General features: G+C 38.6%; 1 protein-coding gene across 53 annotated transcripts; it reads left to right on the plus strand.

The window, feature by feature from the left end:
* The first annotated feature begins 10149 nt into the window (after nucleotides 1–10149).
* Nucleotides 10150–90367, plus strand: Pum2 (pumilio RNA-binding family member 2). Of its 53 annotated transcripts, none has more exons than XM_087552544.1 (23): nucleotides 10150–10406; nucleotides 32710–32778; nucleotides 33737–33861; nucleotides 34775–34848; nucleotides 40244–40352; nucleotides 43842–44029; nucleotides 44678–44844; nucleotides 47838–48108; nucleotides 48327–48420; nucleotides 55210–55335; nucleotides 57759–57901; nucleotides 60005–60143; nucleotides 65744–65887; nucleotides 65966–66256; nucleotides 70338–70574; nucleotides 81626–81893; nucleotides 82232–82361; nucleotides 82506–82640; nucleotides 85000–85137; nucleotides 85983–86108; nucleotides 86296–86417; nucleotides 86648–86840; nucleotides 87404–90367. In XM_087552544.1, the coding sequence occupies exons 6-23, from the start codon at nucleotides 43850–43852 to the stop codon at nucleotides 87533–87535; spliced, it is 3036 nt and encodes a 1011-aa protein (XP_087408670.1). In that variant the 5' UTR covers nucleotides 10150–10406; nucleotides 32710–32778; nucleotides 33737–33861; nucleotides 34775–34848; nucleotides 40244–40352; nucleotides 43842–43849; the 3' UTR covers nucleotides 87536–90367. The 53 variants fall into 53 exon arrangements, 50 of the variants coding, with proteins under 50 accessions (XP_087408670.1, XP_087408680.1, XP_087408684.1 ...); XM_087552554.1 differs by having other exon boundaries at nucleotides 82506–82634; XM_087552558.1 differs by having other exon boundaries at nucleotides 55225–55335; nucleotides 65969–66256; nucleotides 82506–82634.
* Nucleotides 90368–105305: the final 14938 nt, after the last annotated feature.

Consider the following 105305-nt stretch of genomic DNA (forward strand, 5'->3'; position numbering starts at 1 on the left):
GTAATGGGTACACATACTTATTTTTTATTGGATATTTTTTATTTACACTTCAAATGTTATTCCCTTTCCCGGTTTCCCAGACATAAACCCCCTATCCCATCCCCCACCCCTTCTTCTATAAGGGTGTTCCCCCTCCCCAACTATCACCCCTTCCCTCCCCCTCGACATTCCCCTGCACTGGGGGGTCCACCCTTGGCAGGACCAAGGGCTTCCCCTTCCATTGGTGCCCAACAAGGCCTTCTTCTGCTACATAGGCAGCTGGAGCCATGAGTCTGTCCATGTGTCTTTGGATAGTGGTTTAGTCCCTGGGAGCTCTCATTGGTTGGTATTGTTGTTCTTCTGGAGTTGCAAGCACCTTCAGCTCCTTCAATCCTTTCTCTAATTCCTCCAAGGGGGACCCTGTTCTCAGTTCAGTGGTTTGCTGCTAGCATTCACCTCTGTATTTGACATGGTCTGGCTGTGTCTCTCAGGAGAAAGCTATATCAGGTTCCTGGCAGCATGCACTACTTGACTTCATCAATATTATCTAGTTTTGGTGGTTGTATATATATGGGCTGTATACCCAGGTGGGGCAGTCTCTGAATGGCCATTCCTTCAGTCTCTGCTCCAAACTTTGTCTCCATATCCCCTCCTCTGAATATTTTTGTTCCCCCTTTTAAGAAGGACTGAAGAATCCACACTTGGTCTTTCTTCTTGAGCTTCATGTGGCCTGTGGATAGTATCTTGGGTAATTCAAGCTTTTGGGCTAATATCCACTTATCAATGAGTGCATACCATGTGTGTTTTTTTGTTATTGGGTTACCTCACTCAGGATGATATTTTCTAGTTTCATCCATCTGCCTATGAATTTCATGAAGTCATTGTTTTTTATAGTTGAGTAGTATCCACTGTGTAGATGTACCACATTTTCTGTATCCATTCCTCTGTTGAAGGGCATCTGGGTTCTTTCCAGCTTCTGGCTATTATAAATAAGGCTGCTATGAACATAGTGGAGCATGTGTCTTTGTTACATGTTAGAGCATCATTTGGGTATCTGCCCAGGAGAGGTAGAGGTGGGTCCCCAGGTAGTGTAATGTCCAATTTTCTGAGGAACCTCCAGACTGATTTCCAGAGTGGTTGTACCAGTCTGCAATCCCACCAACAATGGAGGAGTGTTCCTCTTTCTCCACATCCTCACCAGCATCTGTTATCACCTGAGTTTTTGACCTTAGCCATTCTGACTGGTGTGAGGTGGAATCTCAGGGTTGTTTTGATTTGCATTTCCCTGAAGACTAAGGATGTTGAACATTTCTTCAGGTATATCTCAGCCATTCGATATTCCTTAGCTGAGAATTCTTTGTTTAGCTCTGTATCTCATTTTTTTTTCTTTTTCTTTTTTTTTCGGAGCTGGGGACCGAACCCAGGGCCTTGCGTTTGCTAGGCAAGCGCTCTACCACTGAGCTAAATCCCCAACCCCTGTATCTCATTTTTTAATAGTGTTATTTGGCTCTCTGGAGTCTAACTTCTTAAGTTCTTTGTATATTTTGGATGAGATGTAGGATTGGTAAAGATCTTTTTCCAATCTGTTGGTTGCTGTTTTGTCCTAATGACAGTGTCCTTTGCCTTACAGAAGCTTTCCAGTTTTATGAGGTCCCAATTGTTGATTCTTGATCTTAGAGCATAAGCTCAGGAAAATTGTTCAGGAAAATTTTCCCAGTGCCTATGTGTTCAAGGCTCTTCCCCACTTTTTCTTCTATTAGTTTGAGTGTTTCTGGTTTTATGTGGAGGTCCTTGATCCACTTGGACTTAAGCTTGAGTACACCTACTTATGGACACAAACAGTGAGGGGCTGGAGAAAGGGCTCTTTGGCTAAGAGCACTGGCTGCTCTTCCAGAGGACCTGGGTTTGATTCCTAGGATCTACATGCTAGTTCACAATTGTCTGTAACTCCAGTCCCAGGAGATACAATCAGATGACTTCTGGCCTTTGTGGACACCACACACCTGCGGTGTGCAGATATGCCTGCAGGTTGACCCACATGCATAAATAACAACAATGTAAACCACGCTGAATAGTAAACATTAAACAGATTATACCTGCGTGGTAGTGGTACATGCCTTTAATTCCAGCACTTGGGAGGCAAAGGCAGGCAGATCTCTGAGTTTGAGACCAGTCTGATCTACAGAGTGAGTTCTAGGATAGCTGGGGCTATACAGATAAACCCTGCGCCAAAAAACAACCAACGAAGAAAAAGGGGAAAATTATGAAGTATATAAGCTGTATTTCCATAATTCTGCTTTAAATAAGAACTAAGAAGGTTGTCTACAAATTTAAATAACAGTATGCAGAAATCTCATTTTCTGGGGTTGGAAGAGATGGCTCAGCAGTTAAGAGTGTTTACTGCTTTTGCAGAGTACCCTGACTTGGTCCTCAGCACCAACATAGCCAGCTATAATTCTAGTTTCAGTGGATCTGACATCCTTTGGTTTCCATGCATTTTTGAATATACATAGTGCAGGCAAACACACGTACAACTAAATGAGTAGGTCTTTTAAAAAATTCACATTTTTCTACAGATCCTATACTAAGGAAGCATATAATACTATGATTTCAATATGCTAAGTTGCAAAAGATGATTCCTGAGTCAAGAAAGCAGAAGCTACATTGGTTATTTCTTTGTTGTGTTCAATGTGGTGCTGGGATGGGACCCAGCGCCTCACATGTGCTGGGTAAACACTCTGTCGTTGAGCTACATCTCTAGTCCTTTTAGGTTTTTGTTGTTTGTTTTTCTTTAAAATTATTTGAGACTAGGTCTTGTGACCTTCCTGTTTCAGTGTATCACAATGCTCAGCTACACACTAATTATCTTCCGACACATCAGAAGAGGGCATCAAATCTCATTACAGATGGTTGTGAGTCACCATGTAGCTGCTGGGATTTGAATTCAGGACCTCTGGAAGAGCAGTCAGTGCTCTTAACCGCTGAGCCATCTCTCCAGCCCCCAAGTTAATTATCTTAACAGAGAGACTTTCATGCAAGGAATAGTTACATAGGCATCCAAGAAATGACAAAACAGAATCGGCCGATGAAGTAATGCAGTTAATAAATGCAATAAATACATAAATCTCCTGGGGGAGCAAAGGAATAAAGGTGAAATAAAAGGAGATGGATATTATCTGAATTGAGAAACTAGGAGGACAAATCCCATGTAGTAGGCACATGGATTCCCAAGGAAGGGGTGGCCTGGATACTGCTATAGCACAGGAGTTCTCAGAAACAACCCTGGGTCTGAGGTACTGCCCAGCCTCTGCTTGAGACTAAGGAAGTACTGTGAGCTAACTCTAGGAGTGTGCAAAGAAGCTGAAAACAGGAAGCAACTGCTGCAGTTGGGTGGACAGAAGTTATATGAAAACGAGAAGCAGCAAGAGGCTTCCCTTTTCTCTGGCCTCCAGTGTCTCTTCAGCTATCTACTGTCCTCAGAGCCTAACAGGTAGCTAGGCAGTTCAATGGCAAAGCCTGTACAGCCATGGCTTTAATAGCATGAGCTTAGGACTAAAAGAGGAGGGACCAACCATCAGTAGAACTGACTTGATCGCTGCCTCAAAATGAGATGAGAAGATGGACCTGCAGGGCTAAGGCAGCCTGGAAACCAAAGCATCATAGTAGGGGCCGTTGTGCACCACTTCAAGGCTTGGCAATGAATATTTAGTAATTCACGAATTGAATGAGTGCTCTGGGGAAAAGCTTGATTTAACCAGGAAACTCAGAAGAATGAAACAGTTAGCAACAAAATGACCTATGCAGAGGATAAAGCCGTTTCCACCAACTAACTTCTGCCCTGGGTGATGGTGCTTATCTCTGACCCCAGAACTTCAAAGGTGCAGGGAGTCAGGAGGATAAGAAATTTAAGGCAAGGGGTTGGGGATTTAGCTCAGTGGTAGAGCGCTTGCTTAGCAAGCGCAGGGCCCTGGGTTCGGTCCCCAGCTCCGGGGGGGAAAAAAATAGAAAAAGAAAAAAAGAGAAGAAAAGAAATTTAAGGCAAGCCTCATCTACAATTTGAGTTTGAGGCCAGCCTTAGCTACAAGAAATCCTGCCCATAAACAAACAAACAAACAAACAAACAAACAAACAAACACTTTCGTGAAGATAAAACATGAACCATGAATGAAAGTACCATTTTTGAACTTCTGAACATCCTGTTGTTGTTGTTGTTGTTTTGTTGTTGTTGTTGTTGTTGTTGGGATGAGTGTCAAGGCAGGGTTTCTGGGCAGCTTCTGGAACTCACTCTGAAGATCAGGCTGGCCTCAAACTCATATATCTGCTTGCCTTTGCTTCCTGAGTGCTGGGACTAAAGGTGCGTGCCTTCAATGCCTGACTAATTTTTGGACATCTTCATAAAGGACTTGTAGTATTACTATTATTTTAAATTTTAATTTTATGTGATTGGGTGCCTTGACTGTATGTATGTCTGTGCACCATGTCTGGTATATGCCTTGCCTGCATGCCTGGTACTTGCAGAGAATCAAAGAGGGTATTGGATCCCCCTGGAACTGGAGTTACACTCATTCATTCATTCATTCATTCATTCATTCATTCATATTGTTTTGGGCTTTTTGTTTTGTTTTTATCTGTTTGTTTGTTTTGAGATAGAGTTTCTCTGTGTAGCCCTGGCTGTCTGGATCTCACTCTGTAGATTAGGCTGCCCTCAAATTCAGAGATCCACCTGCCTCTGACTCCCAAGTGCTGGGATTAAAGATGTGTGCCACCATTGCCCATCATGTGGAACCATCATGTGGGTGATGAGACTCAAACCGAGGTCCTCTGAAAAAGCAGCAAATGTCCTTAACTGCTGAGTCATTTCTCCATTCCTAGCTTGTATTATTTTTATAAAGATAACAAAGTTATAAAATGAATTTACAAGAATCTTCACAAACAGTCCCGGGGGAAAGGACCATTTGCATAGGGAATATTAGGATGAAATTATGCTCCAGGATGTGATCTGCCTAAATTACTGCTTCTCAATCATAACTGCACATTGTAACCACTGAGGAGCTTTTAAAACATACCGATGTCTAGGCTCCAGCCCAGACCCGTTAAGCTGCAATCTCAGAAGTGGGACTTGGGAAGTGATACATGCTAAACGCTCCCTGAGTGATTGTGATGTACAACTCTGGCCAAGAAGCATTTGAGTCAACAGATCACACAGATACTTCCCAAGATGAAAGGCATGTGGGTGCAAAGTCAGGACACTTCATTCTGTCCTGGCTACAAGAACGAGCGACAACCAGAGCTAGTTACTAGGAAAGAAGGAAGAACAACGTGAGATGGGCTACAGCAGCCTGACCCCAGCCTGGCTTCCCTTGTTGTCATATAGTGCCTGTCAGCAGGAGCCAAGAAGGTGACATATGTTCTTGTTTACAATGTGTGTGTGTGTGTGTGTGTGTGTGTGTGTGTGTGTGAGAGAGAGAGAGAGAGAGAGAGAGAGAGAGACAGAGACACACACAGAGAGAGAGAGAGACAGAGAGAGAGACAGAGAGAGAGAGAGAGACAGAGACACACACAGAGAGAGAGAGACAGAGAGAGAGACAGAGAGAGAGAGAGAGAGACAGAGAGAGAGACAGAGAGAGAGAGAGAGAGAGAGAGACAGAGACACACACAGAGAGAGAGAGACAGAGAGAGAGACAGAGAGAGAGAGAGAGAGACAGAGAGAGAGAGAGAGAGAGAGAGAGAGAGAGAGAGACTGTTGCTGATTCAAAATGGATAAGGCACACCCATTACAGGAGCAATGTCCAGTAAGCATGATGAACTATTGTGATTAGCTTACTAATGCTTCTCAAACATTACTTTGTATAGGCCATTGCTCGAGAATCTTTTTAAAATGCAGATCCTGATTCAGTAGGCCTGGCCACGGGCCCATTTTGGCATGTCTAACAAGCTCCCGGGTGATTAGAGTGGCTGGTTGAGGTGTCAATTACGATGTCCATCTTAACTGCCAAGCACACGAGATATTTATATTAGCTGAGGAATACATTCTTTCCTTGTAGGTAACTCTAAAGAGAAGCCAATTATAATCACGAGGGCTTAACGAGCATAGCAGATTGCGAAGCATATGTGAAGGCACAAAAGCAAGGAACTGCTCGCCATGCAGTGTGATGGGCTAAGGCAGAGTCAGATCACTAAAGGGTAGGCCTACTGTTCTTCAGGACACAAAACCATAAGGGATAATCTATGAAAACGAACTCTTCTGGGTCCAATTAGTGTGGGAAACATTGCATTCTGCATCTCTCACTTGGGTATTTACAATGGCTACTTTAATTTTCAAGATGCTGGGAAGGTTTCCTGCAATAAAGAAACCTTTCCTCAAATAGATAACAACTGAGAGGTCAGGCAGGGTAAATTGAAATGAAAAGGAGGGGTTCCTCTTCCAAACACCATTCAGACTTTCTAGATGGTGACAAGAACATTAAACCAACTGCAGAGCCCTTCTAAGTAAGGCCTTGCACAGAATGCCAGGCCTGCTCATGAGGAAGTTGAGAGGATTAAAGGCAGCAATGGATAAAAGGTGTTCACATATTATATGCACCATACAGTAACCATAGTACTCAGATGGGCTTTGGTTAAGGTTCTTGGTTGCAGTAGAAATTTGCTGGATCTAACTTCAGCAAGACAAAGAAGAAGGAGAAGTGGTGGTGGTGGTGGTGGTAATGCTGGTTGTGGTAGTAGTAGTAGTAGTAATTCATTATAAAGAGTTTTCAGGCAAGTTTCTCATACTCCCAAGTACTTAGGCAGTCAGCAGTCACCTAAGCAAGTGGAAGAGAAACTTCTACATGGAAGAGAAACAGTGTTACCAACTCTTTCACCTCTACTAAAGAGGTTCTCTGGAACCTGAGGTGAGGCCAGCTCATAGAGACTGTCTAGTGTGTGGGGCTGTGTCTCTTCATCCCAATTCCATTTTCTAAATAAGAGACTCTGATGGTTCCATCTATTTTTACCTAAACAAGCGTAATGACTTTGTTATAGGCCAAGTGGATTCAATAATCCAGCTCAGTGTCCTAATGTCCTCTACAGTTTGTAATTTGGAATGCACAGGATGTGTTTTCTATAGACAAGCAAAACATATATATTCCATAATCCCATAATTGTTTAATTTGGGGGACAATTTGGGGGGGGGTCAGGATATCATATTTTCTCAGTTAGGGTTTTACTGCTGTGAACAGTCACCATGACCAAGGCAACTCTTATAAGGACAACATTTAATTGGGGCTGGCTTACAGGTTCAGTTCATTATCATCAAGGCGGGAGCATAGCAGCATCCAGGCAGGCACGGTGCAGGAGGAGCTGAGAGTTCTACAGCTTTATTTGAAGGCTGCTAGCAGAATACTGACTTCCAGGCAACTAGGGTAAGGGTCTTAAAGCCCACACCCACAGTGTCACACCTACTTCAACAGGGCCACACCTTCTAATAGTGCCACTCCCTGGGCTGAGCATATACAAGTCATCACACATATATAGTCAAAGTTGAAGCAACGAGACTTTCCTGCCTCCGCTTCCTTAAATGCTGAGATTACAGATGTAGCCAACATGCATGGCCTGGGGACATTTTTTAATGGAACAACTCTCCTTCCAACAGAGAGGACAGGAGAGGGGAGGAGAGGAGAGAGCGAGCAAGCAAGAGTACTTGGGAAATGCTGCTGGAACACACAGTGAGCTGGGATGCTTGAAGGAGGGCTCTGAGTACCATGAGTTGAACTTGTATGATAGATGGTAGTGAGAAGAACTTACTGCATGCACTGAGACCAGTGATGGCAAGGCTGTTGACCCAGCTACCTATAAAGACGAGGTCTGTATTAGTGGGGGGACAGGGGAAGGAAATGTCTGCAGAAATATTTGGGAAGTTAAAAATCTGCAAGGCAAGGGGTTTGCAACCCCATAAGAAGAACTACAATATCAACCAACCAGACCTGCAGAGCTCCCAGGGACTAAACCACCATCCTCAGAGAACACAGGGATGGACCTATGGCTCCAGTTGCATATGAAGCAGAGGATGGCCTTGTCGGGCATCAATGGGAGGAGAGGCCCCAGTGTATGGGAATGTCAGGGTGGGTAGGTAGGAGGGTGTGGGTGGGTGGAGGAGCACCCTTATAGAAGCAGGGGGAGGGGAGATGGGATATCAGGTTTCTGGAGGGGAAACTGGGAAAGGGGATAATATTTGAAATGCAAATAAAAAAATCCAATAAAAGAAAAAAAATGGAGGGGTTGGGGATTTAGGCTCAGTGGTAGAGCACTTGCCTAGCAAGCGCAAGGCCCTGGGTTCGGTCTCCAGCTCTGAAAAAAAGAAAAAGAAAAAAAAATGGAAAAAATAATTTCAATTTTACAGAATCTACAAGGCCTGTCGATTTATCTATGTGGGGAGTGGGGGGAAAAGAGGAAAACAGTAAAAGTGGTTCAGAATAGTCTTTTGGGAATGACTTGGTGATGAAATTGCTAATTGTGGAGACAGAGTAAGGTTTGGGGATAGGGTATAGATTTGACTTCAATTCTTAGCATGTTTGGTGACAAGAATGATATTCAAGTGGAAGCCTGAAACTTGGGCAGGAGGTAGAAACTTGATATGCAGGGGAGGTGCAGATGCTTCTCTAAATGTTTATGGGTTGGAACTAAAAAATTCAGTGCAACAATGGTGGAATTTGGAGCCTAATAACAGATGGGATTAGGGGCCCAGGAGAGATGGCTCAGTTGGTGAAATGTTTGCTGAACAAGCATTGAGATGGTTTGGGTTCCAGAACCTGTTTAAAAAGCAGGGAATTGTACCTACACAGTGCTGGGCAGGCAGAGACAGAAGGATTCCTGTGACTTACTGGTCAGCCAGCCCAGTAAAATTAGTGAGCTCCAATATCAGTGTCAACCTCAGCCCTCCACATGCCATGCCCACACATGAAAAAAACATGCATATAGATATTTAAGAAGAGGTGGATTAAGTCAAAGGGCCCTCCTGCATGAATTAGTATCACTATCTAGGGAGGATATGTTATCTTGAGAGTGGGTAATATAAAAACAAGCTCAACCCCTCCTCTCTTGTTCTTTTGTCCTTTTGCTTTTCACCACGGGATTACACAGCACCAAGGATCTTTCTACACTGGCAACTTTCAGCATTGGACTTCCTGGTCTTCAGAAGCTTGAGAAGGAAATTTATTTTCATTATAAATGACCTGATTTAGTATTCTGTCAAAGCAACGCAAACGTCCGTTTTTGTAATGATGAAAATTCAAAGAGCTCCTGTGTCTAACAGGCACTAGGAGACATCGCACGAACAAAACACACAGTCCTTAGCTTGGTAGAGTTCACAGATGCCTAGGAAAGACATTAACACAGGGTAATTACAAGGCCCTGGATTGTCAAAACCAGGAGGTAAGCCATCAGGAAGTTGCCCCATGCGTGCCCAAGCTCGCTGTGATAGAAAGTGGTCCCAAAGACTGCAACCAAATTTTTGGAGTCATTGGTAATAAAACATTTAGTCTGACACATAGCACAAGTTAGTTTCTTTTGTGTTTACCCAGTACCCCTGTCTCATCAATTGCAGGGAGTTAGCAACACTTGCCTACGGAGAGTACTGGAACTAGATAGTAGACAAACATTTTACAGGGTGCGTTTTTCACCCTAAACCTCCAATATTTGGGGGGAAAAAGGGAGATAAGCGTTGAGTGGTAGGGGCCTGTATTAAGGTTTACAGCTCCTGTAGGTGCCAGCATCCCGGAAGTGAAACGGGAGACCCCAGTTTTGGGGGGCATGGGCAGCAGTGCTTACACACAGGCAGTTTAGGGAGAACAATGAGATATCCGAGAGGAAGCGGTGGGTGAATAAATTCAGCCTCATACAGAAAGTCGGAGGGTTGCAGCACCATACGGGGCGCATGAACAGCCCCGGAGGCAGAGCGATAGAGGTCGAGCGCGAAGCCCAGCCCTGAACCCAAAGGTAAAGGCCGGTACGTGCACGCTTGATGGCGGCCGCACCCGCGAGAAGAGAGCCGCGACAGTGCGCATGCGCAGAGCCCCGACCGGCCCCCTGCGCCCGCCGCGCGGGAGAAGCTACGCACATCACTGAGAGGCGTCGCGTCTGGGTGAGCGCTCCCCCCTTTCTCCCGAAGTGCCTTGCGCGCGGCCGGTGGGCGGGGGAGGGAGGGGAGGGGAGGCGGCGGTGGCAGCCATGTTGTTGTGAGTCTCTGTGCCTCACCCTCGGTACTTCGGTGGTTCGGAGGAGGAGGGGGAGGAGAAGAAGGAGGTGGGGTGGGGGGGAGGGAGGTAGGAGGAGGAGAAAGAAGACGTCGCCGCCACCGGAGGCGGAGGGGGAGGACGGACGGCCGAGAGCGTCGCCGCCGGTGCCCAACGGTCGGTGTCTCCCGGCTGAGGCAGCGCGGCCGCAGCAGCCCTGTAAGTCAGCCCGCGCTCGCTCCGTCTGGTTCGTGGGCGCCGCGGGGTACGGCTCCGGGCTTTGTGTGGCGGCCTCCACGGGAGCAGGCCTCGGGCGGGAACAGGTCGGGCCTGGGCGGGTATCGCGGCGGACTGCGGCCTGGGCCCCGCTCGCACAATGCCGGGGGAGGGGAGCCGGAAGGGGGTGTGCGCCGGCGGGGGAGGGGGCGCAGCTCGCGGCTTTCCCGCTTCCTTCCCGCGCCCTGCGCTTGGCCCCGCTTCGCCGGCCTTAGTGACCAAATCGTGTGCCAGCCGGCCCCCAGCCCTTGGGTTCCCGCAGTCTGGAAGAAGCTCGGTGGACCCAGAGAAACGTGCGAGTTGGAAGTGGGTGAAGCGGAAGGAGTGGTTTTATGAGAACGAGTATGGGTGGGTGGGTGTAGGGAGGTTTTGGGAGGGGGGGGGTCCTCGAGGCCTGCGAGTGTCCAGGAAAACTTGCCAAACGGATGTGGATGTGAAAGAAAACGGACTTGGGGTTCGACCTGTTCAGGTGCCCTAGTAAGGAACGTGGTGTTTTTGTTAGGGGAACATCTTTTCAGTACCCCCGAAGAATGTATAACTTTAAAGCCGAAGACCAAATCAACGACTTCAAATATTTGAACCATAGTTTTGTGTGTGAATACGGTCAGATTTGAGGGAAAATAAACTGTGTGGAGTTATACCCAAACACGTGTAAAGTTAGTGCTTCTTCCAAGATTACAGCTTTAGAAACCTTATTTTTTTTTTCCTAGTAGCCTTTTTTTCTGTAACATTTGGACTTTTGGGGAAGGGGATAGATTTCGGACGTTTTATGTGCAAGAAGACATGCTCTGACAGTTTTTTTTTTCAGATTTAAAGAAATCTGGAGGCAGTTTTTTTTGTTTGTTTTGTTTTTGGGTTTGGTTTTGTTTTTTTTGTTTTTTTTGTTTTTTTTTTTTTGATGAGGATTTCTGGAGAAATGTTTTTAAATGCTTAACAGGGTGCAATGCCTGGAAACGATACAGTGTGTCACGAAAGCAGTTTTAAGGAATTACCTTGGCGTGTTTAAAGCTTGTTCACTGCTTAGATTCGTGACTCTTCACCATGTGACCGGGTGAATGGAGGATGGTTTAGGGAATTCTGGCCAGGAATCCTGTTAAAAATACAAAGATGGATATTTTTAATTGGTTAATAATAAGCCTCTGTTGCTAGTCTAATATCCTGTTTATAAATGATTTACGTCAGGTGAACAGTCGTAAGTACTTGCATATTCTTTATCACAAGAGTGTCTTTAGAATAATTTTGGGAGAAACTAAGTTCTGTAGGGCTGTCTTTGGTGTTTTGGAGCACAACTCTTCCACACGAAAAAGTTACAATAACTTTTTTGTATTTCAGAAACTTGCTTCAATATTCGGGATTTTTCTTTTATTTTTCTAATTTTATCAGTCTGATTTACCTTAAGTGGATTTGCCAAGGACCACTTTTAAACCTTTTCAGGCAATCTAAGCTGTCTAGTGATTTAATAAAATTTTCTTTGTCTTGAGTCTAAAGTTCCTTTAGGTGGTTAGCATTTAGTAAGAGTTTAAAGTAACTTTTCTTTATATTTTTAGGTAACTTTTTGTCTCTGTGTTAGTGGCATGTGTATGGAGGTCAGAGGACAGATTGTGGGTGATTTCTCCCTCCCACCTTGTGGTTCCTGGGGATGGAACTTAGGTTGTCAGGCTGTAGGCAGGCCTCTATTTTGTTGACTGCACAAGATTTTAAAGTAATTTAGCACCTGTACAAAAACATTGATTTTTTTTTTTCTTACCTCATCTTTCTGGTGTTAAGAGATAGTTTTGTCTTTTAAATATGTATTTTTTGACATTATCAGAAGCACTAATCGATTTAGGCCAGGCATGACATCAGAGTTGATTTAGGCCAGGTGTGACATCCAGAACTGATCTTCTCACCAACCAAGACTGCCTGTGTGTATGTTGAGTGGGTGTGGGTGTTTGTGTTTGTATTTATCTGAAATACACTGTGTGAATACTCCTATCTCACCATGGCTTTGTATAACTTGCATTCATTCACAGCTTTAGGCCATTTTACTAATAGGTTAATAAACAGTGCACTTGTAGGTGGTTAATTGAAATTGTCTAATAATTAGATTTTTGTTTTGTTATGGAGACAGGGTTTCTCTGTGTAGCCTTGACTGTCCTGGAATTCATTCTGTAGATCATGCTGACCCTGAACTCAGAGATCCACCTGCCTCTGCTTCCCAAGTGGTGGGATTAAAAGTATACCCTGCTACCACCAAACTTTATAGATCATATTTTTAGAAAGCATCAAAACTATCTGGCTAGAGCTTACTTTCTTCTTTCCTTCTTTGTCTATTAGGCTTATTGTAAGGGAATTAGGTAGCATGCTGAACCCCTTCCTCCCTTTTCCTGGGAGTGTGTCCCCTGCAGAAAATGTGTCCTACCTCATGAGACCAACCAGGGTAGACATCTTCTTTCTACAGGAGAGAATGGTAGTGGCTTGTGCTACTAGTGATTGTGTTAAAGTCTAAAACTATTCCTCTGTAGCTTTACCAGCATTAAAAATTGTTGGTTCACCATCAGTCTAACTTGCCTCTTGGTTCATTAGGTTCTGAATTTTAGTGTAGAATGAAAATGTTGCTTCAAATGGAAATGTTTTGTTTTGACAGGGTTTCTGTGTAGTCCTCTGGAACTCTGTGTAGACTAGGCTGGCCTTCTGCTTCCCAAGTGCTGGGATCGAAGGGGAGTGCCACCACTGCCCGGTTGACAAGTCATTTTTTAAAAAATTTCTGCTTTTGTAGTTGAAAAGTGGACTTAGAAATATTTTCAAAGTTTTCTAGTTCATGAAACACTGTAGAATTATTATATGGGTAGATACACAATGCTTTTTCTTCCCATCATTCAAGAGATTGAACTTTAAATGAGAAATTAGGATTTGCCTGTTTATCAACCTTTACCTTAAAGAGTAACTTTAAATTTTCATTCACTTTTTTTCCCCCCCCTGGAGCTGGGGACCGAACCCAGGGCCTTGCACTTGCTAGGCAAGCACTCTACCACTGAGCTAAATCCCCAACCCCTTTCATTCACTTTTTAAATGAGTCTTTGATTCTTACCTTTTTTTAATCTAAAATGAAATGGTTTAAGAAGTTGAAAGTGATTGACTATTCAAGCATGTTGACAAAAGGATGGTTTCTTTACTCCATTCTGCAAGTTTGGCTGCTATAGTCTTAATCCATTATCATGCCACACGGCACTTATTTTCACTTTCTTCTTTTCTTTTGTGGAGAGATAAAAGACTTTAGAATACTGAGAAACATCCAGTGTGCCCACCTGATGCGCATGTCACACTAGCTGCCAACTACAGAGAATAATTTCAAGTGTGAAAAAGGTGTTTTAATTGACTGCAAGCAGGACAGGAAAAAACAAGATTATTATTACTTACTGGCAAAGTATGTGCTTGGGCTCTTCACTGATCCCCCAAATTTGTTTCCTGGAAAGGATTTAGTTTATTTGGCTATGCATTGACATACTACAAGGTTATCTATTCAGTACTGCCTATCAGGCATGTCCAACTCTTGGTCTATTGTATGTGATCAAGAAAAACTGGATGCAGCTCATCATAAAGCCCTAAACTCAACCAAAACATTGTGAAATACTTATAAAAATTTCATTCGTGTGGTTAAGTATGAACTTCACAGATGTCAATGTAGTGTAAATGTCAAAATTTGGATACCCCAGGAAGGAATAAAACCTGTAACTGCCAACAAATATATAATGTGGTGGAATTGGAAAGGTAGGAAAGTATTGTTTCTGTATAGTCCTCTTTTTTAAAAAAAAAGTTGGGCTGGAGAAATGGCGCAGAAGTTAAGAGCATTGGCTGCTCTTCTAAAGGTCCTGAGTTCAATTCTCAGCAACCACATGGTGGCTTACAACCATCTGTAATGGGATCTGATGCCCTCTTCTGGTGTGCAAGTGTACATCCATGCAGGCAGAACTGTCTGTATAAATAAATAAATAAATAAATAAATAAATAAATAAATAAATATATAAAATTTTTAAAAGAAGGTCAAATAGTGAATCTGGGACCTGGTTTGAAGGTTGATCTTTGTGGTGATTTCTGCTATAATTGACTTGCCACAAGTAGTAAGTTCTTTTCTTTGTGTTTGTGTTCGAATACTCGGACACAGGACTTGAATGTGCCAGAGTGTATGTGTGGAGATCAGAGGATAATATTGGGTGTGGGTCCTTACCTTCCACAGTGTTGGAAGTGGGGGTCTCATGTTTGCCATTGCAAACACCAGGCTCTTGGAGATTTAGGGGTTTTTCATGGTCAGCCTTTTATGTACCTTTAGGACCTGGGGATAGTGGGTGTATATGGGTTTTTGGGGATCTGAACCTAGGGTCTCACTCTTTAATCACTGACACATCACCTTATCCCTTTGGCACCATTTCCAGAAGACTTCTTAGGGATAAGTGCATCTTAACTAAGATGTAGTTGGTTTTATTCGGACAATATAGGTAAGTGAAATATAGAGGCAGGAGGAATCTATGGACAGCTATGTAATGGGGCTGTCAATGGGAAGAAACAAACTAAATGACATAGTTTGTTAGCTATCAAAAGATTAAATACTCCAGGTGCATGCCTTTAAGTCCCAGCACATAGGAAGGAGGTAGAGACAAGCAGATCTGGTCTGCGGAGTAAGTTCCAAGACACTCAGAGAAACCCTGTTTCTAAAAAAACAAAATTAAGCATAGGTAGGAACTATTTGAACTTCTCCAGACCATTTTATCTGTACTCTTGTGATTAAATGTCAGACATTTCTGTAGTAAAATCTAAATCTTTATTCCCAGTTTTGCATAAAGTTTTGAAGTTAGAAAGTGGGTCTAGGTATTTTTCTTTTCTTTTCTTTTTTATTTTTATTTTACGTATGTGAGTACGCTGTAGAGTGAGTACACTGTAGCTGTCTTCAGACACACCAGAAGAAGGTTTTGGATACCATTACAGATGGTTGTAAGCCACCATGTGGTTGTTGGGAATTGAACTCAGGACCTCTGGAAGAGCAGTTGGAGCTCTTAACCACTGAGCCATCTCTCCAGCCCTAGGTTTTTTTCTACAGCTTTTTTGTTTGTTTATTCAGTTTGGTTTGGTGTTTTGTTTTGTAATGGGGGTGGGGGATAAGGTTCTTACGTAATTTAGGTTGGTGTGGAAAACCCTAAGAGTATGACCTTGAATGAATTTAAAATCCTCCTGCCTCTAACAAGTTCTGGGATTACAGGTAAGCCACTATGTCTGACTTGAACAATTTGATTGAAGCATAATTATTATAATTGATTTTCGAAAAATGAAGAGACAGGGTGCTTTAATTTCTAGATTCTGTGGCTTCTACATCAGTAAAAGAGGAGAACTCTTAAGTGCTTGCTAAAAATAAATGCCCTTTTAAATCAAAATTCTTGTTGAAAGTATTCATGGAATGTTAAGGAATATAGTATATTTGTTTTTGAATGTCTTTTCATTAAGGTTATACTATCAAAAGCACACTTGTTTGAGGATTGTAGATTGGTCTTGAGCTACACTGTCTTTAGATGTCCTTAATCAGTAATTCTTGTTTTTAGGGAATTTATAGTGTAGAGGAGGAGTTAACTTGGCTGTCACAAAGGTGATATAAAGGTGACTGTGGACTTTGGGGTAGGAAATGCTTTGCATATGTATAACCATTATGGCTATTCCTGATCAACTTAACTATATCTGTACTAAACTACAATCCAGAATTGGAGGGCTAACCTGTTAGTGAAGTTAGAGAAGTTTGTGTTGGTGAGAAGACTCAGTGAGTTAATGATGTTTTCCATGCAAGCCTTAGTAACCTAAGTATATTCTACCCCAAACCTATGTAAAGGTGCGAGGAGAGAGCTGCCTCTGCCAAGTTGTTCTTTCATCTCACATGAGTGTTGTTCTGGCATCCTCACACACTCAATGTCATATCCACATATGTAATAATGACGATACAAATAAATTAGAGACATTAATGTCAAGAGATAGGTGAAATGTCATTCGGCCAGAGGGAATCACATAGTGACTGATAGGAGAGAAGTGACAAAATCTGAATGGAGCAACTGGAGGTCACCATAATGCAATCATTTGATTGGTAATTTTATACATTTAAATTTGAACAACCAGGATTATAGTTTAGGAAGATTTAAATTATCCTGAAACTATTATAAAGTTGTTATGGAATTGCTTTCCCTGTGTTGTATTTTGATTTAGGTATATAACCTGTCCTTGAGAGCCTGGGGAAAAATATTAACTGGAATTTCTGTTACAGCTCTATCCCTTCTCTAAGAAATATTCCTTTAAATAGTAATGCTAGGAAATAGATTACCTCCGTGGAATAGGTATAATTTCTTTTTTTACCCCTACAAAACTTTACTTTATGTCATTTTCCAAATGTTAGTTTCAAGAAGTCAGTAAACAAATTGTACTGGCTGGTTTTGTGTGTCAACTTGACACAAACTAGAGTCATCACAGAGAAAGGAGTCACTATTGAGGAAATGCATCCATGAAATCCAGCTGGTAATTGGGAAATGAGGGCATTTTCTTAATGGTTAATGGGGGACAGCCCAGCTTATTGTGGGTGATGAATCCCTGGACTGGTTGGTAGTCCTGGGTTCTCTTAAGAAGGCAGGCTGAGGAAGCCATGGGAAGCAAGCCAGTAAGCAGCATCCCTCCATGGTCTCTGCATTAGCTCCTGCCTTCATGTTTCTGCTCTGACTTCCTATGATGGACTGCGATCTGGAAGTGAACCCTTTCCTCTCCAACTTGCTTTTTGGTCATGGCGTTTCCTCACAACAATATAAACCCTAAGACACCAATCTAGTCTGAATATTATAGTCAAGTTAAAAACGACTGAACAAACCCATAGGAGTATATACATTAGAGTAAGAAATAAGTAACTCTTTGCTAAACAACAAATTTCGGACATAGTCGATTTTTATTCTATATGTGGGAATTATTTTTTATCCTTAGGGTTTGTGCCCGCGTATTTGAGCTCTCCCTCAAGAATGAAGATGGGGGAGGCAAATAAGAGAAATTCTTACTATGGGGCCAGTATAGCTTCATAGACAGAATGCATCAAAGCATAAAACAATATGTCAGATGATTATGTGATATTCTTTGGGCCAGGTGGAAAAGTGCTCACTGTTCAGTTCAAAGCTGGTGTCTACTAGTGAATACCTTCATATTCCAAATTTTACTGAGCATAGAGGTTCTTTTCTTACCCTAACTGGCATGTTCAAACTGCCACGTTTTAACCCATTCTGGCTATTTAGAAGGTAACTAAAGCCGATGTAGTGGGTGACGTTATTCTTTATAGAAGGTAGCTAAGATTGAAACTTTTCGTCCAGGGTCATGATTTGCCCATTCCTAAGAACCTTGAGGCATTTCAGATAGCAAGTAATGGAGCTCCTAACTACAGCCAGAGTTTGAGAGCATTGCTCCATTATCTTGCAAAAGGCATGGCTGCAGTATCAGGCAGCTGCTGTGTCACATTGCATCTGTGTTCAGGAAGCAGAGTTATATTTTGGATAATAAAAGATGTTCATATCTAAATGTTTTTAAATTTTTAAAATTTTATTTTGTGCTGTGTGTGTGTGTACAATTTTTTTTTTTGGTTCTTTTTTTCGGAGCTGGGGACCGAACCCAGGGCCTTGCGCTTCCTAGGTAAGCGCTCTACCACTGAGCTAAATCCCCAGCCCCTTGTGTGTACAATTTTGAGTGAGTTTTTCTCTTTCTATACTATGGGTCCTGGGTGTGGAATTCTGACAGGGGAATTTACAATAAAAGTAAACTTAGAATTTATTTACTAGTTTTATTATTACCAGCCTTACTATTCAATATCTGTTTTTGGTTTTTTTTTTGTTTTTTTTTTTTTTTTTTGGTTCTTTTTTTTTCGGAGCTGGGGACCGAACCCAGGGCCTTGTGCTTCCTAGGTAAGCGCTCTACCACTGAGCTAAATCCCCAGCCCCTGTTTTTGTTTTTTAAATTAAAAATTTTAATGTATTTTATATGCTAGTCCTAGAATTTTCAGTTTAAATAACACAGAATAAATTTTATTTAAGTTGTGCTGAAGAATCTTTTATCACAAACCCTCTTTTAAAAATGTTTTTATGAAAGTCTTTAAAAACTGCAATTTAAAAGTTAAGGTTTATTTATTTTTTTATGTGTGTGGGTGTTTTGCTTCAGTATATGTCTGTGTACCATGTGTGTGCCTGGTACGCAAAGAAACCAGAAGAAGGTGTTGGATCTTCTAGAACTAGAATTTGAGACAATTGTTAGCTGTGATATTAGTGCTGGGAATTGAATCCAGGTCCTTTGGAAAAGCAGACAGTTAGTGCTCTTAATAACTGAGCCATCTCTGCAGACCCAGTTTGTGTTATCTTTAGGATATTTTGATCATCTTACTTAAAGGTGGTGAAAAGAAAATGATCAAGAATTTATTGTTTGTTTGAATGTCAGAGAAAATTATTACAATTCATTATTATCTAAAAGACTCACTATTCAGAGATTTGTACAAACCATGTATTTCATACTATTTCATAGACTGCAATAAACATTTTAAAACTTTTAACTGTTAAAAGGTATTAACTGTCACAAACGTGTTATGTTAAAAGTCACAAACCATTATAAAGTTAAAATAATATTTTATATAGCCTATATGGAAAAGTACATATATTCATTTTTTTAAAGTTGTCTAGGAAATTACTTTTTTTTTTTTTTTTTGGTGTTTTTGTGTTAACATTTACTTAAAATGTTATGATAGGAGATGGAGAAATGTCTTAGTGGGTAAAGTACCTGGCACATAGGCATGAAGATCTTATTTTGGAGTCCCAGATGGAACCCACATAAAAAGCCTGGCAAAATAATGCATATCTATAACCCCAGTTCTCAGGGGGTGGGTGGGTGGTGGGTAGAAACAGGCTGATTGCTGAAATTCATTGTCTAAATGCCTTGGCAGAATTGATTAACTTCAAGTTCAGCTCTTGCCCTGTCTTAATAAAGTTGGAGCACAGATACCTAATATCTACCTCTTGCCTACACATGTACACATATGTATACTAACAAGTAGTCACAACCCACACGTAGACCAAAAAAAAAAAATCTGTCTTGATACTGGGGTAAAGTCTTTTGGACTTCTGAGCCTTTAATGGGTGAGCCACCGTGCCTGAAATTAAGCATGTGCTCAGAGCTTAAAAATAGCTACTGAGTGTTGGAGATTAATGTATCTTAAATGTATTGAAACAAGGATCTTATTTCATAAAGTAAATTTTATTTATTCAGTTTAGACCCTGATCAAAGCCTCCCTCCTCTCCTCTCGGTCCCACCCTTACAAGCCCCTCCCCCCACTATCCCATCCCCTTCTCAGAGGGTACCCTATGGGTACCAGTCCACTCTAGCACATCAAGTTACAGCAGGCCTTTCCCACTGAGGCCAGATATGGCAACTCAGCTAGGGGAGGGGATCCAAAGGCAGGCAGCAAAGTCAGAGACAGCCCCTGCTCCAGTTGTTAGAAGGCCCACATGAAGACCAAGCTGCACATCTGCTATAAATGTGTAGGGAGGGGCCTTAGGTCCTGTCTGGCCATGCTTTTGGAGTCTCTGAGCTCCCAAGGTTTCAGGTTAGTACACTCTGTAGATTGTCTTTTGGTGTCCTTGATCCCTCCAGTTCACTCAATTCTATCTCTGTGATAGCTTGCATATGCTTGGCCCAGGGAGTGGCACTATTAGGTGGTGTAGCCTTGTTGGAATAGGTGTGTCACTAGGCCTGGTCTAGGCCCTCATCCTAGCTGCCTGGAAGTGAGTCTCATAATACCCTTCAGATTAAAATGTAGAACTCTTAGCTCTGCCTGTTCTGCCTGCATCATGCCTGCCTGGATGCTGCTATGCTCCTGCTCCTGCCTTGATTATATAAATGTTCCTATAAGAGTTGCCTTGGTCATGGTATTTGTTCAAAGCAGTAAAAACGCTAAGACAATCTCTTACTCTTCCACATGACTCCCTGAGCTTCGCCTGAAGTTTGGCTGTTGGTCTCTGCGTCTCTTTCTCTCTGCTGCTGGATGAAGCCATTCAGAAGACAGTTACGCTAGGTCCTGTCTGCAAGCATAGAAGAGTATCATTAATGGTGTCGGGTTGGCTCTCTCCTCCATGATGGGTCTCAAGTTGGGCAGTCATTGGTTGATCATTCCTTCAATCTTTGCTCCATCTTTATCTCTGCACATCTTGAAGGCAGTATACATTTTGGGTCAAAGGTTTTGTGGATGGGTTGGTGTCCCCCTCCTTCCATTGGACGTCTCATCGGCGACAGCATGGCCACTTCAGTCTCCATATCCCCAGTTGCTTGGAGTCTCAACTTTGGTCACTCCCATAGACCCCAAGGAGCCTCCTTTCTCCCAGGTCTCCAGGTCACCCCAGAGACTTCCCCTAATGGTTTCTGTTCTAGCCCTATCCTGTCACCCCCAACACACACCTGATCTCCACCCTTCCCCTCCCCACCCCCTCTCCCATAAAGTTTTTTCTCCATCTACCTCCAGTGGTTTCTATTTTACTTCCCATTCTGAGATTCAAGTACCTTCTCTTGAGCCCTCCTTATTTAGCTTCTTTGGGTCTGTGGATTGAAGTATGGCTATCTTGTACTTTATGGTTAATTTCCCCTTCATAAATGAGTACATACCATGTCTTTCTGGGTCTGGGTTACCTCACTCAGGATATTTTCTAGTTTTGTCTATTTGCTTACAAATTGCATGATGTACAGCAGAATACTATTCCATCGGGTGGGTATATGTACCACATCTTCTTCATCCATTCTTTTTGGTTGAGAGATTCTTTGGATTGTTTGCAACTTCTGGCTATTACAAATAAAGCTACTATGAACATATGAGCACATGTCCTTGTAGTATAGTGGACCATCTTTTGGGTATATGTCCAGGAGTGGTATAGCTGAGGCTTGAGGTAGAACTATTTCCAAATTTCTGAGAAACTGCCAAATTGATTTCCAAAGTGGTTGTTCAAGTTTGCACTCCCACCAGCAATGGAGTATTCTCTATTGCTCCACACTTTGCCAGCATGTGCTGTCTTGTCACTTCACTTTGATCTTAGCTCTTCTGACAGGTGGAAGGTGGAAGGAGTACAGACGTTCTGATCAGCGTTTCTCTGGTGACTAAGATGTTGGATATTTAAGTGCTTCTCAGCCATTAGCCATTCCTCTCTTGAGAATTCTGTTTAGTTCTGTACCCCAGTTTTAATTGGATTATTTGGTTTGTTGGTGTCTAATTTCTTGAGGTCTTTAGCTATTTTGGATATTAGTCCTCTATTAGATGTAGGGTTAGTGAAGATTTTTTTCCTATTCTGTAGATTGCTGCTTTGTCCTATTGATAGTTGTCCTTTGTATCTGCTGGCCATCCTGTAGCCAGGTGAGACGTCCAGTGGAAGGAGGGGGACATCAACCCATCCACAAAACCTTTGACCCAAAATGTATACTGCCTTCCAGATGTGCAGAGATAAAGATGGAGCACAGATTGAAAGAGTGTTTCTTCACTAATTTCTTTCTCAGCTCATTTAACATTTGTATAAAGGAGGGTTACTGATTTTTTTTTTTAAAGTTAATTTTGTATCCATCCACTTTGCTGAAGGTGTTTATCAGCTGTACGAATTCTCTGTTGGAATTTTAGGGTCACTTGTGTATAGCTAGAACTTCAAGAACTCTTGAATAGATAGGGAGAGAGTGGCTTTAAGTTTCTCTCTATTTAATTTGATATTAGCTATTGGCTTGCTGTATATTGCTTTTATTATGTTTAGGTATGAATCTTAAATATCTGATCTTTCCAAGACTTTTACCTTAAAGGAATGTTGAATTTTGTCAAAGGCTTTTTTAAAAAAAGCGTCTAATGAGACAGTACAGTTCCTTTCTTTCACTTTGTTTATATGGTTGATTACCTTGATGGATTTTTTTTTTTTTTAAATTGAGTCCTCCCTGGATCCCTAGGTGAAGCCTACTTGATCGGGGTAGATGATGATTTCAATGTGTTTTGGATTTGGCTTGCGAGTACTTTGTTGAGTATTTCTGCATCACTGTTCTTACAGGAAATTGGTCTGAAATTCTTTGTTGAGTCTTTGTGTGGTTTAGGTATCAGGGTTACTATGGCTTCCTAGAATGAGTTTGGCAATGTCTTATTTTGTGGAATAGTTTGAGGAGTATTGGTATTAGCTCTTTTTTGAAAGTCTAGTAGAATTCTGTGCCAAAACCACCTGGCCCAGGGCTCTTTTTGGTTGGGAGACTTTTAATGATGGCTTTTATTTCCTTAGGGAAATACCATTAGGAAATACCAATTCCTATTTAAATTGTTTACCTGATCTTGATTTAACTTTAGTAAGAAAATCGTCCATTTCGTTTAGATTTTTCAATTTTGTAGAGTACAGGCTTTTGAAATAAGACCTAATGATTCTTTGGATTTCTTCAGTGTCTTTTATGTCTCTCTTTTCGTTTACAATTTTGTTAATTTGGATACTGTCTCTGTGCCTTCTAGTTAGTTTAGGGTTAGCTAAGGGTTTTGATTTTTCTCAAAGAACTAGCTCTTGGTTTTGTTGATTCTTTGCATTGTTCTGTTTCTAATTTATTGATTTCAGCCCTGAGGTTGATTATTTCCTGCTGTTTGCTTCTCTTTTTTTTTTTTTTTCCGGAGCTGGGGACCAAACCCAGGGCCTTGCGCCTGCTAGGCAAGCGCTCTACCACTGAGCTAAATCCCCAACCCCTTTGCTTCTCATAAGTAAATAATCTTATTGAGACTTGTGGGGGCCTGTATGTATACCTGTAAGTTTGGCACTTTGAAAAATGGAGGTAGGAAGATCAGGAGTTCATGATTATTCTTGCTTACATAGTTTGAAACCATCCTGGGTTTCATTAGGTCCCTCTTTCACAGTCTCCTGCCCCCAAGATGTTCATTGAAATTTTTGTAAGAAAAATCTTTTAAAACCACATTAAAGAACTCTTTGGTATTTTTCTTGATATAATGGGTTGTTTTATTAGTACATATTACTTTAATTTTATTAAAATTTTTAGTACATGGCCTTTTGTTACTATTAAACCATTTTTTCCTTTTGTTAAACTTGATTGTTCAGTTAAGCACTACTGGGTAAATCTTGTTAGTTCTGTTCTGCTAATGCTGCTGTTTGTATGAGGCAGATTCCCAGAAGAGAAACTTACATCTGAGGATTTGTATGTTGATGTTTTAAACAAACAAAATCACTCATTAAGATAGGCAGTTAATACTCTAGGAAGCACTTATGTTTTAATTTTGTATATTCATATATTCTAAGTCCTTTGATTTGGGTTTCTGTTATACTGTATTGATGATAAAAGAACTTCAGTTGAAAACGTAGGCTGTTTGATTTCATTTTGAAGGATTTGCACATATATAGAACTAGTAAGATGCTGTCCAGGTGATTTATATAGTGTAAACTAAAGAAAGAAAAGACAAAGATCTTTTTAAAATTAAGAGTTAGTTATCAACTTTGTTAGTGTTCCATAGCAGTGCCAAATAATTGGAACAGTTTAAAGGAGGAAGGATTTATTTAGCTTCAGAGGTTTTATTTCATGATGGATCGGTTTTATGTTGCTGGGCCTGTGGAGAGGCAGTAACTCATGGTATAGAAAAACCATTAGATTGGCAGCAAGGAAGCTGAGCAGAGTGAAGAGAGAATGGTTAGACAGGAAGTAAGTCTTTAAAAGGCACCCGTGAGTTATCTACTTCTCTAGTTAGGGTCCACACTATAAAATTCTGTTATCAGCTCCCAATAATTGGGTCACATGAATATCATCAGTGTACTAATCCACTCATGAAGTCAGGCTTCATAATCTACTCACTTTCTAGAAGATCCACTTCTGAACACTGCCCTGGGAACTGAACCAGCAATATGTGAGCCTTTTGAGGGTAAACTTGATATTAAAATGGTAATATTGCTTCATTGGTGGTTTGCTGTGTTATGGAAAGGTTATGAGGCTCTTGGGGTCTTGATTATATTGATTTCTCTGCCATTTGATTTGTCTATTAACATACTGTTGTTTAATTAGTATGTTAATATGCTGCAATTTCCTAATTTATAGGAATATTAATATCTACTTAGTTGGGTTGTAGAATGATCTCTAGCATAAGCTTGAGTGAGAGGTTCCATTGACTACTCTTTTGAGGGGATGCTGACTCATTAAAACTTAGGCCAAAGTAGATTGTACTCATTTGTGGGAAATTTTCCATATACTAGTCAAAACTGGTTGAGAAAAATATTAAGTGGACTTAACTTTGAGAAGAGTCATCTTTACAAGCTGCAGCTTAGAAGTATTATAAGCCCACTTTTTCTTAATTTTTTCCATGTTCTCTGGGTATGAGTACTGTGTATATGCATATGAGCTGTGGGGATGGATGTGCACTCACAGTGAATGAATGTGTGTAGGAGACAGAGGTCAGTGTTTTTTTCTTGCCCTCCTTATTTTTTTGAGACAAGTCCATCACTGAACGTGGAGCTGACTAATTTTGCAAGACTAGCTGTCTGGCAGGTGCCAGGAATCATCTTGGCTTTGCCTTCCCAGCACTTCGATTACAAGGATGCTGGGAATTTAAACTTATAATCCTCATACTTTACTAACTCAACCATCTCCCCAGCTCCCTTATGCTTCATATAGCTGGGGTGTTTTTGTTTTTGTTTTGGGTTTTTCGAGACAGGGTTTCTCTGTGTAACAGCCCTGGCTATCCTGGAACTTACTCTGTAGACCAGACTGGCCTCAAACTGAGATGATAGCCTTCCAAGGGTTTCCTTCGAGTGTTGGGATTAAAGGTGTGTGCTACCACTGCCCGTCCTCATAATTTCTAAAAATGTATACATGCTCTCTTCTGTATGTACACATGCGTGCCAGAAGGATGGCATCAGATCCCTTTTATAGATGGTTGTGAGCCACCTTGTTGCTAGGAATTGAACTCAGAGCCTCTGGATGAGCAGCCAGTACTGAGCACATCAACCTCTTCATATAGCTTTTGATTGTATGTATTTCATTAACCTTTATTATGGAAAATGTCAAACATAGTAAAGAAAATAGAGTAAATTTTTGGATTTCTATCTGTTGTATTTGCCATTGTATGAAATATCCATTTTACCTTTTAAAGGAGTGTATTGATAATAATGAGAATGTAGAAAGCTATTATCTTAAGTGTTGGGCCTAATTCTTTTTCACAAAGAAAGCATTTTGTATTTGGTGGTATCAAAATTCAAACACAGCTTACATAGTTTGTGGCATTTAAGTCATAGGTCTGTATTTCCCCTTACTTTAGAATTTTCACTTTGTAGATGTGTTAGTGAAATCAGTTGATTTCTACCTTACCTGGATATTCTAAATTTGTTAGTCAGTTTCTTAATGTATCTATTTTTTTATTCTCAAGTCCCTGCTAAAGTTTAGGTTTGAGCTTTTGTTTTTAGTCAGGATTCTTTATATTCTTAATGGGTAGCACTGTCTCATACTACATTAACTATACAATGAGACTTATGTCTTGTTCTGCTTTTTGGGGTGGTGAGATTTTTATTTATTTTTAAGCATTTGTTTTGATGTGGGTGTATACTTGCCATGAGAGCATGTGGAGGTTGGGGGCAATTTGTAGTGTTAGTGCCCTCTTTATCACGTGGGTCGTTGGGATTTTGAACTCAGGTCATCAGGCTTGGTAGTGGGTTCCTTTTGTGAGCCATTATGCCAGATTGATGATGAAGTTTTAAATTAGAAAATAACATCAGCTTAGAAATACTGCTATTTTGATGGAATAATACTTGTATCTGACAAGATTTCAACCACCTCTTTGGTATATCAGTAGTTGTCTAAAGCAGGCCATCCTCACTGCCATCTAAATGATCTGACTTCACAGGCTGTTGGCACATTGGTAGCTAGAATTAGTATTGATTGAAGTATGTTGATCTGTGAAGTACTTTTTTCCAAAATGAATGTTTCATGAGCAATTTTTTTCAAATAAAGCAATGCCTTGTAATATGAAAGACTTTGTAATGATAGTTTGCTTATTTTTTTTTCCCAAAGGGGGTTTAATGGAACACATATTCACATATGTGAAAGAATATCTTATTTTACCTCCTTGAGGGTTTGGCTCTGAGATTTAGTCTTCAAGGAGCTAAAACAATCTTACATAGAAACATTTGATAGGTTTTTAATTCAGTGACAGTGGTAGAACACTTCTTACGTTGCTGTGAAATATTTAGATGCACTAATACTTAAGCAGTGTTACACTTGTTTTCTGTGTTGAATCCTGTTGCACACTGCACAGGTTCAGATTTTGTAGTCTGGGAGTTGAGCCTGCCATTTAGACTAGGAAACTATCTGATGTTGGAAGCCAAATAGACCAGCACATGTTTCAGCAGGGTTGGTCTTGGTGAAAACTTTGTTACCAAGTGATTGAAGGTTATCACACTCTTCCTTTATTTTTTTTTTTTTTATGCTTTGCCTTTAAAGGAACCTAGAAAAAACATAGGTGTGTGAACATGTGTCACAGAACTGTGGAAGTCAGACATTTTGTGAGTCCTCTCTCCTCCTTACACTGTGTGGGTTCCAAGGATTGAACTCAGATTACCAGCCTTGGCAGCAAAGTGTTTTTACCCGCTGAGCCATTTTCCTGGCCCCTGGTTTTGGTGGTGAGTTAGGTCAAAGCATTAAGTGGTAACCTAGCCTGCCCTTGAACTAATAGTGTGGCCAAGGTTGAATTCCTGATACTTAGTGTTGGAATTGCAAGCGTTGACCATGTCTCATGACCTTTATTTTTCTTCCCACTTTCCCCTCTGTCCTTTAAATTAGAAGTCCTTTTATGTATTTTCAAATTTTACTGACCCTTTTATCATCTCTGCTAGTAATTGCATTTATTGACATTGAAAGGTATTTTTCCATTTTAGTAATTTCATTTGGTTATTTTTCTAGTTTCTCTGAATGGTTGAAATTTTGTACTTACTCTCTTTGCTTCTTTTTCTGTTGCTTTGATAAAACACTGTGACATAAGAAACTTAAGGGAGAAAAGATTTATATTTAACTCAGTGTAAAGCACAGTCCACCATGTTAAGACTTGACACATAGCATCAGCTTCACACAGCTACTTACATGGTACTTGCAGTCAGGAAACAGATGCTAGTGCTTAGCTCTTTTTCTCCGTTTTGTATAGTTGAGAATCAAAGCCAATTCCATTTCACTTAATGCAATCAATATAATCCCCCATAGGCATTCTCAGAGGTCCATTCTAGATTTGCATACTAGTAGCATGCTTTTCCTTGTCCAGTTGATAGCTACTTATATCCAGTTCCTCAGCCTGTGGGTCACAAAGGGTTGAGAGTTGCCTAAGACTATCCTGCATATCAGATGCTTACATTACAACTAAAAACAGTGCCAAAATTATAGTTACAAAGTGGCAATGAAAATAATTTTATGATTGGGGTAACCACAAGCTGAGGTACTTACTGTATTAAAGGTTTGCAGCATTAGGAAGGTTGAGAACCATTGCTTTTAAGTTCTTTATAGCCTGATTCTGTCATGCATTATCTTGATGTTGGTTGATTGTTATGAACATATTATGCATATGTGTACCTTTCTGCAGTGTCAGACATTATTTAACAGTAAATTCACAGAGAAGGCTTCTGTGGCTGAGTTTTCTAGATATTCCTGATTTCCTTGACAGCTCTGGCTAAGGAGAATACATTCTTACAGTCTTATTTGTTAGTATTAACTCTCAGATAACATAGTATATTTCTTTTTTTTTTTATAATGTATTTTTTTTTTATTAACTTGAGTATTTCTTATATACATTTCAAGTGTTATTCCCTTTCCCGGTTTCCGGGCAAACATCCCCCTCCCCCCTCCCCTTCCTTATGGGTGTTCCCCTCCCAACCCTCCCCCCATTGCCGCCCTCCCCCCATAGACTAGTTCACTGGGGGTTCAGTCTTATCAGGACCCAGGGCTTCCCCTTCCACTGGTGCTCTTACTAGGATATTCATTGCTACCTATGGGGTCAGAGTCCAGGGTCAGTCCATGTATAGTCTTTAGGTAGTGGCTTAGTCCCTGGAAGCTCTGGTTGCTTGGCATTGTTGTACTTTTGGGGTCTCGAGCCCCTTCAAGCTCTTCCAGTTCTTTCTCTGATTCCTTCAATAGGGGACCTATTCTCAGTTCAGTGGTTTGCTGCTGGCATTCGCCTCTGTATTTGCTGTATTCTGGCTGTGTCTCTCAGGAGAGATCTACATCCGGCTCCTGTCGGTCTGCACTTCTTTGCTTCATCCATCTTGTCTAATTGGGTGGCTGTATATGTATGGGCCACATGTGGGGCAGGCTCTGAATGGGTGTTCCTTCAGTCTCTGTTTTAATCTTTGCCTTTCCCTTCCCTGCCAAGGGTAAGTATATTTCTATGTATACATACATTGTGTGTGTGTGTGTGTGTGTGTGTGTGTGTGTATGTGTGTGTGTGTAAGTTACAGAATAGTTGCAAACATTAAAGAGGCAAAAATTTAAAAGGAAAGAAGCCTGAGATGGTAAAACTGGGGATGTCCCTGCATGATATGAATGCTAGTCTGTCGATAAGTTATATAACCTCAAGTTGGAGGAACTGCTGGCTCCTAGTTGCAGAGTGTGGATGCAAGATCAGAACTGAGCTGGAGGAGTAGGGTAAACAAAATAAAGCAAAAGGTAGGCTTGCATCTAGATAAATGGACAGGCAGATGTATGGCAGCTCCAGACTGCTGGATAGATAGGCCAAATCAAGCTGACAGTTCTCTATGTCATCGCAGTGCTAGGTTGGTCAGAGAGAGAGAGAGAGAGAGAGAGAGAGAGAGAGAGAGAGTGTGTGTGTGTGTGTGTGTGTGTGTGTGTGTGTGTGTGTGTGTGTACACTCAGATTTATTTACTTATTTTATGTCTATGAATACACTGTCACTCTCTTCAGACACACCAGAGCGGGTATCAGATCCCATTACAGATGGTTGTGAGCCACTATGTGGTTGCTGGAAATTGAACTCAGGGACTCTGGAAGAGCACTCAGTCAGTGCTTTTGACCACTGAGCCATCTCTCCAGCCCAGGTGTCTGTCTTCTTTATGGGGTCCACATGAGGCAATTATTTTCTTGCCTTGGTCTGTTGTGTCTGATAAAATCTTGGCTTTGTTTTTTCTGATGTGGTTTTAATAAGCCCTTGTGCTCTTATAGTTGGATTTACTCTGATAAATGTATAAAATGACACTCTTTTTACTCCCAGACTAAATCCATTTATTTATCTGCTGTGTGTGTGACGTAGGGCAGATAGTACCTTTCATGTGTCCACCTAAGCACATAGTGCTTCATGATAAGTCAAAATCTGCTTGTGGTGGCGCTAGGCATTGTGGCACAGCACTTGGGAGGCAGAGGCAGGCAGATTTCTGTGTTCCAGGACAGCCAGTCCTATCTAAAAAAACTGAAAGTTGCTGTGATAGAGTCTCTAAAGGCAAGGCACAATGTGAAAAATAAAAATGACTTTTTAAACAATATGGAGCAGCATAGGGTAGAGCACTGAGCCATCTTTCCAGCCCACTTAATTCTTATTAGATCCTTAATTGGGCTTGTAATTGATTCTAGACCTAGAGTTCCACAGTCATCTGAGTATGTATTTTAATTTAAATGCAGAGTTTATGTTCTTTCTAGGATTCCTCCCCTTGTACAGTAGCTTTGGTTGCTCCATTTGTGTGTGTGTGTGTGTGTGTGTGTGTGTGTGTGTGTGTGTGTGTGTGTGTGTTTCTAGTTCTTTAGGCCTTATATTTAGGCCTTATAGGAGTGGATTTGCTATAGGAGTTTCAGAGCCCATCTTGCCTGCCCTTGGACAAAACTAGCAAGTCTTGTTTGTCAGGAGGCAGGTGCTGGGCACTGTACTCTGGACCTCTAATTTGGCAGTTTTGAACTGCTGAGCTATTTCGTCAGCCTCTGAAAGTCTTCTACTAGCTGTCTTGAATGTTTACCTAGTAACCACTACTTTATTATTTTATCTGACTTAGTTTTCACATCCAGTCTGTGTGGTAGCTCTTCATATTAGAACATAGAGAAAAAAATCTTACTTTATTTGTCCAGAGATAAAGAAGTAGCAGATGTCTGAACTCTAATTTGTTTTATATATTTGCTTTGTCCTTGAAACCTGACTGGGGCAGTGTGGGAATAAAGAAACTACACAGAAAAGCTGGCATTGTGTAGACTGTGCTTACATGAGTTGTGTTCACTCTAATAGAGGATACCTACTAAAATCTCAAAATCTTAGCCTGTTTATTATGAATAGAGCTAGGAGGAGGGGCTAGCTAGTCTCATAGGAGGCCTTTGAATAGAAGCAGTCATCCAAGAGGAGGAAGCTGTGGCTAGTTTTTGTACACACTGTTTTGTAAACACTCAAACTTACACCAGAAAAGGCTTTGCCATTCTCATAGACCTGAGGAACTGAGGTCCTTGACATGACTGTGCCCACAGTGTACACTTACTGACACAGGACTTCATCAACTTCCTACAGCTATTTAGTGGAAATCAGGCAAGCTTAGGGAGTCCTTTCTTCCACCCTGTGGCCCTAGGACATTGAACTCAAAATTGTGTCCTTCCACCCTGTGGCTATAGGGCATTGAACTCAAAGTTGTTGAACCCTTGATGGCAGACATTTTCACCAGCTAAAATCCCTTTGTAAGCCATATAAAGGAGTTTGATCTTTCTCTTTAGGGATGAATTAAAATACAAGTCGCATGATCAGAGTAGTTTTAGAAAGATAACTACAACTTGGAGATTAGATTACAGAAAGGAAAGATGAAGTTTGCAGTGTTTCAGTTAAAAAGGTGTTGTTCTCAACTAGATATCTAGAAAACAGGGTAAGATTGGTTTAACAACTTGAAATGGATGATATGAAATAAAAATGTATGTATGTAAAAAAGGCAGTAGAGGAGAACAGAAAGGAAACTTTCTGTGGTGCATTCAGAGAAATAAAAGGAAGGAGATAACTAGAAGTGTTAGAAAATAGATTTCCTTTGTAAATACATATTTGGTGAGTTTGGTATCCAGCTCATCAAGACAGCTCTCAGAGCATTGAAAAAAGAGATTGTTCATATTACTGGATGGAGAAGGTACCTTCTACAGAACAGTGAGTAATACATTTATGGGACAAGATAAAAAAATAGGAATTTATGATGTAGCAACTAGAAACCTAGAAAAGCAAAAATAATTATCATAGGGACAGTAGATAGCACTTTCAGTTTGTCAAACCCAGAGAAAGAGAATGCAGTGGGTAGGGGTAGGGTTGGATTGGGAGAAGAATAATAGGATTTTTTTCCAGTTGAATTTCAAAGTTATAACTTGGGAAAGGGTTAAGCTTGCATGTTTTGTTTTGTTTTCTTTCTTTGGTTTCTTAATTGGAGGACAATAACAACACATTGTCACATAAGAGAGTGGTAGGGCTGGAGATGGCTCAGTGGTTAATGGCTCAGTGGTTAGGAGCACTCACTGCTCTTTGGAAGGTCCTGAGTTCGGTTCCCAGCACTCACATGGTGGTTCACAACTGTTTGTATTCTGGGGTATAGACATACATGCAGACAAAGCACCCATATACATAAATATAAAAGTAAATAAATAAAATGTACTTCAGTAGACAAGAGTATTTTTAAAAAGGTCAAGTGTTATGAATGGAAGGGTTGAGAAGTGCTTTCTTGAAGAAACTACAACAAACATGGTAGTTAATTCATTGTAGAAAGTTTATCACCATTTAATTATCTTGCTAATTTTTTACATTGAGGGTTTGTAAATAAGTGGTGAGAATTTTTCAAAAATCCTAACAACCCTTAAGTAATATAAAACAATATTATAGAACTGACTATCACACTAAACAGAGAAATGCTTTGATGCTTGGACTCGCTTTTACTTCCTTTTCTTCAGTTGCACAAGAATGTGTAGTGGTCTGTTGGCACACAGTTATATAAACAAACCCCATCCACTTTTATATAGGTTTAGGAAAACCTATATAAAACAAAAATCTGGGGGCTGGGGATTTAGCTCAGTGGTTGAGTGCTTACCTAGGAAGCGCAAGGCCCTGGGTTCGGTCCCCAGCTCCGAAAAAAAGAACCCCCCCCCCAAAAAAAAATCTGTTCTTGTCTATTTTGGAATATGATAGTGTTAGTTAATACCATAAAACACAGTTACTACTTTAAAAAAAATTCCTAATAAAATTTCTTTTATTTCCTAGGTTTGACCTGTGGATGAAATGAATCATGATTTTCAAGCTCTTGCATTAGAATCTCGGGGAATGGGAGAGGTAAGAACTCACCAATACCAAAAATTTAATGACTCACTTTAATCTTTGAGCCATTGAAATTTATTTTTAAACTTCATTGAAATTTATTTTTTAAACTATGAATCTTAGAAATAGTTATAGCTTTCAGCCCTACGTATTTTTTAACTGAAATTATGCACTGTGTAGTCAATGGTTTTTTTGTTGTTGCTGGTTTGTTTTTTGTTTTTTTTGTTTTTTGTTTTTTTTTAAGTTAAATCCAGTGAGTAATTATTGGTGTGCTTATTTGTGTCTAGGTGATTTTGGTTGACTTGGTAATCATATTTTGCTAATGAATTGTGTAATTAGAATTAGCTTTGTTCAGAAGAATACATCCTATCCTGCCATTTTATATGTGTATGCTGTTTGCTTTAGCTACGCTTGATTGTTGCTGCTCTTTCTCAAAAATCTCTCTTTACATGAAGATATTTGCTTAATAAACTCCTAGTCCTCTGCAAGACTCTACTGAAAACACAATATCTAGTCTCCCATTGCTGTCTGTAATAGACTTATCCTCATCTGACTTGCCATTTAGTTCATTATAAATACTTTGTTACTGATTACAGTTTGTTTTGTATTTGCCTCCTATAAATTGCTAGCTTTGAATGCTTAGCATAATAGGTACGATTTTGAATGGATGTTATCTTTTCTATTAATCTATGGTTTTCTTTGGGTCACCCAGTTAACCATACCATTACATATTTTAAGGCATCTAAAATACTTAGTTTTCCATATTCCTAATAAATTTTAGAAACCTGATTAGAAAAACTCTTGTGGACACACCTCTGTTGTGTTCTATATTATACACTCCTGTGCGGACTGTAGAGAATAACAGTAAACAGACCTGAGATGTATAATTAATTGCTTGCTCCTGGAGATTATTTTACTTTAATAGATTAGAGACCTTCATGAGACTCACTCCATCCAATGCTGTGCTCTTCAGATGCAGAGAGAGAGTCCAGTCACTCCTTTGGGCCACAAGAGGGCACCCTGCAGCTAGCTAACCCTCCCTTTCTTCAGAACAGCGTTGTCCAAAGAGTTTGTCATTTTCAGAGGACTGATTTAAGGGTGAGTTAAGGTGCTTAAGCTAAGTATTGCCAAAATAAACTTGTTAGTTCAGTACATAAAGTAAAATCAAATTTGGACCCTAAGAAAAAATTGAGAGGAATACTATTTTGGTTTTAAAAAAAAAAAACCTTTATCTTGTAGCATAGTGGCTGCTCAGGCATTACTAAAACTCCAGTAGACTAAATAGAGGCAGTTAGAATCCCACCCCTATCCCCAACCCCCTTAACTTGTATTCTTTAGAAAGTAGAGTAGCATATCTAAATAGCAGGTCGGGGAGCATTGTAGAACATGCCTACACTTCCTGCACTTTGTAGACCTAAGTGGTAAAGTTTTGAGCTCAGGGCCAGTTTAGGTTACATAGAAAGGCCCTATCTTCAGATTCAAATTTCTACCATCTGTCTGTGACAGACTTGAACTTGATGAGAGTGAGAACCCTGCATTAATTCTAGGCTTGGTTCTTTACTTCTGTGTATATTACAGACTTATTTACAAATGGACTTTTTTTCTATTTGAAAATTACATTTGATATCTCTAAACCTTGTGGTTAAAATTATGGTCAGAAGCAGTGGTTGAATTAGTTGTCTATGAAGGTTTTAGTAGAGGAGTTGGGTTGAATAGTAAGTTAAATGAAATAACCTAAAAACCATGCTTTATCTGTCAACACGTCAGATATGCACTACCAGAGTGCTATAGGGCCTCAATTTCTTGTTGTCTAGTGGATGATTGAAGGCCCAGTTTAACAGGAAACTTCAGCCAGTAAAAATATTTTTTTAAAAATAAGCTGGTTTTGCTATTTTTTAAAAACAGTTTACCAATTAATATTGTTACCTCTAAGAGATAGCTAAGAAGCCTACTCAAATTTCTGTCTCTGGGTTCTCTCCCACAAGCCTTTCTATCTTTCCTCATCTCACAGGCAGCAGGGAACCTTCTGGGATTTCCTTCTTTGCCTGTCTCTCTCTCACCAGTCTTCTCCTCCTTTACTGACAGGTGAGGTTTTTGTTTGTTTTATTCCAGAATTCACTCATTGGAATAAATTAAAGCAGCCTGTACTCTCTGGCTCTTAAGTTTTCTAAAATTGCTTGTTTGGGTTGTTTTTGTAATGTAAAAAACAATCCCGTTTTTAATGGATTGCCCTGTTTTTTCCTTTTAAAGATAAAGTTTTGCATATTGAATCTTAACTGTTATAAATCTCTAATGTATGGAGAATCATTGTGTATACTTACAAGAATCATTTTAAATGTATTGTTTTTGTGAGCTATCTTCAGGAGATCATTTTCTTTTTTAAAGATTATTTTATGTATGTTAGTACACTGTAGCTGTCTTCAGACCCTCCAGAAGAGGGCATCAGATCCCATTACAGATGGTTGTGAGCCACCATGTGGGTGCTGGTATTTGAATTCAGGACCTCTGGAAGAGAAGTCAGTGCTCTAAACCGCTGAACCATCTCTCCAGCTCAGGAGGTCATTTTCTTAAGTTGTTCACCCAAAAATAGAAATGAATCTGTATTTATCTATTCATAAACTCATTCTTTTTCTCCTTGATAGCATGTTTTTGTCCATACTGATTTCCATTATATCATGTGGCTTAGTTAAACCAAAATTTAACTTCAGATCATTGAGCTAATGAGTTTTATTTTGGGGATAGTTTTATAACTGTTGTGATAATTCTCTCCTATTTTGACATAGTATTTTAGAAAAATGGTAAAATGGAAAGATGACTCAGTGGTTAAGAGCACTGGCTGCTGTTTGAGATGACCTGTGTTCAATTCCTAGCACCCACATGGCACTTTATCTGTCTAACTCCTGTTCCAAGGGGATCTAATACCCTCACAGAGGCATATACAGGCAGGTAAAACACCAAGGCATATAAGAATATACAAAGCATTTTAAAAAAACCCTCAAGTAGAGCCTACCATGTTAGTAAATGCCCAGTACTGTGGAGGCAGAGGCAGGTGAATCAAGGCCAGCCTGGTCTACATAGTTCCAGGCAAGCTGAAACTATGTGATGAAATCTCTTTTAAAAACAAAACAAAACAAAATCGTAGAGTGATGGAGCAGGAACATATTGGAGGAACTAAGGAGACTGGGATCACAGTCTCAGAAATCTCACTAACTATTGCAATTAATGCTGAGATTTTTGAAAACAAAAATAAGACTGAACTTAAATGCTCTTACTGATCTGAGCAGTTGTTAGTGATAAGTGGAATTATAAACAGCTATGTCATCTAGACAGGAAGCAGAGGTAGGTCTAATAGCTCCAGGACAGCCAGAGTTTATCTAAACTTAATATCTAATCTTAGAGTTTATCTAAAGATCGAAGAGTTAGATTAGATAATCTTAAACTTTTTATTTACCTAGAGATAGGTGGGGTTTATTTTTGAAGATTTATTTATTGTCTATGAGTTCACTGTACACTGTAACTGTCTTTAGACACACCAGAATGCATCAGATCCCATTACAGGTGGTTGTGAGCCACCATGTGGTTGCTGGGAACTGAACTCAGAACCTCTGGAGAGCAGCCAGTGCTATAAACCAGACTTATCTCTCCAGCCTGAGATAGTCTTCATAATGGAAATTCTTAGGATATTGATGAATTGTAAAGTACTATCTTCTGTAGTAGTTAAATGTAAAGAGAAAAGCCTTAAAGTGAATTCACTAAGGATTTAAGTCCCAGCAGTGTTTTTTTTTTTTTTTTTAAACCATCTGTATGTATGAATCTCTGGCATTTAAACTGATTTTGTTTTATGCAGAAAAATAGTATCAGACAACTATTCTTTAAGTATTAGGGTTTTATCTCTCTGGGATATTTGAACTAACACAAGAAAAAAGAAAGGGGGGGTTGGGGATTTAGCTCAGCGGTAGAGCACTTGCCTAGCAAGCGCAAGGCCCTGGGTTCGGTCCCCAGCTCCGAAAAAAAAAAAAAAAAAAAAAAAAAAAAAAAAAAAAAAAAAAAAGAAAAAAGAAAGGGAATCACCATAGACAAAACCTTGGTAATATACAATTCTTTGAAAGAAACAGTCAATAAAATGACTTATACTGTAGAAGGTTCCTAGTGTTTATGACGGCTATAAGCTAGATGGATTGAATGAGTCTTTCATCGTAGTCTCAGTCTTAGAACAGTATGTTTATTGTGTTTTCATTACAAACAAGAAAAATGAGTAAAAATTATTATTTTATTTATAGAAAAGATTAATTTACAGCAAAGGTAAAGACGAGAAAGCACCATTTCAGAGATTTAGGAAATTTTATTGTGATTTCTTCTATGTTGCTGTTATCTTACAACTTCATCTGAGATTTTGATTTGTTTTGTCTTTTGTGAACTTGTATTATAAGTAGAGTGACTGTATATTTTGATTTTTTTTCCCTCCACCACCTCAGGTAGTTGAATTATAATGCCATCATAGCATCCTTTTTCTTGAAAGTATCTGAGCTTAGATAAGCTGTATAAACTTGATTTTAAGTATATTAATTGGCTAGCTTGATTCTTTTTTTTTTTTTTTTGCTTAAGTTTATAGTAGAAAAGTATGATGCTAAGTGTATCTCCTGAAATGGTGGACCAGGAATTTGATTGATTTGTTTATAAGGCAGTATATAGGGGTACTATAGGGTATACAGGGTCTGTTATGTTTCTTCATAACAGGGAGGGCAAGACATAACAAAAAAAATGTATTATCATCATATCTGACATTGAGATGGAAGGACAGGTTGACAAGAAACACTGCGTGTCCCAACCATTGTTTAGACTCAGAGCTTTGTGAGTAGGGCACTAGTAGGAAAATAATGTACTTTTTAGATTTTAAATTATCTTAGGCTTGTTTTCTATAATATAAATCTTATTTATGCTGTATCGTATATAATCAAAGAATTTATGGAGACATCTCTGTTTCTATCTCAATTCATTTAACCTTGTTTCTCAGTTTTTATTTTAACTTGTTGGTTTTTTTTTTTTCCTTTCTTTTGGACCTGTTGCCTTTAATCCATTTTAAACTATGGGTTACAAGCTAGGAAGAACATTTAAGTTATTGATTAAATTGCCACAAAAGGTATTTTTCTATGGAGATGGCTTGAGTGGGTAATAGTGCATACTTTGCAAGCCTGAGGACCTGTGCTAAGTTCCCCGACACTCACATAAAAAGCCATGGCTGCCAATACATACCTATAATCCCAGCCTTAGGCAGATCCCAAAAGCTCACTGGCTAGCCAGCCTACCCTGTCCTTGTCTCAAAGGTAAAAAGGCAGAGTCATAAAGACACATTTTGCTATTGCCTCCAAACACACTAATGTCATGAACTACATATAGTACACATATATTCACTGAAAACACTTTAATTAAAAAGCATTTCTAGAGTCTGCAGAAGGTCTTTAAGTAGAAATGTTAATTTTAGTTAAATTTTCTGTATATCTAATAATTTATACATGTTTGCAAAATAAATACAATTTCCCTTATAGAAGTACTTGGCAAAATTGGCAATATCGAATATTCCACATGAGGTTTTCTTCCCTACTTAAGCAATATACATTTTGTTTTATTTTATCCTGTGTGTGTGCTGAGGATGGAACCCAGAGCCTTATGTGGTAGGTAGGTGTTTTACCACACTGTGCCAGTCCCTAGTGCTACTTTGTAGTTTAAAGCAGTGGCCTGTGAAGGCCCTCATGTGGACTATTATCTGAGAACAGAATAGTCTCCTCGGTGTAATACTGTGACTCTCTCAGAAGATGAATGGTTCATCTAGCCACTTCTGTGCCCATGGTTAGTTAAGGCTTTATCTTACACAAATTAAATATAAGATGTTTTATATTCAACACTGCTTCCTGGTCTGGTAATAGCAATATCATTTAGTTTTTATGCATTTTATTTACATTTTCCACCATTTGTAATCACATCCTTTGATCTTCCAGCATGTCTCTGAGATTGAATTTTTTTTTCCCTAAGCTTTTTTTTTCCCCTAAGCTCTTTTCTGCCAGTACCCTCTTAGTTACTGTATTGGCTTTGTTGTGATTTTCCTAAACTGATCGTTTCCTTGCCTTTTAGTTTTTCCCGTTCTATCAGTTGGTATTACAACTTGTTTTCCAAAACATACTATCACTAACCTGTCTTGATTTTTCTGTTGCTTTAGTAAAACTTTCAGTTTCCTTAACATGCCTTTAAGGGTCTTCATAACCTCTTGGTTAGCTTTACCCGGGTTATATGGGTCATCTTGCATCTTCTCTGCATTCAACACTGCATTTTCTTACGTCTTGCTTTTGTTCCATTTATGCTTACTATATTCCTCACATGCAACTCGCCCTGCCCCCGTAAATACACACTAAATTATCTCTCAGACTGTACATCAGTTGTTATTGAGTTATATTTCACTCCAGTCTGTTTAAATTCTCTGAAGATGAGATCACCATGCCTTTAAAGGGCAAACACAGGTAACTAGTATGGTCAATATAGTAGTAGAAGTATATACAGGTCTGATTATGAGTGCTAAATGACTTGGCATTTTATTAATAGATGCGAATGATGTCTTTATGAATGTTCACTTAAAATGCCACATGCATGTCTTGAGAAAACAAGTCTTTCAAACAAATTAAAATTTCGTTTGAGTGCCAGGGAGAGAGTAATGAGTGAATATTTCTATTCACGTGTTACCATGTATGTAGAATAGAGCATGAGACCTTGAGATTTTATCTCAAAAAATATTGTTAGAATTCTCTTTGTGTGTCTTCTGTTATTCATAGCTTTCTGATTTGGAATCGATAGATTGGTGCTCTGCAAAAGCTAGAAAGAGCTGTGAAAAAAATTCTGGAACTTTGATAAGAGCATTTAGAAGTGAAATAATTTTTAATAATTTTTTTAATTTTTTAATTTTTTGAGCATTTTTATTATCTTGAGCAAGAAATTTGTTAAGTCTTTTGAAAACTATATATAAAGAAAATCATAAGGGATGAAGAGACGACTTAGTGGTTAAGAGCAATTGTTGCTTTGCTCTTTCAGATGGTTTCTAGCGTCTGCATGGTGGCTCATAACCATCTATAACTCCAGTCTAAGGGGATCCAATACCCTCTTTGACCTCCTTGGGCACTAAGCATGGATGCTGTATGCATACAGGCAAAATTCTCACACAAATTGAATAAATACCTAATAAAAATTGAAATAGAAAATTAGGATATAAGAATATATATATTTGAAAATAGTATTAGAGGCCTAGAATTATTTGAGCCAGTACATAAATGAAGAGTTAACTTTGCTGTTCAGTGAGATGGCTTGGAAAATAGGTTACTCAAAAGTATGCAAAGGCTAACATGAACATATAAGCGATATGCTTACATTTCCTTTATATTCTTTTTTATAAATTGTAAAACATAAAGCTTTTTCTTCTTTTTCTCCTTTCAAATAGCTTTTGCCTACCAAAAAATTTTGGGAACCTGATGATTCAACAAAAGATGGACAAAAAGGCATATTTCTTGGGGATGATGAATGGAGAGAGACTGCATGGGGAACTTCTCGTAAGTTATTGATGTTTGGGTGAGAAAATGAATAGATTCAATGTTTTTTTAAATTTTGCCTATCTTTAAACAATTTAGAAAAACTTTGTCATACTTTTGTATGACATGTTTATAATTTAGATTTCTGTTTTTCTTTTTTTGAGATAGAATTTCTCTGTATAGCCATGGCTGACCCTAGAGCTGGTCCTGTAGACTGGGCTGGTCTTGAACTCAGAGATCTGCTTTCTTCTGCTTCTGCAGTGCTAATTTTAAGGGCATAGGCCACCACTGCACAGCTTTAGTTTAGATTTTTGTAACAACAGTTAAGTCTTACATGACAATATACTTTATTGATTAGATAGATATATTTAGTAGTCCTTTTTTTAAAAAAAAATGTATTTCTTTCATTTATACGTAGCTGTCTTCAGACATACCAGAAGAGGGCATCAGATTCTGTTTTACAGATGAGCAATCAGTGCTCTTATTTCCTGAGCCACCTCTCCAGCCCCTAGTAGTCGTTTTCTAATTGATTCGGATGATAAAAATTTGAAAACTACTAGAGGACTCATTAACTTAACCAGAATTTTCTGTCTTAAATTCTTTTGGGTGACAGTGACAGTCTAGCATTGTAAAATAGTAGCCACATCTAGAAATGATATAAATTGGTGATACAGACCTCCTAGAAGCAGAGCAGGTAAAAATAGTTTTGATTCCTATTAAGTTGCATGGAGAAAGTTAAATCTTAGAAACTTAGGGAAAAGGGACTTGGCACATAATGAATTATGACCTGTAAAAAAATAAAATCACAGTATTTATTTATAAATTTTAAAATATTGACATATTTTATTAAAATGTTTGTGATGAATCAAATTTGTGGGGTATATAAGTAAATGTGTTTTATAAATATTTTCTCTCATTATTGTTGAGTGTGATACAACTTTTGTATGCTATACAAAGTGAACGATATGAGAAAAATCCAAGATTCCTAACCATATATTTTGCAAATTACATTTCCTTTGGGGGTTGAATAAGAGTAGGGGGATATATAGGGCAGTGCTTGAGGAGATCTTAACTCCAAAAAAGAAAAAAAGAAAATTCTTGAGCCAGTGAGAAAAAAAGCTCTTACTACACAAACCTGGTGACCTGCAACCCATGCAAAAGTGGACTCCGAGAACAATCAAAGTTGTCCTCTGACTGCTGCATATGCACATGGCACATGTGTACCTACACATACATCATACACATAATAACAAAGCTTTCAACAATTATTTCTCTATAATAATAATAATAATATCTATTATTCCTTGAAGCTTAAGCGATAGTTTGCTTTTGTTTTTTAAAAGCATGTTTCAGACCGTGGGACTTTGAAAGTTTAGTTTCTATAACTAAAATAGTCTTACTCCTTTATTATCTCACTTCGTAAGGTTACTCTTCCTTTCTATGCCACTTAATATCATTTCTTCTTTTGGATTCACCTTAACATTGGGAAGAAATAATTCCCCATGCTTTATATTCCTGTAAAATTATGGATTGTTTTTGAAGGACTTTATCCTATTTTTGATTATTCCTTATTAAAGGTATCGCTGGGTTGGCCTGAACTTCAGTGTAGTAGAGACTAACCTTGAAATACTGATAGTCCTGCTTCTGCCTCTCAAGCGCTGAGATGGCGGAGTGTACCACTACACCCACCTAAATCTTTGGTGTTAGGAACCAAACTTAGTCTCATGCATGCTTGGTTATCACTACCAGTTGAGCTACATCCCCAGGCTCCGTACTCAATTCATTCTGTATGTTGACTTGTTTTATGTTGACTTGACTGACACAAGGTACAGTTACCTGAAAAGGGGGAACTTTAGTAGAGAAATGCCTGTACAAGATCCAGCTTTAGGGAATTTCCTTAATTAGTGATTGATCCGAGAGGGCCCAGCCCAATGTGGATGATGTGATCCATGCGCTGGTTCTGCAGTTTTATGAGAAAGCAGGCTGAGCAAGCCATGGTAAGCAAGGCAGTTAAGCTGCACTCTTCCATGACTTATACATCAGCTCCCACCTCCAGGTTCCTGACCTGCTTGAGTTCCTGCCCTCACTGCTTTTGATGATCAACTATTAACATGGAACAGTGAGCGAAATAAACTCAAGTTGCTTTTGGTCATGATATTTCATCACAGTAATAGTAGCCCCAAAACAAGTTGTCTTGTTCTTGAATCATAATACCTATCATGAGTCACAACATATACTAGTATTTAAACTGTGAGGGTGAATGATTAAAGCAAAGAGTATAATGACGAGTCACTTATAGATGCAAGTGGGAAATCAATTATACTTCAAAATTATTATTATTATTATTATATACTTCAAAATTATTATAGTAATGAAATAAATGAATATACTCATGGTATTAGAGACTAAAACTAATTATTGTTTCTGTTCACAAATGAGCCAGAGTTCACTAATTGCCCTTTGGTTTCTTTAAAAACAATTTTCAGCAATAAAAACTTGGAATACTGCCTCTAGTTTGTGGATTGTATTTAAATTATGCTAGCTCTCAGATGTTTAGAAATTACCTTTTCTTTTCAACAAAGGCATTTATGTTGAGTGCATAATTTTGTTCTAAAATAAACTAGAAAGTATTTTAAAAGTATTTATCTGATATTTGGGGTTTTCATCATGCACATAAAATTCTGAGATTCTAAATAAAATTTCTAAACTGATTGGTAATTATTGTGTTAATTACAATATGTTATAGGTTTGTGTGATGTATAACTGCGCTTAGGAGCTGCTGCCTCTTGTTTTTTAGAGGTTTTATTCCTAAAGGTTTAATACTTTGAAACAATTCAACTTTCAGAGTCATTTTCCTGCTGCATTGATATTTTTTTTTTGGTTTGACTCTTTTTTGCTTTTGTCACTAAATTAAACTCATGTGAACGCGGGTGAAGCAACTCTACAAAGTTGCCTTCTGACTTTCCATCTGTACTTTGAAGAAACAGTGATTCAGCTGGTTAAAAAAAAACTTGCCACAAAGCTTAACAACCTGAGTTTGATCCCTGGTGCCCATGTCAGTGTGGAAGGAGGGAACTGTCCACATATAACTGTTCTCTGACTTATACAAATAAAAAAATGTATCATTTGAAAAAAGATATCCCGGGCTGGAGAGATGGCTCAGTGGTTAAGAGCACCCGACTGCTCTTCCAGAGGTCCTGAGTTCAATTCCCAGCAACCACATGGTGGCTCACAACCATCTGTAAAGAGATCCGATGCCCTCTTCTGGTGTATCTGAAGACAGCTACAGTGTACTTACATATAATAAATGAATAAATCTTAAAAAAAAAAAGTCTTATTAAAAAAAAAAAAGAAAAAAGATATCCCAACTATCCAGAATGAAAAGTTGTTTATTTTAACAAGAGTATTATAATACAGGAAGTACTGGCTTTCCTGAAATTGGTGTTAATCTGTAAACTATATTTTACTTGGCTTAAAAGTAAAACTGTATTATGTTTTCCTTCCAAACAGATCATTCAATGTCCCAGCCTATTATGGTACAGAGAAGATCTGGACAGAGTTTTCATGGAAACAGTGAAGTAAATGCAATTCTTTCTCCGCGCTCAGAAAGTGGAGGCCTTGGCGTGAGCATGGTAGAATATGTATTAAGTTCCTCTCCTGCTGATAAATTGGATTCTCGATTTAGGAAGGGAACTTTTGTAAGTATTATTTTGAATACAAATTTGATATTTTCATCGATTTTTGTGTTTGTTTTATGGTATTTTGCTCTTTTCTTTCTTTTGACAAAAGATCTTACTAGCCTTGGCTAGCCTGGAAGTTATTGTGTAGACTAGCTAGCTGAGTCATGCCTGAGTCTCCTGTCCTGGCATTAAAAATATGGGCCACTGTTCCAGTTTAGCCAGATTATTTTTTCTGTTCTTAGAACTGAAAGAAACTTTAAAGCCATTTACAATTTGTTTTCTTACTTAGTTCATGAAATTGTAGAGTAATCGCAAGTACTTATGTTTTTATAACTGTGTTAACAACCAAATCACATTTAAAAACTTTCCTTGCAAAGGTAATATTGCTTACTCCCAATAGTACTTAATCTGTAACGAAGTCAAATTATGTAACAATTAAAACCTTTAATTTGTGGTGTTAATGCTTTTCCTGTACCGCTATAGTTAAGGTTGACTTAGCCCTTCTGTTATAAATCCCTAGTTTTTTGGCCTTTGCTAAATTAGTTCACTTAACAAAAGTGTTGTTTTATCATTACATGCACTACAGGGTAGTTTTAGACTACCTTTTGGTGCCTTTTTTTTCTGTTCTATTAAGTATTGAGAATCAAACAGATTCTTTTTCCTCAGGGTACTAGAGATGCTGAAACAGATGGACCTGAGAAAGGAGATCAAAAAGGCAAGGCTTCTCCATTTGAGGAGGACCAAAACAGAGATCTTAAACAAGATGATGAGGACTCTAAAATAAATGGCAGAGGTTTGCCAAATGGAATGGATGCCGATTGCAAAGATTTTAAGTAAGATTTTTTAACTTTTTCAAGAAGAAAAGCATTTCTTTTAGGAGTTATTACAGTTAGTTGATGTGATTGATTTAGATGGTTTTTCCAATTTAGGGTTACTTTTATTTCCTTTGTGCCTTGTCTTAATCTGGATGAATTTTTTTTAAATAAAATTAATGATCACGAGTTACTAAAAATCTTCAAAATCATAACTAAAACAGGGTGTTATGTTGGAAGATTAATGTTAGAAGCTGCTATTTTTGTCTTATGATCTAAATTAGAACTTTTTTCTTCACTAATTGGTGACTTACAGGTTTAATACTATTTTTCCTCTCCCCTTGAGTTGTGCTTGAGTACCTTGTAGTGGGATTTTTCTCTTGTATTGCTATATTAACTACTTTTTCATCCCCTGTCATTTGTTTTTTTCACCTTAGATATATGAGGCAAAATTAGTGTAGAAATCAGTGGTTTCCTTATACTATATGGATCGTGCTAAAACATAATCACTTCTTTAAATAAGAAATCACTTTTTAAGCTTGGAATTCTTGAATACTTATTTTTAGTTGTTTCTAGCAATTAAATGTGGTCTTTTGTTTTTGTTTTTGTTTTTCATTTATTGGCTTTCTATTAGACACTGCACATTTACCTGTACGCTAGAAAGTTGATGCTTCAGGCTGACCCTTGCAGTTTCTAATTAGTCGTCAAGCTTCACCTCATGAACCATGGAAGTTTAGATAAAGGGACAGTTACTTGGTGCATTTTATGTTCCTGCATTTACTACCTTCACCTAACAAAGAATAATAGTCTGTTAAAAGAACCATTTTCATCTGTTCATAGTGCAAAAAAGCATCCAAAACCAGTAAACCTCTTTTGACAGGAAAAAAATTAATATTCTTTATTTAGAATCTTTTCTTGATTTTTTTTTTCTTTTCTGCTCCTAAGTTTTAGTGAAGGTTAGACATTTAAAACTCGGTTGATTTATATATTTATAATTGAAGTGTTAACATACCATTAACTATAGCAAGAAAATGGCACCACTGATAGCACAATATTTTCTTTTGTCCTCTGCTTTTGCTATATTGAGTTGTTTTGTGTGAAAGGTTATGCTTCCTTTTAAACATTAATATGAACTGTATTTGTGGGGTTTGTTCCATTAGATTTCAAATATGCGTTTGAAATTACTAGTTAAATACAGCATCAGTACTTGACATGTAAAAATGCTTCAGAAAAATAGCTGTGGCTATATGATCTCTTACAAGTGTATCATTAATTTGTAGCAACACACATCGTGTGTGTGTGTGTGTGTGTGTGTGTGTGTGTGTGTGTGTGTATTTTTTTTTTCATGGAATGAAATTTAGGACCATTCCACCTTTTCAAATTGGCTAATCGGAAAGAAGCCCTGTTTTGGTTTGTTTTGGGTTTGTTTTTTTTCTTAATTTTTTTTTTTTTTTGGTTCTTTTTTTCGGAGCTGGGGACCGAACCCAGGGCCTTGCGCTTCCTAGGTAAGCGCTCTACCACTGAGCTAAATCCTCAGCCCCTCTTAAATGTTTTAGGGGGAAAAAAAAACCCACAAAAGAAAGGCAGGTGTGGCTAATGGCAAAACACATTTGAAATCTAATATAGTAAAGACTTGGAAATAGCATGCATGTTTTAAGTACTTAGTAGTCTGTACTTGTAATTAAGAATTACTTTGTAAACTGCTTTGTATATGATAGCAAACTTAGGCCAATATGGAACATCTTATATTAGAGACTGTTAAATTTGATGAACAACTGATGTTTAAGGCAAGTAAAACACTCATTACTATTAAACTTAGGTTTTTTAACTTTGAATGTGCTATGAATGTATAGTTTCTCAGAACAGTACAATTAAAAACATGAAAAAAGAATGTTAGATGGCGCTAGAAAGAGGTTCTGAGTTCAATTCTCAGCTACCACATGGTGGCTCACAACCATTTATAATGAGATCTAGAGCCCTCTTCTGGCCTGCCAGCATACATGCAGGCAGAATACTGTATAGATGATGATGATGAGGAGGAGGATAGGATGTTAATGAGAAGAGAAACCAATGCTAAAAGTTTAATCCAGTATTAGTGAATTTCTTGTGAAAATTAGGGTAATATGGTAGAACAGTGTTGGGGTATTTTATTTATATAAAGTTTGTGTGTGTGTTCTGTATACTTTTAAGTTTTCAAAAATGTCTATATTTACATTTCTTTTGGTGGTTTAAACAGAAACAGCTTGATGCAGTAAAGATGGTTTTGGGTAGATATTTATTGTATAGGGCTTTCCTAAAGGCTTCCTGGTTGGCTGCTACTCCCTTTCTTGCTCTCTCTTACTCTTGTTCTTTTAGCTAGAACTACCCAGTCATACATTTACTCTCATTAAGGAAGCAGATCCAAAACATAAAAGGATTTGCTCAGAACAAAACTTTAAAAGTCACAGTTGTGAGTCAGCTTTTGTTTTAGTTTAAATTTCTTTCAGTCATAGAAACTATAACCAAGTTTTTTGATAAGTGGAATTTTGAGCTTTGCCATATTTGTTGTTAGTTGTTTTTTTATTCTTTTTTTTTTCCAGAGCTGGGGACCGAACCCAGGGCCTTGCGCTTCCTAGGCAAGCGCTCTACCACTGAGCTAAATCCCCAACCCCGTTTTTTTATTCTTAATTTTTGTCTATGGTTTTAGACAAAAGTTTCAGGTAGTATAGTTCTAAATTTTAACAATTTTTCTTACCTGTCTATTTGTCTTACCTGTATTATTGAAGTATATGATTATGCTACTCAAATTGAGGAGAGTGATAAAATTAAAAATACTGAAACTGTGTTATCTTTTTTTTTTTTTGAAACTGTTATCTTAAGTAGTTACTAAATAGGAAGAATATGAGAAATGGAATGGTTGATGGCTCAGAAAGCCTTATTTATTATTCATATTTTGGGAATTTTTTCCTCAATCACTATTTTGCCCTTTGACTTGCTACTTTTACTCATGGTGCTTTTCTGTTTTCTTTATTTAGTCGTACTCCGGGAAGTCGTCAAGCCTCTCCAACTGAAGTAGTTGAGCGCCTTGGCCCTAGTACTAATCCCCCAGAAGGATTGGGTCCTCTTCCTAATCCGACAGCGAATAAACCACTTGTTGAAGAATTTTCAAATCCTGAAACTCAGAATCTGGATGCAATGGACCAAGTTGGTCTGGATTCCTTACAGTTTGACTATCCTGGTAATCAGGTACCCATGGATTCTTCAGGAGCTACTGTAGGCCTTTTTGACTACAATTCCCAACAGCAGGTAAAAATGCTTCTTTAAGAAATCTCTTTAATAATATTACTAGTGTAACCTGAAGTGATAATGAATCATTACAAATGATAGAGGTTTTGACACTTAATGCTTTATTGATTAAAATGTCATTAAAGTTTTTCAAATAAGTATTTAAAATATTCACAGCTTTTTAATGAGAATGGCAGTGTTTTGGTGTTAATCTTTGTATTAAATCTTTTCCTGGATAGCTCTTTCAGAGGACTAATGCACTAACAGTTCAGCAGTTAACTGCTGCTCAACAGCAGCAGTATGCATTAGCAGCAGCTCAGCAGCCGCATATAGGTAAGTCTTCATGAATTACCCTTTTTGTTGTTAGGAAAATCTTGTATTAAATTATTTAAAATGTTTCCTTTTTATTTCTTAAAGTAAGTCTTGTTTATATTTAATTTATTACTTTTGAAAACACTTGAGTTTGTAGTAATAGATTACATATTAAGGATTATGGTTAATGGAGGAAATTGTTTTGATTATTTGCATCATTTGTTAAATCTGTCTGTAATTAGGCCAGCAAGAATCTTCAGTGGGTTTGCCATAAATCCTGATGACCCACATTTGATCTTAAAATCCAGAATCTATGATGAAGGAGATAACCAACTTCACAAGTTATCATCTGACCTCAACATATGTTCTATGGCATGAAAACATGCACACATACATTTTAAAATTTGAAAATTTATACTTGATAAATGTTAGTTTTTAAGATTTGTCTCAGTGGGTAATTGATAATCAAAGATCCAGAAATAAGTGTTATTGTTTATATAATCTATTATCCAGTCAGAATGCTCGTTTTTAGAATTAATCAAAAACAGGAATCCCAAGAAATTTTCTTTAAAACCATTAACTTTTTGACATCTAGTTCTAATTAATGTGAATTAACTCAACGATGTATTACTGATAAAATTCAAGTTGGGTGCATGTTTTGCTATCTATATTAAGTTTACTTTTGTCTTTATTTCTTGTTTTTCCTACCACTTATATATCTTTACTGTTTAATAATACAAATAATAATTAATATGCTAATAGCTGTATTGTTTTTCCTCTTCTCAGCATTCTGATTCTCACCTTTTTAATATGTAGTGAAATAAGTTTAATATATTTGGAAGCTTTTTAAAGGATAATATAGATTATCAAATTTATCAAGTAAGACGAGTTTCTCATGCCCTTCTGTCTAGTTTCTTCTAATCCTTCTTATATGATTGTAGTATATTAAAACTAGCAAGATGGTATTAATGTAGAACATAAATAGTTTTGTATCATTTATCACTATGGATTTACCTATCTATCTGATTTTGGTTAATTTAATTTATTTTCTAGTTGCAAGTGTTTTGCGGTAGGATTTCTTTGATTTTTTTTTATTAGTTTTTTTTTGGGGGGGGGGGTGGCTAGGAGTTGAACTTAGAGCCTTACAGGGCATCCCTGGATATCTCTCACTGAACTGTTTCCAGCCCTCAAGTGCTCTTTAAGGACTGATTCGTTTCTCTTCCTTCAAATATATATTGTTCTGTATTAGTGCTATTAAGTCTTATTAGGAATTTTACTTTAGATTTTTACAAGGAAGTATATATGTATGTATGTACATTTTTTTTTTTTCTAATTGCAGCATCTACCTGGCCTCCTTCCTTTCTGGGCCTCCTTTATCCATGTATTTATTAATCTAACCCTTTTATTGTTAAAAATGTATTAGTTGCATCTGCTCATGAAATGCAATAGGTTTTATTATTTTGGAGGTTTTGCTCAGTGGGGGTTATGAACTTCAGAATCATCTACTTCCAGAAGCTCGGATTTTGGGTTTTAAAAATATACTTTGGGGGGCTGGAGAGATGGCTCAGTGGTTAAGAGAACTGACTGCTCTTTCAGGAGTCCTGAGTTCAAATCCCAGCAACCACAAGGTGGCTCACAACCATCTGTAATGAGATCAGATGCTCTCTTCTGGTGTGTCTGAAGACAGCTACAGTGTACTTATATATAATAAATAAATCTTTAAAAAATATATATATACACACACACTTTGGAATAATTAACCCTTATTATTACCCTCATTAATGAATACATAGTGTTGTTTTGTTCAAATCTAGTGTTGATAAGTGCTTAAAATTTTTTGTGGGTTGTACTCAGTTGTTAAAGTGCTTGCATAGCACACAGGAAATCCTGAGTTGATTCTCTCAATTGCTTTTCTTTAAAAAATTTTTTAAAATACGTTTTTATTTATATGTGTTCAGTTAGTGTAAGGATGTGCTTGTGAGTGTTCTTGGAAACCATAAAAGGGTATCAGGTTCCCTGTGGTTAGTGGCATACATCTTTAACTGGTGAGCTAATCTATACAGCTGATCCTTAATTCTAAGGAGCATTTATTTGTAAGTGATTTGTCTTTTTTTTTTTTTGTTTTTTTTTTTGTTTTTTTTTTTGTTTTTGCAATTGTCAAGTTTTGTTATCCAAATACTTGCTTTAATGAAATGAGTTTAGAAATGGGGTGTGTGTGTGTGTGTGAAGAGTTCATTTATTAGTTGGTACTTGTATGAGCTTACAGAATCTTAAACAGTTTTGACAATTTGATACAAATTTTAGAAACCTGAGTAAGTTGACAATATTTTTGTGGAAATATAAGCTATCAAATTGACTCTGTTTTAATCTTAATTTCACATTTGTAAATATTTATTTTTTGACCATTGGTTCTTTTTAATCAAAATTTAATCATCTTTGGCTATCTTACAGCATACTTAAAACAGCATGATTCTGTAGAAATAAAGTGCATACTATGAACAATTTATTTAGTGACCATGATTGAAACATGAAGTTGGTAAACGTGATCCAAATTATTCTATTGTCTTAACCTGTTGTATCATTTCAGAATTTTGGCACGAAACTAATGAGAAATTTTACATTCTTTAAATTCTGAAATGAGATATGTGTTTATCTGATCTTAAGCTAGTTACATTTTGAATGCTTATTGGAATTGTGTGGCTGGTAACTACCATGTTGTTCAGTATTGGTGTAAAGAGCCTTCTAAAGGGGGTTGACCAAACTTTCTATACAAGGGTAAACACAGCAAATAATGTAAGCTTTTCAGTTCTTAGGAAGATTAGCGATTCCACTGTAGTAGCAGGAGCGTTGTCATAAGTGATACATAATAAGGGTATTTGTTTTCAGTAAAAGCTATGGGTACATAAGTTAGAATTTTTGTTTGTTTTATTTTGTTTTCAAGACTGTTTCTTTGTGTAGTCATGGCTGTCCTAGAACCAGCTCTGTAGACCAGGCTGGACTCAAACTTAAAGAAATGTCTACCCCCCCTTTGCTTCACCATGTACCACAACTGCCCATCTAAGTTAAATTTTGCTTTGTATGTTAAATTTTTTTCCAGACATCTAAAAATTATGGAACAGCTTTTTGCTTTTTTGTTTTTTACAATAGGTAGCAATATAGGCTTGGCCCATATGAAAAAAGGTTAGTGATAAGTATTAGATCCAGCATATTTTTAAAAACACATTGTACACAGAGAATACATGCCTAAGTCAGAAGGAAAAGGTGAGTTGTATAGATGATTTCTATAGTACAGGAAATCTGAAAATCTGTAGTATTAAAAGCCTATAAAAAGCTAGGAGATAAATGACCAGATTTGAGAGACTGAACCATGCAAGCCATGTAAGGAAGAGTGACCCCCTCCTCCATAGGGTGCTGGTATATTAGGTTAGGAGGTATGAGTGGCATAATATAAGTTTAGGTGGTCATGCTATTGTTTGATGAACAGATGAGAGAAAACTCACAAAGGGTAATGTTTGAAACAAAAATAACAGTGGAAATAAGAATAATCAGATAAATCGTCTTAACAGGAGTGCACACTCATATAAACTATAAGTAAAGAGCCTTAAAGTTTCATAAACCATTTTAAAAGTGGATTTACAGCATTTAGAAATCAGATTTGCTTTGTCCTTTCATGGCTTTGGTCCCAGAACCCTAAATAGAGGTGACAAGGGAATGAAGATAAGACAGACACACAGACAAAGAAAAGGCTGGTATTGGGTGAATTGGGTTATCAGAAAGAGAGGACTCAGTGCCCCAGAAGTTCAGCATGCTCATTATATATTATTGAATAGGAAAGGGTCATTATTGCATACAGCTGAAGAAGAAGGCAGGTTTAACTCCTCTCAGAAGCATGTTCTCTAGGGGAGCAGTCCTAAAACTTCAAACATCTGGAGGGAGAAAGCTATGGATACTGTCAACATTGTTTTGCTGTACCTCTGAGCCTTGTCTGAGGAAAGCTTTGCCACTTCCATATGGTTGAGACGTTGGGTAGGGTCCTTGACGTATCATGTCCATGTTAACAACACACATTGTCTCAGGGCTTCCTTACTCCCCACAAAACTTGGCATGGTGGCACTCTCCTTTAATCCCCACACAGAGGAGGCAGAGAAAGCCAAATCTTTGTGAATATGGGACCCAGCTTGATCTAAATAGAGAATTCCAGGTCAACAAGGGTTGCATAGTGAAACCTTTTTTTGTGGGGGTGGAGATAAATTTAAGACATCAAAGGTTATGTAGAAGTCTTCAAACTACAACATGATGTGAAAATCATTGAAAAGGCAATTCTTCAGTGGACTGCATTACTGTGTGGCTATTTACCTAAGAAAATTGAGAAATCCTCTAGAACATCGAGGTAGTCTGTAGTGACCAAAACATGATACAGGAGAAGCTTGGAGCAGAAAAGGGAGTATGAATATACATTGCATTTTTAAAGAACCCCTTTCACAGAGGTTTCATACCAGATATCCTGCATATCAGATATTTACATTATGATTCATAACAATAGCAAAATTACAGTTGTGAAGTAGCAGTGAAAATAATTTTGTGGTTAGAGGTCACCATAACACGAGGAGCTGTATTAAAGGGTCACAGCATTAGGAAGGGTGAGAACCACTGGGTTACATTGTAAGTTTCAGGCCAGTGTGGTCTACTCTAATTCACCCCAAAAATGAAGGAAGAGAACGGTTTTTGTTTTGAACTTACTTGAAAAATTGAAAAAAAAATTCTGGGGAGGTGCTCAACATTGTAAAAATTGAGTTCTCCAAATTGGAATGTTTGTTATTATATTCTTGTCAGAATTCTAGTGGGGATTCATTTGTTTGAAAATTAGATGGTTTTTTTTTTTTTTTATGTTTGTCTCAGGAAAATGAAGCTAGGAAATTATTAGAAAACTGAAGTGTAAAATGGGGACTTGCTCAACTATGTTAAGATAGCTATTATTCATGGTGATTAAACTATGGCATTGACCTAGGAAATACAAGTGTATTGGTGGATAAGAACATTTATAAATAGGTCTGTGTGTGTGTGTGTGTGTTTAGTGAAGGATGATAGTGTGAATTATAAGTTTTAAAAAAGTCATTTATGTATTATGTACTGTGTATGCATAGAGAAGTGGGTGGGCATATAGTGGGGTTTGCTAGTCTTGGCTGCAGGCATATTTGCCTACTGACCATCTTGATCCCTTCATAAAACCCAGCTTGTTACACAGCCAAGGGTGACCAGCTTCCACCCAAGTACTGAAATTACATATGTGTGCCCTCTGCCATAGGTCAGTTTTAATCTTGATGTTTCAAAGCAGTGTATAAAAATGGGTATTTGAAAATAACTTAGGGGTTGGGGATTTAGCTCAGTGGTAGAGCGCTTGCCTAGCAAGCGCAAGGCCCTGGGTTCAGTCCCCAGCTCCGGAAAAAAAAAAAAGAAAAAAAAAAAGAAAATAACTTGGGATATTTGATTCTCTCTTTGTGGATTGAATTTTTAAATTAAAAGGTAAGAGTTAAGATGCATTGGCCCATTTTGTCTTGTTGATAGTAAAAGAACCATTAATTAAAATTGGTTTTGCTTATTTCAGTGTTTTACTTTACTGATCAGATTGGTAGTAGACAACAAAATTTGATAGGTTTCTCTTTTGGCAAGTTGTAAATAGCATATATAATTTTGTGATATAACACATTTAAAAAAATAAATCCTAGCCTTCCAGTTTCTTCTTTGATGGCCTTAAGTAGAACATCAGTATTAGTATATAATTTCCTATTCCGATAATAACTAAATCTATAATAGATGAAACCAGTGAGAACATAGTTTTTTTGTTGTTGTTGTTGTTTTTTTAGATTTTATTATTGTGTATGTTTCTGCACAACCACATGAGTGCCAAAACAGGGTATATATTGAGTATATCTAGGCTATAGTTACAGACAGTTGTGAGATGCTTGATGTGGATATTGGGAACTGAACTTAGGATCTCTATGAGGCCAGTTTGTGCTCTTAATCCCTTGAGCCCCAACCAGGGAGAAATCTTGAAACTGTTGACCTGGGGCAGAGTTTAACATGCAGTCCTGAGCAAATGATGGTAAGTATAAGAATAGTCTTGAACCCCCAAAAAACTGGTTTTGAAAAATAGCTATGTTGCGCGCCTCTGGGCATAAAATTGTGTGGGCTGCAGCCTATATCTTAGAAATCCTGTCTCAAAAAGATAAGGAAAAAACAAACTCATTTTTATGATCATCATCTAAAGCTGGGTCTCTAACATCTTTAATTTTAAATATATTCATTTTTATTTCATTTTCAATTGTCTTAAGTTACTTTCCAGAAGAGACAATTGTAACAGTACACTTTCAGCAACTGGCCAAGGGTATATATGGTAATTGTCAGTGTCTAGAAATTTCTTCTCTTTAAGAATACTGCAGATACATAGTTTTCATTCATTTTTGGCTTCTACCTAATCCGTACGGGCTTATATTAAGCTTAGAAATTTTTAAATCAGAGAAGCTTAAAGTCACTCTTTTAAACATTCTAAAAATCAGAGAGACTTAAAGTCACTGTCTTTTAAACTCTTTCTTGTTTCGTCTTAGGTCATCTTAGGATGTCCAAAAGTTTCATAAAACAGCTGGTGTTCTATTTTTTTTCTTCATTTTTATTTTGTAAATGCAGTTATTCAGTAAAAATTTGAACCCTTACCGTATGGGGTCCCACCCCAGATTCAGAATAGCAGTGTTTTTACCTAGTGAAGAAATGTTTTACATTTTCGTTTATTATTTCTCACCCTTTTAAATATAGCTGGTGTATTCTCAGCAGGCCTTGCTCCAGCTGCATTTGTGCCAAATCCATATATTATTAGTGCTGCTCCTCCAGGGACCGACCCGTATACTGCAGCAGGATTGGCTGCAGCAGCAACATTAGCAGGTAACTTGTTTATCCTTGTTGCTTGTTATGAATTTGGGGAGGGGTGGTCTGTGAGTAATTTGGAGTTTCTCTGAGATACTAAGATACTGTCCATAGTAAACTGAGACTTGCAGAGAGAGTTCATTTTTCAGTTATACTATGCAGGGCAGTAGCACTGCAGTAAGAACTCTTTTTCATCCCTATGTGTAGTTGGTTTATATTTCTAGTTTGTAGTTAGAAATCTTACAGTGTGGAATCTACATCTTTATTTATACTGATCCTAATAATCAAAACAAAATGTCATTTCTTAAGCATTACAAGCAAGCAGGTGCAAACAGTATGGAAGGAATTTTATTGACAGTTGTTCAAGTCAAAGCTGTATTAATTGCTTATTTAAGTTAAGGGAAACTTGTATGCTAGTCAGGTGCAGTCTTATTGACAGACCATTTTGCTGGTCTTCTGTAAAGTCATTGGGAGACGTTTGATTTAGGTTGAATTGGCTACAGATAGAGATATAAGTTCAGTCTTTGAGCATGGTTTATATTGATTATAGAGGCAAGAATGTGTTACTGTTGTTCCTGGGTTCACTTGCATGAGTTGGTGGACTAACTTTGAAAGGGTCACTGCTACTTCTGACTTTAAGAGATAAATGATTGTCACCAGTTAGTATTTATGACTGTTGGGCAGTCCATCTCTTGGGCAGTCCTTCTGTTGGTGGAGATTGACAGCCTTCAAACTTAAGATATTACTTTGCAAAGTGAGAGAAAAAAGCTAATTTTAAATTATTTATTTATTTATTTATTTGCCGTCTAATATACTAAACAGAAAGAAACCTGTCAATGCTTTTGATGTAGAAGTTGTACCACGTGATTCCATATGTATGTGTAGTTTTCTGGTGCCATTTAACTAGATATTAATATGCTGGTGCTAGCAGACATTTTTGTTTAATTTTGTTTGCTCCTATATATGTTTGTGTACACACGCATATCCACAGGACTGAGAAAAGTGCCTTCAAGAAATCATTTAGTACATTCTACACAGTTAGGCCCTTTATTAGAGCACCAGGACTGTTCAGCAGAAATGCAGCATAAACCAAAAAATACAGTTTATTAGGTTTTTTTTTTAAGCCATAAAATATAAAGTAATTCAGTAGCATATTTGATTTGACACAGTAAGTCTAAAGTTCTGTAATTTTAATATCTAATCAGTATTTTAAAATATTTATATTTTTGCATTGCTCTCCATGCTGAATCTTCAGAATACTAATATACTTGTGTAAAGCACGTCTTGATTAGGACTCTTGTTCAGCTACCACATGAGTTTCTGGCTGTGTTGAATAGACAGAGGCTCGAGATAGTTTGAAGTTTTTGGGTTTTTTTTTTTTTTTTTTTTAAATAACACTTTAAAGTTTTTATGTGTTCTGACATTCTTTACTATAGGTTGGGTTTAAATCACTTTTTAGAAATATATTTGCCTCTAAGTGTATTAGTGCTTTAATTTTTAGAGACTTGATATTTGTACTTGGCTCTAATTTTCTTCTAAACTCTGTAAGGTTGGATTTTTAAAGTAAACAAGTTAATTGTCCTAATTTGATTTGACATATTAAAACATTTGTTGTATCTGTCAGAAGTTAGGACTCAACTCCTTTTTTGGTGGACTCATTAATCTAAAATGAGATATCTTGAACTAAATAAAATAGAGCAGAAACAGTTCATTTTATTTCCCCTTTGCTATCTTTACTTCCCTCCCTTTTTTTGAATCATCTAGACAGTATAAACACTGATGTCTCACATCTGTTTTCATATAACTCAGTTGCATGTGAGGATGGTGACTAGTGCTGTTTCAAATAGGAAAAATGTCTTTAAACTATAAGCTTCAAGTTCATATTACTATGAGCTGGTTCCCTAGTTTTCTTACAAATTAAAAGTTAAAAATTTTAATAATCAAAAATTATTCTTACCCAATTAATGAATTATCTAAAGTATTAACAGTTTTATGGTATCTAGTGTATTTCCTTATTATTTGTGTCTATATTAGACCCATACATTGGCAGTCAATCCATGTGAGTGTGTAAGTCTCCTGTTAGCATTGTACTTGAATCTGTTCTGTAAGGCCACTGCTCTCATGAACACTCTTCTCCTGTCTTTGATATCAGTAGTAAGCTGGGTATGGCAATGATGCAAGTAATTGGGAATCTGAAGCAAGGCATTAGAAGTTTGAGACTAGTTGGTTACAAACTGAGACTATGTCTCAGTTTAACAAAAACAAACCCATATCTGACTGACCTTATGTCTTAAAAGAATCACTTTCAAGTGTGGTATAACAAGTGTGATGTGGTCAGCTCTTAAGGAGACTTGTCTCCTTTTATAATTTAATGCTAACTGATCTTGTATGTAAAATTTAGTGACTTTTTTTTTTCTTTTGGTGGGCCATATGGGGTTTAGGTCCAGCAGTGGTTCCACCTCAGTATTATGGTGTTCCATGGGGGGTGTATCCAGCCAATTTATTTCAGCAACAAGCTGCAGCTGCGGCAAGCAACACAGCCAATCAGCAAGCAGCATCACAAGCTCAGCCTGGACAGCAGCAGGTAGGCCTTTCTTTGTGATATAATAAGCCGAGGATTCTTTAAATTCCATTGAGTTCCTGGTATTTAAAAGATGTTAATTTCCTTAGTAGATGGCATGACAATACTTAATGTATAGTTGATATATAACTACTTACTGACTTTTGTTTTAATGTTCTGATCATCATTTAAAAGTTTGGTGTGGTCTGGCAGTAGTGGCACACACCTTTATTTAATCCTAACACTTGGGATGCAGAGGCAGGTGAATCTCTGAGTCTGAGGTCAGCCTGGTCCATAGAGCGAATTCTAGGTCTGCCAGACTACACAAACAAACCCTGTCTGGGGAAGAAGAAAAGAAAAAACAAAGCAAAACCCTAAAACAAAAATGGTTTTGTGTGTTCTATTTTCATTATTTTGCTTTCTTCAAGTGTCAAGTAATTTATTTTATGTTCTTTTTAATTGTATGTGCACTCTGTCTGCATGTACACCAGCTAAATTACCATAAGGAGGCATTAGACACCTTTATAGGTGGTTGCAAGCCATCACGTGAGTGCTGGGAATTGAACTCAAGACCTGGAAAAGTAGCCAGTGCTCTTACATCAGCTTTTTATTGCTTCTTAAAAGTTGCTAATATACTTAAAGTGTTGATAAGTGTATCCCCATTACCCCTGGGAGACTGAGGCCAGCCCATCGTGAGTAACAAGGCCTTGTTTCCAGAAACATCAAATAAATGTTCTTGATGTCTGTATCAAAGAGCTTGCTCCTTCATTTGTCTTCAGATGTTTTAAGTAGTTACATAATGTCATTTTGTTTAGTAAAAGGACATAAATATTTAAGTATACTGTTAGTCAGGAAAAGACAAGATATTTTCATTAAAGATTACTTTTAATTTCCTAAATAAAGTACTAATTAGGTGGCGTTTTTGACAGGGCTTTACTATAAAGCCATGGTGGGCCTCAAATTCATAGAGATCCTCCAGTCTGTGCTTTCAGAGACAATTTTCGAAAGGGCCTAAAATAAAATTACCTTGGTAAATGTAAACAACAATGTTGTTAAGTGAGAATTCTGGTTGCTGTGATGATCTTATTTCTACAAAGTAACTTAAATACTTTGTTGCTTGTTTGATAGGTAGATTTGCTATGAATTTTCTTTAATATCTTTTAATACTGTGTTGATGTTCTATGGAAAATGTTTAGCTTAGCCTTTGTATATAGTATCATAGCATCATTTAATAACTTATTTAACCCGTTGTGAATGTGCACTTAGAATGAGTCTGCTTTGCCAGGAATTGCTTGGATATTTGAAAAGTGTATTTATTAATTTCATTATGCTTGTGTTTCATTATTTTGAAGTTACTTTGTTATTTTTTATACTAAGTATTTTTCATGTTGAGCAAGTTCTTATTCTTTTGCTAAACTTTCCTTGAGTTCTAAAATTTTGTTTTGTGGTTTTTTTTGTTTTTTTTGTTTTGTGGTTTTTTTTTTTTGGTGGAGTTTTTATGTTTGGTTGGTTTTTGACTTGACATCACAGTCTCATAATGGTGAATTACCTTAAGCTTCTCATGTTTCAATGTTCAGCCTTAGAAAATAATTTAAATAAAGCTTGATAAATAATATTTAAAAATTGAACAATTTTTACTTTTTGGCCATTTCCCCTTCCCTTTTTTTTTTTTTTTTAAAAAAAAGATTTATTTCATGTATGCGAGTACACTGTTGCTTGCTGTCTTCAGACACACCAGAAGAGGGCATTGGATCCCCATTTCAGACGGTTGTGAGCTACCATGTGGTTGCTAGGAATTGAACTCAGGACCTCTGGAACAGCAGTCAGTGCTCTTAACTGCTGAACCATCGTCTCTTCGGCCCTAGTTTCATCTTTTAAAAGGAGAATAGTAGTGCATAAATATTAGAAGTAACTTACCCAAGGACCTAGAACCTTAGTGTTGCTTTATAGAGTATTGTAGTTATCAAGAACCAATAATTTTATTTTTATGATGGAAATTAAACTTTTCATGATAAACTTATATTTGATTTTCCAAAAAGTATCCAAATTGTACTGTGATATGAATATAGTTGTCTAAGATGAACTTGTTGCTATAGTCCTTTTGACCGAATTATTTGTCTTTTCTAGGTTCTTCGTCCTGGAGCAGGTCAACGTCCTATTACTCCCAGTCAGGGCCAACAAGGGCAGCAAGCAGAGTCACTTGCAGCAGCCGCAGCTGCAAACCCAACTTTGGCTTTTGGTCAGAGTCTTGCTGCAGGCATGCCAGGTATATAAATAGTTTGATATATAACTACAGTTTGGGAGATGATGATTTTGAGGGTGGGGTGGAGACGCTCAAGAGATTTAAAATGTTAAGTAAGGAGTGACCCACTCAGAATATTTGAATCTGGGTGGTGATGGTGCATCTGAGTACTTGGGAGGCAAAGGTAGTAAGTTTCAAGCCAAACCGGTCTACAAAGTGAGTTTAGAACACTCAGGGCTATGGAGAGAAACCCTGTCTCAGAAAACAAAACCTCCTCAGATCAAGATACTAATATTTGAAGTCAAATATTTTTGTTTTGAGAAATCCATTTTGAGAATTACAATATAACAGAATTCTTAACTATCATGGGTTTTTGTTGTTTGTGGGGTTTTTTTTGTTTTTTGTTTTTTCACTCTGGTGAAAAAACTCTTTTCACTTCACTTAACATAGTAAGACAACCTCTTACATTTTAAGGTGACATTCTCCCAGCTGATTCTAGATTGTCATGTTGATAACTAAAATTGATTATCACCAAAAATTATTTAATATCAGGGAAATTTACTTATCACAAAAAGCCAAGCAAAGCTGGAATGATGGGTCAGTGAGTAAGAGACAGATTGCTCCTCTGGAGGTCCCAGTTCGATTCCCAGTACCCACATAGTATCTCACTACCATTTAATTTGAGTTCTAGGACATACAACACTCTCTCCTGTCATTACTGGTACCATGGTGGCAGACATGTGGTCCATAGACTTACATGCAAGCCAAACACCTATACATGCTTTTAGAAAGAAAAGAACCTGTAGAATCTCATGTTTGTAAATTGGGAAATATGGGCTCAGTAAATATGCATTTTTATCTTTATCGTTGCTTCATTGTAAACACTAGGTCTATTATAAAATTTGCATCAGAAAATGGAAGCAATACTTAGCTCCCCCTTTACCTTCATAGCTACGTCTGTTCTCAACAGATAATTTCAGATTCTAATCTCTCTTTTGTTAAGTTGGCCTATCCAGCCTTACGTATTAACCTGGATTAGCTTTGCCTTGTCTTCTTTGGTGTCTGGTCCTTTGGTTCTGCAAACATAGAATCTTTTCAAAGGTAATACATTTTTGCATTAACATGTGTAGAATGTGTAGTTCAGTTCAGTTAAAGATGATTATGTTCAGATTAGGGAAAAGGCATCAAACTTTTTCCGTCTGTTTGGACTATGTGTACAAACTTTTACTAATTCTAATGAAATTTTTCTATTGAGGCAAGCAAACCCTCTTCTTAATGTAACACGTTTCTTTTCATTTTGAGGTTATCACATACATAGGCTGATCTAATTTGTCAGTTCTTTTCTTTTTTATTTTTTTTATTTATGTATGTAAATACACTGTCTTCAGACACACCAAAAGAGGGCATTGGATCCCCTTACAGATGGTTGTGAGCCTCCATGTGGTTGCTGGTAATTGAACTCAGGACCTCTGGAAGAGCAGCCGGTGCTCTTAACCACTAAGCCATCTCTCCAGCCCCTCATCAGTTCTTTCTAAAACCCATTGTATTTCGGCAGCTGTGTTATCTGTCTTAATTGACCTCTAAAAAGTAGTCTGTAAAGCATTTAATCCTTCTGTGGGAGATCCCATATCCCATTTTTGTTTTCTATTTTCTTTAAAATGTAGTTAGATCTTTTTACAATTGCTTAAACTGTATGATTGTAAGATTTATCTGTAATATTTTTATATTATAATGTCTAAAAAACTGTTCTCTTTTATTAGATACATATGTCAAAGCATCATTAGCTTCAATCTGTAAAGGCATCTCCAATATAGCCACCATCTCTAGTAAATGTACAATATCAGAATTCTTTTTTTCAAAACTCAAGGCCCCTTTGAATTCAGAACTTGCATCAACTGTATGATGTATTAATACATGTAGATATTTTACATTTTCAAATTCTACAAAATGAAACATATAAGCTATTGTATGACATTGTTCTAAGGTGACTTCATTAGACAGAATGTATTTTTAACTCAGTATATTTGTATCTCTTGATTGCCATTCTAATTCCTAAGCCTTTGGATTTTTCTCATCTAGAGCTACCCTTTTTGCTGTCATTGTAGGTTCCATTTTGGACTCTTCTGAAGAATCTTTATTATTCTGATTTAAAGAATCCTTTAATCTCATTGTGCATTCCTCAGTCCTTTCCTTTTCTAAGTCTGCTTTATTCTGATCTCTTAAAAAGGATATCTAAAATTATAATTGTTACTGAAAAAAATAATTATTTGTACATCGATAAGCGAAACAAAAATCATAGGGGAGGGGCTGGGGATTTAGCTCAGTGGTAGAGCGCTTACCTAGGAAGCGCAAGGCCCTGGGTTCGGTCCCCAGCTCCTAAAAAAAAAAAAGAACAAAAAAAAAAAAAATCATAGGGGATCCAGATGCATTGTATCATTGTGTTTTTCATTTTTTAACACAGAAAACTTTTTAAGTTCTTAACTCTCCTTAAGGACTTTGCAAGTATCTTCTTACCAAGTCTATTGATTTTTTTTTTCCCAGCTTTCCCCATTGTTCGCAGATGTCAGTAGCTGGTATCTGTTGAGTCTGTGCCACTTAGCCAGTCATTGTACAGGCTGCTGGCTCCGCACCCTCCTGTTGGTTCTTCTCTCCACCTGAGGGATCTGTAGGCTTTTGCTCAGGGCCCACGAATGACTCACCCACTCTGAGAAGGTGGCCTTGTGCCTGTTCTGACGCCAGGCCATTGCAGGCTTTTTCAGCAGTCACATACTGATTTCTCACAGGCCCAGGTTACTTCGTCCCTCTGCCACTTGGGAAGTGTACTATGGCTCCAGTTGGGTCTCTCTTAAAAGGAATACTTTCCGTCTGGCTAGGAAACTGCTCCAGGAGGTGATTGTTCCCTGCCTTTCCACCATTGGCTTTTCTAATACCTGAATCTTTTGTTCTAAGTTTGGGTTTTTAGCGAAGTTTGGTGGGATGCGTGCCTACCATGATGGGTGTCATTTGTAACTTTTGGCTTTTCTACTCATATCCCAGTTCCCGAATGATGACTCAGAGGCTTGTCATTTGTTAAAAAATGCCTAAGCAATAGCCACTAGTTTGTAACTTATTTAATACATTTATACTGTTGTATGTCCGCCATATGGCTAGTTAAGTGCTCCTTAGTTTCAAATGTCCGACTTCCTTCAAGCCTGGGTTGCAAAATCTCCATTTCTCAGAGTCCTTCTCCCTGCCAAATGTTCCATCTTCTGATTCTAGCCCAGATTACAGACAACAGCTTTGTATTGACAGGTGACGCTTGCAGACATTACACAAGATATTATCCCTACATAAATGTCTTCATTCAGATGAAAGACCAGGGACTAAGTGCATCAGTTCGTGGGCTGTATTCAAACTTTTGCTTTTTATTTTAAACATTTTAGAATGTGTTGAGGAGAGGGGTATGATAGCAAATTGATTAATAAAAAGATAATTCTGGGGCATAAAATTATAAAGGTGAGATAACAACATAAACATGACATCAATACAGTTGGACAGGAGTAGTGGTAGTGGTGATCAGGAAAATGGATGAATTTGAGAGATTTACAGGGTCAGATAAACAGTCTTGTAGGGAATTATATGCATCATTTAAGTATGGGTTTTTATTTTCATTTTTGTGAAGAGTATTTGCAATTCAGTATTCAAATGGGGTAACCTTTAGTTTTTAATGCAGGTGTTATAGACAATACGCATTTTTAAACATTTAGTTGAGGCATGCATGGAGAACAAGTGTGTAAAGGCCCAAAGACAACTTATAAAAGAATTCTGCTTGTAACATGTGGGTCATAGGATAGAACTTAGGTTATTAGGCTTAGCAGGAATTACCTTTACTTCCTGATGCCTCTTGCCAGCTGGATCACAATGCTTTTGAGCGGGGGTACTATTTAAGTCTTGAATTTAGGACCATTGCTGTGCATCAGCATGAACTGTTGGCTGGCTTCTACAATTTGAGAATTTAATATTGTGCATAATACTACGTTGGGATTTTCTGTATTTGCTTAAAATACATGTGAACGTATTACTTTTAATGATAAAGGGTTTATCTCAGCATAGTTCATTAACATGAACGGAATTTGCCATTTTGCTATTGTAATTTTACCAAGACTTTGCTTCTGCATGGTTGTGATAAATACAGCTCAGAGCTGCTATGTTAGTGTAATGTGGTATGTTCTATGTTTTCAAGCATATTAAGAGCATGAGAGGTTATTGATACATCTTCACAGACAAGCTGGGAAACGTGTCAAGCTAGTCACTGTGAAAGGCAAACCTCAGCCTGAGTTCTAAGAGAAAGTTAAACCCTACTGCTCCAAAATACCTGTTATTTTGTTAACAGATTTAAGTTTTCTCCTGTGCCTTTGAGCAGTACTTATGTACCATCCTTGGGGAAATTATCAAAGTTGTCACATGAGTCATTTGAGGAGGAATTCTCTTGAAAAACTGCTTAGAGGTGAACATCACTTTCTGGTATCTTTTAGTAATGTAAAAATGTTACTGCCTCATACATAAGCCTACAATAAAACTAAGGCCTCTGAGAATCTTTACAGGCAAACTGTTCATCATCCTAAGTTACCTGCTCAGATTATACTTTTAATTTTTTTTAAACTTTTGGGGGAGGGGTTTGAGACAGGATCTCTCTGTGTAGCTGTAGCTGTCCTAGCATCTACTATGTAGACTAGACCAGGCTGGCATCTATCTCACAGAACCTTTTTTTAAAAAAATGTCAGCACTCAGGAGGCGGAGGGGGAGGCGGAGGGGGAGGCGGAGGCAGAGGCAGAGGCAGAGGCAGAGGCAGAGGCAGAGGCAGAGGCAGAGGCAGAGGCAGAGGCAGAGAAGCAAGTTCTAGGACAGTCAGCATTACACAGTGAAACCCTGTCTTGAAAAACCAAATAAAAATAAGATGTTTTATTTTGTGTGTGTAAGTATTTTTGCCGAGTGTATATACTGGATCCCTTGAAATTGGTTGTATGTAGGCTGACATATATGTGTTGGAAACTGAAATTGTGTCCTTTGCAAGAACAACAAGTGCTCCCAGCCTCTGAACCATTTCTCTAGCCCTCATATTTTAAGATTTTAAAGTGATGTTTACAAGTGAAATTCTAAGGGAATATATTGATATGTACTTGCTATAAAATTTAGATAAGCTTTTTTTTATAGTGTTCGAATTTACTTCCTCTAGTCTTTTTTTTCCCCCCGGAGCTGGGGACTGAGTGGTCTACCACTGAGCTAAATTCCCAACCCCTCCTCTAGTCTTTCAACCCCTCCTCTAGTCTTAGCCTCTTTCTTCATAACTGACCAAATAGTGATGTTTTTTATTACTTAGTTTTTAGTAACCTATAGCTTCTGTTTCAAGGAAAGAACTCTTTTCATAATCTGTAAGTAAAAGACATTACTGATAAAGGTACAGCCATAAAAATTTTGAGAGAACACATTTTTAAAATGCCTCAGATGTGGTTTTCCATGGTCAGTATTCAAAGGTTTGGTAGTAATAGTATGGAATCATTGACTAAATACAAATGTAAGGGAAGTACTCATGTTTTATGTTATAAAGTGTTTTCATTAATAAATATTCATTCAATGTTATCTAGGCTATCAAGTACTAGCTCCAACTGCCTATTATGATCAGACTGGTGCCTTAGTGGTTGGCCCTGGAGCAAGAACTGGCCTTGGAGCTCCAGTACGATTAATGGCTCCAACACCTGTCTTAATTAGTTCAGCAGCAGCACAAGCTGGTAAGTATGACTTTCATTTTTAGAGATTTTAGATACTTTTCTGGGTAGTTTCAAGAAGTATCTGAAATTATTTTACAGCAGCAGCAGCAGCAGCAGCTGGAGGAACTGCAAATAGTCTTACAGGCAGCACAAACGGTCTGTTTCGGCCGATTGGCACTCAGCCACCGCAGCAGCAGCAGCAGCAGCAGCCAAGCACTAACCTGCAGTCTAATTCGTTTTATGGGAGCAGCTCTTTGACTAACAGCTCCCAGAGCAGCTCTTTATTTTCTCACGGACCTGGCCAACCTGGAAGTGCATCTCTTGGCTTTGGAAGTGGTAGCTCTTTGGGAGCCGCTATAGGCTCAGCTCTCAGTGGATTTGGCTCATCAGGTAAGTTTGTTTAAAACAAATGTGCTCTGCTAAGTGTACTTGAGGTATTTGAGTTTTTACTATAAAGACAAGCAGTAATAACATAGTGTAGGAAGCATAGGAATAAAGTATGGGGCAGTAGTTTAATTTTACAGAATTCCTGTCAGTCTTTCAGGCATTTATAAATGTTTAGCTCTTTCCAGCAAGCCCATACTCCCTCTGTCCCCAGCTTTAAGAATTTGGTACTCTAAATTTTGCTAATCACTTGTTCTTCCTTATTCCCCATAGTGTTGGAGGAGGTAAATACCTGGCCACCCTAAAATTTGGATAATTTAAAAAGAACAGTGGTCATTATTGGATGGTACATGGTTTTCTGTATTTGGCCTAATATCTAAATAAATAAATGTTGAATCACGAACGAGTCCCATAAGGAAGTACCAGTATACGTAAATAATTTAGCTTTTTCCATTAAAGCAGCCTCACATTAGGTAAAGACAGCAAACTCTTCATTATATGTAATTGATAACCTTCAAGAGATCACAGATACAAATTTGGACTTCAAGGGATTTTTCTAAAATCCTTAACATTTATATTTAATACTCTTAAGAAACCCTAATCATTTTCCATTTGTTTTCTTATCACTTCAGATTCTTTTCTGATATGGAAAATGATAAAATTGGTCTGGGGGTATATATCAGTTGGTAGAGTACTTGACTAATATGCAAAAGCCCTAAGTTTGATCCATAGCACAGCATAAATTGGATGTGGTGGTGTAAGTTTATAATTCCATTTCTTTAGGAGGTAGAGTTGTAAGAATCAGAAGTTGAGGGTCATTTTTCACTTCAAAGTGAGCTTGCGACCAACTAGCCTCATGAGACCCTGTCTCCCTCCCAAAAAAGAAATAAAATGGCAGGACTAATGCAGTACTAGTTATCAGGTGCTTGCCATTTTCCTCATGTGCCTTCTGAATTAATATTTGTCTTTGTAGTATATAGTATAGCTTTATTGAACAGCTATAAACTTGTAGGGAATAAAAGACACTTTTAAGAAATAGAATAAAGGAATGCTTTACTTGCCTAACAACATTTTCTAAATAATGAGTACAGTGTAGGGCAAATCTGGTGAATTTGGACTTTGTATTCACTCTCTTAAATTTTTTATTTTATGTGTCTGGGTGTTATGCCTGCATGTATGTCTTTGCACTACATGTGAGCAGTTGGAGGTAGGAGAGGGCGTCACATCCTCTGGGACCAGAGTTGGTTATAAGCTACCACATGGATGCTGGGTTTAAAACCTGTGTCCCCTGGAAGAGCAGCCAGTGCTCTTAGACATTGAGCCAACTCTCCCGCCCAAGCCTTTAAGATTTCTACTTATTTCATTCCTTTTCAAGTTGATTATTTTTATGTCTAGATGATGCACTCCCATGAGACTCATTCTTTTCATTCTAACCCAATTGATACATTATCCCAAAAGAATCCTAAATGTTCTGAGCAAAACTGATAGAATATAAACATCCTAGACATAAAGTAGTTTCTAAATTACAGCTATTGTCCCCTTATAATCCTCTGGGGGAAAACAGCTTTGATAAACTCCATATTCTTTTCTCTAATGTATGCTTTTGATGCTCTGGTGCAGATGTCTACATCATGCTACTCAGTTGTTCTTCAGATTCCCATCTCTCTCAGAGTTAGGAATTTCCCCTTACCTTAAGGAACTCACGCCTTACTTGTAAGCAGCACATGCTGAATTCTGATGCCTGGTCTGGGAAATAGCCATTTTATATTGCTTTTAGGAACATTAGGACTAGGCATATAGCTCAGGGTTAGAGTGGTTGTCTAGTGTGCACTAGGTAGGCCCTGGGTTCAATTCCAGATATAATAGAAGAATAAAACTAAAATTAATAATTAATTTTAAAAGCAGGGAGCATTAAACTTGGCACTTATAACTGACTCTAGATAAATTTCACCTTTTCCATTCTTTTTGACTGTTTGTGAGAGTCCATTCAAGTGCTATACCCATGTACTCTTAAACCTGTTACTGCCATGTCACACAATTACATATATAAGCGGAAGCTAAAATACATAACACTTGTCTGTTTTTACATAGCTTTTCTTACAGATATGATAGTTTTACTTTTGAGTAATATCAAACAATCCAATTTATAATCCACTTGACCAGGCAGTGGTAACTATTCTAACAGTTAAATCATGCTTTCTGTGACCTGTTATTTCTAATACGACTTTTTAATGGAAAGTTTTGTGATTTAATGTCTTACACATAGTTGATGACTGAGTAGTGATTCCAGCATTTGTCTACCTTCTTAGTATCTTAGGAAATACATTTTGTTTGTCAATGTTGCGTGTAATTTACAGACAGGACAAAATTTAAAGAGCTTTTTTTATATTTTGAAGTAATTTCTGAATTTTTTCAAAGAGGATTTATCTTGATTTCTCTTTTTGAGGAATTCATTGTTTGTATCACAGCCAATTTCTTTTGGTTATTTGGCCAAGGAATGATAATGCCGCTGCTCCCAAAGAGCTGGTATTCTTCCTTATCAGCTAAATTGCTGATTAAAATAAACGGAGTCTGAGATAAGTATAGTGTGTAATATATATTTCAAGTAATCACTTTGACAGTGTCCTTTTAAATTAGCATATTTGATATAGCACATTGACATTTTGCCAACACCAAGCAAAAAAGATTTATTACATTAAGGTTTAATTTAGTTTTAATATTAAAGTGCATATAGCTTCCTTGCCGATTCTAGTTGTCATATGTAAGGTCTTAAAATGTGAAATGTTCCATGAGACATAACCAGTATTTTAGAAACTGCATTGGATGCTATAAAAGCCAGTATCGTAGTATAATCTTTTGCCTGTGCAGTTGTCATCCCCCAACCCCTTTCTGTATAGGTATTTGAATTTGACAAAACCTGGGTAATGACGGTTTCTATCTATTAGAAAGAAGCTCAACTTGGTTTACTATGTTCTCTAATTGTTTTCTTTAATCCATACTAGGTATGACCTACTTATTATATACATGTATGAGTTAACTTATATATGACTTGCAATATAAAAACCAAGATTTAGTAAACTTTACAATTCCTTGGAAAGAATTGCCATATTGGTCCGAATATAGAGCTTGTGGGGAAGGGAGACCTTATTCCTTACATGAGAGGTCTTTGGTTAAAAGAGACTGATATTGCAAAATAAGAAGGAAACTTAGTTGAGTATATTGGTTATAAGTGAGTCTTGAGATAGAAATTTGGGGGCATCCCTTTTACATACTCAGTAGAGGGCTCGATTGTGCATATGCGTGCTGCTTTACAGCCAGATTGTTCTTCCTAGCATGCGTTCCTAGTTAGCTGAGGGAGAGGGGGACTTCTAACTTGAGTAAGGAGCACAGGAGGTCAGTTCTAGGATCTTAAAAAATGAAGGATCCTGAAGGGTAAAAAACAAAGGCATGTTTTTAGTGTGGTCCAAGAAAGGTATTAATTTTACAAGAAAAAGTTTGGTGGTTGGGATTTTGCTAAATTATATGAATGATACTGAGAAGTTAGCTCCCACTTGTTTTTCACAGCCAGTAGTAATATTCGGGCCAATATGGGCTTCATTTTGATCACAGCTAAAATGTAAGTCAGATATGACTGATGAGGGAAATTTATGAATACTCTATAATCTTTCTTTTGTCATTGAGTTGCAATCTTAAAAAACAGGTTCCAGACACCAGGATGATACCTAAGTAAATCTTACTTGAATTTAATCTATTTTAATGACCTAAAACAGACAACTTTGCAATTCAGAGTTTATAAATCATACCAGGGTATTAAAGCACAGAAACTATATGTGTCGCTGGTAAAATATGTGTGAAATAATGAATCATAACTGCTCTGTTAAGGATTGCTTATTTATTGGGGTGCATTTATACCCTTTTATGATTAATAAGTTGTTATATATAGTTGTCACAGTAATTATCATCTCCATAATGTTTCTAAAATAATTATTGTGATCACTTCTATTATTGCCCAGCAAGAGTTGGTTGGGGATAGGTTTTATTCAGTTAACACTGTATGTAATTAGGGTTTTTTTTATTTCTTCTTCAGTTGGCAGTTCTGCAAGTAGTAGTGCCACAAGGAGAGAGTCTCTATCTACTAGCTCTGACTTGTACAAAAGATCTAGTAGCAGCCTAGCACCCATAGGGCAACCATTTTACAATAGTCTGGGATTTTCCTCCTCTCCAAGTCCAATAGGCATGCCTCTGCCAAGCCAAACTCCAGGACATTCACTTACGCCACCGCCATCACTTTCATCACATGGATCCTCATCCAGTTTGCATTTAGGTAAAAAAAAACCCAAAACCCTTTTTATTTGTATGTATACATGTATGTGTGTTTGTGTGTGTGTTTATAATATGTGTAAAATATTGAATGTTGGATAAAACATGCCAAATTGCTTTTGCTTTTAGATACTAGCCTTTTGAAAAAGTTCTACTTTCCTGAAATTCAAAGTGAGGGTCTAATGTACAGTAAGGTAAAGACCCTCTTTTGTATTTTATGTTCTTTTATGACATACAATGGTGTATGTTTTCTTGTCTGTGCTTTTGATTTATGTGTTCTAGAGCATCTGAATGTCAAGTATATACATGATAGTGAAAGAAATTTTTACTGTCAAAAGTTTTACACACCATAAGAAAACCTTAGTTATATAGTAATGGGATGTAAATAATTTAGTTTAGTGCAGTATTGGCCATTCTACCACAAGTTATATTAGAGAATATCGATTAATGTGCGTGCATTAGAGAAGTTGATAGACTTCTCTTGTGAATATGGTAAAGGGGAAAAATGTTTTGAGCGTGTTACATTCCTAAAGGTGAAGCACTTAGAACTTTTATTTTTATTTCTAGTTAAAAGTTATCCTCACCTCCAGATTGTTAAGTTGGTGGTTATCCTTTATTCCTCTTCTAGGAAGTATTTGTCCATAAAGAAAACAGTATATTTTGAAGAACTTTTAGACATTATTAGCTGTATATGAATCCCTATCTTATCAAAAGAATTCTGCTATTAAAAATTAGGCTTCGGATTTTTGTGATTTTTTTTTTTTTTTTAAAGTACAGCTGAAACTAAAGGGTTTTGTTGCTTGGAAATATTTAAGATATCTTATGATTTTTAAAAAGTAACATTATAAACAAACTACATAAAAGGCTGGTCCTGCATCCCAAATTCTGAAATTTTTGCTCTTTGGAAGATTAGCTCTTTTGAATATGTACCAGTCAGTTTATTCCGATAGGGTCCTGAGGTCTGCCTTACATCCCTGTTCATAGACTTAACAAGCTTACCTAGTTTATAGCCTAAGCCTCCATCAGTAACTGTCTTAGTCACAAGAGCTGTTTGGTAAAACATGCCTTTGAAATGTATGTAGAAGTTTGGGATATAAGAACCATTAAAATGCTGGTGTGGTGGCTCATGCCTTTAATTTTAGACAGAGGCAGGTGGATGTCCGAGTTCTAGGCAAGCCTGGTCTACAGTGCTAGTTCCAGGACAGCCGGTGCTACACAGAGAAACCCTGTCTCGAAAACCCAAAAACAAATTTAAAAAAAGAAAGACAGGTGTTTCCCAATAGTTTTGTGTTTGTTAAAATTATATTTGTTGTGTCCTGTCATCTTTTCATAGGTAAGTTGCAGATCAGGTTCTGTTAACTGTTACTGTGTTTGTTTGTTTACTTAGAGCCTGTATAAATAGACTCATTCTATATAACTGGCTAATACATTGAATATAATGACTTTTTAGGTGTCTGTAATTGCACTATGGTGTGGATGTGTCTTTCTCTTTTTTAGACAGTTGGCCTAATTACTTAGAGAAGGAATTTCAGTCAATTGTGGGAAATCACATCTGAGCAAGTCCTGTGTTATACCTAGTATTTTTATACCCAAAGCTTCAGTTGGAAGTCAGATGCTCAAACTCATTTTGAATTGCAATGAGTAATCACCTGTAATATTTTCTTTTGTTAGCTCCCACTTTTCCCTAGTTCTAGTCATGTTACTAGAAATATTTCCCTACCAAATTGAAAATAATTCAGGTTTCATGAATTTACTCTCTATACAGTATTCATGAAAATAATCTATTCTCTACTTTCTTATGGTTCGATCATAATGCAAAGCTTCTATGCTTTGTGACATTAAAAGCATTTGTTAACAGGGTGTTGCTATTAAGGCCTGGCTGACCTAGAATTTGTTGCATAGACCAAGCTGATTTCACATTAACGATGATCTTTCTGCTCTTGCTGCCTCAGTTGTATAGAATGTGATTTTGAACTCTATCATTGAATTAGATTTCTTTGTGAGTCAATGTCAAAATTGCTGATATGTAAAACACTTTATGGAAATAAATTTACATATTTGATTTTTATATAAATCATTTTACTTGGCCTGAATAAGATTCCCTGAGAGGATGAACGAGCATGCATTTGTAATCCCACCTACTTCAGAGGCTGAGGCAGGGATAGTCCAAATTAAAGTTAGCCAGGAAACTTAGCAGCGCCCCTATATCAGAAAAAGCAGATCCCCCTGCTTTACTGGAATTGGTTAAAATTAATTCTTGGTTATTCTTGACCAAGATTTGAAATAATGAAATATAGCTATTACAGTTATTAGTGGTTCTTGGAGTCAGCATTCCCAATGTTCTTGATGAGACTTTAAAATGCAGCTCTCCTTTTGATTGTACTAGCTGTCTGAACCCCACAGAAATGGCCCAAAAAGCAATAATCTCTTGTAAAAGAAGACTTTCTTTCAAAAAGTAAATATTCATTCAACAGATATCGTTAGATTTGCTAGAGTCACTTTTATTTTATTTTATTTTTTTTTTATAAATTTATTTTTTAAGATTTTATTTGATTGTATGAGTACACTGTAGCTGCCTTCAGACACATCAGAAGAGGGCATCAGATCTCATTACAGATGGTTGTGAGCCACCATGTGGTTGCTGGGATTTGAACTCAGGACCTCAGGAAGAGCAGTTGGTGCTCTTAACCACTGAGCCATCTCTCCAGCCCCCTAGAGTCACTTTTATTGGAGAGCTATTTTAGTCATAGGTTTTTAATATTTTTAAAATAAAAACTGATTTAGAACATATATTTTTAAATATATTGAACTTAGAAAAATAAAAACTAGTTTTAGCTGTTCAATATTTAGTATAAAACCAGGTTTTTCTAAAACACTTTATGTATGACATTGTTATCATACTTTAATTTCTTATTGACTGATTGGTCGGCTTAAATATCAGTCATTTGAGTCACAGTCCAAATACATTATCTTTGTTTAATTTGTCTTTTCCCTTCATAGTTGTTTCCTCACCTTTTTTTTCCCCCTTGTTTTCTTTCATTCATTTGTTAAAGAAATTGTCCTGTTGAATTTCTCACATTCTTGAGTTTGCTGCTTGCTTCCCTATGGTGGCTGTAAGCATATGCCTACTTTCCTGTACCTTGGCAGTTCCTAAATGGAATTCTATTCTAGAAGCTTGGTTAGATAATAAGTAAGCTGATGGGCTTCTTTTGGCAAGGTGCAATTCTGGGTACTTTTCTGTTGTGTTACACTGAGTCAGGATACATATGGTTGTCTTCATTTGTGAGACTGCCAACTAGTCTACATAGACATTTTTAGCACCTTATGGCCATTGCCCAAAATATTGGTGTGGCTCTAATATTATTCTGTCTATAAATTCTCTGATAAATTTTCCTTTATAATTTAAGAGGTTACCCTAAAAGGCCATTCCTATAGTGGTTAGGATAATGCCTCATTCTTTTATTTTCTAATTCTCAGAATAATTAGTTACTGTCAATTTCAAACCATTATCTGTACTATGCATGACCCTTGGAGCAATTCCATGTCACCGCTTTTTAGGTGAGGGAAAATGAACTTAAAATATATTAGTGATTTCTAATTTGCCTAATGCTTATGGTCCTTTTTTTCTTTTTTTAAGATTTATTTATTTCATGTATGAATACACTGTAGCTGTCTTCAGACACACCAGAAGAGGGCATCAGATCTCGTTACATATGGTTGTGAGCCACCATGTGGTTGCTGGGAATTGAACTCAGGACCTTGGGAAGAGCAGTCAATGGTCCTAACTGCTGAGCCATCTCTCCAGCCCCCGCTTATGGTTTTAGTATTTAGATAAATTTGGGACTTCTTAGGTGTGAAGCACTATTTTGCATGGCCTTTGTTTTGCTAGACTAAATGACTTCTCAAGATGTGTGCCCCCACGCCCCAAAAAAGAGATAGTGAAATGTATAGTGTGAGCTTTGAACTCAGTGAAATTAGTTTATTGGAAAGTAACTCTGAATTGTGAAGATTTATTAATGTTAAATAAGTAAATAGAAAAACACATTTTTTAAATTTATTTTTATTGACTACTTTATGTATTTACATTCCAAATGTTATCCCCTTTCCCCCTCTCTCCCACTCCCCTCCCCCTGCTTCTATGAAGATACTCCCACCCACCCACTCCCAGGATTACACATTTCTAGAACTTTTTTTTTCCCTAATCAGAACATTTTAAATTAAAAATGGGGCATGGGGCATTGTTTACTGTTAAGATCTCTTCTTCCTCTTCTCCCCCCTCCCTTTTAGTAGTTAATTTGCTAAGAATAGCTGATTTTGACAGATTTATTCAGTTGCTCCTTTTAGAGGAAATGTATAAGAGTGAACAAGTATGACCAAGTTGGTTTTAAGGGTGTCTTCCATTTTTGTGTTTAAGTATGATTGTTAATAAACGCTTAAAACCAATATAACATATTTTGAAGTATAAAATAGTATGTCCTTTTTCTCTAAAACACCTTCATATTTGTCATTTCATCCTTAATGTGGACATAGCCTGACTCACTGATAAATCTATTTAAAACAAAGAAGTTAATAAGTAAATAATCCCCTAAGACTCAAAAGAATAATTGAAAGAATTGAGGCCACCCTACAGTTCTGAGCTGTGATATTATTCCTTTTCTATTATGTTCTTACATAAGGAATGGAATAGAGTTTTTAAGTGTTTTGAGTGCTGTATTTTAACCCACCTTTCAGGAAGTAATATTTACATTATCTTGAAGATCTTGTTTCCTGACGTTTTTATGTAACATTAGTAGATGTCTAGATTCCTTTCTCAATTTAGTTATTCTTGAGATTTCCATGAGAGAGGTTGTCTAAGCACCTTTAAAGTACAGCTATGTACCTTCTCCATGAATTATTTCCTAACCTAAGATGGGCAGCTCACAGACAGGCTGTAGAAGATTATATACCAGTTCTCATGTATGCTTCAGGTACTGTTGCAACTCTTTAAGAGGTCTTGAGAGTTGTTTATTTTCTCATGGGAGGGTTGAATGTAAAGAAATTTTAAAGCTGTATTTTGTGAGACAATTTGTGATTTGTTTTCTATATAAAATTTTGTTTTTATAACAGGGACTTAACACTAATTCTAGCTAGTGTGGAACTCACAGTTTTGTGTCTACCTCCTGAGTATTTGGGAGTAAAGGTGTGCACTACCACACATGGCTGGACATAGAAATTTATTGATTTTGGTCGTACTGGTTATAAGGCAGAATGATTTTACTTTTGTTCCTATGATTTTGTTCATTATCTTTGTTATTTAGTTATTTTTCTCATAGCTATAGTCAGATCACCAGCAGAAGCAATAAGGAGAAAAGAGTTTCATTCTACTCAAGGTTTGAGCCTATAATCCGTTACAGCAGGGGAGGCATGGTACCATGGTAGTTGGGTAGCTGACTGCAGAGTCAGGGTGCCAAGAGACATGACTAGTAATGCTAGTTTTGCATGCCCTTTGTTCATTCTAAAAACCCGGAATATAGAGTAGTGCTGACCACATTCAGGGATATTTTTTCCTCAGTTAAACCTTCCTGGAAACACTGTCACAGATAAGCCTTGAGGTCTATCTTCTATTTGATTCCAAATCAAGTAAAATTGACAGTGAAAATAAAGCATCAAACCCTTTAAGCTCTTTTGTGATGTTGGTCCCAGTGTTTGTGAATGTTTTCTTCAATTATAATTTAGTTAAGATTATCATAGATTTAAGACAATACTTGATTGATCTGCTTTAGTAGCAGATCACTGGAGGCACATGTTTAATTAGTACAAGTTGGACATCTTACTGAAACCTGAATCTTTCGCTGGACTCAAAAGTCTGTTACTGGAACATCTCCATTCAAATTATTAGCCTAAGAATGCTCAACATTGAATTCTGTCTACATAAATACTCTAAAATCTGAAACATGTAAGCCATAAGCATTTAGATGAGGAATCAATTGTATAGACCTGGGGAAGTGAGTTTGGAACTAAGTTTGTAACTGATGGGTAGTAAGTGTCCATAACACAGTCCTCACTGTGTTTTCTAGTTGTCCTATATGAAAAGGGGTATCATGAGAAAAAATTCATCGTTCCAGTTTGCCTCCAGTGCATACTTGATTTTTTAACTCAGGGATCCCTTGGATTTTTCGCATAAGCCTTTAACTTTGTCAGCCGTCGTCTTCCCTCATGTGGTTTCTCCTTTTTTCTATGTGTTCCATTGACCTTAACTCTGAATCCTTATGTTTCTAAGTGTAGGAGAGGACTTATGGGACATGAGATAGAAATATTTTGTGTATTAAAATGCATGTCCACCCTTAGCATATTTTATAGATAAGAGCATTTGCTTTAAATTTAAAAAAGACTTTTCCAGCTTTGCTTACCAAATTATGATCATTTACTACCATTTTATTATTTTCCTCTTTTTTCATTATTCCTCTTTCCATTTCATTTTATTTTTGCACTATTTGTGGGCCAAAGACTGAAAGTATTACAAAGGGTACCACTCCACTACTAGATGGGTGCATTTAATTATTGTGGTTTTTTTTTCTTTAGATTTTTAGGGACATATTTATTAACTGATTTTAAAAATCTAGTTGAAAAAGTATAACCAAGATTTTCCCTCAGATAGTCTAGAAGTACACTTAAAAAGAACTTTATACTGTCAGGTACTGAAACTTACACAATTGTAATAACTAGAATTTTGACATTTGCACAGACAAATAAGAGTACCCAGAAATAGACAATACTCATTTAATTACCTGATTCATGACCCTAGTTGCTATTGTAATGTTTGAAAAAAAATGGTCTTATCAGTGAGGTGCCCTGGGGCAATTGTATGTCTAAATGAGGGCATGAGCTTAGATTCGTGTTTCACACGCACCACACCATTTTTAAATGAACTGTTTGTTTTCCGTCATAAAATAAGAGACAAAAGAATTTTTGGTTTTTGCTGTATGATTTACTCATATACTTCTCAAAGGATTCTTTTGTAATATCTATGTGAATAAACGAAAAGGGTCTTATCCTATAACTTTAGAATCTGAAATACTTATATAATAGTAAATATAAATAGCAAATTTTGACTTAATGTATTGCAACTTGATGGGAAAAGGGAGTTTTTTTAGTGTGTTTTTAGACTTTTTTGCTTTCTAGTTGACTAAATTAGTTTATTTCAATAGATTGTCATAAATGATTTATTACTCATTTTAAAATTATTACTTGGTATGGGTCTGTATGGATTTACAGATACTCGCAATTGAGCAATTTAATTCATATTGATGAAATTCTTGTTCAGTGTTGTCTTTCATGTAGTTTATTAACTACTACTTTAGATTTGGTTTGGTGTGGTTTGTAATTTTTGATAGAGCTAAGAATTAAATACAAGACCCAAGCAAAGTTCTGAACGTTTTAAATTTACCCAGTATTAAATATGTAATGTGATGTACTCTGGCTGAGAAAAACCCCAGCCAGCCTTTATTCACTATCATCAGCTATATACATTGCGGCCTGTTGCCTTACTTTATTAAATGATTTAGTTTTATAGGAAGGTAGTAATTCTCTCCAGTGGGAACAGTAGCTTTCCTTTATAGTTTTTATACTAAGTTTGTTGCTAGCAGGTTTATAGTTAGGATTGTTTTTAGTTTTATTTTTCCCAGTAAATTACAAATAAAGTTATTTCTGTAAATTGAAGAAACGTTAGGCTCAGCTAAGTAGTCTGGCGTTTGGTATACTGTTGTGATGCCAGCATTTAGGCAGAAAGATTTGTAAGTTCAAGGCCAGCCTGGGCAACAGTTTGTGGTAGCAGATTGGGTCTTAAAAAAAATTGTGGATTACGGATTTCTTTTTAAATTTGGTATGTATGTAATTATTGTACTACAAATCAATGGGGGTTTTTGTTTTGTTTTTATTTGTTTTGGGTTTTGGGGTTTTTCTCCTCAGTTGTGGGTTTTTGCTCTATATTGTATGTGTGTAGTTGATTTTTTTTCTTTTTTAAGATTCTTCTATGCTTGGTACATCTTTCACAATACTATCCTATCCCAGTTCAGTCCTTTACCACCACTTAATGACACCAAGAGAGACAATAAATATGCTTGTGTGTGCTCAAGATAACAATTTATATTCATAACTTATGGAACAAACTTTGATACTACTAAATACTTGATAATAATCGTGACTTTAAAAAAATTCTCAGCTTCCATAATTTCCTAATCCCAATCAAAAAAGGCAGCTGAGTTGCTGGAGAGGTGGCTCACTGGTTAAGAGCACTTAATTGCTTTTGGAGAGGACTGGATTTCAGTTCCCAGCATCTACCTTACAATAATGTGTCATTCTTGTTCTAAGGGATTTATGCCCTCTTCTGACCTCTGAGGGCACCAATACTAGCCATGAAATCTTATTAGGAATATTTGAAAAGAAATATAGATACACCTTAATTTTTTTTTTAACTATGGCAAGAAGTATTTAGGGAAGGAGAAGTCAGATGAAACCAGAAAGAATGAAGTACCCTTTATTCATGTGTTCATAATACTTACCTAGTAGAAATTTACCCTCCTGGTCCTTTTAATGAGGAATGTTTTCAGAGTGGTCTTGTCTTCATTATCATAGAAGGATGTAATTTTCATGAAAGATGTAAAATCCAAGCAGTTTTTTGAACCATACCGAATCACTCCTTTTTGATGGAGTATTGGAGTTGCACGGTAAGTTTTTGAGGAAATGTTTTACCAGTCTGAAGAGTGAAGCCCGTATGGGTTGTATGTTAAAACCTGTGGGAGAGAGGTTCTAAATACCACATGTGGTAATGATATCGTACACCCATACATTTAGTTAAAGTGTTAGAGACTATGAGATGTCTAAACTACTTTTAGAAAAGAATCAAGAAACATTAAAAATAATCAGTTACTTATTATGTGGCTGAATTTCTGATCTGCCCTTACCCAGTGTCTGTATATATTCTCACACAATTAAACATTGAACATGACAGAATTGCTCCATTAGTGCTTTTATAATAGCCTATTAAGGAGGTGGACAGAGTTACACTTCTTGCTAGGATCACTTCAGTATTTAAGCATGCAGTCCTTGTCTTTTCTCAAACAAAAAAAGTATTATGTGGGGCTATATAATTGAAAATTGTTCATATGTTTATTCGTTTTAATAATGTTAGTCATTTTCCAAGCTTACAATATTAAATGTTTCCTTGAAATGCAGGAAAGCATTACTGAATACTTTTAAGTTAATTATTCAGCATGACTAATTAGTAGGTATACTTTCTTGATTAAGTTGTTAGCTTCTCAGGCCTATTTTCACACAAATAAAACAACTACATCTGTGTTGCAGGGTTACTAAAATGATGGCTTTATGTTATCTATGACATTGTTAGAAGAAAGATCATAAAATAATGTTGCCAGTGCAGAGCAACAGAGAAAGATGTATATTTTAGCATGTGTACATACAGAATTTTTAAATAATGTGAAAAACAGTGCATTTGGATCATTAATCTGGGAATACTGTATTATTGCAACTTTAACAAATTGCAGTGATATTCCTGTGTTTTATTATCTTATTCACACTGAGGTAGTTCAAATACTCTGCATTTAAGCATATTAACACTCATGATTCCCAGTCAGTGAATGAACAGCTAGGTGATTTCACACAACAGAAATGCTCTGAAGACTAGAGTTCCAAACTAAATGTGTAGATTTGGCCATATTCTGAAGGGTTCGTAGGGTGACCTTTTCCTTACCCTCTTTGATCTTCCAGTAGTTGATTAGATTTTCTGTGGGTGGAAGATATGGAACTCCAGTTCATCACCATCAAGTCAGCACATGCTTTCCTAAACACATGATTTTTTTCTAAAAATCTCCTGAGGCAGAGGGTCTCAACATTCCAGATGTTGACACCTTTTACTACAGTTCCTCATGGTAGAATGACCCCTAGCCATAAATTTATATTGTTATTCCTTCATAACTAATTTTGCTATTGTTAGGAGTTGTAATGTAAATATCTGATATGCAGGACATCATGTCGTTTGGTGATATTTAACAAAGGGTTAATGATTCAAATACATGTTTGATGCACTGTACAGTGGGAAATTGAACAGAAAAATAATTAAGTTAGAGTAGATGCTAAAGGTAGAGGAGGAAGGAGAATGAATGCTCTTACTGAGCTCACACTCTTAATATTAAACTTACTGTTCCTGGTCCTTTTCATTTCTTTGGACTCTAAGGTCTCTGATTTTGCATTGGTATTGGCATCATATCTCTCTGTGGCCTGGACTGACTATGTAGCACTGTTGTATGTCCAATTAGTATAAGTACAGCTGATGAAGGACATTGTTTTTGTAAACTACTGAATCTGCATTTTATAATCGTCTTTACATTTTTCTGTTTTAAAAGGACACTGTCAAGTATGTTAGCTGTTACTCATAATAGAAACAATTTTCTCTTTTAAGTTTGTTTCTGTTAGCTGCTTTCTTTTTCTTTTTTTTTTTTTTTTTGTATGGAATAAACAAGTTGGCGGCTTATGGTTATAGGAATCCTTATTATCACTACCATTCCTTATCTACAAAATAATAGCATTTTATGAGAAATATTTTTAATAAAACTTTTTCAAGTTTTCAAAAAAGCGATTATACTGTGGGTTTTAAAAAGTTTCAGACATTAAAAAATTGACTAAAAATGACTTGTCTCTACCTTGAAGTATATTGACAATATATTTTTAAGGTCTTCCCCAGAAGTACAGATTTAACTCTCAGTATTACTCCATTATACTGTAAATGGACCTTTTTTCTATGGTATTGGGGGATAAAGTCCAGGGCCTTAAGTGTGCTGGGCCAGCACTCTACCACTGAGAAGCTTCCTGAGACTGCAAATGACATTTAAAGCATCCCCATGGATCCACACCTGAGCTTTACTAGCGAATTATAACTTGCCCGTTAAAACAGTGGAAAGCTTTGTTGAAGCATATTTGACTACATTTACAGTTTATGTAACTCTTGTCTGTGGAATAATATGTTGCAGAAGTACTTGCTGACCGCTTGCTTTGTTGTAGGAGGCCTGACAAATGGTAGTGGTCGGTACATCTCTGCAGCACCTGGAGCGGAAGCAAAGTACCGGAGCGCTTCCAGCACTTCCAGCCTGTTCAGCTCCAGCAGCCAGCTCTTTCCTCCCTCTCGGCTCCGCTATAACAGATCTGATATCATGCCCTCTGGCCGCAGCAGGCTATTGGAAGATTTCAGGAACAACCGCTTCCCCAACCTCCAGCTTAGAGACTTGATGGGACATATAGTCGAGTTTTCTCAAGACCAGCATGGCTCTAGGTAGGTGATGGTTTGCTACACTTCTGCTGTTTCTTTTGAACACTGCTACCTTTAAAAAGAAAGGAATCTAAATATTTCTCCTTGGGCTACGTGGTGAGTCAGTCAGTGTCTCTGTCTCTCATCTCTCTTGTCTCTCTGTCTCCAGGAAAGGATAAAAGAAAAAGTTTTAATTTTGCTTACTGAAATGGCACACATGCCTGAGGCTACGCTAAACTACATAGTGAATTTTAGGCATAAGATCATTTTTCACACATGCACAAAAGATGGGGAATGCAGATGATTTTAGAAAGGTTGTTTTTAGCTTTTGTCTTGGAATTTAAATTTTTTTTCCCATATAGATTCATACAGCAGAAGCTAGAGAGAGCTACTCCAGCTGAGCGACAGATGGTATTTAATGAAATTGTACAGGCTGCCTATCAATTAATGACAGATGTTTTTGGAAACTATGTTATACAGAAGTTTTTTGAGGTAAGTACATTTATATATTGAGTTTTTCTAGCAAATAGCTTTAAAGTTGGGCAACAGTCATTTCCAGGAACCAATGTACTATTTGATGAGCTTTGTAACTGCAAAGTACTGTCATGTTCATTTCTTACCAATATTATCTTTCAGTTTGGAAGTTTGGATCAGAAATTAGCCCTGGCTAATCGTATTCGTGGTCATGTTCTACCATTAGCCTTGCAGATGTATGGCTGCCGTGTTATTCAAAAAGCATTAGAATCTATTTCTTCTGATCAGCAGGTAATTGTAAGTTGAGATAAAAATTCTGTAATATTTAATTTAAAACTAAATTTCTTTTTACCTTAAAATCTTGAGGAAAAATGTCCTAAATATTTTTACCAAGAGACTTAAGATATTTTCATAAAATCTATCTAAAACAGCTCATTGTTATTTAAAATTTCTAAAGCAGAACTTTGATTCATTGCTGCCTCTCCGTGGAGTGCCCACATTTGGCAGATAAAATGCCATATGATGTGTCCTTGCTTTCGCTGTCTTTTATCTGCAGTTGCAGCATGTACTTCACTGCTCTAGTGTTTATTTGGGGGCCCTAAAATATTTCTATTTTAAGAATTTTAAATAGCATTATTGTATTCCATTCGCATATCATACGTATGTGTGTGTATACTAAAATGTCTAACCAGTGAAGAAACTTAATATTCCTTTTAACAAGATTGACTTCTTTGGTGCTACAAAGAGAGCACATGCTGGTGTAACAGGACCCAACTTCAGTTCAGACCCAAGCACACGTGGCATAATCTCACACAGAAACACACATACATTTTTTTTGGAAAACAGATACACTGATTTGAAAGAAAAAAGTTGTGCATGTGTTGAACGGTGGTCTGATTTTTTATTTTTTTTATTTTTTTAGTAATGGACTAATGTAATTTCTGTCACATTCATTAGACTTTCTTTTAAGTAATAAATTTAATGTTTAAAATTATTTGAAATCGACAACAGTATTGACAGTAAGGTAAAAGAATAAATGTTAATTTACCAGATTTTTAAGATATGCTATGTGGCACACTAATTGTTTAGTTGATTCTTGTGTGGTTTAAGCCAGCTTTCAATGTGAAGTTATTGTATGTGTTCATATAGTACATGAGAATATAATAGAACAAAATAGCTTATCGTAAGCTTACAGTAATAATTTAGAAAGCCATTTTTTGTTTGTTTGTTTTTTGTTTTTTTTGTTTTTTTGGAGCTGGGGACCGAACCCAGGGCCTTGCGCTTCCTAGGCAAGCGCTCTACCACTGAGCTAAATCCCCAACCCCCTAGAAAGCCATTTTTGACTGTTAAGTATAAAAGTAAATTCTACAGTTTAAAAACAAAGGGACGAGGATGTCTTATCGCTGTGATAAAACACCATGACCAAAAACAACTGAGGAGGAAGGAAGGGTTTACTTCTCCACCCACTCACCTGTTGGAAGTCAGGTCGGCTGATACCAAGGTGGTGGAAAGGTGCTGCTCACCCTGTTGCTCTCCATGACCCGTTCAGACTGGTTCCTTACAGTATCCAGCAGGACCACCAGACCAGGGGCGAGACCTCCTGCAGTGATTTGGGCCCTTCCACAGGAATCACTAACTAGGAAAGTGCACCACAGGCTTTCTCACAGGTCAATCAATCTGATGGGAACACTTTGTCAGTTGAGGTTCCCTCTTCTAAAATTCTGTAGTTTATGTCACGTTGACATAAAACTAGCCAGTGAAGAAGTGGGTAAACGGATAGGTAGGGGTGTGGTGTGTGAGTGTATGCTTTAATCACAAAATTAAAAAATCTGTAGGAAAACTCCATTGTTCCTGCAAAAGAAATTTTTAGTTTTAGATTCACTGAAATATGTCACAGTGGAGAAAACCAACAGATTTGATTACTCAAAGCTTTAAGAATGTCTCTGCCATAGGTATCAAAAGTATTTATTATAAATTATTTCTAGGCTATTTTTTTATTTAGTTTATTAAGTTAATTTTATTTTGTAATTTAATCTGTCTTAATTTCGGCATAAATCCATGTTGTAGGTTGACTTAGCAAGATTCCTCCATAATTGTGTTAGAGTATACTTGAGGCCTTTAAAATACCATTAGATTCTGTATATGTGCCCTATTCCTTCAAAGTAATAATATTCTGTTCTAGTAAGATAGTAAAGAAAAAAAATGCCCTTCGGTAATTAAAATTGATAATAAGTGAAATGCAGATAACTTAGTATTGCATTGTTCACTCTGTTCTAATCAGTTTGTTAAACTCAGGCAGGCATTAATAATGATTTCCTTAGGAATAAAGGATAAAAATGCTAAAGTTCACAAAAAATAGAACTTTAGAAATACATATTAGAGATCTAAAAAGATAGTTGCAGAACATGTACACAGTGAAAATTGTCATGTAAATTGACATAAACATCACTGGTTTATGTTTATGTCAGCATTACTATCCAGTGATGTGCTTTAATACTTTTTATCTTGAATGGTTTCTAAATTTTTATATGCTAAAACAAAAACAGGAAATAGTTTTGAGCATACTTTGTTCTGCATCAGTATTTTTAACTTTGTTTCATATTTTTAATTTTATTGGATTTTTTTGGTGAACTAATTATTTAGATGTCTTTTGCAGAGTGAAATGGTCAAGGAACTTGATGGTCATGTACTTAAATGTGTGAAAGATCAGAATGGAAACCATGTTGTACAGAAGTGTATTGAATGTGTTCAACCGCAGTCACTGCAGTTCATCATCGATGCTTTCAAAGGACAAGTAAGATGGATTTTTGGCATTAATTTTCTTAGCAGAGCATTTTATAATTGAATATCTGCATTCTTTTAAGCACAAGCTTATACCTGGCACTTTATTAAAAACAGAAAATAGTAAATGTAAGTCATGTGCAGTTGAACACACCTGTAACCTCCAGCACCCAGGATGGAGGCAAGGGCACTGCCACCCCCGCTCGGTGTCCTGTCTGAGAGCCAGAACATGTGAGGCCTGTTACACTGAATGCCATCAGAATGTGGCCTCCTTAGTAAAGCCAATAGCTGAACGTAGTTACAAACTTGTTTCCATAATCCCAAGGAGGAAGCAAGACATAAAATGATGTTTACAAAGGCAGAAAACTACCAATCAGTACCAAAACCACAAGGATTAATAGCCCTGGTCACTGCTGAAATCCATTCATTTGCTCCCAAATCCATTCATTCACCTTCATCGACTCCTGGTCTTAAGGCGAGGTCCTCTTTATTGTGTTGCTTGGGCTGTCGTCCTGAGGATTGGACCCCTAACCTTACACAAGCCAGGCAGCTGAACTCCATCCTGCTCATTAGATTCCTTTGTGATTGAGATTATCTCTAGGCCATCTGGGTGGCTCAGCAAGTAAAAGAGAAATGCCATCAAGCCTGATGACCTGAGTGATTTCCCAGGTTCCACATGGTAAAAGGAAAGACTCCCCCAAGTTGGCCCCTGACTTGTATCATAGATGCTTCGAGACATTGTAATAATGGATCCACCACTTGACCAGTTTAAACTGGGTTATTGTGTTGTCATTTATCTGTCTCATACAATCTTTCAAAAATAACAGAAAATGTACATTTTCAATCCTTTATTTCAAGGTATTTGTGCTTTCAACCCATCCTTACGGCTGCAGAGTCATTCAGCGGATCTTAGAGCACTGTACTGCAGAGCAGACTTTACCCATCTTAGAAGAGCTTCACCAACACACAGAGCAGTTGGTACAGGTATAAGTCCCCTAATAATTGATCTGTGTAGTTGGAATTTTTTTTTTAGAAATCTAATTTGTTGTTGGTGAAGAAAAATTATTGTATTCTCTTGATTCTTCTAGAATTTTAGATGGGTGATTTACATTTTTTTCTTAAGTCATTATTCTTAAGGATGGAAAGTAATTTTTTTAAATGTCTGTCGTAGGATCAGTATGGCAATTATGTTATTCAGCATGTACTGGAACATGGTCGGCCTGAAGACAAGAGCAAAATTGTTTCTGAAATCAGAGGAAAGGTCTTAGCCCTGAGTCAACACAAATTTGCCAGGTATTGCAGTGGTTAGTTCTTCCAGTCCTTCTCTGTATTGTTCTAACAGGCCTAGAATTAGTTCATGGATGTCAAGTTGTGGGCTGTCCTACCATACCAATTTCTGTTTTAAAAGTGATTACAAAATGAGATTTTGTGTTTTGCTTTCTAGTACTTGGAATAAATTGAAAAGTAAAAAAATATTTGGCTGTAAAGAAAAAAAACTAACAGTTTCTGCTTTTAATTTTTAGCAATGTAGTAGAAAAGTGTGTTACTCATGCCTCACGTGCTGAGAGAGCTTTACTGATTGATGAGGTCTGCTGTCAGAATGATGGTCCTCACAGTGCCTTATACACCATGATGAAGGATCAATATGCCAACTATGTGGTTCAGAAGATGATTGATATGGCTGAGCCTGCTCAGAGAAAGATAATCATGCACAAGGTAACACCAGGATCAGGAACTCTATCTGCTGCCTCACTTTTGATTGCGCATGGACTTTCATAGGATTATTTCTCCATAGTAGAAAACAGTTAAAGCACATGGGTAGCTTAGTCCACTGAGTAAAATGATATTTCTGTAGGATTTCCTAGACATTGCCCAGTTATACTCAGGAATCTTACATCCTTGTGTGTCTGGATAAGAAGAGTGCCTGTTTACCAATCTTGTCTATAATGGTTACTGTATTCACTGTGGGTCTAGCTGAAAAGGAGCGAGCAGTATAGTTTGAAGAGCATAGCAGTTCCCTAGTGCACTACTTGTCACCAAGCCTGAAGATCTTAGTTCAATCTCCAGGACCCACACAGTAGGAATCAAGTTGTCCTCTGACCTCCACATATTGTAACTGTATATGTACATACACACACACACACACACACACACACACACACACACAGAGAGAGAGAGAGAGAGAGAGAGAGAGAGAGAGAGAGAGAGAGAGACAGACTATTAAAAACCAGAAACTATAATAACTTGAGGTTTTTTTTACAAGATTATTTACTTTTCAGATTCGACCTCACATCACTACTCTTCGCAAATACACATATGGGAAGCATATACTGGCCAAGTTGGAAAAATACTATTTGAAAAACAGCCCAGATCTAGGGCCTATTGGAGGACCACCAAATGGAATGCTGTAAGGAAAAACGAGAAGATGATTTAACCATGTTCAAAGAATGGGTTTTCTTTGTGAATTATCAAAACACAATTCAACTATGAATCTTTGATTTTTTTTTTAAAGCAAAACTATTTATTGACTTTCTTCATCCATTTGTAAATTTTTAAGGTTCTTGTGTATATTTAGGGGGTGGGGGTGGTGAATTATAAATTATATTCAACCCTGAGTGGAGACCTATCAGATTGGATTTCTGGTGAAGCACAGAATGCCTGTATATGATGTAACTGTGTCCCCCCCACAAAAAAAAAAAAGGAAAAAAAGTTGTCGCATATTTTGTAAATTTATACCTTGTAAAGTCACAAAAAATAGTTTTTAAAGGGAAAAGTACAATATTTTAATAAACTGGCTTGCAGTCTGGTAGGTCTACAACCCCATAGCACAACAGGTTTATAGAGATGTATATAGAATTATAGTTCTTATTTTTTTCCTTTGTGTGAAGCCTTTTATAACAGAATAACAATCAACTGCATAAATATTATTAATATTTTAAAAAGAAAGTTAAGTTGTATTTTGGTAATTCACAAACTATCATGCAAAGAAAAACTCAGAAAGACAGAAAAGAATAAAATGATTTGAGATAACATTATTTACAGTGGATGTGGTTTTAATAAAATTACTGCCCTATAATGTCTCTGACAATGTACAGAATTGTATATACTTATAATTGTAATGAGTTAGAAACAAAATCATGGTGGCACTTCCATTCAGTTAAAACTGCACTGAATGAAAAGTTAAATTTCAAACTAACTTTTCAGTTTGGTTTGCAACAAGAATGGATGGAGATTTATATTTTGTTCTAATTATAGAATTACTAGACTGTTGAGGAAGTGATGGTTTATCCTGCGTTTTCATAGTAGATACATAAAGTAGGACCCGATAGAGGTGAGAGAGGCCACTGAGAAGTGAACTGATAGCTCAGCATTTACGCATGACTGCATATTCAGAGAGCTTTTTTTTCCCTTCCTATAAATAAACACATTGTGTGTGTAGGGGTAGATGTAAGTTTACAATTTGAAAGCAGATCTTGTTTCAGTGTTTGTTATGAAAGCCTTGCTAATTTCGTAGTGACTTTCCTTGGTTGTACAGGTGTACATTTGTAAACCTTCATGCTGTAAATGGAATCTGTTTTCTCTCTTTGGAAAACACTTGCATTTTAGTGTACATTTCCATCCCTGCCCTCTTTAACCTGGCAATATAGTGTTGTATAATGTAAATTTATTTCTCCAAATTGAGAGTGATTTTTAAAAATTTTTTATCTTTATATGGTTTCAGAAGTATGAACCAGCTTTCTTTTTATTATTGTGGGAAACATTTTGTTTTATAACATAGTTGTTGACTCTGTTAATAATGGACATGCTAGGATCTGGATCACTTTCAATTGAAGTCAGGGTATTGTGCATAGTGAGTAGAAAGTGTTGGACTGAGATTGATTACCACAGAGGCCAATGCTTTTCCATCTTTAAATGTGATGTGACTTTTTTCTTTGTACAGAAGAGTACTGTATTTTTGAATAGCCTACTCCCAAGTAAGAGCAGATCTGTATGATAACATTTTTCCTCTGGACATAAGACATTATAACAGTAACATGATGTACATTTACAACGCGGCCTTATGTACATTTCCCAACAATCTTTTTAAGGCAAAATTGTGACCATATGTGTATAATTAAAATCGTTTTTAATCCTTTGCCTATGAAAATATTTTGGAAAAAATTGCTTTGTATATTCAGTTTCTGAAAGATAAAGAAAGTGCTTTGTATTTTGTTGAAGTCAGTATTTTGTATAAACTTTATGTTGACCCACTTACGTACATTCAGTGCTGAAAACTGAAATGACCATGCAAGTTCTGGCAGGTGAATTGTAGAAGGGATTCTTACTTGAGGTCTGCAGAAGAAAAACTATGAGAGCACAATATTGAGTATGAAGATTCCATCCTTTTGTTACTCAGATCATGAACCTTAAAATTTGGCATGGAGTTTGGGGTGCCAGGAGTCTTTCACATTGATATTGAGTTACTGTAGCTTTCTAACCCAACATTCCTTGGTGAGGCCATTAAGTCTGGCCACGTGTCACCATTCTCGGTCACACTGGTTCATCAGCATGTCCCTGTCACAGTAGCAGTATTCTCTCTCATGTAGAATGACTCTCTTTCCCCTTTTTATTACTTTGTTTTGCCAGCTTCAGAGTGTCTTGGCCCTGGGTTGAATTTAACTTCCCTTCATCAGCCCATGGTTTCGGGTTAAAGCTGTCAGTGTTAGAGATTGGTTACAGCTCTTCTTGCAGAAATGCAGCCCATTCTGGTGTGTCCTCACCTTTCCCTTTGGATGTCCCGACAGCTGTCACTCGGCTCAGAAGGTGGCAAGTCCTAGAGAAAGTTATTTGGAACTGAATCCTCCTCTAGCAGTCCTGATTCATACCTCCCAGTGCTGACAACCCAGTCCTCCTGATATTTTTAGGCATATTCTAGAAAAATACCTGTTCGTGTAGAAAATTTATGATCTGCCAATTTTGGTGCCCACCCCGATTCTACCTTCTAGTATGTTGGCATGGAACTTTAGAAAAATCGGACATTTCAGAATAAAGACATCTGATTGGGCAGAATCTGCTTAGGCTTTACTTTTGAGTGTCTCTTTTTGATATAGATTGTTTCTGGACCAGTTTGTCTAAGTCCTGGCTCTTATTGGCTCATATGAAATGTCATCTTCACTTTGTATATTATGTATAAATTAGAAAATGAAACGTGTGAATAACATTGTATGAAATAAACCTGGTCTTGTGTTTTTCTCTAGATAAAATATCCCTTTGTATCTCGGTCGAGATTGCCTGACTACGTCACTTAACTTCACACACACACACACACACACACACACACACACACACACACACACACACACACACACACGAGTGCGCGCATGGCTTGCTTTCTGCATAAACTTGAACTGTGTTCTAGGAAAATGCATATAGGGTTCAAATTCCAGACTTTGTAAATTTGGCTGTCAACAGCCTGCGTGCCCTGGTGAACTAAAGATTTGCTTATGGATTTTTTTGTATGTGAGTGTTCTGTCTACATAGATCTGCATGATAGAAGAGGACATCAGATCGCATTGTAGATTGTTGTGAGCCACCAAGTGGTTGCTGGGAGTTGAATTCAGGACCTTAATTGCTGAACCGTCTCTGCAGACCCAGGGTTTGATTCTTTTATGATTATTCTTTGTTTTGGTTTTTTGTAGGGGTTTTTGGTTGGTTGGTTTTTGGGTTTTTTGTTTTATTTTTATTTTTCAAGACAGAGTTTCACTGTGTAGCTCTGACTGTCTTGGAACTCTGTGTCAACTAGGTTGGCCTCAGAGAGATCTACCCACCTCTCGAGTGCTGGAATTAAAGGCATGCACCACTCTTAATGGAGACATGCTTTTTTTATTTTCATTCTTCCATAGCTGCTGGCTGGGAAGCAGTACCTGTTTGAGTCTTAAGTGAAGATCACCATAATGTTAAGTGGGAAGAGGAAACACCTTTACACTCCATTGCTTATCTCTTGAATTCAGTTGTTGAGTTTTATCTTGGCTTGATCAGAGCTATGAAAGCAGTTGTTGGGAAGGTGATAACTCTTGGAATTATGCTCAAGAAAGGGGCCTGAGTCATCTCTATGTCCTCAGGACACTATTGATTGTTTGCTTGAGCAGGGAGGGGTGAGGAGCTCAGAGGAAGGAACACTGTTCATTGTCTGCCCTTCCTCCCCAACTTGCCCAGGCCTGGGTTAAGGCTTCTGGAATGATTCAGGTGCTCAAGACAGAAGTCAGGAGGATGAGAGGCTGCAGTATTCAGGGTGTGGTGCAGAAAGAGGTAGAGGTCTGTCCTTTGTATTTAAGCTAAAAGCCCAATTACAAAGCAGGCCTTCGGGTACTTTCTGGGTCCAATATCTCATAGATTCCATACTTGGGTTTTAAGTTTAAAAGGTCAGCATGAGTTAGGGATAACAACTCATGGCACAACTCTTGGCCCAACGTGGATCAGGCCTTTCTTTGGTCGTCTCCAGCACCATAGGAACACATCTGAGAAGGAGGGAGGCTTCCTAGTTAGAGTTAAGATCAGGCAATTTTGCTGTTAAAGGACCAGCTGTAGGTGGAGAGACTCTTAAGAGTGCTTGATGCTCTGACAGAGATCAGTTCAGTTTCCAGTATCCACACTAGGTGGCTCATAACCTCCAGAAACTCTAATTCCAATGCCTCCTGGCCTCCAGCACACATGCCCACATGGTACACATATGTAAATTAGCTGTGCTAGCTCAGCCAATCGGTAAGTAGCTCAGCCAATGGTTAAGCATGTACCCACCTACCCATTGCTTCAAAATTGGGTTTACCTAAAGGAATCCACAGTAATTCAGGAAAACTGCTAATTGAGCAAGGAGAGTGAAATTAAGGAAAATTTGCCTACTGGCATAAACCACTCCTTCCTAGTATATCTGAACTTAATGGGTACAAACCAGAAGCCCAATAGGTGTGGGGTGTGTGTGTGTGTGTGTGTGTAAGAAATGCTAGTGAAATCTTGCTCACCTCTGCTGCACATTGACTACCTTGTTCCTTGGGGTACTGGACCACAATGCCCCAGAAGTCTTAACTGCAAACCTCAGGCTAGAATAGAAAGCCGGTGTTTTATTGCCATTGCTGTGATGACAATGACCAGGGCAATTAAGGACAGGTTCTTTTGGACTTAATGTTCCTAGTGGGATAAGAGTCTGTCACATCACAACTAGGAAGCATGGTGCCAAAAAGTTGAGAGCTCACACTCGGAACCCTCAGCAGGAAGCAGCAAAGTCTTTAAGCTCTCAAATGGCCATCCCTACTGACATACTCCTACTACAAGGACATACCCAAGTCTTCCCCAGACAGCCATGACCTGAGGACCAAGCATTCAAATGCTAGAAAGTGGGGGCTGGGGGTGCCATTTATCATTTAAACCACATTCTACTCCCTGACCCCCAATGGTTCTATGACTATATGAAGCAAAAATGTGTTTAGTTTGTCCAACTTAAAGTTTCCTTAGTCTCTTGGTTTTGATACTAAGTCTACATCATGATCAGTGGTGTCCCTGATTGAATATTGGGTCCCACCAATTTATGGTCACCTGGAGTGAATGAATGTATAGCAGGTCTTTATAGTGATGTCACTCTGTGCCCTAGATCCAGTGTAGTAATGCTCTTCTGGGCAGGGATTTGCCCAGGTGCTCCTTACTCTTTGGTTTTGTTGTAGATGAGAGGTTCTGTTCTTTCCGTCAGACACCAACTTCCAGAACCTCGAAGCCACTCTTACCGTCCTGGCTTGCGGTTTTGCCATCACATTTGACTCAATCATAAGCAGCCACTCCCACCTCCAGTCCTCCCCTCACTCAGTAGATGTGTTTCCCAAAGAAAAGGTTACTTCAAGGTGAAAAGCCACTTCCAGAGGATGATGACATCCCATCCCATTTCTTCCTCACCTGGCTGTCTCACCCTCAGGGTGACAGTATGACAGCACAGGACCAGCGCGCATGCTCCCATGTATGATGAATTTAAAGAGCCTTACCACAGGACCCAGCAATCCTGCTCTTTAGTTCCTCCACCACCACCCCTGGACAGACATCCCAAATACAAAAATGTATGACCCTATCAAAAGGTGGCATGAAATGGTTATAGCAGCTGTAACAGACTACATCTAAACTCTCATCCAAAGGCCACATGTAACTGGGTCCCCTGGACAGTGAAAGTCTTGGAAGGAGAGGGAACCATGGGGGAAGAGGTTACTCCATTGGAAGTGTGCCCTCCCTCCAAAGGAATTGTGGGATCTTAGTGTCTTCCCTTCTTTTGTGTCCTCACTACGAGGAAGCAGTTGTGTTACCCAGTGTCACCAGGACAAGATACATCTCTGCTACTTGAAAGCAACAGGGCCATTCATGGCTGCAAACTCTTCATTTGAGCCCAATCACCTCTTTACCCTTATGAGGTGTTTATGTCAGTGATTTGTTGACAGGTAGCATGGTGACCGTATCCACAATTGCCACAAATTCAAAGCAGCCAAAATGTGGAATATTGTTCAGTAATTATCTTTGTTCTCTGTTGCTGAGGTAAACTATGACCAAAAAGCAACTTAGGGAGGAAAGGGTTTGGCTTACATATCCTGAACACAGTCCTCAGAGCAAAAGCAGGAACCATGAAGGAACATCCTAATTTGCTTTTCATGGTTTGCTTAGCTTGCTGTTTAAATGCAGCTGAAACCGGAGATCGACTGACTGGGGTTAGACCCTCTCATGGTGAGCTGTGCCTTCCCACATCAATCAGTACTTGTAAAAAAAAAGTTGCCTCACAGACTTGATTTGCTTGAAGGCATTGTCTCATTTAAGTTTCCCTTTCCAGAGATGACCTTAGCTTGTGTCAAGTTGAGAAAAAAACCATCCCCATACCCCCAACAAAAACTAACAAGCACAACTACTGGGAATGATCCTAGAACTTGTGACTCAGCATGAATCCATCCATATCTCTTCACAACGAAAGCGGATGTACCACATCAGTCAAGGCAAGGGTCAAACAGGAGAAACTGCCTGGTGGGTGTCTTAAGCTCGCAGTCCTGATTACTCAGGAGGCTGAGGCAGGAGGATCAGTTGAGTCCAGGAATTCAACTTAAGGCTAGGTAAAGGAAGGAAGGGATGGGAGGGGGAGGCAGGGGGAGGCAAGGAATACAAAGAGGGAGAGAGAAAAGTAGAGGAAAACATGGGGAGGAAGAAAAAAAGGGAAGAAGAGGAACAGGGAGGTTCTGGACACCCCTCCTCAGGCCCCTGACAGGCTTTTTCCGGGTATGAGTTTCTGGTCCCTCCCCAAGATTCCCGGCCGGGAGTGTAAGTAGTGAATATTCTGGTCTTTGAAGCCCATGTGAGGCAATATTCACTCTAGCTTGGCGTTTAAGACCCTTCACTAGCTGTAGCCAGTGTTCCATCAACCAACTCCACTTGCCCAGTCCCCTCACTCGCCCTGAATATTTGGGAAACAATGGTTCAGGCCTTTTTAGGACTTCAGTAATCCAAGCCCGCCTCCTGCTGGTGTCTTTTTCTACCTGCGCCTCTGCTTGACGGTTGTTCTAAACAGTCCGCCTTCTACTGGGAACCCTCCCCTCACCTCTCCACCCGCCCAGCATAGGGTCCCTCCCATGTGCCTGAATCATGCATCGTTGGGCCTGGTGCACTCCTCTACCAGCAAAGACCCGGTTATTCTTCAGCAGCGCTCTGCACGAGTCACTGTGCGCCTCCAGGACCCAGCTCAGAATAGGGCTTGGTACAATTTTAAAAACCGTGGCAAGGATCGTGCAAACAGAACCTTTATCCAAATCAACTGGACAGGTCAGACCCTCTCCCACTGACTGCTTTGTTCCTAAGCTTTAGCGATGTGTCCACCTGAAAAATCCCAGCAGCGCTCATTCTAATAGCGAAGTCTTTATTTTAGAAACGAAACAAAAAACTACCTAGCAGAACCCGGAAGGTTATATAAGTTAAGGCAGAGCCACGCTGCGAATTGCTAGCGGCGAAATTGGAATCGAGACTCAGCCCCCCACCCCCTTAGTATTTCAAGCCGGGTTTTCCCTGTGTAGCCCTGGCTGTCCTGGAACTCACTGTGTAGACCAGGCTGTCCTCAAAGTGGGAGATCCACCTGCCTCTGTCACCACCTCCCATCGAGTCTGGACTTAATACAGAGCTAAGTCTAAGGAGGTATTAAAAAGCACCCAAACACAACCGTGTGTGTACGTGCCAATTGTGTATACAAATTGTCAGGGAAAGATAGGAATATCAGCTAAACTGGGGAGAGGGAGTACAGGAAGAGGTAGGAGGGCCTAATGTTTTATTTTTCTCTCTGCCTCTATGGGTGAAGTTTTGGAAGGGCGGGGTTTTAGACAGGGTTTCTCTGTGTAGCACTGGGTGTCCTGGAACACTGTAGAGACTGGGAGATCCGTCTGCTCTTTTTCCAAGTGCCGGGATTACAGATGTGTGCCGCTGCCACCTCATTTATTTGAATTCTTTATGAAATGAATATATCCAGGTATTACTCCTGATCCTCCTTCCTCCACCTTCCCAATACTAAGATCTACAGCTATGCACCTGAACGCCCAGATTGTCGGGTTAAAAATGGCCGGTGGGCCAAGCATGCTGGTGAGCCTGTAATCCCAGTTATTTGGAAGACTGATCACTGAAACCTGAGTTTGAGGACAGGCTTATAACATAATGAGCAACACGTGGACCTCGTCCCAAAATAAATCAATAAGCAAGCAAGCAAACAAATAGACAAGTGCAACCACAGAGACCTAAATTCAGATCCCCAGAACCCACAAACAAACAAACAAACAAACAAAAACCACAGCATGTGCCGCGGAGGCAGAGGCAGGGGATCACTGGGGTTTGCTGAAAAGACAATCTTGCTAAATTGGTGAGGTCCAAGTTCAGTGAGAGTCCAGGTATCTATTCTTTATTTTCGGAGCTGCGGATCGAACCCAGGGCCTTGCACTTGCTAAGCAAGCGCTCTACCATTGAGCCAGATCCCCAGAGACCAGGTCCCAAAACATAAGATGGATAGCAATAGAACAACAGACTTCTGACCGAGACACTAACACCACACACACACACACACACACACACACACACACCACACACCACACACACCACACACACCACACACACCACACACACACACACACACACACACACACACACACACACACACACACACACACACACACACAACTATATTTTTATTTTACACCTGTGACTATTTTAGCTGAGTGCATGTAAGTACATTGTGTGCGTGGTCAGTACCTGAAAAAGCCAGCAGAGGGAGCCAGAACTCCTGGAACTGGAGTTAGAGATGCCTGTGAGCCAACCTGTGGATACTGGGAACCAAATTCTAGTCCTCAGTAAGAGCAGCAAACGCTCTTAACTACTGAGCGCCTCTCTAGTGTTACTCTTTTTTTTTTTTAATGAGATAAAGCTACACCTATGCCCACTATACATCATTGCCGACAGAAAACTGTTAACTCAAGAACCTCCCTGAAAAATTTTAAAAGTAAACCGTTAGCAGAGCTTTGATATAGTTTCAATTTGTTATAAGCAGTAAATATTAATTTCATTAAAATAATAACAAAGCCTAGTTTTTGTTCATCTTTATTCTTTGAAACAGAAGTCTCAATATGTAGCCCAGACTGGCCTTAAACTGGTGACCCTTCTATCTCAGTGACCAGAGGGCTAGGGCAATAGTAGTGTTTTCTAAGGGAAGTTTGAATGACTGCTTGTAATGGCCAATAATCGGAGAGCCATGAATTGGGCTAGACTCTTCTCTTCCCACCTTCTCAACTCAGACAAAGTAAGATAGGAAAAATGGGGCTGGAGAGATGGCTCAGTGGTTAGGAGCACTGGCTGCTCTTCCAGAGGTCCTGAGTTCAATTCCCAATACCACATGGTGACTCACAACCATCTGTAAAGGGATCTGATGCCCTCTTCTGGTGTGTCTGAAGACAGCTACAGTGTACTTATAATAATAAGTAAATAAATCTTAAAAAAAAAAAAAGGATTAGGAAAACCGTAGTACCTTTAAAACTGTGGTGCCCTTATCCTGTTAGCCCAGCCTTCCTGTGACCCCGGCTCACCTGGCTTTCTCCGTCATAGGCTGGCATCCCATGGAACAGGCAGGCCCCTTGACAGCTTTCCCACTGGCTCACTCTTGTACTCTGCCTGGCACACCCTTCCTTCAGTCTGTACTCTGGGTCAACGGACCTGTCTACTCCCATTAGGCTCTGTGTCTTGACAGAATGTCAGTTTAGTGAGTTTGTCTCTGGAAGGAAGGTGAGGCCCCAAGGGCACAGACCATCGTCCTCTCCAGCACCTCACAGCCCCACCTGGCAGCTGAGGGAATCCATGTTTGTCCTTTTACTGTTATTGTTTGGTTTTTCAAGAACTCTAGACCAGGCTGACCTTAAACAAAGATCCTCCTGCCTCTGCCTCTACCTCTCCATTGCTAGGAATAACCATGGCTGGCTCCTTTTTGTCTTAAGCACACTGCCAGACTTCTTTTTTTTTAAAGATTTATTCATTTATTATATATAAGTACACTGTAGTTGTCTTCAGATACACCAGAAAAGGGTATCAGATCTCTTTACAGATGGTTGTCAACCACCATGTGGTTGCTGGGAATTGAACTCAGGACCTCTGGAAGAGTAGTCGGGTGCTCTTAAGCGCTGAGCCATCTCTCCAGCCCCCTGGCAGACTTCTAAAGGAGAATGAGAAGATAGATACTACTGAAGAAATCCCTGTGTGACATTAACTGTGCAGTGTGTGAGTCTCTGTGTGTGTGCACGGGTGCATGTACAAGCAAGCACCCATGTGCATACACACACACACACACACACACACACAGAGGGACACATGCACACATGCATACAAACCCTACACACGGTTAGCACACACATTCGTGCACACACACACACTGACACCCACACCCCTATACACTCACATTGCACATGGGGTGGTCAGTATACAAGAAAAGCAGAGATGTCAGGTCCCAGGAGAGGCTTCCAGGGCCTGGGTGGTCTCCACGGATCACCAACTGGCAGCACTGAGACCAGAGAAAAGCAAGCTTTGCCAGTCATGAAAGGTTTCTTCAGATCTCCACAGATGTGGGTTCTAAAATCACAGACTGATGTTACAAACTATAATAAAAGCAGTCACTGAAAATTCTAGAACACTTATTAAGAGCCAGACACTATTTTGTCTATACTACCTCATTTCATCCAGACCGCACTTACAAGATGTTCCCTGAAGTCCATGTTCTGGTAACCCCATGCCCCAAGGGGAGACGGTGGGAGGTGGGTCACTTGACGGGCAGGTCATGGGGGCTCTGACTGGGCTGTTGCCGTTACCTCAGAAGGATACCCTTATGAAGAACACGTTAGCCTTCCTATAGCCCTGGCTCTTGCTTCTCTTCTCTCCTTTTGTTTCTGCCAAGAGGGGGTGGAACAAGAAGACCCCAGCCCACAGAACAGTGATCCGAACAAACCCCTATTTAGTATAAATTTCCTAGCCCGTGATGTTCCGTTAGAGTAGCACAAGATCGACCAAGACAGGCCTCCTCCCAACTCTGTGAGGAGCGAACTGTTATCATATGGGAACAGGAAATGAGAGAGGGTCTGTGACTGGTCCAACACGGCAGAATCAGTTTAAATCCAGTTTGCTACCAGAGCCCCCACACTTCACTGCTGTTCTGGGGCCCTGGGACTCAGATCCCCAAGGGCTCGGGAGCTAGAAGGACACGTGCACCGTACATGGCTTCAGTTTACTGCTGCATACTGTGTGCTGGCTCTACTGGGAAAGTCTGAAATTGGGGTTCTTATAATCAATTTTCTCTCTCTCTCTCTCTCTCTCTCTCTCTCTCTCTCTCTCTCCCTCCCTCCCTCCCTCCCTCCCTCCCTCCCCGACTCTCTGTCCCCAAAGGAGGAATTACTTCTACTAGTCAAATGTTATCTTCAAAGCTATCATTTTGCAACCTTTGCCCACACGGTCTCATTAAAGGAATTTGCAGGGACTTTAAGGTGAAGGAACTCAGTTGCTGACCTGTTATATAAATTTGCATATGGATCTCAGAGCTGAAAGGGAGGCACTCCAGTGCGTGCAGTCCAGTCATATGCTGGACCAACAAAACTTCATGATTTATGCTCCTGCTGGCAAGCCCAGGAGTCCCTGTAGAGCTTCCATTGCTTCTTCATTTCTAGGGTCTGCTTTGTGTAAAGAAAAAGCTTAGTGTTCTCTAGGTGTTTTGCCAGAATACTTTAAGGAATTTGTGTGCCCAAAGTTACAGGGAAGGTAGACAGGTTGTCATCTCTCTCTCTCTCTCTCTCTCTCTCTCTCTCTCTCTCTCTCTCTCTCTCTCTCTCTCTCTCTCTCTCTCTCTCTCTCTCTCTCTCTCTCTCTCTCCCTCCCTCCCTCCTCCTTCCCTCCCTCCCTCCCTCCCTCCCTCCTAACTGGGACATCTCTAGTTTCCCTTGAGGCAGGGAGGCACATGTCTCCTGGAGCAGGATTGACCTCCCCAATTCATCTCAAGTCCCTAAGGTAGGTAGGACTTGGATTCCGTAATTCAGAGAGGCAAATCAAAGTGTTACTGTTTGCTCAGAGTTCCCTAGGCAAAGCGACCCTAAGAGGGTACGAAAGGGCATTGCATGCCTGCAGCGAATCCCCGTAGAGGCTCACCTTTTCACTTGACCCTCTCTTAGGATCATTTATATAGCCTGGACCACTCAGACACTGGGTTATTGATGATTGTTCTGTGCGATAGCTCCTGGGGGCCAGGAGTGAGCCATGCCACCCCAGGAAGTGGCTCAGGGTGACTCTTCTTGGCACGCCTGGGAGGGTGTAGCTGGTGCCGGCACACCCACCTTCACGAGAGCTTCCGGTCCAAGCCTCCGACAAAGGCGGCTTCTTGAGACAGCCTAGACTGAGTCACCGGCCTTGGGTGGGGTCCACTACCTCAGTACCCAGCAATCCTTTCCCATACTGCTTCGAAGTATACTGTAGCTGGGTTTCCAGCCGTGCATGCGTGCACCTCGTCCATCTCGCCTTACAGCCCCACCTCCTCAGGTCCCCACCCAGCTACACGCAGGGTAGCTCTGTTCCTCTGGTCTTCCCCACGTTCCAGGCTGCAGACTCCTTCTCTGCACCTGGTCCCTCGTGAAGTGGCCAGAGGATTTCTGGTCCTGTCTCTGTTGCTCTGAAGGGTCAGGAGTTCCTCCTGCCTGGACAAAGTCATCCTGAGGCACATAAATAAAACAAACATCAAACTATATTCAACTCCCTGGAGCCCGTGTGTGTTACCTTACAGGGCAGAACGGTGGAGCAAGGGGGATGGCATCCGGGTGTCTACAGTTGGGCATTAAGTTGTAATTAAGTTGTGCATTTGGAGACAGGGGATGACTATTCTGAACTATTTGAGTGAAGCTGAAAGGTGACCATATAGAATTAATTTATTTTGTAATGGTGAGATTGAACCCAGGGCTTTGTACAAGCAAGACAAGTGTCCTACCACTGAGTCCTACCTCAGGTTGATCGTGTATAGTCTCTCTCTCTGTCTCTGTCTCTGTCTCTGTCTCTGTCTGTCTGTCTGTCTGTCTCTCTCTCTCTTGGCTCATTCTTCCTTTCCTTTTTCCTTTCTTTCTTCTTGCCTCCTCCTCCTCTCCCCCTCCTCCTCCTCCTCCTCTCCCCCTCCCCCTCCCCCTCCTCCATTTTCCCCCCTCAGGGGTAGACTCTTACTCTGTAGCCCAGGCTGGTGTCTTGCACTCACAACAGTTCTTTCACCTCAGCTCTTACAGGCATGAGCCAGCATGTCCACTGTGACCACCTTTATTGTTTATTAGAGGGACTTATTTTATTTTTAATTATGTTTTTAATCAGCCTAAGGACGTGTGCATGTGCATGCTGGTCATAGTGGTAAAAGATGCTCTGGAACCGGGGTTTCGGGTACTTATGTCTCCTCTCCTCACATATACTGGGAGCTGACCTCAGGAAGAGCAGCCACTAACCACTGGGCCGTGCCTCCAGTCTTTTGTTTATATTATTGTAAAAGAACCCCACAGAAGGAAGTCCTTTCCCCACGGAGCAGAAGTAGGGAGAGCTGAAACGGGAACTGAAGATTCTGGCTGTAAAGGATGGAGCGGTGCTGCCAGAAGGTGAGGCCTACCTTTCTCTGGGTGACTTAGAAGGGACCAGTTTGCACCCCAGCCTCAGGGGCAGGGCAGACCTCCTGACTCCTGGTGTCAGCCCCATGCAGTTGGCTTCCAGCATTGCAAGAGAATATATGCGTGTTATTTTAAGGCACAAAATTGGTAGTAATTCGTCACAGCATCCACAGCAAACTCATATACAGCCCAAACTCTCTTTCTTCATCCAAGGTCAGGTTCAAATGATTTTAAAATGCTCCCTCGGCTCCACTCTCATCTGGGGGCCCGTTTGGAAAAGTGCCCCTGCATTTGGAAGCCGTTGTCCCCTCCAGCTTCCGGTAAACAGACCAGTATCATACACACGTCTTTGTTTTATAAAGATCGTGTATATATCTCTTTCTCCCCCCAAGACCGTGTGAACTCCTAGAAAATGAGAACCGTATGTTTTCACTTGTGGATCCCCAGGACCCAGCCCCAGGCCTGACTTCCATAGGCTCTCTGCATCTGCAGCAAGGCTGGGTAGCCAGCTCTCCTGATAGCAGTCGTGCAGGATGCAAACGCATCTGAATTCCCAGCACACAGGACTGTGGAGCCATTTTTGTGGGAGAGGCTATAAACCATGCTTCCTGCGTTCGGTGATACAGAAGCTGTGGACAGGCTTAGCAAGCGAATGAACTACAAACCTCCTTCCCCATAGGAGAAGCTCCTGGGCCGCTGTACTCTCAGGAGCAGCACCTGGTGGAGTGTGGTGATCTCAGGGCGCTGCACAGGGGAAATGGGTAGTCTGAGGTGGATGTGCGACTCTAATGATATTTATAAGAGGTGTATTCATTTCCTTCTCCCTCTCTACCTTGTTGATGTCCTACCAAATACTAGCAACAGAATAGGACGTGAGGGTGGCCGTGTTGGAAATAGATACAAGCCTGGGGACAATGCACAACCGAGGATGGTGACACACAGGATCTAAGTACAATTTGTAGAGAGAATCGCTTGTTAAACATCACCTGTCAATCAAAAAGCCGATGGCCAATGAGCTGAGACAGGAAATAGGAGGTGGGACACAGGCAGGAAGAAAGAGGATTCTGGGAAATAATGAGGGACTAAAAGGAGATCACAGGGAGAGGGGCTGGGATCAATTTCAGTGAGACACTAAGGAAGAAGTAGGTTGGGACTGAAGGAGAGTTAACTAACCATGTGGAAGACATAGAGTAGTTTGAATGGGTTAGTTAATTCACGTGCTACACATTGAATTACTTGCTGCTTCTGAGCTGCCTGGGCACAAAAGCAAAAATAAATAAATAAATAAATAAATAAAATAAAATAAAAAAATAAAAAACCAAAAACCAGAAAGACCATACGCAGCTTTCAGTATCTCTGTGAGTAGACCCAGCTCTTCAGCAGAGATCCATGGTTTTCCAAAGTCTTTAAGCCTTTGTGACTCACCATGAGCCTAAGAACAGCCCCAGAGCAGTTGGGGCTCAGATTTTTGAGGACTGAATGTGAAATGTTCCCCATAGGCTCATGTGTTTGAACCCTTGGTCCCCAGCTGGTGGCGTTGTTTTAGAAGTTTGTGGAACCTTTAGGAGGTAGAACTTTGCTGGAAGCAGTGGGCCCCTGAAAGTAGGACTTACTAAGTTTATTTGTGCATGGAGAGACGTCAGAAGCCAGGGATGCAGTTTTTTCTCACATGTGGGACCTGGGGATTTAACTCTGATTGTGCGGCCTGGGGCAGGGGTGTTAGGTGCAGGGGCCTTTACCCACTGAGCCAATTTGCTGACTCAGGGCCTTAAGGTTTCAGAGCTGAATCCCACTTCATGTCTGCCCTCTGCTTCCTGACTGCTGACTCAGCGTGCTAGCCACCTCCATGCTCCGCCCACCACGACCGATTACATCATCTCTAACTGCAAGCCAAAATAAACCCTTCCTCTATTAAGCTGCTTCTTGTCAGTTAATGGGTCCCAAGAACACGTAAAGAAGTAACTGATACAGAAGCTTTCCTGGCTGGGCCCCACCCTGGGAGTCAGGCCTTTTTTTTTTTTTTTTTTTTTTTTTAGCAGTGGAGCAATGCCACAGAGTCCTAGAGGCTAGAGGACTGCACAGCTTTCAGACAGGTTTCTTCTAAGCCAGTTGTTCTCAACCTTCCTAATGCTGTGAGCCTTTACTACAGTTCCTCATGTCGTGGAGACCCCCCTCCCCCAACCATGCTTTTGTTGCTACTTCATAACTTTAGTTTTGCTACTGTTATGAATCATAAATATTTGATGTCGACCCCGAAGTGGTTGCGGCGACCCACAGGTTGCAAACCGCTATCCTAAGCAAAGCTCACGTATGTCATGTCTACTCTTCCTTGGGGACAAGAGTTGTTAGATGACTGGAGTCATATGCAAAGCTTAGCAGGTAGACCACCCTGGGGAAGTGGCTAGTTGGCTTCCAAGAAGCTTCTGGCGGCGCCTTCAAAGCCAATTCTCCCTGTCTATTCCCTGGGCATCTCTCTTCCTCTCTCGTATGTCCTCCCCACACTCTTAGGATTATCTTCTTAGTCATGCGTAGAAGGCCAATTTAATCTGTCTATTAGGGCTAGATTTGCTGGCAAGTGGTAGAAAATCCTGAGTAAACATTTTAAACAATAAAAACATATGCTCGCCATCATGTGCAAGTGTGGGTGGGCAGTCAGGGGTTAGCACTATGCTCCACGGGGCTCAAGGGCCCAGGCTACTCCTCACTTGTTCCTCTAACCATATATGGCCTCTGTTCTGAGGTCACTTCAAAGCCAAAGATGGCTATCCCATCTATAGCCTTTATGTCTGCATTCTAGCTAGGAGGGAAAATGAAAGGGGAAGAGGGGCGGATGCTTCCTTTTCTTGGCTCGTCCCTGAGGTTTGTTTTGTTTTGTTTCCCCATGTCTGATCATTTACCATTGGCAATGGCAAACTCCAAATAACATGGCCGAACACAGCTGTAAAAGATGCTAGAAGAGGTAATCTTTACTTGCTGTAGCTATGAACACATCTGAGATTTAGAGGGATTTAAAAAAAAAAAGCATGTATTGGGTTGGGGATTTAGCTCAGTGGTAGAGCGCTTGCCTAGGCCCTGGGTTCGGTCCCCAGCTCTGGAAAAAAAAAAAAAAAAGAAAAGAAAAGAAAAAAAAAAAGCATGTATTGTTATTGTGCGAGGGGAGGATGTGCGGTCAGAGGACAGCTGTGCAAATCAATTCTCCCCTTCCACCTTCAGGGGGGTTCCAGAGATCCAAGTGTGGATAATGAAGCTTGTACAAGAGAGCACTGTACCAGCTAAGGCACTTCACTGGCCCAATTTAGGGAAATATCTGAGAACGGTGGAGAACAGGCTGAGAGGTGACCAGAGATGTCTTCCCAACCAGGTAGTGACAGAAAGCTTCAGCAAGATGTTTTATAATGGGAAGGATGAGGAAATTCAAACCACAGCTCCTGTGACTTGACCTGAGTCTAATCGAGAGAACTTGAAGGATCCCATCCATATCTAGAAAAGAATGTCAAAGAATGGCCAGGCCAGATGGACTGACTAGATTATTCAGTGGGATGCTAGCAAGCCTGATAATTTGAATTTTATCCCCAGGCCCCACATGGTTGAAGGAGAGAAACAATTCTTGAAAGTTGCCTTCCAATCTCCACATGTGCCCTCCAGCACAGGTCTCCTGTTCTCCACACACACACAAGATAAATAGATATTAAAAAGAAGGAATGCCGGGGCTGGGGATTTAGCTCAGTGGTAGAGCGCTTACCTAGGAAGCGTAAGGCCCTGGGTTCGGTCCCCAGCTCCAAAAAAAAAGAACTAAAAAAAAAAAAAAAAAAAAAAAAAAAAGAAGGAATGCCAATTTTTCTGACTGCCATTGGGAGTAAACACCCTTATGGGGTTTTGGGGGACCAACTTGTTTAGAGAAATTGCTTAGAATGGTTTATCAGAAAATTGAAGCTATTTGTATTATAATCAAGGGATTGGATTTCTAGAGTCACCCTCATGTTCACAGTTAAGGGGACAGACATAA

This window comes from Rattus norvegicus, chromosome 6 (genome assembly GCF_021556685.1).
Source record: "Rattus norvegicus strain SHRSP/BbbUtx chromosome 6, alternate assembly SHRSP_T2T, whole genome shotgun sequence".
NCBI classification, from domain to species: Eukaryota; Metazoa; Chordata; class Mammalia; order Rodentia; family Muridae; genus Rattus; species Rattus norvegicus.

What these genes read in the sequence shown, in the direction of transcription:
- Pum2 (NM_001434230.1), top strand. Translation starts at nt 32,728, where the DNA reads ATGAATCATGATTTTCAAGCTCTTGCATTAGAATCTCGGGGAATGGGA. An exon ending in TGCAGCAGCAACATTAGCAG is followed by an intron (nt 55,336 to 57,758) that starts GTAACTTGTTTA and finishes TATGGGGTTTAG; the next exon opens with GTCCAGCAGTGGTTCCACCT. An exon ending in CAAGACCAGCATGGCTCTAG is followed by an intron (nt 81,894 to 82,231) that starts GTAGGTGATGGT and finishes TTTCCCATATAG; the next exon opens with ATTCATACAGCAGAAGCTAG.